This window comes from Hylobates moloch, unplaced genomic scaffold (assembly GCF_009828535.3).
Source record: "Hylobates moloch isolate HMO894 unplaced genomic scaffold, HMol_V3 SCAFFOLD_12, whole genome shotgun sequence".
Lineage (NCBI taxonomy): Eukaryota > Metazoa > Chordata > Mammalia > Primates > Hylobatidae > Hylobates > Hylobates moloch.
This window is the reverse complement of record NW_026652287.1, coordinates 30,432,747-30,576,925: the sequence shown is the minus strand read 5'-3', so window position 1 is coordinate 30,576,925 and position 144,179 is coordinate 30,432,747. Positions and strand designations below refer to the sequence as shown.

Sequence of the window (144,179 nt, the reverse complement as noted above, 5' to 3'; positions counted from 1 at the left end):
AACTTGAATGTGTTACTTGATCCATCTAGGTCTCAATTTCCTCATCTGAAAAATAGGTATAATAGTAATACTGACTTCCTAGAGCTATTGTAAGGTGAAATAAGATAATGTACAGAAAGCACATGTCAGTTTGTAAGTTTTCTGTGATTAATGTTAGCTGTCATTCCATTATCCAGTACCAGCACTCACTTTATACAGTCTATCTTTTTGCAGTTTAATGGTTTGGATAACTGATCTTTCAAGTCCCTTCCAGCTCTGAAACTATGAGTCCATGAAATATCTTACTTTTTGGTACCTAAATTTCCTTAGAGTAGCTTTAAATTGTAGTTTGAGTTTTATGGTGCATATGGGAACTGATGTTAGCAGAATTTCTCTGGCTTAAGAAATCCATCTACAAAAAATCAGTTTTCTCTGCCTCAGTTTTCTCCTGCTTGTCCTACTACATCATTCCTTGAAGTTTTTCCAGAATTTTTTGACTTTGTAGTTGCTTGCTTCTTTTTCATTCTGAAATACATTTTTTCCTTTTCGCTTTTGACACTGAACAACATAAATTTTCCTTTTAATGGACTTATCCATGTGTATGGCAAATAAAATCAGGAATATGTGAGGAACAATTTCCCAATAGATTATGGAGGTTTTTGATGGTGTTTTAAGGTTTTATGACACTGAAGAGAGGAAAGAAGAAAAACTTGTTCTTAGAAACATATCAACTTTAACATTACACAGAAACATTTCATACACACATATTTGCAGGAGTGTTCTGATTTGCTGTGTATATTTTCCAGTGTTCTCTCTAGGAAAGAATGCACTAAGATCTGAAAAAAGTAGTTATGATTGGTTAAAAATGTTTTGTTAAAATAGAAAAAAGTGTAGTCTTAATATTTTGCTGGCATAGTAGGAACCAATAACTATTGCTTTGAAATGCAGCTGTGCACTGTGAAGCTGTGAACAAGACTTTTCAAGGAAAATAGCATTGTCTAGGATGGAGGAAGAGGCCAGGACCTATAGTTGTGTCAGATGTGAGCAGGTAGTGCCAAAGTTATTTGTAGAAAAGATGGTGATAGTTGAATTCCTGGGACAATAACCTGAGAGATCAGGGAACATGAAAAGGTAGAGTCAGGAAAATCAAGCTTGGGGAACGGGGATGGGATGTGAAAGGGAGAAAAACTGAGGAAGGAAGAGGGATGAGATCAAAGAGGATACAGAATAAAGGCAGAGCTACAGATAAAGCCCTCAGGACCAAAAGTCAGAGACAATCCCAGTTGTTTAATCCAGAGACAGGAAAAAGGACATCCTCTAAAAAGACCTAGGTTATGGGCTGGAGGGAGAAGATAGATAACAGGAAAGAACCAGGTTTCTATTGGGACCCAAAGAGCAAGACCAGCCCTAACTTCCCTCCTTCCTTTCTCTGCTCTAACACTTCTCACAAAACAATAGTTTAATTTGATGCTAGAATGTGGAGATGAAACAAACTCTCTGAAAAGAGAGAGAACCTCAGAGTCCCCAAGCCAGGAGACTGACAGAGAAGGCCTGGCAGAAAGACTAGCATAATGGGGGCTAGCACTGATGGGGCTAGCACTGATGGGGCTTGCAGTGACAGGCCATGGCAGGAAGGGATTGTCTCATACTTTACAAGTATTGTTTTATAGAATAAGTGAGTGTGTGCAATAGGAAGCATTGAACTTGAGCTGGGCTTACCAGTAGCATGACCTTCCACTCCAATTCTGGAAAGCTAAGACCCTAAAATTCCCTCCCAGGTGGGAAAGTGCCTTGCCCAGAGTTCCTGCCCAATAAATAATGTATGAGAGGGACCACTCCAGAGGAAGGTAGTCAGATGTGAGCTGGGGTAGGGAGAAGGGGCAGGAGAGGTATATTGTGCTGGAAAGCAAGTGGGAAGAGGAGCAATTTCCTCTTCTCCTTCTTCCAGCCCTCAGATAAGGTGAATCATAGGGAACACTGATTGGTAAATCCATCAACATAAGTAGGTTCTTTTCACCACTTAATGGCATTGTGTAATTTGCTGCAATATTTCCATTGTTTAGGCTATACTAGAGGGTCACTGATAATCCAAAGCAAATAAAAGAAGAGTTTGGGAAATAACTGATGTTAGACAAGGCTCCAGAATCCTATGAAAATGCAATGTCATGAATGCCTGCCTATTTTTCCCTTGTAATCTTTATGAATCCCAATGGAATCAAATCTAATTCAGTCTTAGGGTACTTTGATTTGTCCAATTTGGGTTATTAGACCCTAAGAATTCCTTGACTTACCTCCTTTCTCCATTCTTTGGAGGGAGGGCTTCCTAAGTGTTTTCTAGAAGGATGGTCTTGGATGCTGTTACCTCAAACTTGGGTCCTCTACTTGTCTTGGGTTTGTTGTGTGCTGCAGTAACAGAATAGCAGAGACTAGATCATTTATAATAAATAGAAATTTATTTGGCTTACATTTCTGGAGGCTGAGAAGTCCAAGACTGAGAGGCCACACCTGGTGAGGGCCTTCCTGCTGTGTTATAAAATGGCAGGAAGCATCACACAGGTGAGAGAGAGAGAGAGAGAGAGAGACAGAGAGAGAGAGAGAGGGAGGAAGAAGAAGGAAGAAGGAAGAAGCAGAAACAGAAGAAGAAGAAGAAGAAGAAGAAGAAGAAGAAGAAGAAGAAAGGGAGGAGGAGGAGGGGGAGGGGGAGGAGGAGGACAGAGAAGAAGAAAACAACGACGATGGAAGGAAGGAGAAGAAAGGAGAGGAGAGGGCTAATTTTTTTAAATAAAAAATTAGCAACCTCTAATATAACCTCTATTCTCATGAATGGATTAATGCTGCCATTGAAGTAGCATTAATCCATTCATGAGGGTAGAGCCCTCATGACCTAATTACCTCTTAAAGGTCTCATCTCTTAACACTGTTGCATTGGGAATTAAGTTTCTAACACATAAACTTTTGGGGACCCATTCAAACTGTATTGCCACTCATTAGCTATATGTCCTTAGGAAATTGCCTTAATCACCTAAATTTCAGTTTCTTCGTCTATAAATGGGGTACCACCTCCTTCTTATAGAGAAGTTGTATAAACCCATGACCCAGTACATTTGAGAAGTACTAAGGTTACATATGGCACCCTTCTCTCAGGATGCTGAGTGCCTAGTATGCCTTCTTTGCCCAGATAATCCTAGGGGATCTTTCCCAAGAAGGAAGCGAGCCAATTTTGTGTGAAGGTCTCAAGGACTTGGCTCCAGAGACAAAGTTTCTCCTAAATAGCCAACCTAGTATGTGCAATGAATTGTCCACTGTTTCTTTCATCTCCCAGCTTCAAATGTTTTCTTGAAAGTCTAGCTGCCTGACAGCTTAAGCTGCTAGCCTCTTTATTAGTCCAACAGAGGCCTGGGTATGAGAATTGGTGAAAATGGGCATTACCAGTACACATATGTTTTAGGTGAATGTGATGGTTAATACTGAGTGTCAACTTGATTGGATTGAAGGATGCAGAGTTTTGTTCCTAGGTGTGTCTGTGAGGGTGGTGCCAATGGAGATTAACATTTGATCAGTGGACTGGGAAAGGCAGACCCACCCTTAATCTGAGTGGGCACAATCTAATCAGCTGCCAGTCTGGCCAGAATAAAAAGCAGGCAGAAGAACGTGAAAAGATTAGAATGGCTTAGCCTCCCAGCCTACATCTTTCTCCCATGCTGGATGCTGCCTGCCCTCGAACTTTGGTCTCAAAGTTCTTCAGCTTTGGAACTTGGACTGGCTTCCTTGCTCTTCAACTTGCACATGGCCTATTGTGGGACCTTGTGATCGTGTGAGTTAATACTACTTAATAAACTCCCCTTTATATATACATCTATCTTATTAGTTCTGTCCTTTTAGAGAACGCTGACTAATACAGTGAGTTACACTTTGCTGAGGTCAACTTAAAGGAAAGAAGTCTCACCAAAGGCTAGGGATGATACAAAATGGGAGACATTCACTGAGTGTAGATTCTTAGGACCCACAAGTACAAAAAGACAACACAATTAGGTTCTTCCCTGACCTTCAATCTCATCACCCCTGAACCTAGTGTGGTCATGGTGGCATCAGTGTTCATTGCTGCTTTAGTCACAGGTTATGAAATAATCACTAGGTATCACACATGTATGACTCCGTAATGATGACTTGTGTTCCAGCCATGAGACCTGAGACAGAGTACATCCAGCCTGACTGTGGCAGCCCCAGGCTTGCAGTATTCGTGCTGAAGCCTGCTCTGAATCAGGTAGTTGAGTTCAATAGTGTTTATGGGCAACATAAAGAGACTCCTGTGCCTTCTGCTGGACCCCTTGGAGAGCTAATGCCATCTCTGTTGCAGGGAGCTCCGTTTCCCAGGTTCCATTACCAACTGGTTTTCAAGTAGGTTTGGCTAATGAGAGGCACTGCAGAGCAGATGAACCAGAGTATTTCTCCTCCTTTTTGCTTTAAATGAGGCTTCCAGCAGTGGCTACTTTTGTTTGTTTATGAAATTTTAGCTCCTATTGGTCAACCCCATTCTTTGTGTTTCCAGCTCCTATGGAGTGATCTCTGCCATGGTTTTAACTCTCACCAAATGGCTTTAGTTTCTGGTTCTGGTAATGCTGTATTCTCTCCTTGTCCTTCTAGCCCTAGAGGTGGTGACCACTTTTGGCTCTTTAGCTCTTTTGTCACTTATGTAACCAATTCCCTGTATTAAATTCTTTCTGCTTAAAATGCCTCAGTTGGTTTCTGTTTTTCTGACTAGACTCTCACTGTTACATGTTTCTCAGTCATTGCTACTTCACCTTCATTTTGGATTGAAGTCTCCCATGCAAGGTTTGCAGTCTCCCAAGCCACAAACTGGGAAACCAGGTAATGATTCCTTCAGTCCTTAGGTTTCTCTGAACATATCCTAGGTTTCTTTCACTGAACTCTTTGGGCTCTTGACCCTATGAGGGAGACAGGGTGCTTTTTATTTCCAAGTGACCTACTTTATATAAACACCAGTCAAGATTCTTGAGATTGTTCTCCCATCCAATGGTTAATTTCTTTTAGAGTAGAAAAACTGCTCTTAGTTCATCATTCATTTTCTCCTTCCCTTTCGTTTATGTTATAAACTCTATGTTATCTCTCTAGACTTTACTGTTGGAGAAAAAAGCCTTTCAATAAAACAAATAAACACAAACACAATGACAAAATAGGGATGGAGGCAGAACTTCAAGGATCACATAGATCTATTGAAGTGATGAGTGGCAGCAACAGCATTACTTCAAATTTCAAGGGACAGCAATGGCTGCAGGGCAATTAGCAATTCCCAGTAATGGGGGTGTGGATCATCACACCCCCTTAGTAGTGATAACAGTGGTGTCTTTATCAACTATGGTTTTGTAGCATGATTTTGAACATAATCCCTTAATGTATAGCGTTGAAGCCTGATTTGCTGGCTTTCCTAGAGATTTTTTGAGCTACTCAATATAATTTTTTGGTAAATCATTACAAATTTGTTTCTGTAACTAAAACTAGCTACAAAATTGAAATTCTGAACAATGTTTTCTGATTACAAAACCATACATTCCGATGTGTCCCGGTGTACTTTAATCTGATGTGCCCTCATAATGAGTCTACAATATTTGAGTTCCATGTAACATTGTGGTTCCCCACAATTATTAGGTGATTAATATAATCTACCTTTGAAGGGCTTTGTTCTCAGCTTTGTCAATGGTGCTCAGTGGACTTGTTAGTCAAGTGGCCATGGTGGCAGAAACTGACATCCTAGCTTAATTATGTGAGCTTCCCTTCACCAAGGGTTTCTTGACATCATCAATTTGCCAGCTCTAGTGACCAACACTGACACTCCCATCTGATACCATTCCAAGGATACTGGTCAGTCACATGGTGGCTGGTGAGCCATATTTAACTCCTTCTTTTGGGGAGAAAGAAGCACTATACCATAACTAAAATAAGCACTGTTTGGATTTGGATTTACTTTCCTTTCCTCCCCCACCTTGCTTCTGCCAAAGCTATCATCTGTAGATAATCTAGATTCTTTGTTCACTATCACAGTATCCCACCCAATGTTGCTTCTCACCAAGAAACTTTTTTGGGAGAGGAAGCTAACAGGCTGACACACATGAAAATTCATGTTCTGATAAACTCTCTGTCCTGGAAGCAACTGGCTTTACAAAACAGTGGAATGACTGAGGTAAGACTCAGTTATGATGCCAACTTGAAGTCAAAATCTTGAAAGGTTGGGGTACCATTTTGGAGGTGAGACATGTTTTCCTGTGTTTGATACATGATGAAGGCTCTTGCTGAAAAGATAAATCCAGGGACCAAGGTAAGGAAATGGGAATGCCATTTCTCACGATCACAATATTACACCTGTAACTCTGGACAATAAATATATAGGATTTTAGTAGTTGGAGGAGAAATGCTTTAACCACAGAAAACAACAGATACTGCCATCCTGCTATTTCAGGCTCCTTTTACCACTTGGCAGGGAAAATATGGGTTATAGTATTGGCTGGGATGACTGATCCTGTTAGCAAAGATTTCTGATACATATTATGATACACAGTGAGATCAGAGAGGAATATAAATGAATCTAGAGGAACCTCTTAGGATTCCCCTGTCTGGTGGTAAGTTAAGGGAAGATATAGCAATTCTCTATAGGCAGGAACCACTGAAAACTCAGATCCCTCAGGAGTCAAGTTTTGGGTCACTTCACAATAGAAACACTGGCCATCTGAAGAGAAAATAAAAGGAATATAGATGAGTAGTTGAGGGTGGAAATAATAAATTTTCACTCTGGTCTTTTTACCAGGGAAGCCATGCTTTGAGAGTAGACATGAAAAGAGCAGGACATATTTTCACTTAACCAGTTCTATTACTGAGCACATAAAATCATAAAGCAAACCCTCCAAAGATTTTCTTCTGTAACCAGAATAAAATCCAAACTTATTTGAATTTATTCAGCCTTCCAAAATACTATGTAACTTGGCACTTGCCTACCTCTCTCACTCTATCTCATTCCACTTATCCAGTTGCCTGCCATGTTTAAGCCTATGGGTAAAGCTCATTTCAGCCTCAAGGATTTGTTCTAGCTGTTCGTTCCACCTGGAATGTTTCCCCCACATATCCAGATGGCTTAATCCCTCCCTTCATTTGGCTCTCTGCTCAAACGCCTCTTGTTAGTGAAATCTTCCCTTCACACTCTATATAAACAGTACTACCCCATGTTCTCTCTCTTCCCCTTATCCATGCTTTAGTTCCCATGTTAGAACTGGTAACTCTATTACATATTAGACATGTATGTGTTTCTTATCTGTCCCTCTCCAGTGGGATATAATCTCCATGAAGAGAGAGGCTTTTGGTTGGTTGTTGAATCCTCAGAGCCTAGAACAGTAGAGGTGCTCAAGTATTTGTTGAATACATGATTTAATTAATTTATGACAGAGAAAAGATTTATTAACAGATTCTAGAAAGCCTTGGAAATCAGACTAAGATGTTTGGAACCTTAACATTTCAAATAAATTAGTAAGGAGTAAAATCGATGCTATTTTAGAGAGTTTTTGAAATTGCTCAGGGACCTTTGCTGTCTTCCAAGTTCTTTGGTCATTCAGAATTGTGCCAATGGCTTGCTCTGTTCTGGGGATGCTTTTATGTTGATTCCTATTCTTCAGTAAGTGCCCCCAACCCTCCCTGCTGGTTACCCTTGTTTCCTTTTCCAGCTAGCAACAGACCTCTCTCCCTCTTTCCCTTTTTTTGTTTAACATTTTCTTCTCTAAGTGGTATATTTTGATTATTCAGCAGCTGCTGCTTACAGATGGTGGGAAGGGGCCTTGTATATTTGTTATTGCCCAGTATCCTGATGAATGTGCCATTCGCTTCTGTGTATCAGCTTTTGAAGGCTATTCTAAAGCTTCTGCTTCGTGTTTTCATTATCAGAATGTACAGGCTGCTGCTCAGAGGGCTGGTTCTAGTGAAATAGATATAGTATGGAGTTAACTCTTTACTGTCCAGCAGGGCAGTTGAGGTGGCCTTCTTTTTCCACTTGTTCTGTCCAAATCATTCTGCTTCAAATCATTGCTGCTTCAAGGTTTGTCTGGAAACTCCTGCTGTTTTTTCAGGCCTTACCGGTCTTCTCCTTGAGCTCCTTTCACATGTATAGCTTATATCTCACATCCAAGCCCTTAATTATATACTGTTACACATTATTCCTCCAGGGCTTCGGACACTCTTCTGCCTCCATGTAGTTATAAGTTCACACATTCCCATCATCAACACATTTCTTCATCAGTAATCATCAGTATTAGAGAGCTTGACATGCCCCACTCTATTCTATTTGAAAACCTCTGCTTATTATTTCATTTGTCTGAATTATCTTCCTCAATTAGATTGTAAATTCTTGCATCCTTGATTGTATCTCATGTTTCTATAGTATTCTTCTAGTTGTGGTTTGATGCCTAGAATAGTACTGGGCACATAATGGATGCTTTTTTCTACAAGTATTAATTGATTTTTTTTATTGAGGCCTAATTGATTTTTTTTTTTACTGAGATATAGTCACCATATGTATATATATTTGATGTTTTTACCTCCATTCCAAACTTTCAGGACAGCTGTACTAGTTCTAATCTGTTCTTAGATTGATCCTATGACTATGCAATGTGACTACAAGGAAAATCCAGTTTTGGTTCTGTAAGAATTAACTCTATTCCTAAGATAGCAAAGACCAGGCATACCTTCCCTGCCACCACTCAGGCCTCTTCCAGACTGACCCCCAACATCCAAGAAAGCAGGAATGCAGCTGAAGACAGGGTAAAACCATGTGAGCAATCAATTGATTGATAATTAATGAATCAATCAATCATGCCTACATAATAAAACCCCAACAAAAACTCTGGACACTGAGCTGAGTTCCCTAAGATGGTAATACTCTGTGTTGTTAAATATCAATGCTGGAAAGATAATTTGTGCTGAGGACAATAGAAGCTTCTCATTTGGAATCCTAAACTCTATTCTGTGTCTCTTTTCTTTTCGCTGGTCCTAATTCTGTAATAAATCGTAGCTGTGAGTATAATAGTTTTCAGTGAGTTCTATGAATCTTTCTAAATAATTATCAAACCTGAGGTAGTTTAGGGACTTCCCCAAACTCGCAGTTAGTGTCAAAACTTGGGGCAGTCTGGAAGATCGTTCCCAGTTTGGCTAACTCCAGGTAATGAAACACCTACAACCCCCCTGCTTTCCTGGGTAATGACAACTTATCCAGTTGACTAGAATGACAACTTTACACTGTTGGATTTTCTTTGTGTTCTAATTTATTTTCTCACCCACTCCGTTAGTGCTGGCTTCATTTCTCAGCTTCCAGACCCTCTCTGCATAATATGCCTCATCTTGTACTCATCCCTGCCTCAGCTCCAGGCTTCATGGAGGTAGGATAGATAGGAAGATCTGCAATGCAGCTGGTGCAGCTCACTATTAAGCCTCTCTAAAAGTCAGAAGTGGCTTCTTGGGAACCAGGAATGACCCTGGGCCATTGTCCCACAAACTTGTAACTTCCCTCACTTCCAATCACACCTGGGACTTAGTACCACCAAGGCAGATCATTAGGTGCCTGAGGATGCTGGGTTTCCTCTGCATTAAAAACCTTTTCTGCCTCTTCCCAGTACTTCCTGATGTTGGCTTAGCCCCATGTATTAGTCCATTCTCATGCTGCTAATAAAGACATAACCAGGACTGGGTAATTTATAAAGGAAAAATGTTTAATTGACTCACAGTTTAGCATGTCCGGGAAGGCCTTAGGAAATGTACAATCATAGTGGAAGGAGAAGCAAACACATCCTTCTTCACATGGTGGCAGCAAGAAGTGCCCAACAAAAAGGGGGAAAATCCACTTATAAAATTATCAGATCTCATGAGAACTCACTCACTATCACGAGAACAGCTTGGGGGTAACTGCCCCTGTGATTCAATTACCTCCCACTGGGTCCCTCCCATGACACATGGGGATTATGGGAACTCAATTCAAGATGAGGACATTCAAGATGAGGACATGGGAACTCAATTCAAGATGGGGACAAAACCAAACCCTATTATTCCACCCTGGCCCCTACCAAATCTCATGGCTTCACATTTCAAAACACAATCTTGCCCTTCCAACAGTCCCCCAAAGTCTTACCTCATTCCAGCATTAACTCAAAAGTCCAAGTCCAAAGTCTCATCTGAGACAAGGCAAGTTCCTTCCACCTATGAGCCCGTAAAATCAAAAACAAGTTAGTTACTTCTCAGATACAGTGGGGGTACGGGCATTGGCTAAATATACCCATTCCAAATGGGAGAAATTGGCCAGAACAAAGGGGCTACAGGCCCCATGCAAGTCTGAAATCCAATAGGGCAGTCATTAAATCTTAAAGTTCCAAAACGATATCCTTTGACTCCATGTCTCACATCCAGGGCATGCTATTGCACAGGTGGGCTCTCACAGCCTTGGGCAGCTCTGCCTCTATGGCTTTGCAGGGTATAGCCCCCCTCCCTGCTGCCTTCACAGCTGGCGTTGAGTGTCTGTTGCTTTTCTAGGTGCATGGTGCAAGCTGTTGGTTGATCTACAATTCTGGGGTCTGGAAGATAGTGGCTGTCTTTTCAGAGCTCCACTAGGCAGTGTCCCAGTGGAGACTCTGTTGGGGCTCTGACCTCACATTTCCCTTCTGCCTGCCCTAGCAGAAGTTCTCCCTGAGGGCTCTGCCCCTACAGCAAACTTCTGCCTGGACATGCAGGTATTTCCATACATCCTCTGAAATCTAGGCAGAGATTTCCAAACCTCAATTCTTGACTTCTGTGCACCTGCAGGCTCAACACCATGTGGAAGCTGCCAAGGCTTGGAGCTTGCACTTTATGAAGACATGGCCTGAGCTGTACCTTGGTCCCTTTTAGCCATGGCTGGAGCTGAGGCTGCTGTGACACAGGACACCATGTCCCAAGGCTGCACAGAGGAGGGGGGCCCTGGGCCTGGCCCATGAAACTATTTTTCCTTCCTAGGCTTCCAGGCCTGTGAAGGGAGGGGCCTTTGCAAAGGTCTTGGACATACCCTGGAGACATTTTCCCCATTATCTTGGTGATTAACTTTCTGCACCTTGTTACATAGGCAAATTTCTGCAGCAGGCTTGAATTTCTCCCCAGAAAATGGGTTTTTCTTTTCTATTGTATTGTCAGCCTGCAAATTTTCCAAACTTTTATGCTGTGCTTTCTCTCGAATGTTTTACCACTTAGAAATTTCTTCTGCCAGATACCCTAAGCCCTCTCTCTCAAGTTCAAAGTTTCACAGATGTCTAGGGCAGGGGCAAAATGCTGCCAGTCTTTTTGCTAAAGCATAACAACAGGTACCTTTGCTGTAGTTCCCAAGCATTTTCTCATCTCCATCTGAGATCACCCTGGACTTTGTTGTCCATATCACTATCAGCATTTTGGTCAAAGCCATTCAACAAGCCTCCAAGAAGTTCCAAACTTTCCCACATCTTCCTGTTTTCTTAGCTCTCCAAGTTTCTAGGAAGTTCCAAACTTTCCTACATTTTTTCCGTCTTTTTCTGAGTCTTCCAAATAGTTTCAACCTTTGCCTGTTACCCAGTTCTAAAATCACTTCCACATTTTTGGGTATCTTTACAGCAGCACTCTGCTCTCTGTGGTACCAATTTACTGTATTAATTTGTTCTCATGCTGCTAATAAAGACATACCCAGAACTGGGTAATTTATAAAGGAAAGAGGCTTAATTGACTCCCAATTCAGCATGGCTGAGGAGGCCTCAAGAAACTTATAATCATGGTGGAAGGGAAAGCAAACACATCCTTCTTCACATGGTGGTGGCAAGGAGAAGATCCCAGCAAAAAGGGGGAAAAGCCCCTAATAAAACCATCAGATCTTCTGAGAACTCACTCACTATCATGAGAACAGCATGAGGGTATCTGCTCCCATGATTCAGTTACCTCCTACCAGAGTCCCTCCCACGACATGTGGGGATTATGGGAGCTACAATTCAAGATGGCATCATGGGATGATATGGTTTGGCTGTGTCCCCACCCAGATCTCATCTTGAATTGTAGCTCTCATAAACTCCATGTGTTATGGGAGGGACCCAGTGGGAGGTAATTGAATCATGGGGGCGGGTCTTTCCCATACTGTTCTTATAATAATGAATAAGTCTCATGAGATCTGATGATTTTATAAAGGAGAGTTTCCCTGCACACACTCTCTCTTGCCTGCCACCACATAAGGTGTGACTTAGCTCCTCATTCAACTTCGGCCATGATTTGAGGCCTCCCTAGCCATGTGGAAAGGTAAATCAATTAACTTTCCATGATAAATTACCCGGTCTTGGGTATGTCTTTATTAGCAGCATGAGAACAGACTAATACACACCATGTTTTACAAACTGGACTGATAATAAGAATCACCTGGGGCTCTTGTTAAATATTCAGATTCTCAGCATGTCTAATGGAGATGTTGATTGTAGGTCTGGGTTTTGGCTCAGGAGTCTGTTTTATTTTAATTTAAGTATTAAGTGCCCCAGTTATTCTTATAATCATCTACTACATCCCTGTGCATTAAGTTTTGCTTCATGTCCATTTTGAACTTTAAATTACCATCTTACATATTTCCCCTGTCCTTGCTGGTGTTAGAAAACGAACGTGAATCTGTTCTGCATACCCTCTGTGTTGGAGGAGTCATGCCCTAGTCCTCATCCTGGGGCTGGCAGTTCTCTTACCCTGCCTCATTATGGCCAACCCTCCTCTCTGGCACTAGGCTCTTTCCTGTGCCTCATTCCAGTGTCTGCAGTCTTGCCACATGTAGATGGACATCTGATACGGCGATCAACTCCACAAACAAGTTCATTTAATTCAATAAACATTTACTGACTTGAGTTATATCCCAGGCACTGTGCTAGGTGCTGGTGAGATGAAAAAAGGAAAATACAGTTTAAAGGGTGTGACAGACACATAAAGAAACAGCCATAATATTGTGTGATAAATGCTTTAGCAGAAGCATGTACAAAGTGCTATGGAAACTCAGACGAGAGCGTGATTAATTCCTCCTGGGAAGGGTCAGGAAAAGTCACAGAGAAGGGTTTACATTTGGAAGGTAATCAAAAGTTCTCTCAGAGGTCAGGGAGAGGGGAGGGCATTCCAGGCAGAGAGCAAAGCCGAAACAAATCCAAGGAGAGTGAGAATGCTTGATTTACTCCGGCAACTTAGACTGAGTCACCCAGTGGGCCAAGAGCAGTGTTTTTTCCAAGTGTGGTCCTCATGCCATCTTCATCCGTAATTCCTTGGGGAGCCTATTAGAAATACACATTTCAAGATCTTAACCTCATACTTACTGATTTGTAATCTTGGGGTGCAGCGTGACAACGTTTATTCATAACTAGCCCCCTCAGTGAGTCTTTAAACCGAAAATAAAGCAGTTGTTCTCTACCTTGGTACATTATAATCATCAGGGAGCTTTAGAAAATACTGAGGCCTGATCTCATCCTCCAAGGTTCCCATTTAGGAAGTTTGGGATATAGCCTGGGCATCTCCATTTTTAAAGCTCCCCCAGTGATTTTAATGCGTGGAACCACTGCACCCAAGTTTGAGGACCACAGAACGAGAGCATCAGATTCAAGAAGGCAAAGCAGGCACTTGGAGACCTGCTACAAATTATAATGGAGATGTAAAAAGTTCATGCAGAGTTTTCTATGCCATGTTGGGGAGTTTGGTTTCGATTTTGTAGACGGTGAAGAGACAATGCAGGAGATGGCTCCTACGGGCTCATATTTCTGTTTAGGCCTCAATAAATGGTGGTGTTAGAAAACAAGATTGCATCTGGTTTGTACACCCATGGTGTTGAGGGAAGGGATACTTTACTACCGCTCCATGAAGTGGGCTCAGCTGTGCCCTCAGAGTAACTGTTCTTCTTTCAGATAAAGGCTCTGAATACTCCTGTTGCTTTCTTAAGAGACACAGTGGGCACCTATCCTGTGCTCACTGTTGAAAAATCCTCAACTGTATCCCAGGTAAATTCTGAGCCGTGCAAAGCTTCATGGAGGGAAGACCTAAGGGAGATTGGTGGTGGGCATTATATATTCACATGGTCTCCATTAGGCCCAGCAGTTACAGGTATTGACTTCAACCTCGAAGTTCAGGAATAGAAGAAACTGTGTTGCATGGATTATTGTGCCTACAGAGCACAGAGAAGTTTTGGGATGGATTGCAATGGCATAGAAGAAGGAGAGATGAGAGGTGAGAGGGGAAACTGTAGTTATAAGCCAATCACCACTCCACAGTGAGGTGTTGGGACTTTTGTGGACCACCTTGATTAAGATAGAACCAGATATGTTGTGGGTACAGTTGTGAAGGAAAAGGAAAGGAGGTCAGAAGTCTAATGCCGGAGCCACCTGAAGGCCCTGACTAGCAGCTAGTCACGCAGACCTCAATGAAGTCTCTCCCTCTCACTGTCTCTTCAATTTTCTCCCCTTTCCCTCTTCTATCTTCTCAGTCTTTCCCCCTCTTCTTTAACCCTCTGCATCCTCACTACTCATAGTGCTCCCAGAAACAACAATAAAGCCTACCAGACTCCAACATTTGTTAATGGGCCCATGAGTTACAGCCTTTGTTGAAACTTAGAGCTAAGAAGAATGTTGGTGATTCTTTGGTACAACCTCTTCAATTTGCGAATGGAGAAATGGAGGTCCAGAAAGGAGACATGATTGTCCAGGAAAAAAAAAAAAAAAAGGTCGTGTAGCTAGTTAGCAGTAGAATTCAAACAGACCCATGTCTTCTGACTTTCTCTATTAGCCTGCATCTACTGTGCTATGCTCTGGTCACAATGGGGAATTCTCATGCTTTGCACGCTTTGAGGGGTAAATTGTACACTCTTCATGTTTGGTTCCTATAACCTCTTTGTAAGAAGGCTATAGCAATTAGTTCGTCATGTGTGCTAAGTTCATAAAGAAGGAATGTGCTTTGCTTAAGAATGCAAGTTTCACCAGAAAGGAAGTAGAAATTTATAAAATAGGAAAGTTCAGGTTTACATAATTTTAGGCCATATGAGTAGAATTTTTGTATAGTAGATTCTAAAATTGCTGTTTTCCATTATCATGATGTAGAATCCCAGAACCATTACCCTAGGACAAGGAAAGACTTTGTCTGATGGTTGTGTGTTTGAGTGCAGGAAAAGACAGGATGTGGTTACATAACTTTGGCGTTTTGACCTTGGTCTTGCTTCATTTTGAAGGCTTCTAACCTTGTTTGCCGGTGCCCTCATGAGTATGTGGAAGATGAGATCGTTGCTTCTTTCACAAAACAGTGCAATGAGAACATTATCTGTGACATTATGGAGTCTGGGAATCCAGTGTAGCATCTGACTCAGTGCCTAGCCCAATAGCAGGCACTCATGGATTATTTTTTGAGTTGAGTTGAGATGAGGCCTGCAGGTCTGCAACAAATTACTATTGATGCCATCTTGAACAAGTCGTTTTCTTTTTCCAAGCTTACTCTTCTCTCTTACAAAATAACAGACAAGAACAAGACAACTTCTGACATTCCTTCCCACTCAGAGATTGGCATCCCTTTTTTAAAAAATCCCAGAAATTTGGACTTAGGAGACCCTTTGAAGGTCAATTAGCCCAACCCACAGCTTGTTCAAGGCAGAGCTAGATTATTCAAAGAAGTAGAGATTTGACAACTTCATGGCTTGTGTAATAGTGGAAATCAGCCAAAAAGAATAATTGAGGTTAAAAAATTATTTGAGGGCCAGAATTACTCTCTTTGGTCAATATCCATCACATTAATGAGGAATAGTTAAATCTCTATTTTGCTTTGGTTTTCTCCTTTGCTCTCTACTGATATGTAACATACATACATCAGTAAAATGCACAAGTCTTAAGTGTACAGTGTGAGGAATTTTTACATATGTATCCACCCATGTAACTATCTCACAAATCAAGATGCAGAATATTTTGACAACTGGAGAAAGTTTCCTCACACCTTCACTACCCTCTCTGAAGGGACAGATCTAATTTCTATCACTGTAGGTTTGTTTTGCCTACTTTTGAACTTTATATGAATGGAACCACAGTGTATATAACCCATTGTGCCTGACTTTTCACTCAACCTTGTGTCTAAGATTCATCCATATTGTTGCATATGTCAGGAGTCTTTTTGTTGTTGTTGCAATGTGTGAATTGTAAGACTACCACAACTTAAGAATTCATTAGTGCAGAGTATTAGCTACAGACAAGGAGAAAAAGTTAGAAGATTTGTGTCCTAATCTTATTATTAAGTAGCTACATGAACCTCTCTCTGGGCCCATTTTCCTCAACTGTGAATGAAGAGGTCAGGCTAAAGAATCACTAGCAATTTTTCTAATTCTAAAAGCCAAGGAATGTATGTGAATCACAGACCAAACAAGCATCTGGAAGATATGAAAAAAATCACATATCTGACAAAGAACTCATACTAAGAATATGTAAGTGACTTCTACAAATCAACAAGCAAAAAAGAAAAGTCAATTAAAAATGGGAAACATGAGTGTGTGCATGTGTGTGTGTGGTATTTGCTGCTGTTGTTGTTATAGTAGAGAAAAAAATTGTTCAGTGGGAAACCTTAGGGTCATCATGATGACCATGTAATAAATATTTTCAAATATGCGGAAATGTTGGGCCATCCACATGGTGCAGAAGCTGATTTTTGAAAAAGGATCCCTTTGTATTATTTTCTGTAAGGGAGGCACCATGTTTAATTTTAGTGAATGGATGAAATGCATGTAAAAGGGCTTCATAAACTGTAAAGCTCTCTGCAAATGAAAAGCACTATTATTATTCCAGATACAATATAAGTGCAGCTGACATCAACCACCATTTATCCCAGTTGCAGGTGTAACAACCAACAAGGGTATTTTCCTTTGTTCCTTTGCCACAGCTGTGAGAGAGCATCTGAATCCAATACATAAATAACAGCTGTGATTTTAATTGAGACTTGAGTGGATAAGCAAGGTGTACACTGAACGCATAGCAACAGATAGGTTTTCATTTGGGCAGCCACATTATTATTTCCTCAGACTTTGAAAAGGGAAAGTTTTAACAGGCCTCTTGGAAGTGACCCTTGTTTTTCCCCCCACCTGTTCGCAGTTACTGTCACAGAATGCGTCATCGCTCTCCCACGCGCACAGTGGGAAAACAGCTTTGCCATCCAGAGCAAAGGGAGTTTTTATGCTGTGTCAGGGATACAAGAGTCTGTGTATGGTTCATTGTCCATTTCCCAATTAGGCCCACTCCCTAGGCGTTGGAGCTTCCTGACCAGAGAGACTGCCTGGACTCCTTATCATTTCAGCAGAAAAAAGTCAGCATGAGAAGCCACTGCAAATCAGATTTTTGCCAGAATGCTTGTGGTCTCTGCCTTGCACTTTTTTTTCCCCAAGATTTTGCAACTCTGGTCTTGTCTTAGGAGGGTGAGAAATTATCCCGTCAATGTAGTCAACCCAGATTGGTCAACCAAAGGGAATTTGCTTGTTGAATCACATTTGCTGCTAGTATGTTCTTGGACAAGGATATCTCCATGACTCTGTCCCTTGACTGGGGTGTCTAACTATTGGGTATTCTCTTTCTTGTACTGTGCATAGATGTGTCTCAGACTTTGTATTTGCCCCTTAAAGCTGCCCTTATGATAGATTTAGAAGCTCTGTAGTAATACACACTGAAAACTAATCTAAACACTATATAGTTGTAGAGCAGAAAGAGTTTCAAAGCCCAGCAAATCTGAATTGAAATCAAAATTTATCACTATACCTGGGTGATAAGCCTCAGCTGCCTTATCTATAAAATGGGGATAAAAATACCTCCCTAGCTCTGAAGATCATTGTAAGGTCAAGAGAGGCAAGGCATGTACACCTTCCCAGAGAGGGTCTGGCCCATAGTAATTGCCTCATAATTAGTGAGTGAGATGATTGTTCCAGAAACTGTACAGCTGGGGAAGATCCCCCAATGCAGACACATGGCTAGCCCAAGTTTAACAGCAGCTTAATGGCAGATCTAAGAGAAAAATTAAGATCCAGAGCTTCTTTCTACTACATCTAAGAATTGTTTCCTCAGGTTTGGGGAGGAGACAGCAAAGCTAAGCACTTCAAGGTAAATTATGATGCTTTGATGATTTCTTTTTATTTATTTATTTATTTTTTATTTTGCTTTGATGATTTCTTAAGCTGAGTGGTCTATAGTTCACTGGTGTAGAAGGAAGGTTTTTATTTTAGAAATATCATCTCTGCTTATGTTTACAGCATATCTTTCCTGTTAAGCCAGAGGCATCCATATTGCTTTGAGGAGAGTTAGCATTGTTAGATTAGGACAACGAAAAGAAAGAAACTAATAAAATAGATTCTTGCACCCCACAATAGAAACATGGATTCGAATGCTAAAGCTTTGACTTGCAAGAGCCAGGTTCTGTATGAGAGAGGAAAAAGCTTGAGAATCCAAAGAGAAGGTCTTTAAGGAAGCAAGTTGTCTATGACATAAAGTTAGGTTACAAAGAGAATAGGGGAAGAACCAAGTCACCCCACCCTCTCTCTGGGCTAGTGGGTAGTTGATAGTGACCTGATTGGAGGAGGGAGAAAAGTGGTGGGCTGAGGGTTGGGATGAAGATGCTAGAGGGGACCATGGGGAGGAGACCCAGCAAGTATAAGTGGATAGTGTACCTTGCTTTGCTATTTAGGGGAGGGCCATGTTAGCTGTCTCTCTCAGCCTTTGCTGTTGAGAACCTTCTGTAAACATCTGCTTACATATCAACCCATAGATTTTCAGCAGAAGTGATACCCCACAATGTCCCCAGATTTTGCTAAGGTCCATATGAGCTATCTATTTGGATATCTCTTTTTCAGTGACCAAGGTCACTAATAAATACCATGAAACATAGGCATGATTTCCAGCAGATGCTTGGAGATGTGGAGCCTAGACCCTCAGCATTTGTACTAGATGCAGCAACCATCGTCATGTCCTAGGTTTAATTTTAGGAGTTAATACAGCATGGCAATTAAGAATGTGGTCTCTGGCATCAGACCGACTGCCTTAGATCCTGGTTCTCTCCTCTTATTAGCTAGGAAATTTTGAGGAAATTTATGAAACCGTTAGAGCCTTAGCTTCCTTGTCTCCCCAGTCACAGTATCATAATTTCTGCAACATAGTTTGCAGTGACTAAATAAATTAATACACAGGAAGTACTTAATTAGAACAATGCCTGCTACGTAGTATAGTTTAATAATTGCTAGTTGTAGTTGTTCTTACTGCCTGTGCCCAGCCAAATTTGTGTGTGTGTGTGTGTGTGTGTGTGTGTGTGTGTGTGTATATGGTACAGAGCTAACAATCTCTGACTGACAGCTTTTTTTTTTTTTTTTTTGCAATAACAGAGAAGTTATTTATTTACTATCTCACCTTTCTGGGGTTGTTAATTTGATTTTCTATTCATTCATTTGTATATGCTTTTAAGAAATATTTATGGAGCCCCTTCTATGTGCCTATCAGGCACTGGGCTAACTGCTGGGGATAAAATGGCATGTAAGATAGGCATATCCCTGCCCTTATGTAGTTTACAACTACAACTAGTCTATTCCAATAACTCTTTTCCCTTTATCTGATTTTGGATTCTGGGCCAATCTCCTGAGCACATTTTCTAGTGCTGGCAACCGGGGTCCTGCAGCAGGCCATAAAATGCATGGTATATGGGTTTAATAATGTCAGGGGAAATTTTCAGTTAATCCCTTGGACTGTGGGTACACCCAGGATTCAAAGGCCAGACCAAAAAGGCACGAAGAGAAACAGAGAACTGGTAATTATCTGGTGAATTTGGGTCATGTGGAAAGCCAAACCAAATTACTTTCGCCAAGGAAAAAAATGATTTTTTTTTCTCTTCAAATGAATTCGTTTTGGTGAGATTTTCCTAGGGTCTTCCCTTCCTTGCTTTGCATTATTCAACCAGGTATTTCCTAGAAACCAGCACAGCGTGGGTAAGATATAAAGACAAGGACTTCCAGGGAAATGAAAACTGCTCATCCACGGGGTATTTGGGGAGCCCTGCTCTTATTCCCAATATATAACATATAAGGAAAATTGCACTAAATTGGCAGTGCTACCATAAATCCAGTCAGCTCGTAGGTGCTCTAATTTTGAACTAAATCTGATAGCTTCTGTTTATTTGTGAAACAGATGTTTTCAGTTAAACGTTTCTTATGTCTTTTTGTTTGAAATTATATCATATTATAATTTTGTATTTCTAAGGCAAAAGCAAATGAAGGGAACATGCTTAATTTTTAGGTTATGAGTAATTTATTATACTTTTAATAGAGGATTTCAATGTATTCCCCATCCAGGAAATGGTAATGGAAATTGCCTACTTCAACATGTAATCTATAAAATCCTGTTAAACAGTGTAATGAGAATTTGTCACTTTGTCACCTAGCTGACCTTTTACAACCCTGAAACTCAAAGTGAAGTGACACCTCCCTCAATTCAGATGAAATGCCTGCATATTTTACTGTGTTTTCACCAAGAAATCCTTTTAGCCAAAATTTCAGCTAGTCCAAGTCAATTTTTAAGCAAAGTGCATAACCAGAAATTGGCACAAACATTTGTGTATCATCCTTTCCATATTCAAAAGCTGTCTGAGACTCATTTGATTAAGCATAAAAATAACTCTGTGAATGTCATTAGAAAGGCTGCTGAACATTCCATGTCTGGTTCCTTGAATTTGTATTCTGGGGATGCATTATTAAGTCACTGCTAAGTCGTTTCTCTTGTAAGAACCTGATCATGCTCTCTAGAGTCTGAAAAAATTATTTTCGTTTTGAGTTTAGAAGGCTTAGTTTTTCTATTTCCATTCAACAGAAAGGAAACAGCTGGTAAGTTAAGGAAGGCCAGTGTATTTGGCTACTGTAATCTCCACTGCCTTCCCTGGTTAACAGAATATCTTTATTCCAACCAGGGCTCCCTTCCTGCCAAATCTCCTTATTAAACTGAGTTGTGATTAGAAAAGAATAAGTGACATTTTATTTCATATGTGGCTCCTTTCAAACTTCCATACTCCTCTTTAAGTTTTCCTCTTACAAAACTTTTCCTTGGCCTTGGGCATTTCTTCTCCCTGGCAGACCTTCAACGTTGCAAAGTTCCTGACAAATCTTGTAGACTACTACTGAATGAAGCACCTCCTCATTCGTTCCTGTGGGATCAACTGTTATCCATGCACTTATTCATTCCATAAACATTAATTCTTACACACAAAATGGCCATGTGTATTCTAGACTCAAGTGGTCGTCTCTGAGGATCATGTATTGGTTCAAAAATGGGATGCTCTTTCTCTTTCTCAGATTTGTTTTTCTGTTAGGTGCAGGTGCTTTTTTCCAAAGTCAAGGAAGTCCAAAATGCAGGTTGCATATGGTGGAATGGGTTCCAAATGTGGACAGATGTTGACAGAAGAAGTGTCAGTTGGGGAACTTATTACAAATGGATATTTAGGGTCTCAGTTTCTAGAAGTTCTGAGCCAGTTGGTTGGGGCTCAGAGGTTTCTTATGTGCAGCTATATGTTGTCCCACTGATGTGTAGGGCTAGAGTGATAGCAGTGGATGTGGAGAAAGAGGATGGATTGAAAAACGACCTAGGAGGCAGAGTGTGCAGGGCTTGATGGCCACAGATAGTTGTAGAAGTGAGAACAGAGGAGTTGAAGATAACCTGTGTATGCATATTTGTTCTTACTTCATTCGTAAAAACAAAAAGAATACTACTTATTTCAGCAATGGAAAATTACCCAGGATTGTTTCAACAAGGCAACACTAAAAGTATTCCCCAAACAACTCTTTGGTATCAAAAAATAAATACCAGATGGAGTATACACTTTTTGATTGACTGCAGGGAATTTATTGAAGGTTGAAAGAAAGTAAAACTTAATGTTGCATTTAGCAAAGACTTTGACTTTTCTCCTTTGTACATTCAACCTGGGGCCATAGTGAAAGTCATATTGGGGATAAAGTGTCACTATATATTTGTAATTCAGAACTTCAAAAGGACCTTCTCTGTTGATGTAGCTTTCTACTAAAGTTGTCTTGCCTGCCACAATGAGCATTTTTTTTTTTTTCTGAGACAGGGTCCCACTCCATTGGCCAGGTGCAGTGGTGTCATAATCGCTCATTGCAGCCTTGGCTTCTCGGGCTCAATAGATCCTCCTGCCTCAACCTCCCAAGAAGCTTGGAGCACAGGTATGTGCCGCCACATCTGACTAATTTTTTGTAATTTTTTTTAAGAGACAGGATTTCACCATGTTGCCTGGGCTGGTCTCAAACTCCTGGGCTCAAGCGATCCACCCGCCTCTACCTCTCAAAGTGCTGGAATTCTGGGCATGAGCCATCATGCCTGCCCCAAAATGAACATTTTATACCTTTTACACTCACCACTCACTTCAAACTTCTACCCTCCAGCCCACTTCTTCGCCATTATCCTCACTTTGAGTGATGGCCTTGAATTCTACCTCATGGAGAAGGTAGACATTATCAAATAGGCACACCCTACTTTTTCTGCTAAGTCTATAAACCTACTTGCAGCTGCACTTTTTTTTTCTTCTTCTCGCCCCGCCATTATCATCAAGGAAGTAGCATTTCTCCTGCAAGATTCTGGATTTTATGCCTTCTCGTCTTCTCAAGGACTTCATTCTTCAAGTTTTCTCTTTTCTTTCTTTTTTTACCTTTAGCCTCTAACTTTATACTGGATCATTTTTTTAAATTTCCATAGGTTTTTTGGGGAACAAGTGGCATTTGGTTACATGAGTAAGTTCTTTAGTGGTGATTTGTGAGATTTTGGTGCACCCATCACCTGAGCAGTACACACTGAACCCAATTTGTAGTCTTTTATCCCTCACCCCCTTCCCACCCTTTCCCCCTGAGTCCCCAAAGTCCATCGTGCCATTCTTATGCCTTTGCATCCTCATAGCTTAGCTCCCACTTATAAGTGAGAACATACAGTGTTTGGTTTTCCATTCCTGAATTATTTCACTTAGAATAATTGTCTCTAATCCTATCCAGGTTGCTGTGAATGCCATTAATTCATTCCTTATTTATGGCTGAGTAGCATTCTATCATTTACATTTATATATATACACACATATATATAATACACATAATACATATATATATATACATATATATATATCATAGTTTCTTTATCTACTCGATTGATGAGCATTTGGGTTGGTTCCACATGTTTGCAATTGTGAATTGTGCTGCTATAAATGTACACGTGCTAGTATCTTTTTTGTACATGACTTCTTTCCCTCTGGATAGTTACCCAGTAGTGGGATTGCTGGATCAAATGGTAAGTTCTACTTTTAATTCTTCAGATAATCTCCACAGTGTTTTCCATAGTGGTTGTACTCGTTTACATTCCCACAAGCAGTTTAGAAGTGTTCCCTTTTCACTGCATCCATGACAACATCTATTATTTTTTGATATTTTGATTATGGCCATTCTTGAAAGAGTAAGGTGGTAACATATTGTGGTTTTGATTTGCATTTCCCTGGTCATTAGTGACATTGAGCATTTTTTCATGTTTGTTGGCCATTTCTATATCTTCTTTTGAAGATGTATAGATTGTGATTTTCTCCCACTCTGTGGGTTGTCTGTTTACTCTGCTGACTGTTCCTTTTGCCATGTGAAAGCTCTTTAGTTTAATTAAGTCCAAGCTGTTTATCTTTGTTTTTATTGCATTTGCTTTTGGGTTCTTGGTCATTAAATCCTTGCTTATAGAGGGGTTTTTCTGATGTTATCTTCTGAAATTTTCATAGTTTCAGGTCTTACATTTAAGTCCTTGATCCATCTTGAGTTGATTTTTGTATAAGGTGAGAGATGAGGATCCAGTTTCATTCTCCTACATGTGGCTTGCCAATTATCTCAGCACCATTTGTTGAATAGGATGTCTTTTCCCCACTTTATGTTTTTGTTTGCTTTGTCTTAAGATCAGTTGGCTGTAAGTATTTGGGTTTATTTCTGGGTTCTCTATTCTATTCCATCAGTCTAGGTGCCTATTTTTATACCGGTACCATGCTGTTTTGGTGATTATGGCCTTATAGTATAGTTTGAAATCAGGTAATGTGATGCCTCCAGATTTGTTCTTTTTGCTTAGTCTTGCATTGGCTATGCGGGCTCTTTTTGTTTCCATACGAATTTTAGGATTATTTTTTCTAGTTCTGTGAAGAATGATGGTGGTATTTTGATGGGGATTGCATTGAATTTGCAGATTCCTCTTTGCAATATGGTCATTTTCATAATATTGATGCTACCCATCCATGAACATGGGATTTGTTCAATTTGTTTTTGTCTTCTATGATTTCTTTCAGCAGTGTTTTATAGTTTTCCTTGTAAGGTCTTTCACCTCCTTGGTTAGGTGTATTCCTAAGTATTTTATTTTATTTTTGCAGCTATTGTAAAAGGGGCTGAGTTCTTGATTTGATTCTCAGCTTGGTCGCTGTTGGTGTATAGAAGAGCTACTGATTTGTGCATATTAATTTCACATCCAGAAGCTTTGCTGAATTCTTTTATCAGTTCTGGGATCTTTCTGGCAGAGTCTTTAGGGTTTTCTAGGTAAACAATCATATCATCAGCAAACAGCGACAGTTTGACTTCCTCTTTACTGATTTGGATGCCCTTTATTTCTTTATCTTGTCTGATTGCTCTAGCTAGGACTTCCAGTACTATGTTGAAGAAGAGTGGTGAGAGTGGGCATCCTTGTCTTGTTCCAGTTCTCAGAGGGAATGCTTTCAACTTTTCCCTATTCAGTATTATGTTGGTTGTGGGTTTGTCATTCTGCTTTGTCATTTCTGTTAGCATCAATACCTTTTCTAGCATCTTCCATTAAAAAAAAATCTCTTAATTCCACAGCCCTGTTTCTCTGATTCTTCCTGGTCAGTATTCTTTTTAAAAGTCTTCTACACATTTTTTTCTTCATTTCCACACCTCTCACTCATTCTTTACTTCAGCTTCAATGTGATGTTTGTTCTAATTCACCAAAACTACTCAAGAAAAGCACAAATATCCTTTACATTATAAAATACCTTACTGAATATTTTATTACCTTTCAATGCAGTAGAACACTAACTGGCTTCTTGCAACACTTTGTTGTCCTGACATTAATTTGGGGAAATTCCCAGCCATTATTATTTCAAATATTTCTTTTGCTTTTTTCTCTTCTCCTTCTGGTGTTCCTATTGTACATATGTTACACCATTTGTAGTTGTCCTACAGTTCCTGGATATTTTGTACTGTTTTTGTCCCCAGTATTTGTTCTCTTCGCTTTTCAATTTTTTTAAGTTTCTACTGCTATATCCTCATGCTCAGAGATTCTTTCCTCAACTGTGTCCAGTCTACTAAGAAGCCCATCAAAGTCATTCTTTATCCATTAGACCCCTTGGCATATTAATCACAGTTGTTTTAAATTCCTGGTCTGATAATTCCAATATCCCTGCCATATTTGGTTCTGATGCTTGCTCTGTCTTTTCAAATGATGTTTTTGTCTTTTGGTATGGTTTATAATTTTTTGGCAGTTGGATGTGATGTATCAGGTAAGTAAGCCCCTTGTAATGTGGGGTAAGCTGTGGGGAGCAGGCAAGCAATCTATAGTCATATACTTAAGTCTCAGTCCTTTAGTGAGTCTATGCCTTTGAACTGTGAACTTCAGAAGTATTTCTCAGTTTTTTCTTCCCTTTTAGGTGGAACAGAATGGCTAGAGTGGGATGGAGTTGGGTATTTCCTTTCCCCCAGGTCAGTTAGTTTCTGATGATACCCTAGGAGGTTAGACTCTGATTAATTAGTTTATTCTGGGGAAGATCTTGTTAAGAACAGAATTCCCTGGCCTATTTCAAAATGGTTCCCTTTACTCTCCCCCTGATGGAAACATGAGAGGATTTTTCTCTTAGGCTTACTGTGGGGACTTGGTTGAGCTCCTGAGACCCCTAAAGTTTTTAATTCTCTGGCTTGTCAGCACTGAGTCCCCAGTAATTAGTCAATTACAGTTCAGATGTTCCTCCACAGCACTAGTTCCCATGGCAGTTTCTGCTCATGAGCCTGTCCTGGGAAGCCATGATTCCCTGTATTTGTCTGTCTGTCTCCAGTCTTGTGGATAGCAGTTTGCCTTGTGTCTTCCCCTCTCTTATGGATCCAAAAAGAGTTGTTGATTGTTCATTCTGTTCAGCTTTTTACTTGTTTTGAGAATGGAGTTTTGACTTCTAAGCTCCTTACCTGCAAGACCGGAAACCGGAAGTTCCTGTGTTAAGAACAGACTGTAGAAGATGAAAGGACGGAGTATTATTTTTCTAGGGATGCCACAACATACTACCACAAACAGAGTGCTTAAGCCAATAGAAATGTATTCTCTCACAATTCTGGAGGCCAGAAGTAAGACATCAAGGTGTCAGCAGGACCACACTCTCTCTCTGAACGCTCTAGAGGAGAATCCTTCCTTGCCTCTTCCAGCTCTGGTGGCTTCTGGCATTCCTTGGCTTGTGGAAGCACAACTCCAGTCTCTGCCTCCCTCTTCACATGGCCTTTCCCCATGTATCAGTGTCTCTGTCCAAATCGCCCTCTCCTTGCTCTTAGAAAGACACCATTTATTGGATTTAGGATCCACCCTAGATCAAGAATGATTCAGTCTTGGGATTCTTAACTAACCACATCTGCAAAGACTCTATTTCCAAACAAGGTCACATTAATAAGTGTGTGTGTGTGGGCGGTAAGGCTCAAATATATCTTTTTGAGGGATACAGTTCAACCCACTACAGCATTAAGTAACCAAATTACATTTTAAGTGAGCAGTGGCAGGGCTTGTGATGACAGTGTATGTATGAAGATTTGGTGTATGTTTTTAGGAGAGTGATTATGAGATTTGCTGATGGATTTCATTTGGAGTGTGATAGAAAGAACAGCATCAAAAATGACTTCGACTTTTGACTTGACATAGGATGAATAGGACTTTTGACCTGACATAGGATGAACTTACTGATCTAGAAAGATGCAAGTTTTGTGGGGAGAGGACTATGAAGACTTTCCCCAATTACTTTAATAATATAACACAGAATTTAAGAGCAACACCTCTGGAGGCAAATAGACCTGGGCTCACAAATAATGTTAACATACCTTGGTGTATGTTACTTAATCTCCCTGGGTCTTGGGATTCCCATTTGCAAAATGGGTATAATAAAAATAAGACCTCTCTCATAATATTATTGGAATGATTTCACATGATTATACATGTGAGCTATTAATAGTCAGTGGCAAACAGGCAGTACTTCCCCTGTAAATCTTATCTATTCATCTCATTTTGAAAGGAGCCTACAGAGATTTGGAAGGCCCCTTCAAATGCACCATTCTTTTACTCTGACATCACTTTGGTGGATTAGGAAGATTGATGTGGCAGTAGCATATAGATTAGACTGGAGTGGGAAGAGAAGGAGGCAGGGAGCCTATTAAGTTGTCCATTGAGAGATGTCAGTGGCATGAGAATAGTGGGGAGAGAGAAAACAGAGAGGACCTTATTGAGGGAACTGCACAGGACCTGGCAAATGATGCACTGTGAGAAAAGATAAAGATGTCTGACTTTCTAACTCTGGAAAGTTGGAACACAGTAACTGATGAAAGTGGCAAAGTGGAAGTGTAGAGTAACCTTGGGATGAGAAAGGGGAAGGAGCATATTCAGTTTAGACTCACCAGATTGAAGTACTGACAGTATAAGAAGTTAGGCACCAAGTAGAATCATGGCATGCAGTAAGTGCTCCATATCTGAATGGTTGGTAGATCTAGGTCAGTACTGTCCAACAGACATATGACAACCACAAATGTAAGCCATGGGTCATTTAAATTTTCCTAGTAGCCACATTAAAAAAAGTAGAATGAAACTAATTTTAGTAATATATTTTATTTAACCTAATATAACCAAAATACTTTCATTCCAATATGTAATTGCCATAAAATATTGATTATGTTATATTCTTTTTTTCAGGCTAAGTTTTTGAAATGCCATATGTATTTTATACCCACAGCACATCCCAATTTGTACTAGCCATATCTCGAGTGCTCACTAGCTACTGTATTGGACAGTATAATTCTAGGTGGAGGTGATTGTCAGGCAGTAGATTATGATAACTACACTTCAAAAGAGAGACATCAATCTAAAATCACCTGTATGGAAGAGGAAACCAGGTAATAGGATGAACTTTGTAAGAGAGAGAATACTGAAAGTGAAGGGAACCTAAGACAGATTGGGGGAACAATTCATTTTGCAAAGGTTTGGTTTTTCCATTAGACTGCCCAGCCCCTGAAAAGAGGTGAATTAGTAATAGTGATTCAATGCATGTTTTTAACATATTGACCTCTTGGTTTTTTAATTCTACTATTTGCAAGCATGTTGTTCATGTATCTGTTTATTGTCCATCTCCTCATTACCATAATGTAAATCTGTTTTGCTCACAATTATATTTCCAGAATAACATCTCTCACACATTAGTGCTCAGTAAATGCCTGTGAGATAAAAGCCTAAACTCTACCTTAAGAAAATTTACAATATGATGGCTAAAGAACCATTACATAGAGGAAAAATGTACTAATGATAGATTCATAGAGAATTAGATTCCTAATGAATGATATTGCTAAGGTTGGGTCCAGGAGTTCAACAGAGAGAAACAGTCATTGATTTTGGAGGAGCCTAGAAATACAGAATTGAAACATGGTCTATGCCTTAAATGATGGCTAGCCTTTGAATATTTGGGAAGCAAGGGGAAGCTTTCCAAGTAGGGTGAATGACTTATGCAAAGGTGTGGTGCATGTGAATATTTTAGTTGCAATAGCTATTAAGAGAAAGAAAGATATCAAATTGAAAATGGTGACCACTGAAGTTTTTCATGAGGTATGCCAAGCAAAACTTTAAAAATGCTATATCAAATGTATTGAGAGAGGAGTACTGGTGAGCAGTGATTGCTATTGTCCAGAAGGCAATAAGGGTTGGACTAATAAGAGTGATGCCTTTGGAGGTAGGCAGGAGGAGAGATATAAGAGATGTTTGAATAATGGCCTTAGCATATTTTGATCTCTATTTTTAAAAAGAGGCTGTTATTTAGCATAAATGACCTTGAAGGATGACCTAATGAGCATTGGATGTTTGAATGTGTTGCTGAGGAAAACTCCAAGGTTCTGAACTTGGTTGACTGAATTATGGTGCCATAGACAGAAAGTTCCAAATAGTAAATTGCTTTTAGAGGTGGAGACTGAGAGAGGAAAATGGGTTGAAGTCAAAGTGTTGGAAGATATCCACGTGGAAATTTCCAGTAAGCCTTCAGATGACTAAGGGATTCAGAGAATGTAGGCTCTTTCCAAATCTTCTGTTCTTTTTGCCTATATGGAAAGTGTTTACTTTATGTGTTTCCTTGTGGCTCTGTTGATTACATTTTTATGTGTGGTTTGGAGTCCTCTGGCTTCAGACCTGTATTTGTTTGGGGCATAGTTGGAGTAGAGTGCTAACAAGCTCAAGGTCATAGGTTTGATCCCCAAAAGGGCCAGTTAGTTTCATGGAGAGGAAAATTGCATTCCATGGTTCACAGACTTGACCCCTAATCCTGTCTGCTTGTCTCAAAACTATCTAGCATTGGTCCCAAGGGGGCCCAGAGAGAAAGTGTGAGCGGTTGTGTGTGCAATCTATTTAAACTACTGGAAGAATAACTCCAAGTGGGTTTATCTAGGTTGCTTCTTCAGAAAGTTTTGTCTGCCCTCCTTCCTCAACTCTTGGGACAGAGATCACCTTTTCAGAGACAACACCATGAACAAATGCACATGAAACTGTCATGCTCATGTCTGCCTGCATCTGCATTCCTATGTTCATTTAGTTCTCAAGCAAAGGGCAGTGTGAGCATCCAGGAGTGTATAGTTCTTTTGTACAAGTGTCTACTTGTAAGCATTGGAGTATTATCAGTTTGGCTTTGAGAATTGGCTTACCAGTGTTATACAAAAAAGCTCTAGAGAGCATGAATGTGCCCAAAAGACTCTCTAAGCAAACCTTTCCCCAACAGATTTTCCTTATCAGACTGCTTTTGCTTGCTTCATACTTTTACTGGGAAATACAAGTCAACACAGAATTCTTGTGAAGTGGTCATACAAGGATACAGCAAAGAATGCTCAGTGTTCTTGAGAAGAATGCTGGTATCCATAAAACAGCTCCTAAACAAACCCACAGAAGGCATCTTCCACACAAGTACAGAGTTACCAGCACCTGCTGGGATGGCATCTAAAATCTGTTTTTGTGGATACCGCATTTTCAAAAGTCAGTCTTAGAGGTTCTCAAATTGCTTTTTCAGTTAACAGATATACCCTGGGTCCTACAAGAGTGACCCTGAAGAGGACTTGGAATAATGCTATGCACACACTGAAAGATTCAAAATAAATCTTCATGGCTTAAAAAGGACTTGAAAATTCTTTTCAAGTTCACTTCTCTTTCAGGGAATTAGAGATTGCTATACCAGGGATATTTCTCTTATTTGGCATTATGGAAAATTTTGAAGGCTGAGAAGTAAGAGATCAGACCATCAAATCTTATTTCATTGATTTCTAAGTATAATAGTGATGTCTTAAAAGAATATGCTATGGAATAAATATGACTAAAAGTAAAAGGCAGAATAAAATTATATGCTGATGAATCCAGCAAAACTGGTGGAAAAATTCTTAGTGTTTGGTTTGTACACAGACAAGCAACATACTTATTTGCATTGTTCCTTCGAATTGATTACATTGAGGATAAATTATTTTAACATTATAAAGGGACAACCTGAAAATATCAAATAAGTAGTTAAAAATTATTACATGAAAACTTTGTATGTCTGCTGGCTGGGCTGGGCTGGAGTGAAGAAAGATAAAGAATTATGACACAGTAAGAAAATGCTAGACTTGAAATTTTTACATCTGCATTGTGGTGCAAGGATCTGCACTAGCACTTTTTACCTGATGTTTCTGGTCAGAGTCAAATTAGGGGGAAATGTGGTCAATGTCAGAAATGTTGAGGCCATGAGTTAAGAGTATATATAGAAAACAGAGTGACACACACCGGGGCCTGTCAAGGGGTAGGGGGCTAGGGGAGGGACAGCATTAGGAGAAATACCTAATGTAGATGATGGGTTGATGGGTGCAGTAAACCACCATGGCACGTGTATACCTATGTAACAAGCCTGCACGTTCTGCACATGTACCCCAGAACTTAAAATATAATTAAAAAATAAAAAAAAGAAAATGATATGACAAAGCCAATGGAGAGAATTCTACTTTGGCTATCTTAGATCCTTAATTAATACTCTCATTCTTAATAACAGCAGGAGTAATGATAATAAAAGTAATAGTAAAAATACCAGAGACCACACAAAACAAGAGCTGATAAGCAGACTAGTGCTGGACTATGCCAGTGGTTTCATCTAGCCACAGAAAAATTAAAAAGATGAAAAAAAATTAAATTAATGATGAATTTTCTAGAAAGCTTAATTTACGCAATTAAAGAATCTGCCCTTTTTTCTTAGATTATATTCTTGCCATGTTTTTAAAAAATTAATTCATTTTCAGTGATACAATGGTGATGATAGATGATTTTTTATTTCCTTATTTTAGGCAAATAAAGATTTTGACACCTTAGGTTGATTTTTCTCAATTTCTAGTTTTATTTTTAGAAATTTCACTGTTTTGAGAAATCCAGAAGTTTAGGAACTATTGTATGATAATGTTTAATCCTTAAATACTAATTTGAGGCAGATATTGCTGTTTTTATCAAAATAAGAGGAAACTAAACCCCACAGAAGTCATTTTAATTTGTCCAAAGCACATATTAGAGCATGACACAAGCCCACATCTGCCTGATTTCAGCACTTGTTTCTTACTGCTATATAATTCCTGTTTGTACTAGTTAGGGCCTAGTAAGGAGAGCAGAAACCCTTCTAGACCAGGCATTTTAAACAGAGAGGATTTTTTTTTTCTGTTTTTTTTTTTTTTTTAGACATCTCGCTCTGTGCAGTAAACCATCTTGCCTAGTCTGAGCTGGAATGCAGTGGCGTGATCACGGCTCATTGCAGCCTTGACCTCCTGGGATCAAGTGATCCTCCCACCTTAGCCTCTTGAGTAGCTGGGACTACAGGGGCGCACCATCACACCCAGCTTTTTATTTATTTATTTATTTATTTATTTATTTATTTATATTTTTTAGGAGAGATAAGGTCTCACTCTGTTACCCATGCTGGTCTCCAACTCCTGGAATCAAGTGATCCTCCTGCCTTGACCCCCAAAGGTGCTGGGATTACAGGTGTGAGCCACTGTGCACAACCAACAGAGGGGATTTAATACAGGTGGTGGAAGAGATAAGTAGCTAAATAAGGGAGGGGAGTCAACCCAGAAAAAACAACATCCTAGAATCACTACCATCCCTATGGCTAGAGATACTCAGAGAGGGGAAAAACCATCTGCATGGATCTAGGTCCACTAGGGGAACAGAATGCTGCTTGCACTGGGAGGAAGGGGTTATGGAGCCAAGAGCTGCAAGTACTGCTGAAGATGCTGTTGGAGGCAAAGAGAAAAGGGGGATAATACCTGGCTTCTCCCTTCTTCTTGTCTTTTGTCTTTTGCTAATGCCTTCTATTGGCCAAACCTACCCAGAAACCAGAGCTCATAGGTGCTGAAAAATGTAGCTCCTTGTGAAAATGAGCAAATCAAGGGAATGTTGGGAAATGGATATGAGAGCAAACAAGTAATCAGCCAGCACATTCTAGCACAAATCTATATTAAATTATTCCACTGTACCTTTCACTATAGCAGTGAGGTCTAGAGATACCAGAGGACACTTTTCAATATTAACTATCTAAGAGAATCTACTTAGTGATAGTTGAGAGATGAGGATGTCTCTATTTCCAATTCATCTTTAAAGCAGAGTGAGGCAGAAGAAATAAAAAGAAATTTGGCTCTGGGGTAGCCTTATTTTTGAATATTTTAGATCGTATAAGGGTGGCTGAATTTGAAGCTCTGAACTAAATAGGATGGAGAAGCACAATCCTGGGTCGTGTTTCTTTCTTACTGTTGTCTCCTTCCCTCTCTCCAGGAACAATCACCTCCCGCCTCTGTTTCCCTTTTAGAGATTTGGGGTTGGGAAAGACAGTTCCATATTCATGGGGTGGAGTGATAGGTTCAGCCATAGCACATGTATAGGGACATTTCTATGATCCCTGTTATCCCCTACATGTCCATTTGAAGGGAGAGACCCTACTCAGGGTTCTTTCTGAAGGAGGTTTGGACCTAAGCAGGAAACACTGAATTAAATAAGTGAGGTGGAGTTAGAAAATTATAGCACAGTTACCCAGTTTTTAAATCTCCTCTTAAAAGAGAAACCTCCCTACCAGGCCACATTTCCTACCTTACTTGTAGTTCAAGGTCAAATTTTACTTCTGATGTACTGTTGCAATTGTCTCAAATCCAATTTACATCTGCTCCTGTTTTTAGTGATTGCTTTATTCTTTTACAAGCCATCTCATTCCATCACAGGGTGAAGAAAAGAACATTTAGAAACCAGATGTTGTATTAACTATAACCATTATCCTTTATGGGATCCCAGAGGTTTAATCTCTATCCATAAACAGGTGAGGAAGATACCAGCTTTCAGCTGAGCTTTACACTTAGAATGCTTCACTGGGAAGGGGGCGAAGGCTCTGCCATCCATCTGTCACTATGACTCGGGGAGGCTCATAATGGATGGGTATAGCCCAGCAGTTTCAACCCTATCAGACCCAAAGCTCTCCTTTTTATAACATATATTTTATGATCTACCCTTTAATGTCCCTAAGTGAAATTCACAGATAATATCAACATAAACAATTTTAACAAAAAGCAAAATGATGCCTGAACTGTACATAAAGGAGAAATAAAAGGAAAAGAGTTTGTAATAAAATAACATGCATTACAAGATAGAATGCTTAGGCAAAACTCTCCTAGAAAACACACGGAAGTGGTCGGATGTTTATACTCGTGGAGAATCATGCATGGGACAGCTGCACGTGCGGACTGATGCAGATGTGGAGTGGAAAGATTCAAACAGCACAATTAGCATTGCCACTGATGATGTGATTTTCTAAAACAGTGAAAAAGACTTGGTAAAGTTCTACCTTTTCTTAATTTGTATGGTAATTGCATCCCTGAAGAAGTCGGTTTATGTTAAAATTGTGCAAAAACACTTTGAGTTTATAAATAAATTGGAGTTATATTCTGGACTTAGGTGATTATAAACAGGATTATCTCCTACTTGAAATGTCTGGAGACCTGGTTCATACCCAATAAATGTCAGAAATACTCTCCCCAGTCATTGCAACAGTGCCAAATGTCTCCCAAATTATCTAGGACCAGCACCACTCCACCCACTGGGAATGCTTGTGTGGGCTGTCTAAGACCACTTTGGAGGGCAGGGATATGGGAATGTTCATCTCATGGAACTCTAGGCTCTAAGTCCGCAGTTTTTCTCCAGAAGCCCTGATTCAACCATAGCACTTGAGTCTACACTAACTTCGGTAAGCTGTCAAGAGAAAAACAGGTGGATTGTTGCCAGAGGTCTTGGTAAGATTCTGTATAATCAGCTTCCAGTTTCACTTAGGTGGGAATGTTTATTCCTGGACTGTATAAGAGCCAACACATAACCTTCCTCATGGAGGTATCCCAAGATTGGCTCTATATCCCTGGGTGTTACCTACATAGCGTGAAGCACTATCCAGAACTGATGTGCACATGTGGAAGAACGGCACTGGGGAATGACACATTATTAGATACATTGGTTACCGTGCAGAAATGCTTCTTTATCCTGATAATATCATACTCAATAATAGGTCATCACTCAAAGGTGCCATTAGCCATGTGTCTGCCTGTAGCGTGTAAAGCCAATTTTGAACAAGAAAGTATCAGTCAGTATTCTGAGCTGTCCTCATGCCTGGATTCGGTATAAGTGGTGGGGTAGTAAAAGCAAATGTCTTTAGACCCAGATTTGATGTCCTCAGACCCAGATTCAAGCCTTCTCTGCTGATCTGTGACCTTCAGTAAACTAAGTAATGTCTTTGAGCCTCCATTTCCTTATCAGTCAGTGTTTACAATAGTGCCTGATGCATAGGCTTGTTGGGAGGATGAACGAGATAATATAGGTAAACCGCTTGGCATAATGACTGACTCACAGTAAGTGCTCAGTAAATATTAACCACCATTATTGTTGGAGTGGTGGTAATTATCTGCAAAAAGATCTTACAGAAGAAAAAGATGTTCTTTTAAAAAAAGAGGCTGTTATTTGATGTAGATGACCTGGAAGGAAGATAGAATTCCTCTTAGGGATAGAACTGTTTTTTCCTTTAAGGAAAGAACACGTTTTGTACATATTCAGTAATAAAAGGTGAGCCAGCCCTGCCCCCACCCCCACCACCGGCAAAGCTGTGATGGGAGAAGATTGCCCTGCATAAGAATACAATATAATTTTCTTATAAGTTCTTTCCAAAGGAAGGGATAAAGGGTTTGATAGAAAGTGATTCCTGGGAGAGTTTGCAGAAGAGTGGAAAAGATCTTGCTAAGATGACAGGAGGCACATGAGCAGCCAGAAATTCCTTGGATTCGTGGTAATAGTGATGTTTGCCATTGAAGTGGAAGGTATTTTCTGTCTTGTGCTTAACTCATCCCCTTTTCATTGTCTACAAAATCTTTAGTGAAAGGCTGTGGCTAGGTCACCCTAGTGTGAATGAAAGGAGAGAGGGATTGTCTGGAGTGAAGTGGGGAGAGAAGTAATACAGAACACCATGACTACAGGAGGCAAAATGCTAAGAGCATGAACAAGACATTTGGAGGAAGAAGGGGCCCGCACAATGTTAGTCCCAAGGAGATTCTTGGACATTTTGAGGGAGCAAAGGTGGGAATGAACGTGAGATGGACACCAATTGCCAGTGAGAAAATATTAAAGAAAACTTTACTATAATTTCCTTAAACCTAAGTATAAAACTTGTGAGACTTTTTTATATTTGGGTAACTTTCCAAATAGTTAATGAATTTTTAAAAAATGAAATGAGATGCTTTTAAACAAGAGGGACATTACCAATCTTTATACCTTGTACTTGTATAAATGCTGTTGTGAGTTTGATATTCACAGTATCTATTCAGTAAAAAATTGGAACGATTTATTGAAACAAAAACTGAATGCTGAGAGATCACATTCTTCTAAATCTCTTGGTATGGGAATGTATTAGATGCCATTTATATATTATGTGCCTTATTTGATACGTTTGAACCTTCTGGCAATAGAATATTTTCCCAACCACTTTGTGTCAGGGATTATAAGTCACTGTTGGGTGACAGTGAGGGGATTTTATGTACAACTGCTTTATTGTTAATGCATATATTGTACAATTCATACATCTCTTACATAGCTTTTGCAAGTCCTTTGAAATATATTTACTTTTAAATAGAATCTGTAAATTCTATGAGATATCTTCATTTTTGTGTATGATTAGTTTTATTTTTCTGGGTATGTTTTCATGTTTATTTGTTGCAATGACCTTAATAAAAACACTATGTAACAGTAGAATTCTTAAGGAATGACACATTACACCAACATTATCCAAAAGAACTAATTAATCAAACATGACTAATTTTAATGTAATTACTAAAGAAAGATATACCATTTTATTATGACACTCTAGCCATACATTTTCAAAATATGCTTATTAAACAGTAAATGTAAGATAATGATTCAATTAGTTACATTTTTAGAAGTCATTAGGATTGATATTCCTCTGCCATAAGTGAATTGAATAATAATTTCAAATACAATCAGAATTAATTTAATAAAAAATATGCTTTTCAACTAAGACAGATGTAACGAATGGCCAGTCATTATTTTCTGGTTTCAAAGTAGCAGGGGAAATTAATTCAGTGTCTGTAAGTTTATTTATCACACTTGGCCTATAAGAGTGATAAAAATACATGAGGCAAAACACATGATGTAATCCCAATTCTCATAGTTCATTAACTCTTTTACCAAAAAGAGATCTGACATGGTATTTGGGGCCTTTATGTAAACTGAATATAAGCTGCGTGATATTTGAAAGGTTTTGATATTTTGAATAGACATTTTCATGATACACAGACACAGATAAAAGATGTAAGTAGACAGCTTGAGGTTTCAGAGTCCCTCCTGCAGTGTGTTTAGCAGCGGGTACAAGATAAATATCTAAACAAAATCAGATTAAGGGATTAACAGAAGTGACTTTGCTATGAGTTGGTGAGTGGGGTCAATGAGTGGCTTGAAAGGGATTTTAGAGCTCTGTTTTTATTTTTCCTACTTTACATCAGTGCATTTTGGGCAAAATAAAATGAGTAATGTTTACTTTTAGGCTTCAGTAATATAAAAAAAAAGGTAGATTCTAAGGATTGTGGAAGGTCATGTTTTTGAAAGTGACAGGTAATTCAGCTCAGGTTATTAGGAGAAACTCTATCTCCATCTTAACTCATATTTCAGTTGAGCAGTAACATTTGGTTTAGTGTCCTCTCTTTTTTTTTTTTTTATTTTAAAAAAGCTTGGATTTTTTTCCCCTTGAAAGACCCTATCAAAGATAGTTGAAGAATGAGGAGAGAAGGACCATGTTTAAGATCAATGTAATCATACATTAAGAGGGAACACATGGGCAGGGCTTGGTGGCTCATGCCTGTAATCCCAGCACTTTAGGAGGATGAGGTGGGCACATCACAAGGTCAGAAGTTTGAGACCAACCTGGCCAACATGGTGAAACCCTGTCTCTACTAAAAATACAAAAAATTAGCTGGGCATAATGGTGGGCACCTGTAATCCCAGCTACTTGGGAGGCTGAGGCAGGAGAATCGCTTAAACCCAGGAGGCGGAGGTTGCAGTGAGCCGAGATCATGCCACTGCACTCTCAGCCTGAGGGACAGTGCGAGACCCCATCTCACCAAAAAAAAAAAAAAAAAAAAAGGGAACACGTGAAATATATGTTTTCAATGAGGTTCCTTTAATTCTAGAGTTTCGGCTTGGTCAGCCCTCTATAAAATTCTGGGGCAGATACTAAAATAATAAGGACTGGGTTGGGATGGGGGTAGGATAAAGACAGCTTCAAAAATCCCCTGGGCCTCTGTCTTATCTGTGAGAGGTTTCTTTAAAAAACAAAAGCATTTTTCCAGATAGGAATTGGTTATTTAAATTGATATCTTTATCCTGTACCATATGCACTTAAAGCTTCTGACAGTCTTCTTTCTTTTTTAAATAGAAATTACACAAAAAAGATATCTATGTATCACTTTCTAATACCTAACAGGAAGGTCTTATAAAATATTAAAATAGCAATAAGCAAATATGTACTACAGGATTAAACACTGGCATTGAAAACAAAACAAAATCCAAAACCAAGAATCAACAACATTTTCCTTTTTTTGTTGCCCCCCTACCAGATCTAGACTTTATGGTCTTTGCAAGGGAGGAGCATAAAGTTTCATAATTCTTCCATTTTAAAATAAATGATGCCATTGCATAAATCAGATTTATCTTTTGAAAATATTGGTGGAAAGCCCATGTGATTTGAATGGAAAGATTCTTTCTTATGAGGAGAGCCAAACAGGTTCTGCTCTAATAAATTAGCACAATCTTTTAAGATTAAAAATAGCAAAACATTTTAAATAGTCTGATTATAGCTTCAACAAGTCAAACATACATTTCTATCTAGCCTATAGTTTTAAAAAGTCTATGTGGGTTTAACTTATTATTCCTCATTCCAATATAAAAAAAGAAGAAAAGAACCAAGTCATTTTGAACATTAACAAATTCATAAAGACTGTATAAAGTAAAAAAAAAAAAAAACAAGAAAAAAACAAGAAACAAAAAATCTTCACAGATTGTTAGCCATCTCTTTCAACGATTTCTCATAAATTCATTCTTTATCAGTAGATAACCCCCATCTCATAAGGAAATACTTCCCAACATTTCCCAAATGAGATCAGTGATTGCTTTTCATGAGAGCTACTGCTCTTTGAGATGTCTGGGTGAAGGGAGAATATCTTCTATAAACCAGTAAATGCCAAAGAATACCCAAGGGGGATTTGGCAGAAGCTATTTTTTGCAGGTAAATCTATGTATTTTTTCTCTTTGTTCTTATTTTCTCCACTTGCTGAATATCTGTTTTAGAGCAGAGAGCACAAAAATCAATAAGGAACTTACTTATCTTTTAAATTCTTCTATTTGCCTATAAGATCTTTTTTCCCGTATTTATTCTCCATGCTCTTGATCAAGTTCAGAAGATTGGATAATATACTGCTAATTTTGCTAAGTTTGAGAGCCAACAAAACAATGGAGCCTTCTAACTTTAAAAAATTTCCATCTCCTGCCCCTGCACCCCCAAATTCACAATTTGGTGAACAGTACACTACTTGTGAGTGATAAAAAGTTGAAAGGTGGTGGTGGCTAGATAGACCTAATGCTATTTTATTAAGCCATCTATCTATAGAATTGTTGTTTTTATACTTTAAAAAAATATGTCTATGCTTTCTTTTTTTTCTTTTTTTCTTTTTTTTTTTTTTTTAGTCAAGTACTTTCTTAAAGAAACAATAGCACCACATTGGCATAGCTGGCCAAACAATAAACAGGAAAGCAAAATGTGCTACATCTTTTATTCTAAGCCTTCTCCCAAGTGCATAAAATAGTAACAGAAACCCTGGAGCCACAGAGCATGAGATGGTTTCATCTACACAAACATTGATGTTCCAAGGAGAGGAAGGATTCTCAAGGGAGGACAGGCTTTTTGTTTGTTGTTTGTTTTTTAACAAAATTTTCAAGGAAGTGATTTCAGTATTCCATTGGATCCTTAGGGTGAATGTGTGTGTGTGTGTGTGTGTGTGTCTGTGTGTGTGTGTCTGTGTATGTAGGGTGGGTGTTGAGAGATTTTCATATCCCTTTTAGAATGGATTCTGATGGAGAGCTGCATTAACTTTTTCAGGGGAACTGCCTCATCTTAAAAAGTTCAAATAATACTTTAATATTATTTGGGGAAGAGAGAACAGAAATTTGACCTAAGTATCAAGTATGGTTAATTAAATTGGAAATACGCCTATGAGTTGAAAGCTCATTCTTACCAATGTTTACCGTTCTTTTACAAATATCTTGAAATTGCCTCATTCAAAAATTGTAAAGCAATCTAATTCTGAAGCAAAGCTTGTAAAGTTTTTGGTTGTGACATTTTTGTTGCTCCGTTCTAAGAAATCCGAGTCATTCTGCTGCAGTATATAGTAATCAACTGACTTCCAGGGTTTGCATCAATTTGTTTTCTAGTTTTAATTCATTAAAAAATAAAATAGTGAATTGGTATAATGAGTTATTTTCAATTTATTTATGATCCAGTTGGAGAGGATTATGTGTTGGAAAAAGTTAAGAAAGATAATATGGCAATGCATCTTTCAGCTTTCCTTCTTGGGGGATTTTTGACTGTGGATAGAATTAAGTGAAGGACATAAGTCATAGACACTCTTAGAATTATCACATCTAACTATGACAGAAAACACGTAAGTCTGCAGAAGACTGCCTGTAAAGTTTTGTTGAGAGGGAATAATTTTAAAAGGTACACACTGGGGACAAGAAATAAAAAGAAGTGCCATCTTGGGAAGAGGAGTCCAGTATCTTATTCCACAGAACCCGTATGTCTGGAAAACAGGCAGAGGGCAAAAATGATGTATAGTTTTTTTACATCTGTCCATAGTGGTTAGAACATTGCTAAGCATGCTTGAGGTGCTCAATTCAAATAATGTTGGACTGAGAGTTAAAATACTTGTTGACTGAACAGGAGTGCTGGCTCCACTAAATGGGGCCTTCTTTTTGCATATATTCAGAGATCCAGGGAGTCTTTTTTTTTTTTTTTCCTGGCGTCTGATCCTTGAGGTGACCCAGTGGGAGAAAAACTGAAGATGTTATTTTTGTTTTTCATATAGACTTTCCAAGAATGTAAAATATAGAATTTGCATGAAATAATCAAGCCTCGGTACTTTTAACCAAAAAGTTCTAAGGTGAATAAAAAGATCTGAATGTTGGATAATTCATTGTTCTAATGAGAAAATCTTGATCTACAGATGGGGATCATTTTCTAGGCTATGATGGACTAGTACACTAACCAGTGGACTTTCTTGATACCAATTTTCAGTTGAATGGATAAAACACATTCATAGAGAGCTAGGGGCTACCCTTCTAAGCAGGCATGGGAAATTTCTTGTTTTGATGGAAGTTTTTGCCTTTCAACTGGAAACTCTAGTCAAGCATATTTTAACACACTTTTAAAAAAATGTATATACAGCTAAGAATAAGAGTAAAGTTTGTTAAACAAGATAACTTCGTGACTTTTTATTAGATGTTATTTTAATATTTCAAATTTTGGGTCACTTTCCTTATATTGCCTAGAAAAGAAGTAATCATTGTGTTTTTCAAAATGAATAGAATATTATTTATAGTATTAAAAGAGGTTTTACTAGATATGTAGTAACTGCATAGAAGAGTCGGTAAGTGCTAACAAATAGAGTAATTAATTCCCTTTTCACTGGTAGAAATCTCTTTGTTTTTCTCCTTTTTCTTTTCCTTCTCTCTTTTCACTTATCTTTGTATTCATAAAACCAAATGCAGAATTCAAAATCAAATTGAAAATCAAATGCTTCCCACATATTTTGAAAAATGTTTTAAAAGAGATTGCGCTATTAGCTTTTAACAACTAGTTAGTTGGCCAGTTATTTGGATAGCTTCACTGACAAGAACTGAGATGTCAGGAGCATTCAATTCACCAATCTCTAGCTATGCTATGAATGGGTTATTTATAGAATTCCTTGCATCTCAGCAACTCAAGTGCCCTGATGTTGCACCCTTACAGCAACCCAGGGTAAAAAAAAATCTGAATCTTTATCTTTTTAAACCTTATACCACCCCTTTGAGGTAGGTAGATGACATATTGCCCCCATTTTGCAGATGAGGAAACTGAGGCACAGAGAGGTGAAGTGACTTGCCCAAGGTCACACAGTGGTGAGTCCATGACACAGCTGGCAGATGTTTATTTCTTCAGTGAGAAAAAGAAACCAGGACTGCTAAAATTCCTAGCCTTCTGCTTTTTCCATTCCACAGTTTCCTCTCTGGACTCGCCAGTCCAATTTGCATCAGTGGACTTTTGTGTCTGAAGTTCCTCTTGGAAGGCATAACTGGGGGGACTTTGCCTTCTTTCCCAAATGGATGGCGTTTTCAGTACCCTTCCCCTTGTGTCATCTTTGGCTCCAGGCTTCCCCTATTGTTTTGCTTTTACCTATTACCGTTTTGGCCAGACTCTTTCATATAACAAACTACAAAATAGCACCATTATACTAAAAAACAGAGTTTTACATACTGTTTGATATATCCTGTATAATTGATATGCTAAATTTACATAGTGCTCTATATGGAAAAAATAAAAAGAGGAAAGTTACTAATTAGGTTGCACATTAACTCATCATTTGAAGGAACTCTTTTGAGTTGAAGAAACTTTCTATGTTTAAAACATATGCCTAAAAATGATTGGCCTCAAAGTTGCAACTATTTGCATTATTCTTTTTTGTAAGCATGATGTGGAAAAATAAAGCTTTGTGTCTAAAATAAAATGCATCCAACTTATATTTGGTACAAATGCCACAGATGGAATCTTGTGAGTAAGAATTGGTGTGCTTCTTGACGACTTGCTGCTGCTTTTGACGAGGCCAAATTTGGCAAATATAAAGGTTATGAAGGGAAGTGGTGGGTATAGACTAACAAGATTATCAGACACTGTAAAACAAACAGCCCGTGTTGTGTAGAAAGAAGTGCAAATAAGGAAACAATTCATAAACCACTTAGACAAGGTTGCTGAATGAATGGCTCCAGCAGCCAAGATTCAGAGAGGAATTTAGTGCAACTGGATCTATACAACACCCATGCATTTGTGGCTCTTGAGAGGCAGGGACTAAGATAGATATATATATATATTTTTTTCTTTTCTATAGAACATTATTGATAAAGGATCAACAGCAATCTACCAACTCCAGGACCATTTTTGCAAGGTGCAAATCACTCCTAAAGACAATGTTGGAATGTTTACTTGTGTATTTCATTGGGGGAAACGCCCATCTTTTAAATGTTGTCAAACTTATTTTTTGGTAGGTGTTCCAAAGTTTAACAGGTAACTCGTGCAGAGCAAAGGATCCTGCGGTGGCATGTCACTCTTCACTGCTCAGGAGGGTCTTCCTACATTCTGTAGTTCTTGTTTCCTGCACTCCCTCTACTTGCGTTCTTCAAATGTACTTCCTATAAATAAGGGAGAAAAAGTGACATTAACTCGATGAAGTTTTATGTATCCATCTATTTCTAACACTGGGTCTCAACCTTCCATATCTTACGCCTTAGCAGTTGAGCTAACAGAGAGCTTGAACCTTGGTTTTCCTGAGAAGAGCATTTGTAGGTGGACAGGCCCTTAGTACTCTTGCCAAACCTCACTCAGGCATCTTCTATGTACCCCTGGTGGTGTGAATACCACAGACAGCTTTATAATCACACAAAGATGAGATTTGATTCATCTGCTTCTATCACAGATTCATTGATCGAAAGGAGATCCTGAAAAATCCAACCTTCTGGCCTCTGGATCCTTTACTAGTAAGAAAAAAAATCAATCACATTCTGGGTTCATCCTCTGTTGTTTTATTGCAGTTTGTTCTGTGTTAATTTTTGTAAAAAAGAGATATTTATTTTTCATTGTTTTTCTTGTTTTCCTCTAGAGCAAGGCAGAGTTTTAGCAACTGAAGATTAGGAAATCTTATAATTCATTTCGAGTCTGTAAAATCACAGACATACTGCGCTGAGCTCAACTCATAGCTCTTCTATTTTCTAGCTATGTAAACTTGTATGAGTGGCAATCTCTTGTGTTTCAGTTTCTTCATCCATAAACTAGGGTAACAATAATATCTACCTTATAGGATCAAAGATTAAATAATTAATATATATAAAAGTGCTTACAATAGACCTGGCACGTGGTAAGCACTACATAAGTATTAGCTGCTACTATCATTATTAACTCATTTTTCCTCTTCTTAGTATTATCACCTTTATTGGAAAGTAACCATGCCAAGACTAAAAGTCCTGGGTTCCTAATTTGGTGTTACCATTCACCCATCAACAAGCAATGATGTTATCTTAAGGATATTGAGGGTTTTTTTTTTTTTTTTTTTTTCACAGGATCTCTCTCTGTTGCCCAGGCTGGAGTGCGGTGGTGCCATCTCAGCTCACTGCAACCTCTGCCTCCCAGGCTTACACAATCCTCCTGCCTCAGCCTCCTAAGTAGCTGGGACCACAGGCGCATGGCACCATGCCCTGATAATTTTTTTTTTTTTTTGTAGAGACAGGGTTTTGCTATATTGCCCAGGCTGGTCTTCAACTAGTGGGCTCAGGTGATCCGTCCAGCCTTGGTCTCCCAAAGTACTGGCATTCCAGGCATGAGCCACTGCACCCGGCCTGGATATTGAGTTTTGTTTAGAATAGAACCCCTGTGAAAGCAGAGATGTGTCTGTCTGTTCACCGTTATAGTCCCAGTGTCTAGGACAGTGTCCAGGTTATTGCAGGTGCTCAATAAATATCTGTAAAATGAGTGAAATGAATGAATGAGTATGAGGGACCCCTCGTGATGTGCAGATCTAAGTTATTATATTATAATACTTTTCCTACAGTTATTACTTTATCCTTGAATGTATTTAAATTGCAAAGTATATAGACAGGAGTTTTGAAATAAAATCAAAGAGGAACTGGCATTTATATGCATAAACCTGAGGTACTTCTTTTTTTGGTTTTACCTCTAGCCAGAGAGCCCTCTACAGAAGGATGTAATGGATAATTATTGGTATAGAGTGAGGTTCATAACCAAAAACAAAAGTTCACTCCATGGGACCTGGAATCTTAAACTGTCTTCTGGCTAAGGTAATGAACACCCACACAGTTACAATGTTGTGAGGAGCTAAAGCACATTTGAGATTATGCAGACCTGAGACCTGGAGAAGGTTAGAGGTTTTAATATGAAGGCTGGGGAAAAAGATTAACTGCCACCCCTTGGGAATAATACCTATTGGCCAAGGCCCATAGGGATCTGGCAGTTTTTCTTACACATGTTTTCCAGTTCTACTTGGAACATTAAACATTAGAGTTATCACCAAGTCCTTCAAGAAAGGTAGCTAGCATTTTATGAGTTGATGGTCAACATCTTGTACTGACTGAGTAGAAGGAAGATGGCATCATTGTGTAAAAACATTCATTAAAGTAGCTCAGTGACCACTGCAAAAAGGATAAAAAGCTGGTAGAAAGAAACTGGGCATTTGTATAGAATAACTTGAAATGCCATCTGTTTTAAATCCTGGCACTTCCCCTCAAATATCACAAAAGACCACTTAAGATACATTTGTTGTGGTGCAAAGCATCTACTGCTAAGCTCCTGGTAAACTTGAGTTCTTTTTTTTTTTTTGAAATGGAGTCTCGCTCTGTCGCCCAGGCTAGAGTGCAGTGGCGCGTACTCAGCTCACTGCAACCTCTGCCTCCCAGGTTCAAGCGATTCTCCTGCCTCAGCCTCCGTAGTAGCTGGGATTACAGGCGCCTGCCACCACGCCCGGCTAACTTTTGTACTTTTTAGTAGAGATGGGGTTTCACCATATTGGCCAGGTTGGTCTCGAGTTGCTGACCTTGTGATCCACCCGCCTCGGCCTCCCAAAGTGCTGGTATTACAGGCATGAGCTAAACTTGTGTTCTTAATCTTACATTGGGTTCTGCTTTCTTTATTTTTATTTTTATTTTTTTGTGTTGGAGTCTCACTCTGTCACCCAGGCTGGAGTACAGTGGTGCAATCTAGGGTCACTGCAACCTTTGCCTCCCAGTTCAAGTGATTCTCATGCCTCAGCCTCCCAAGTAGCTGGGATTACAGGTACGTGCCATCATGCCCAGCTAATTTTTTGTATTTTTAGTAGAGATAGGGTTTCGCCATGTTGGCCAGGCTGATCTTGAACTCCTGACCTCAGGTGATCTGCCTGCCTCAGCCTCCTGAAGTGCTGGGATTACAGGCGTAAGCCACCATGCCTGGCCATGTTCTGCTTTCTTATAGGAGTTCTCTAGAAAAATGAGAGAAGGACACATAGGGCCACAGAATAGCATCATTAATGTTCCCAAACTCCTTGAAATGTTTTTGTTCAATTCTCAATCAACACTGTTGATGGTCTGTAGCTCATCAAACCCCCAAAATAGATATTATTAAGGATGCCATCTCTCTGCCTAACTACTAACCAAATTAATTAACAGGCAGAGAAACACACTAATTTGAATTTTACCTTTTGTTTTTCTGTTTAAGAGGCATACCAGCTCAAAATAAGAAGATCTTTAAGCATCTGCAATGCCCAAACTAAGAAAATATTCAGGAATGAAATGGGAAAAAGAAAGCCTCATAAAGCATTTAATCTCCATTCTTCCTCTCAAGCCAAATTAATCCCAAATTTCTACAAGAAAACATTAAGGTACCATCTATGCTTCACTCTTTAAATTAGCGGGGGGGCTATAGCAAAAAGAATTGAGGTTAGATTGACCAACCACATACATCTTATTTTTTGTCTCCAATAGAGAGATTCTTTTTATTTTCTCTCAGAGCACAAGGTATAAAGTGAAAAGTCTGAGCAGAGGGATCCCCTGGTCTGTTTCTTCTGGGTCTGTCTCAGCATCACAGCAAAGCCATGGGCTGAAACTCACTTGAGTGAAGCAGATGCTGTGCCAAGTAGCATGATTCCCATGCACACACGTGCACGGTGGAGGCCATTCAAACCAGCTGGGATGTCGTCTGGTTTGCATTTGGCTCTCTTCCCAGGCTGTCACATGTGACTTCTTTGTTGCAGACAATGACAGTGACAAAACAAAAGCACTCAGGGACTAGGTCTCAGTTGCATCTGTTGCTTTGCTCATTGTCTTAACTTAATTACGCCGGCCACCCTTGACAATGGGCGGCAAGTGGAGGCATGTTAGAAGCAGCCGTCATCAGAGCTGGCACCCACCTTCGGTGCACTTCTTGAAGGGTTATGAAACTGTCCCACATTCAGTCAAGCAAAAACTTTTCACTTCAGCAGCTTGTCCAATACAAAAAAACCAGCTGAAACTGTTTCTAGTATGCAACTAGACAGATTTTTAAAAGGAAAACAGTAGTGAGTAAATACTGTTTCCTATTGACACCAACGAAAGTAAGACTATTAAGAAAATGTTGATCCTCCAGCCCACTGGGGTTGGTTAAAGAAGTTTACCCTTCAGAAGGAAAGGTTAACCAACACATTAGGAAATAAGTTTGTGGAGGGTTTAATTTGTGATATATATGATTACCCATTATGTACAGACACACATATTTAGGGTGCTAGAAAAGGCCCTGAAGAGGCCATTCACCTTCTCCCATTATCTCTTGGTTCTTATCCTAGCTCCAAGCTTTCCTTTGGAAAGCTATCCACAGACTTTTCAATTAAGATTACTGTGCCAGCTGTGGTGGCTTACACCCGTAATCTCAGTACTTTGGGAGGCCGAGGTGGGCAGATCACTTGAGGTCAGGAGCTGGAGACCAGCCTGGCCAACATGGTGAAACCCTGTCTCTACTAAAAATACAAAAAATTAGCCTGGTGTGGTGGCATGTGCCTGTAGTTTCAGCTACTCAGGAGGCTGAGGCAGGTGAATTGCTTGAACCCAGGAGGCGGAGGTTGCAGTGAGCTGAGATTGTGCCACTGCATTCCAGCCTTGGTGACAGAGTGAAACTCTGTCTCAAAAAAAAAAGATCACTGAGGACTAATAACAATGGCAGTAATAATCTTGCTTAACATTTGCAGAGGCTTTACAGTTTACAAAATAATATCACCGAATCCTTACAATCACCACATGAGGTGATGCGGTGTTGTTCCTGTCAGTCCCATGTACAAGCCGAGGCTCGCTAATGTTTAGTAATGTGCTTGAGGTCACAGAGGAACAAACTGATAGACAAAGGGCTAAAATAATAACAGTTCCCATTACTTGAACATTTGTTATGTGCTGGGGATTGTAGTATGTATGTAAATTGCATATATTTTCTTGTTTCCTATAGTTCTCTCAGGGATAAGTACTACTGTCTTGACTGTTTTATCTTTAAGGAATCTGAAACTTAGGATAAACAATTTACCTAACTTCTTATGATGGAGGTGTGATAGTGGTTGGAATTTGGACCTATTCCTTCTGATTCTGGAGCTCACCAGTTAACCACTCTGCTAAACTGCCTCCCCAAGAGGTGAAAAATATCTAGTGCTTTCAAGTCCAAATCACTTTCCAATAGCAATAGTTGATAATATCATGAGGTGCCCATGCTCCCAGATGGGGGTAGATGCTGGTTTAGAGGGCAAAGCTGTGCCATGGGACAGAAGACTCAATGAGGAGGGTGAGTATTACCACAAGCTGGGACCCATTTGTAAAGGTATTTATAGAAGTCTAGGAGCACAGTATTCAATTAGCAAAAGCAAACTCCCTAGATATTATAACCCCCCTTTTTTCCTCCCCACCTATCTTTATGAGATTTTGCCTGAGAGATAGAATCTAAAAGGATAAAAATAGGCTCTTTAAACTTCAGGGAGGAAGCAGTGATGTTTTCAATAGACTATGTTTCCATCTCCACCCACTCCAAACAAGTTAAGTATTGTAATGACATGAAGTCTAGGAAAAGCCTGGCACTCTATAAAAAATACTGGGAAAATTCTGTCCAGCATGGAATATCAGCAGCTTATTGTACAGCATAAAGTACTAACTCAGCATTGACCTTCTCCCAAAAAGGGCAAAATGAGAAGAAAAGAGCAGTAGATGATTGGAAAGAGGGCTCAGATATCAGCCCTTTACCTGTTGAAAGGGATGTGCTATAACAATTTTTCTGGCTTGGCCTGGGGACATGTGAAATGGTGGAGGATGATTTAGATGTCTCAGTATCAACTTTGATATCTCTTTACTTCAGGGAATCACAAGTTCAGATTCCAGGAGAGTTGGATCAGTCTTTCCTCTCTGGCAGCCAGGCAAAGCGAGGGTCATGCGATCTACTCAGCACTTTGGGATGTGACTTTAAACCAAAGAACAAGGTGCACATTTTGAGAAACCTGTACTACTCGTTTATGTGGCTGCTTCTTTAACAGAGTGAGGGATATGTACTTACTGGACACAGTTTTCGTCAGCTCAGCATCATGTTTTTTTCTGGAAACCTCACCCCACTTTTTATGTGGTTGTAGGAATTCCCCCGCCCCCTGGCTCTAGTGGATTGGACCAGGGCAGGCTCCTCCCAAGAGCCAGTGACCAAGTGTGGTGGGGACATCGAGGCAGACCTATTTCTGAGAAACACAGGAATTTGTTGGGCAACTTTATTGCCCAACTTTGGCTCAAAAACTCCATGATGACTTTGCTGAACTTTCCTTAGACCATAGACCCACCAAAAATGTTTCCAACCAGTCTGCTGTCCCTCTCTCCTTCCCTTGGGATCAGGCTTATCTTGCAATCTGATGGCTTTGCCTATCCTCCCCTATTTCTGTTCGCGCATTAATTCCCCCTAATAAAACCCCTGCTCATTTAACACCTTCTCATCTTCTGTTTCTTGGAGGACCTCATCTTACATATCTGGTTTGAATCCTAGCTCTCCCACACAGTAGTTGTGTGACCTTTGATAATCACTACATTGTGCTGTCCTCAATTTCCTCTTCTGTAAAATGAAAGTGTGGGGTAAGAGCACCTACCTCAGAGTGGTGTTGTAATTGGATGTAATAACCCTCAGTCATTTATCTGGCATGTGGTATAGTTGTATGCAGGAGAATCTACTGTTTAGAAAAAACTTGAACCTAATTGTTAGCACCATCAGTCTGTTCTGGCTTGTGTGCTGTAAGAGCCCTCTCTGGGTCTACATTTGCTCAAGCATTGATGTTCTGTAGAATAAATTCTGCATGTTTGTCTCTCCACTAAAACATAAGTTCCTTGAGAGCAGGTAGCATATTTCCTTCACTTCTATATCCTCCCCAGACCCAAGCAAAGTGTTTGAGCAAAGTGGCAAACCAGGAAATGCTCATTAAATGGACGCGAATTTCCTGCAGGAATGATGGAATGGAGTTCAGGTCAACAGCAAATATTGCATGGCTGCTTACTTTCTTCCTGTGGTATTTTCTACAAGGACAAATAGCACGGAACCCCCTGCCATCTCATACAAGTGACAGATTGTTTATGGTAAATATCAACTAAGAAATGCAGGAGAGAGTGTAGTGCTTGATTAACACATTGTGGTCTATCTATCTCAGGTTTGGATTCTACTTGATCACTTGGTAGCCCAAGACGTTGGAGAGACACTTAGCCATACTCAGCCTGAGTTTTCCTATCTTTACAATAGTGATAATTGTGGTACTCACTCTGCAAGCTTCATGTGAAGATTAAATGAGGTGATTCCCTATAGCCCTTGCCACAGGGCAAGTACCTAATCAATATCAGCTATTATGATTCTTTTTAATTTACTTTTTAATTGTTACTATTGTCAAAGCAGTTTGCATGCTAGAGTGCTGCCCTTTCTCTGGCTGAATGTGGGGAAACGGTAGCTAGCTCCTTGGTTTCCAGAGCTCCCTTGAATGCTGGGAGAGTGGACTTAACAGCTCTGTTTTCTAGTGACTGGGGCATCCCTAGGAATCTCCAGGAATCAGAGGACTTTATTCCAAGATTATCTTGACTTAGCAACTTTCTTACTCTTTAAAGTCTACCACCTGACTCTATGTCAAATATTTCTTCCTGTGATGTAAAAAATCTCTATCGAAATGGTTTAAAAGCCTGGGGAACAAAGAAAAAAAATGCCAAGGGTAGTTTCCCTTGCTGACAAGAGGTGTTTATGTTGCCTTTAATAGTCATGTAGGATGTTGTAAAATACTTCAGGATCAGGGCTCCCTAGACTGTTGATTTTATGGGCAGCTTGTTTAGTTAGCTATTTGTTTGTGTTACATTTTTAAATTTAAAAAATGTTTAAGCTTACTATCTTTCGCAGAGGGAGTTGATTTTGGAATTGTTGAAAGGTTCAAATGTGGTATTTTAAAAAGTGAAACACCAGATTCTAGCAATTTTGCTGCTATGTGCTAAAGATTCAGCACATTCGTACCTAAAACCTGGATTTGATTATTCTTTTTCTCTTAAGCCTCCGAAATGCCATTGTTTCATCTGACATACAATTTATGCTAGAGTTACTTAAACTGGTGTATGCAGTAACTCCTATTACAGTGTCCTTGGGAGATGTGAGGCCTAGGGATTTTACCTTTTGGTATCATTTCAATGCAATAGTGATGAGTTCACAGGGTTAGGAGGAAAGGGTGTTTCCCTCTTTCACTCATTCCTTGTGTGTGTGACAAATCTGGGCAGAACATTCAAATGCTGTGTTCTGAATTTTCCTCCTCAGTGAATTGAGAGAAATTTTGGAAGTTTGGAAGGCTCTCTTGAACTTTTAGGATGAACAAAATAACACTATGACAAGTTAAATTGATTTGCCTCTGTTTGAGGTTGATGGGGGCCTTCAGCATATAAAAGTAAACATGCAGAGTGCCAGCCAGTGCTATTCCAAGGCAGAGAATGGCTCAAGAACATTTTATGCATGCATAGAGTTTTAAAAAAATCAGAATTGTGGCACTGTGCCAAAAGCACCTCTACCTTCATCCTAGTGTTCTTTTGAAGAAGAAAAGATATGATTATTTATAGAGAGACAAATCAGAGCATTCAATAGTGACCTAGGTAAAACAATACTGACAAAATAACAGTAATTATACTATGCATTTATTGATTCATTCGTATTTTTCATTCCTTCTAGTCTTCCAGTGCCTCACGAGCTAGTCAAGCATGCCACGTACTTACACCATGACATAAACATTGCACATCCCCAACTCTACAATTGTCAGCTGATTGAGAACCTTACTCAACCGTCAACCTGCCATGGTCTTGCTCCTAAGGAACTTTTGTCTTGCCATAATTGTGAACTAAAGCCGTGAAAATAGCACATCATATTTTCACAGATGGCAGGGCTAGTTGGTCCTTGATTACTTGACCTCTTGGTGCTGGCTGGACAGAAAGCCCCATGTGAATGTTTATACATCGTACCCAGAATTTTGCAGAAACTTTAGCCATGGATCCCAGCTTGGAAGCTTGGACCATTTGGCCGGTTTGGGTTTGATGTAAAATTTCTTGGTCTTTCACTGGGAACTTTGGAGTTATTTTATGAGACAAGAGCTGCCGTCACACTCAGCTTTTCATAAATCTTGCTCTTAACATCTTATCTTCATATGGACATTTTGACCATGTCAGTTAGAGAAGCCCAGGAGGACAAGGTAACCCATTGTCATCTTTTTTCCAGAGTGATCATAACAGATGCCTACTCAAATAAATGAATGTTCCTTTATCTGACCCAATGGGCATGAAAGCATATGACAGACTGAATAAAGGAAGTTAGAGGCTAATGTTTAAAAAACGGGAAAGTGGTAGAAGAGACATTTGATGGGTTTTGCCCATAATCCCAGTCCCTAATAGAAGTAAGGGCAGGGGATGATAGAAGGAAGATTGGCTGGATGCATTGACCTTTGGTTGTAATGGGTCAATAATTAGACCTAGAAATTTCTAAAGTTGCAAATTGGTTCTATAGGAAAGTTACTGCAATCTATAGATAGGGACCTAAAGAATCTTTCTCTGTATGTTAGATGGAAAATGGTCGAAGTCCCTGGATCCTCAAAAGATACAACAAAAAGAAAACCAACTTCTTTCCGCCCCTCCAATAATGTCCTCTCTATTTTCTGAATAATTTTCAATTTAGGATGAGAAACAGGCTTTTGAGAAGACCAAGGAATCCTGCAGTTTTTACTGAATGATGGTTAGTTTTTACAGAGGAATTTACCTTCACTGAAAGAAAATCCAGGAAACCGTTCTCACCTATAATTTTGGTAAATAGTTACCCCCAGCTCTGTAATGGGTGCAACGATGCTAGAACACAAAGGTGCACACACACATACACAGGTGCGCGCGCACACACACACACGAAGAGGGGAAACTAATCCCCTTCCCCTCAAAACTGTTTGGTATAATTTATTACAGATTCTAAATTGCTGCCAAGGACATTTAGAATTAAAATAGTTTGATGCACCTTTAGCATTCTTATTTCTAACCATCATACTTCCACTTTTTAAAAAGTTAGCTTCTTGACCAATGGTTCTTAAAACTATAACCATATTAGTTAAAAAAATAAAGATGGGAATTTCCAAAATGTTTTCTAGCTCCTGTTACTCATCTAACAATAGGCAATGAAAGTTATAATTGAGTTCTTGGTATGATAAGAACTTTCTTAGGGGCTACCTGGAAGAATCAGATATGGACTCATAAACCTCTTGTCCCATAGCTCTCATCATTTCCCTGCTGTTCTCAATCTCCACTTCTCTCTTCTGGAATTTAAACATAAGTTTATATTTTTAAATAATTTATTTTGGACACTGGATGAAAATGGGATGGCACTAAAGGCATTAAGGAGTCCCATTAAAAAAGGACTTCCAAATATGTGGGCATCAGGGAAAAGTTCTGATTCCAGTTAGGCCTTTGGGGATGACGGAAAAGCTGATTTTCACCTTGCATGTCTGGAAGTTTTGTGGACCTGGAGAATTTTTGCTAACCTCAGCTACTCCCTCTTTAAAAATTGACCTGTCTTGCTTAGGCCAAAGGAATCAGTAACTGGGCTTTAAATATTGAGGTGAGCATACAAACTGGATATTTCAAAACTCATAAAAAGGGATTTGGATTCTGCTTCATCTAAAACTATTAATCTTTTCGTTGCTCCTGAAGACTTCCCCTTTAACTAGAGACTATCAATGTTGCCCTTGGATTAAAAGTCAACTCTGCGTTATCTAGTGAATATCGCAAAAAAGCCCTATTATTTTCCTATGGGCAAATAAAAAGAATAGACCTCATCTTGCCCAGTGGATGTTAATGGACTTGAGAAATTGCAGAATTTATTACCTAAGAAAACAATGTTTCCCTTTAGTGGGAGGGAGGTCCTCAAGGAATGGAGGCAAGAGAAGGGGAATGGCTCTTTGGAAGCTCATTTCTTTGCCTCCTTTCCACCTTTACATTTGAACAGTGCATACATTAGAAGCTGTGTGAGGTTTTGTTTGTTTTCAAGAGATGTTTGAAAAAAGATCAAATGCTAGTGAAAGGCACTGGATTGGCAGCCCTAGAAACTAAAGTGTCCTGGAAGCTGTGTGAGCCTGGATATATCCTGCATTTCTATTTATTTTGGCAATTTTACTTAAAACTACCAATAACTGGAGTTCATGCTACAATTAAATTTTCCCCAGGCACCATGAAATGAAAGCACATATTACATTTAATTTTAACTAGTTGAGAAAAATGGCGGTTTTCTGAAAAGTTCGTTATATGACCCGGAAACAGAAGCAATGGCTCTCACGTGGGAGAGCCAAGCTACCTATTTAAGTTGGAATTATTCATAGAACTGGGGGTTCTCTGGATTGGAATGGTTCTTAGGTCATTGAGTTCGCTTATTTTCCTACCACATGCTTGAAACTCTTCTACCACATCATGGAAAAGGGTGGCAAGCTTGGGCTTGAAGTTTTTGGTGACACAAGACTGGCTTCTACTTCAGGAGACCAACTTCTTTTTCACATAGCTCCAATTTTCAGAGGTAAGTAAAATAATGTTAACTAAAACTTGAATAATGCTTACTACGTGCTAGATACCATTTTAAGCACTATAATATGTGTCTTTGAATATACACCACCCAGTCCTTGCACAGAAACACACATGCACACACTACACTCACACACATACACACACACACACACAATCTCAATAAACCCTCACAACAACTGAATAAGGTAGATTCAGTTGTTACCCCTATTTAACAGATGAGGAAACTGAAGCACACATAAATTACATGATTTGCCCAAAGCCACAATGTAAGTAAAAGCCAAGATTTGAACCCAGGTAGTCTGAATCTACATTTTGTACTCTTAATGACTATATTTTATTATTTATTTATTTAAAAAAATTTTTTTTTTTGAGACAGAGTCTCACTCTGTCACCCAAGCTGGAATGCAGTGGCAGGATTTCGGCTCGCTGCAACCTCTGCCTCCCAGGTTAAAGCAATTCTCATGCCTCAGCCTCCTGAGTAGCTGGGATTACAGATGCGTGCCACCACGCCCAGCTAATTTTTTTGTATTTTTAGTAGAGATGGGGTTTCGCTATGTTGCCCAGGCTGGTCTTGAACTCCTGAGCTCAGGCAATCTGCCCGCCTTGGCCTCCCAAAGTGCTAGGATTACAGGCATGAGCCACTGTGCCCAGCCTTAAAGACTACATTTTAGCCTCTCCAATGCTTATAACTCTTGTTCGTGCCTAGTACAGAGGTTTGCACATTGTAGATGCTCAATAAAAAATACTTTTCACCAATTTTATTTCAGGATGATTATTCCATACATATTCCAATTAGTTTTACACACAATTATCAATTTGCCCTAGGAAACAATTGAAGTTGAAACACTGGAATTTTAAATGATTATTAATATTCTGCCTACTTCAAAGAAACATTAAGGGGAGTAATAGGTATATAATATTCACTATGAAATTCTTAGCCAGTTGCCACCTGTGGCAATAGGTCCTTGAACAATTTCAATTTGGCCAGAGAAGGAAATTCCAAACATGCAAGACATGTATAAGCATAGCTCCTATGCCTTTCCTTTTTTACTCTGTACTTGCATCACTGTCTTATGCAGGAGAATAGGAATCATTTCATCTCAGCAGTGCCGCTTGTTTTTATGGTGTGTCTTTCTACCACTCTTCATCAGCCTATGTCACTCATTTGTCCATCCGACCATCCATCCATCCATCCATCCATCCATCCATCCATCCATCCATCCACCATCCATCCATCCATCCATCCATCCATCCATCCATCCATCCATCCAACATTATATGCCATGTATATCACTAGATGCTTGGGTATTGATACTGGAAAGAAGGAAATGGAAAGATAATATAGATTCTTTCTGTTTTCTTGGTTCATATTATTCAGTAATCACATGTAGGCATTCCAGATAATTGCTTTAGAGTTGATAAAACTCATTCCGAAAAGAACTGTCTTATAGTACGTAGTTTGCTAGTTCAGCATTCTTTAACTAGAAAGTCTTTTTGTTCTTCCTTTCCTTTCCTTCCTTCCTTCCTTCCTTCTTTCCTTCCTTTCTTTCTTCCTTCCTTCCTTCCCTCTCTCCCTCCCTCCCTCACTCCTTCCTTCTCTCTCTGCCTTTGCTTTAGTTCCTCTTGAATGAAGTTTATGATTGGGTATAATTATAGTTTATTCAAAGCTTTCCACAGGACATGAATTCTTAGTTATTCAATGGAACTGTGGTCCCTTGAAGAGCCATCTATGTTTATATGCTACTGTAAGGTGATGGTTGTAGTAGGAATTGGCTTCTGCCTGCAGCTGGTCCTAAAGCCTGGATGTCTTAGCTGGAGAACTTAGCATCTCCTGAATAAGGTGACTGGCCACTTGGGCTAAGGCACCATCCTGGCTTCTCTCTGCTCTGATAAGCCAGGATCCACTTTGCAACCACAGCAGCAGTGGCTTGGCTCCCATGTGGGGCTTTGGCATGCTTTCAGTTCAACCTTTTCCTCCTGGATTGAGCCGTGAACATGTCCATCATATTTAAGTAATCCTGGGTTTTCAGTGAATCACTAGAAAGGGTAATCCTGGAGTAAAAAGCATGGCAGGGGCATGGAGGACCAGGCAGAAAGGAGGTTCCTTTATACCATGACATCTTCAAAACAAACTACTTGGATGAAATGCTTCACTTCTGGGTTAGTCATATTCTTACCCCAAAATGTCACCACTTGTTTGGTTGAGAACTTCTGTCTTGTACCCTTTCTCAACTCTTCTAATTCACAACTTGGAGGATGGCAAGACTTTTTGCTTTATTATCTATGAAGACCCCAATCCTACTGATTAAACCAAGGGATCTGAAGGAGATCTCGAAAATCTGAATTCTATGATTCTATTTAGCTTTTCTTCACCCTCAGGGAAATCCAGCACTTTTGCTCTTATTCGCTCCCTTCATTTCTGCCTTCTCTTTTCATTCTGGAATTCTTTCTTAGTTGACCCACTTTGATTATGTGCTGTTGTCTCCTGGCCAAAAGAAGAGCAGCTTAGAACCCAAGCACATCTTTACCCACTTCTGGATCTCAGTGTCCTAGTCTTCAAAATAAGAGGATTTCTGAGGCCTCTTCCAGATCTAACATAGTATGTTCCTGGGGTTCTCATGGAGCAGAAACTCAGGATTTCAGATATCAAAATAGATCTGTGGTGGGGTGGTGGAGGGGAGTGTTTTCTAGGAGCTGTAATCAAAATGCAGTGGTTATCATCAGAGATCAGAAGTCTTCTGTCACTGGCCGAATTGCGTCCAAATTCATGTGTTGAAGTCCTAACTCCCAGTATGTCAAAATATGACTGTATTTGGAGACAGTCTTTACAGAGATAATTAAGTTAAAATGAGGTCAGTGGGGTGGGCCCAAATCCAATCTGGCTGGTGTCGTTTCACACAGAGGACGTTTAGACACAGAGATATGTATGGAGGGAAGATGAAGTGAAGACACAGAGGGAGAAGAAGGAGGCCACCTACAAGCCGAGGGAAGGAGCCTATGATAGAGCCTTCTCTAAGGCCCTTGCAAGGGCTCATACTTTGATTTTGGACTTTCAACTCCCAGATCTATGAAAAAATCAATTTCTGTGGTTTAAACTACCCAGCCTATGATACTTTGTTATGGCAGCCCTAGCAAACTTATACATCTTTTATATCTGATTCCAAAGTGCAAAAAAGATGAAGAAAAATGCAGTGACCTCTTCTCAAAAGTTACCTCACAGACCTCACAGGGTTTTAGGCAATACCAGATGCCCTTTGGCCTAAACCCTGGACTTGACTAAGAAATGCAGCCTCCAATGACATTGCGGGAAAAGGGAATCTCGGAACTTCTATGACACAATTCAGTCTTGCTGAGCATTTGGGGCTAATATTTAACTCTGAACATATATTGACATAGGCAATTCTTCCATAACAGATTCATACAAAATTTAAAAATGCATATAGAAGCCTTAATTTTTATTTAAATTCTTTTATTTGTGTTTTAGAGGCAGAGAATAGTGTGTCTTTTTTGCCTCTTTTATAATTTTTATTCTTTTTTTCATTTTTGCCACTGTCTTTCTTTGGGCTTTCTAGGGCATTACATTTTTCTTTTCCATTTTCTCCATGTTTCTTAGTGAGATTCTCTAAAAGATTACTTCTATTTCCATCACATCATCATCTAGCTCCAGCAGGCCTACTTTTCTTCATTTCCTCTATTGCATTTTCTGCTTTTCATTCTTGCTGTCTGCTCCTCTCTCATCATCCTTGCCTCTGTCTGTTTAGTCCTCCTGTCCTTCATTTTCCTTTTTTGCCTCTGCATTCAGCATTTCTACTTCCAATCTCCCTCCTCTGCTCTTTCTTCTTTCCTCTGATCTGCAGACTTGCTTCTGTCCCCTCCTTCTGTTCCCCTCCTGGATGTGTCTTTGGCCCACCTTTCCTTCTCCTCTGAGACTTCATGTTCTTGTTGGTAGATGGGGGCTGATACTGTAAACATCACAAAAATAATTGCATTGAGAACAAGTGGTTCCCATGGTGCCCCTTTGAATGAGCTCAGAATGCCCAGGCTCCATATGATGCAGGAGACAGCACTCGTGCTGGAGAGGGGTCTAGACCTCAGTCACAAGACCCACCATTCCAGAACTTTGGGACTCATCTCTTGACACTTACCCCCTCCCCAGTTAGAAACCAAGAGGTGCTGGGTCACCTGGGAAGAGAAAGAATGAATCTGCCTTTGCCCCAGCAAGCACACTTTCCTGCCACATTCACCTAAAAGTCTTTTCTGAGATCCTTGCTTCCTGCCTGGTCAGTGGCTACTGTGTTCTGTGTGTGTTGGGTCTTGCCCAGTCCCCTTCTATCCTTCAGAGGGGTTCCCTGGGGTCACGTCTCCAATAAGCCACCATGGTCCTCTTCTAGCCTCAGCTGAGGTTTAAGACCAGGAAGCAGCGAAGGTGTCATGGTGAACTTCTTGATCTCTCATCTTGTGCTTTTGCACAATATTATTAGTTCTAGCTCCAAAGATTAAAACCACATGTTGGCATTTCTTTTTTCAACAGAGTCCCCAAAAGACTTAAATGAGAGCTATTTCTTTCCTTACTCAACTTCCTTGCCTTCTCTTTTTCCTCTTTTACCTTCTCTTTAGTTCTTATTCTTTCTACTTAATGGCTAAAATTTTAATCTGTTATATTCATTTGTTCATTCATTCACTCATTCAAGAAAAATCGATTAAGTGACTAAATGTGCATCAGATGTTTTACGTACTTCTGATGGGATAGATGGTACCTCTGAGGTTTGTTTACAGTCTAGCTCTTAGAATATGATGCCTGCAGATTTTGGTCATTACAAAGTTCTAGGCATTCTTATAGCCAGACAGAAATTTCTATTTTTAATGTTTTGTGTTTAATTATGCTTGCTACTGAATATGAATTTTGAATAGTTCCCATTAGCCTTTTATTTTCTTTGCAAGATTATAGAATCTCAGAAGTTGAAAGGTTACAAGCTTTGTTATTAAGTACAATTATGGCAGACATTAATGATGGTCCAACAATTACTTTATGCAGGCATGTGAAAAGCATCTCAAAGTATATGCATGAGCTACTTAATTTTGACAACAAACTGATGTGGTAGATATTATTATTATCCCAATGTTACTGATGAAACTGAGGCTTGGATACATCACATTATTTAGCAAGGGCTCTAAGCTGGTGTGTGAGAAAGCCAGGACTTCACTTTTGTCTGATACCAAAGCCCACGTTTGTTTAGCCACTGTTTTGTAACATCTTCCAATCATCACATCGTCCATAGCGGTGGGAGGGGAAATTTGCAATGCAGAGTGACCAAAGAGATGGGGATGTAATCCATCTCTTTGGTTCAAAGGAGCTTTTTTGACTTGTAAGCCAGGATACTATGGGGCAGGATTTCTGCTTGGCCCACCCACATGCACAGGAGAGAGACCACTTGAGGATGGCTGGATCCCACCCAGGTGGGCTTACCTTCTGGGTCTTGGGCATGTCGGTGTGGCGCTGGGCACGGACAGAGCGGGCTGACTTGGCAGGCTTGAGGGGTGCGCAATACATCTCCAGCCTCCTCAGATCACAGCTCCGGAAGCAGCACTCATCCACGATGCCTGTCTGAGGTGCCCTCCGACTGCTGGAGCCATACCCTGTGGGCTTGTCTGCACAAATCAAACAGAGTGGCCTCATGTTAGGGTGGAATCTGCTTTCTTCAGTCTTCCACCCAGCTCCTGCCTCTCCCCACATCTAGTCAACCTACGTATTCTGCAATGTCTCAACCTCTTCTTGAAACTTCCCCAATGATTCCTGACCCCACGGATCTTTCTGAATGCCAGTATGTCTCCCGGAGTCTGTACCACACTCATTAGCACTAACTCATTCACCATGCTATTTGTGGTAACTCTCCCCAAGTTTTGCAACCTATAGGCAAGGATCTTGTCTATGCCCAATCCTAGTCTTTTCTTACATATTGGCTTCAGAGGATGATAGAAATATTAAAAGAAGATCATGCATTGTTTTCTTAATCTTGTTGGCAACTCTGCATTGTTTTTATAAGCAGGACAGCTCACATGTTTGCCTTTTTGTTTAACTGCTTTGACTATATAGTCAGGTTGAACATCAAACAGTTTTTAAGTTTGGAAAGGGCTCCTCATTTTACTAATGTGAAAACTGAGACTCAGAGGTGGCAAAGACTTGCTCAAGGTCATTCATGCAATAAATCGGGGAGTCAAGATGCAAACTGAGATCTACTTGCTGCAAAGCCCAAGTGCCTCATTGAGGAGCCCAGGAGAACTGTTGTTTGACTCTGGAAAAGTCACTAAGCTCTCTGGGCCTCAGTTTTCCCATTTATGTAATGGAGTTAATAATATCTTCCTTGTAAGAATTGTTTGAGGATTAAATGAAATCAAGTATGAATAATGCATAGCACAGCACCTGACATATAGTGTAGGTCCTAAATAAATCATAGCCAGCTTTCTGTGAGTACCGTTTCCAGGATCCTATGTGGTTTGTGAAGAAGCATTGTCACTATTGACCGTGTACAGAAGTCTTGGGTCTTGAAACTAATTACAATACCAATCTAGTAGGGCTCCCTCCCTTATCACCCCAAGAGGCCAGAACAATAAATTCTATTTCTTATTGAGTAACTACCAAACTGAAACAGTGAACGAAATGTCCATCTTTCGTGTGATTCTGTTCTATCCCAGGCAAGAGCAGAGGGACAGAAACTTGCTTTCTCTTCTCTTCCCTTATCTCTCCTGGTCTTCTCCACGGATGCTCAGGCTTTATGGAAGAAATTTTGTAAATCACAGGCACAGAAGAATCCAATTTATTAATCTGACATGTATTCAATCTTAATTCCTGACAGAAGAAAACATTACGTTTTAAATCACAAGTCTATGTTTGTGTAGTAATGACACCATTACTTGAGGATAGGGTTTTGAAAGTCAGAATCCTCATGTATTTTGCACTCCCTCACTGGGGGCGATCAGGCCCATGGTAATGGCCTGCTACCAAACCAGTTTGGCTGCCTGCCTGCTGGAAGGGCCAGCATTCATGGCATCCTCTAAGAACCCAAATGCTTTCCTGATGCTTGGCACAGGACCCTGGTGGCTGCTTCCTCCCGTAAGGCAGGTTTATTGTCATTCTTAGGGCAGCTGGAGGTAGTAACTCAGTGAGGGTTCATTTGTGGTCTTTCTGGGCGGAGTCTGCTGTGCAGGTCTCAGAGCAGACCCTGTGGGCTTCCAATGGCTGTGGCATTTGGGAGGGACTGGGCCCTGGCAAGCTGTGCCTCAGCAGGTCCCCTGAGCAATGTAAACAATATTTTTTTGTTTTTTTGTTTTTATAATCTTTTCCTGGAACTATAAATTAGAGGAAAGACACAAATGGGCTTACACTGTCCTTTGTAATCCACAAAGGACTTCTGCATACTTTTTGCTAAGTGGCTAGCCAGTAAAGCACAGCTGATACCCTTTGGCTTCTCTCTTGTGGGTGGGGAGGAAGGAAAAGGTGACTTGGCCTATTTTGTGATCATTGTATCTTTTGTCCATTACAGGTAATGATTGCCCTTTATTGAAACTATAAATTTCTTAATGGGATGTAATGGGGATTCATTTGTTGTTTATGAAATAGTAACTTGATGTTTGGGGGTGGGCTGGTAGGAGGAGCTCCAGAAACTTTCAAAGTTAGCCAACTCAGAAACAACTGATTTCAAAATTCATGGTTAGCCTTTGAAGACAGACAAGAGCAGGCTTTGGGATTCCAGGACCTATTTAGTATTTCCCTTTCAAGCTCCTCTAACTTAATTCTGCTTCTGGGGTCCCACAGGTGCTGGAGCTCCTTGTCTGCTATAAGAGGAAGACATTAACCTTCATCTTGGGATGGCAGAGATCGTTTCTATGATTGCATATTCACTTCTTGATGACTATAAACAACCATGAATCTCACCACATGTCTATTTCCTCTTGTAAAATAGAAAGTCATCATCATCACAGCAAAAAAAATAACAGGAAATACCAGGCATCTGGTTTATCACCTTGCTTAAATGAGCTCAGAGTTTGACATGACTCAGTCAAACTCTAAGCTCATCTAAACTCTGAGCTCATGCTTTTTAGTCTGTAGATCGATGGGTTTAGGTACAGAGAATTTTAGGACTTCTCTGCAATGTTCCATAGAGAAAGTTTATCTTATGTCTACATTTGTTTTTTTAAAAAATATTGTTGAAATAGTGGTATACAGACTTAGATTTTGCCATAAATATAATTACCAATTATCTCTAGCTACCACAATCCTAGAGAGATGTTTTTCTTTGTCTACTATAATGTCTACAGTGGACTTATTGTACGTCATTGGGAATATGTGAATATAACAAGTGTTTACCTATTGCCTTTTGAAGTTTAATTCATCTTTTGAAGTGCCCTGTAAGCTTGATTTCTTCTGGCTCTACATCAAAATATTTAACAAACAAAAAACTCATTTCTCACCAATTGAAAGATCACAGTTGAGGGTCAAAGTTTTGTTCCATATCTTCAAATGCTATGTATTGTTTATTTTTCCAGAACCACAATAAAGATATTTGCTGCTATGGTCTACAGGTAGAATCCTGATATAATGTAATTTATTAGAAAGCTAATAAAACAATTGACTTCAGTATTTGATATTTTCCTATTTGAGATAATTATTTTTAGTGACTTCTAAATTATAACTATTGTCATTTCGACTAATTTTTAAATGAGATGGAACTAATTGTTCTATCTTTGCCTTGAGAAACTCTTCATTAGGTGCTGTATAATTCTGTTCCAGTGGGCAGAATCAGAGCTGGTAGGTGAATGAAAAACAAATATTGGCTTAATATAAGAAAAGCATTCCTAACAATTTGAATTCACAAGTGTTACATATGGGACAGATTTCAGTGAAAAGTAATAAACTCCCCATTGTAGGAAACAGTTAAGTAAAGGCTGTAATAAACATCTGTCAGATATCCTAGCAGAAGATTCCTATGTTGAACACAGTGGATGACTGCTATGGTCTTTTCTATTCCAGACATTCTATAACAAGTGAAGAGATGAAGGAGAAAACTGGCTTGGGCCCAATATTCAGTACGGTTGGAAACCACTTCAAGGAAGAGGTGCAAATATATTCTAACTTAGAAGGTGAAAAGTTGTTTTCTATCTATTTGAAGTTCCCCAAGATGCTCTAAACACTTTTTAATTATCCTTACTCGATGCTACAAAAAAAAAAAAAAAAAAAAAAAAGACAGGTGCCTGGTATGGTATAGTCCCTTCTACAGCAAGGTGTGGTCCAACAGTTCTGTTGTACTGGCATGATGAAGTGTTCATGCACTTACTCAACTGTTAGAATGAATAGGCATGTATAACATTCCACATAATTTTTCTTGCTGACAAAGTCTTGACATTAAAAATTTATATATTTATTTTGTCAGTTTTGCTTCAAAGGTTTCATAGCATGTAGACCAAAGACTGCTTACCAGACAAGTTGGCCACCACCTAACCTAGACTTTGACTCCTCCATGAGTAGACATAATGTTTAGTCACAATGTACTGCTGTATCTTAAAAGTTGGCCAACAGACAGAATTCCAATGGTTAAACAGCTGGCTTCTATAATAACAGCACTTCCCTTTAAATAATGCATGGTCAGGGGAGTAATTCAATAATCTTCAGGGCAAACTTGCTAGTTACAAGGGTTTTGGGCTGAACTGTGGCATCATCAAAACCACACCAGTTAGCTGAGTCTCACATTTTGTCATGGATGCAAGCAACTCGCTCCCCTCCATCTCTGAAGGGAAATGTGTAATGCTGAGATTTAACCAGGGTCATCACTTCTAGAACAAGGGACTCTGGTTGTTCATTACTGGTAAAAATGGTACTACCTCCTCTACTGATGCTGCATAAGTTTGTGTTTCTTATAGATTTCTGGGAATGCAGTTGGAACAATGTATTCAGCTTAAATTTCCTTTGAAACTTCCCATCTTGCTTATTGAGAAAGTTTTATTTTAACTATTTCAACTCTATCATTGGAAAGGGAAGACATTGATTTGAAGAGTCAGTATTTAAATAATAAAAAAATGCAAACGTTTTCAAGTTAGGAAGCAACTAGTTCTTAAGATATACATTTGTTATTCTTTGAGTTCTAAGGAATAAAACTATTCTTTAGAAATTTGCTAACAGGAAGAGGTTCCAAAGTTGATCATTTTTTTTTTTTTTGAAAGGAGGAAAAAAGAGGTAAGACAATTAACCTGGATTTTAAGGGCTATTTCTAGAAAATGCTCAATTATGTGTCTGATAAAAAACACAAATGAAATTATTAGCTAATAAGAAATGAACTGCATTTCACTTAGATTAACTAAGGATTGATTACACAACCAAATATTACAGTTAAGATCTGAAGAATCTGGAAACTTAGGTTTTTCACACCAGTTATTTATTTCAGAACTCCAGACACATTGCTGATTTAGAATAACTTGGAATGGTTAGTTTTTTAGGGCAAGATTTTCTCCCTGGGCCGCCTTATTTAATATAAATTCATTTGGTTTGCATTATTTTGCATGGGATACTAGTAGGAAAATTATATAAGATATGAATAATCTTAAAGTAGTCTTCATTTTAGCATTTTAATTACTATTTTCATTTGTGGAAAAGGGAGAATCGCCTCCCAATATTTCCTACATCTCTGATGGCTTTATAAGGAAGACTTGAGACCTTTTATAAATTTCTAATATAAGGAAAATTGTGATTATATTATTATCAGGACCCCAATGTAATACATCGAATGGTTGATATTTCCAGAATTCATAGGATTAGCATTTACTTTAAAACATTTTGACAGTCAATATTTTGCCTTTAAATTTTTGTCTATTGAAATCACAACTTGAATTAAAGCAATTATTGAGTTATACATTGTCATGTGCTTAGTAAAGATATGGAAAGACGCTTTTACTACTGTCAACTGGCCACATCTTTTTACGTTTAGAATAACATGAGTATGTACACACACATACTCAGACACATATTAGGGAATTAAGTGAATTACTGTAGTATCAAAGCTGCTGTAAAACACTTTGAAATTAGGATTTTTAAAAAAGATTTTCTAATATATCTATTGCCTGCCTTATACTTTGCTAGGAGACCCTGTACATTTCTGCTTTTCTGTGGAAGGATCTTTCCAAGTAAGATTGACCTTTGGCATCTGTAAAAGTGAACACTGAGAAAATGTTCTCTTTTCTATGAACTGCATGTCATAAACTTTTCTTGAAAACCTATCAAATTTAGGCATCGATTTCACTTTTGGCCTGTGTTAATTTTTAATTGCCAGTGTTTGCTGGTCTCACTACCTCTCAATTGGACAAGGTCATCTTTTTCTAGGAATTATGGCCCTCTATGACCTGCCCCCACCCTCAGTACTCAGCAACTCTTTCTCAGCTACTAAATCCCCATAACCCAAAAGACCAAAGTCTTCCGTTACCCAATCAAGTCAATGTTTTTGTTTCTCTGAGTCTAAAAGGAATGAAGCAGAGTTCTATGGGGCTGCCCCTTTGTTGACAGCCTCCTTTCTTTTGGAAGCCCAAGTCAAGAGCAGGTGTGAAAAGAGTGCTATTCAGCTCACCTTGGTTTCCAAGGCCAGGAAGCTGAAGTGCAAGTCCTAGGGGCAATAACAGCAAGAGATTCAAAGCAGAAACATTACTGTTTTAGGACTCTTTGGAGAAATGGGCAGACAGAGTGGGAAGCAACATGATGTATTACTTTAGCCTGATACAATGCCCTGGAGGATGAGCGTCTTGCCAGGACAGCACAATTTACTAGCTTAGGTCTGATTCCAGGGCTTGGAGGAGATAGATGTAGCCAAAAAAATTATACTTTGGCAAGAGAAATGCTTTGCTGGACAGAAAATGTTGTCCTAAGGGAATGGTTTGGTTTATCAACGTCTAAGGTGAAAGATAATCAAATGCCAAGAGGTCATTTTTATGTTTGAATTATTTCAGTGGGGTCTGCTATATAAGTTAGCTACCATTTTCTGGTTATATTGTTTGTATTATTTAGAACATATTACAGAATTTGAGTATGATCTGCCTGTGACATCTGTCATACCAATGACAGAAGCAATATGTGAAGTGGCTAAAAGCACAAGTTTTGGAACCAGACAGTCTGGATTCTACCATTTCTTTACTGTTAAGCTTTGATTTGGCAAAGCACTCAATCTTCTAAGATTCAGGTCCTCATATGTAAAATGGATATATAAGAGTACCTCCCAGGACTGGTATTAAGATTAAGTGAGAATGTACGCAAAGTGTTTTGCACAATGGCTGCTGTATGGTAAACTTTATAAATGTTAACTATTATTATTATGGTGTTGAATTGGTTAACATAGCTAGTTGGGCAGGTATCCTCTTCCTCCATTAATCTTAAAAATGCATCCTTTCCAAAGTTTGGTTGAAGCAGATGGCCTTTCTACATATTGTTATTCACTAAAGTAAATGAATAGCTGTTTTCTTGAAAGAACATCCAAACTTTATGTTGTATAGACTGGTCTGAATAGTTTTAATTTAGAATAGACACTAGGAGAATGAATCTTTCAATCAAGTCAAATAAGGCATATGGGCTTATCTTGACCCCTTGTTACCTTTGATTTGTCCCAAATAATCCACTGGTTAAAATCATTGACTTTTTGGTATTAATATCAATGCTTCTTATTTCAAAACAATGCTGCAAGGCCTGGGATGAGTGTGGTGAAATACATGGTCAGAAATGGTTTCCCAATCACTTTCACCCAGCATGGTATTTCTCTCACCTCTCTCTACTTCATGCCTCATCTCATTCTGTTCTCTTCTTTTTCTATTTCCTTTCCTCTTCTGCTACTGACAGCCTTTGACATTCTTTTTATTCACTGATGTACTTTTGAGCAAGGCTTATGCCACTGTGGAGTTTATGGTAGGCTAGGTATTAGCATTTCATTTCCTCCCTGGAATGACTGAAAACCAGGGCTCCCTCTCCTGCCAGCCATGCTTTGGGAATAAGCAGTTACCCAGTATACAATGTCACCAGGCTGCTTAATCACTACTCCATCTTGGACCCATGCCTGAATGAGATGAGAACAGACAGCCAGAGAAAGAATAAGAAGGGATGTTGAGGAATCGCATACATGGGCCTTAGCTATCTCATTTTTTTTTTTTTTTTTTTTAGAAAAGCTGACAAAAACTGTAAGCCGAGACTGGCTCCAGGCTGGAGATTGTAGCTATGCCACCAGCATTATCTCCTGTACTTACACTCTTATTGTTATTTTACTCTTTCAGATGTGGGAAGAGAGGCCTTGTAACAAAACATAAGGCATTCGTGAGTAGAGGGTAACGCCCTCTTTCTGGTGCCACAGAAAGATGAATCAGCCAAAGGGATATTAAAACACATTCTCTTTATTTTTAGTTTCTCTCTAAAGTCTTTCATTTCTTTTTTTCTTTGCAACTTGGCACCTGCCCTCTGTTCTCAGGGGCCCTGCTCCCCATTAGTCTCCTCAGGGATCTGTTTTTTGCTCAGGGCACATCTGGACATTGTCCCAGGGGTGGGAGTGACATGGTCAGGATGGCAGGTGAAGGGGTGGCGTCTGCCAGGGAAGTCTGGTGTGTCTGGAAGGAGAGTGTTGGGAGGTGGAGGCTCCTTAAAGAGAGGCATCCGGGCCTGAATCCGGGAGTAAACTGTTGGAAGACAGCCTCTACAGCAGCAGAAACAGCCCTTGGCACTGTCGCAGAGAAGGGAGCAGCCAGAGTCAGCGACAGATTGAACACAGGAGAGAGGGAAGGAGGGAGGGCGAGTGGGAGGAGATGGTTTGGTGTTACATGATATAAATAACTGCATGGTGCAGACTTGAGTGCCAGTTGGGTTGTGTGTGATGTCCCTTTCATGCTGGTGTATCAACAGTGTTGTTCTTGGATTGAGAGGTCCTGGGGAATGTTTCTATAGCACCTAGCACAGTGCCATATGCAGAGAGGGAATAAAAACAAGGCAATATGGTATATTGAAAACAACATTGGATTACAGCCCCAAATCCTCTGTGTGGATGCACAAGTCACCCAAATTCTCTGAGATTTAGTTTCTCATGTAAACAACTAAATGTGCTAGATAATATCAAGCACCCCTTCTAAAAAGATGACCCTAAATATCCAGATGGTCATTGCAAGACCCACTTTGTAATCAGTAATCTATCTCTCTCTATATATATATGGCATATTAATGTTTCTAGCTAATAATAGGGGAGTATAGTAGTGAAGTTTGATGAGAAAACCAAGAGTTTTCTCTTTGTTAGATTTAATTTTGGATGTAAACAAGATTTATAAGCTGACTTTAAGGAAAGCAGGGATCAGTGTTGAGTTTGATGAAGGAAAATGTCTAATTTGCAGTTGGGCTTGATTAGGGGAAGGAGACAAGCCCATCTATATGGATTGCAGAAGCCAGCTCAAGGTAGGGCACAAAGAGCCCTTTAGAGAGTCATTTGCTGGAGCTGTTGAAGCAGGTGATAGAATCAAGCTACATTTTGAAAACCAGAGTCCTAAGGAAAGAGGGATGGCCCTCACTTCTGTGGGCACTCAGAAATGAGAATTAGTATGAGAAGAGCCTTTCTAATAATCCTTGGGCATGGCCTTTTACTTTTATTCTTCACAAAGCCGCATCTTCATAAGGTAAACAAATGACTCTTTCGGCCCTAGGAGGACTGTTAATATTGTTGACCAGATTGCTTTATTTCCTAGTGTTCAACATAGGCCAATGTTTTATTTCACTAATTTCCTTGGTGTCTGCCAATGGTACATGAGTTCTCTGTGTGATATTCACTTATTTTCAGGTGGACAGATGCATAGTTTCCTTGGAAATGTCTAGCCATAACTACATGTTATCTCTGATAATATGAATGGGCTTCCAGACAGGACATCATCTATGCCATTGGTACCCAACATCTGCCCAGAATATAAAATCAGAAGATAAAGATTAAACATAGTTTTTCAAATGCCATCCTCTTTTTTTGGTAAAATAAATTACTGCTAAGTTCAGTAAACTTTAAAAGTCTATACGAAGAGTGCTCAAGCATGTTGTGGTATTATTTTTTTCAAAATACCAAGCAAGTATGCAGACTGAGGCTGAATGGTTCATTTAGGGTGTGATTACATAATTTCAGGAAATTTCAGATAAAATCTGGACTCATCAGACCGTTATTTCTTTTCTTTCTGCAGGATTTTGCTGCTATTATTTCTGTCCCTTTTATTCTTAATATATTATTGCTTAAACATGACCATGAAACTATAAGTGCCTTCCTTAAATTATTATATTTTAGAATGCCATATATCTTTGGATATTGTAGCAAACTCAAGGTCAACTGAAGAGGTTTCTTAGTAATCTTCTGGCCTTCACTGAGCCTGTTTTTTAGCCATTGCACTCCTCCCAATCCCCTCCCCCCTGAAAACTATTTTTCTGAATTGAAGAAATGAACTATGAATAAGGAAAAAGAAAAAGAGAGGTATGGTTAAGTTGCGGTTTGTCTCCAAGCTAAATCATGTTCTCATCTTTATTTCATCTGGGACCAACATCATGCTCAGATTCCCAAACCTCCTTAAATGCTTTTTAACAAATATGATTATCCATCGAGAAAAATCTCTGATTTATTTTACTGAATTCAGCAAAGAAAAATATTCTCAGCTTATGATATTGGCAGGAGAAATCATACTCTTTCTTATTTTTCTTTTTTCTTACATACTCAAACATGCTGTGAATGGCCACATCACCCTGCTTTGGGATCCACTCTGAGGCAATGGCCTTTTGGCCTTCTGGCCAACCGCTCACTTCTGTGAATTTCCTTTCTGAGAACTAGAGACTGTTGCCCCAGAAGTCATTTTCCAATTTATCACAGGACCTATCCATGGTTACAGAATTAGTTGGCCTCCTTGAGAATACGCAATGTGAGACCTAATGTGACACACAGCTGGGGAAGCTCCTTTGGTGCAGGGACACTGGGCCAGGATAACTGCTTGTGGGCCATTTTATTTCCCTGGACACTTGCCTTCTGTCTGCTCTCTTTGTCCCACATCTGGGTTTGAGAAAGCTGTATGGAGGCATCACTTATGCCAATCCTTTGACATAAGTAGCTCTGCCCTGCTCTAGCAGAAGTGAGGGCCTAAGTTCAGGATTTAAACATTCCTTTCTGATACACAGTCTTTCAACAGGGCAGCCTCCATTCTCTCTTCTCAGCCTTCCAGCCAAGTACCTGCTACTTTGTAACCCCAATGGGAAGCCTCTTCCCTTTGGGAAAAAGGAGAATATCAAAATCCACTGACCTCTTGCTGGGTATGGTCTTTGTAATCTCCACTATGTTAACTGGATGCCTGTTTATATAAAAGCTACATTTAAAAACTGTTAGGCTGATGAATGAAATGACCCTCAAGGTATTGTAGCAGCTTCCATATGTTAAGGATAGGAGGAAAGAAGTGAAGCTTTTGACTCTGAGTAGTAGGAGTTCTGATAAGAGAATGTAGACAGAGCTACACACATCCTCATAACTGAACTGTAAGTTCAAGCCATTGAAGATGACTTAAAAAAAAGAATTTTAGTAAAAAGGCTGCTGGTTCAGGAATATTTTAATCTACTTCTAAAGACTTGCTAATTTATTTTTCTTCTCAAACAACTTGTTCATCTTCTCCTCTTCATCTCTCTTCCTTGCTCTGGTTTAGGAAGACAGTCTGGTAAAGGTCACTTATGAAGTCCTAGCCTCCTCATGTCTTGTCATTGAGCCAGTGCTCCCACGGTCCACTGGGATCTGCCTTTGGCAGTCATTTCCCTCAGTTGGACTCTGAGCCATCATAAATTCTTTGCATTTTTCAGAACATCTGTGCCTTCTTTTGCCACATCTTTTTTTCTTGGTGCTCAACAGGTCACAAATCAGCCTGTACTTCTCTTTCCAGGCTGTTGATGTCTTAATACTCTCTTTTCAAACCAAATTCCTCTCTTGTGTCTGGCTGTGGCTCTTAGCTCCCCAGCCTTCTCATCTCCCCCATCTGGGTTAGTCATCTGTGGCATCACCAAGGGGTCTCTTTCTCTTAGCCTTCTATCTGACCTGAACTTTTGCATTTCTCTAAATGTCAGAGTAACTACACATACCACACTACTAGGCTTGAAGCTTAGTTAAGTTCTCTAACGTGATTTAAACACAGGAGTGCGGAAAACACTTCCATGGAAGCATGAACGCTTGAGAAGACTCAAACTTAGAGGATACTAATTAGCTACTGAGAGAGAAGGCACTATAACAAGACCCAAAGATATAATGAAATGAAGTTGAAAACTATTCCATTAAACACAAGTTTCTCCTTGACATTTAGAAAAATCAGGGTGTTTGCAATAATACATTACCAATAGCTTCCCTTTATTGAGTGCTTCCTACTAAGCTACTATAGTAAATATTACTTTTCTTGTCTTATTTACACATGTGCAGTATCTACATGGAGGCAGCATTATTACTACATCCATTTTACATTTTAGAAAGCTGAGGCTTAGCAAGGTTAAGTAACTTGACCCAAATCATACATCTAGTAAGTTGCAAAGACAGGTCACCTTACTCGGGGACACCTTGAAAGTGAAAGAATTCCCTGGTGATGAAGAACTCTGAAGTTGATACCTTTACTGGGATTCTTGTGGGCACATGATGCTAATATCAATGAAGAATATGGGTGAAGGCATCTAAGCGGACCAACTAACCCCAGGATTTGAGCACATGCAGTGCACAGAGTTTTATCCTAGGTATTCTAGAGAATGCCAGAAGGAATGCCATGCGTGGCTTTTTCCCTTGAGAGAGAAGTCTGTGCACTTCTGCAGTTTAGGACATAGCTCTTGCATGCTCACATCTTACCCAGTGCATTGTGACCCTTTCAGTTTCAGATGGGGCAGTCAGCCTTGTTTCATAGCCGGCCCATACCCTTGAATTTCATAAAGTTGTAACAACTTTAGCAGGCACTGAAATAGAGAAGTTTTTACCCATAATCTTGATATCCCAGCAAATCACTTTATCTTCATTTTTCAAAATTGTTTCTGTTTCTCATCCAGATACATACATTATTTTGGCATAGCTACAGCCATAACCTAAATTTAATGCAGTATTGTATTTTTTTCCCACTTAACATGACATTGTAAGCATTTCCCGTATTACTATATAGTTTTCGTAAGTATAATTTTAAAACTGCAGAATATTTTACTGAGTAGATATGCCATCATTTGTTTCTTTAACCATTTTCCTATTAGTAGGCATTTAGGCTATTTCTAGTTTTATCATCATTTTAACTAATGCAGCAATAAATTCTTTGTACACATAACATTCTACTACTCATAGATCATTTATAAGAATAAATTCCAAGGAATGGAATTACTGAGTCAAAGGGTATTATCAGACAATCCTATTTTGATGAAAGCCCACAATTTTGCATAAGGACCAGAGGAATTTAATCAACAAAGCAGAGAATTATATCCAGATTTTCTCCCGGGATTAGAAAAGAGACAGCCAAGGTGGAGCACAGACAGGAATCTTACCTGTGTCCTGTGAGTTAGAATAAATGAACCAATTTCTGTTTTCAATTACTAGTGCAGTTTCCTTTGAAGGAAACATGGGGCGTAACCAAGACTTGAGTTTGGCATCCAAAGGTTTTCTAAGTAGAAGTAAAACCAAGGAAAATGAAATTGATGACAAGAGACTCTGGTCTCTCAACTTTGAAAATCACCAAGTACTTGTATACATATGTAATTAACCTGCATGTTGTGCACATGTACCCTAAAACTTAAAGCATAATAAAATAAATACATACATACATACATACATACATACATACATACATAAACAAATAAAAATAAAAACTTAAAAAAAAAAGAAAATCACCGGTACCTATGAGGTTTCTTCTCTAGAGTAGGGAGAGAGGTTCAACACACAGCTGCCAAGACAGCACCACACCTCAGTGTATGGGAGTGGGAGAGTTTGCATCCTAAATAACAAAGGCTCTGCTCCTGTGCTCCTTCTGAACCCAGGTCCTCTCTGGAGAACCTGGCTCCTCCCTAATCTGGTGTCTCTCCACCTTTGTTTGGGTCATGATATCCCTGACAATCTGCCTTCTCATCCAATCCAAAATTTGGCTGAACACTTCTGTCCTTCTTTCACCACATTATTATTCTCCTTTTTATAAACATTCAATCACATATAAACTTGAGCACCTACTGAATTCTAGACGCTATTCTCAGTACCAGGGATAAGAAGTTAACAACACAGACAAAAACAGGATAACAGGTAACTATCTCCTTATAATCAGGATAACTGTAACAAACTTAAAGGAAACTGCAATGCAGGGATGCTGAACTTAACAGTTCAAGGATAATTGCTCAGAGAAATTGTTGAAGTCTCAGTCTAGCAACACAAAATTTCTTCAGGCCCCCATGAGAATTCTTGTCTGATGACTTCATTCCCATTAACCTTCTAAATATGGAAAATGGTTACTTTGTGTATCATAAACAAGCTCTTAACTGTATATTAGCCTTTTTTTTCTGTTTTGTGAAGACTGGCCTATTCTTTCCAATTTGATTTTGAGCATCTTGAGGGCAGAAACTGTCATCTCATGCTTCTGTGTTTAGAAGCACAACACTGGGCATTTGGACACTTCACAAATGCTCACTGATTGGTGGATTGACAAGTTGGGTGCACAAACAGTACAAAGAGAGAAGCAATAGAAGAAATTTGTACTTTGGAAAGAAGAAACCTAACACCAGGGCCAGTCTCAAGTCTCCATTTCCTTTCTTGTTAAAAGAGGATGATCATCGTGTTTCCTTCTACAGGGTTTTTGTGAGTTAAGGCACAAAGAGAGCTTGAGACAGCTTGTGGCACAAAGGAAGCACTCCCAGAATGTCATCTCACATCACCCTCCTTAGCATCATTATGAAGAACTGGTGGTGACGTTGTGTGGTGAAGTGCTTAGAACACAGGCTCTGGAGGAGTTTGCCTGGATTCAGATGCTGGCTAAACCATTTTTTTTTTATTTGAAAAACAAATTTTTTGATTTCATGTGTTTCATCATTTGAGTTCAGAGGGCATTTCAAAAGTACAGTCATCTCTGTATTTGCAGATTCCATGTCCACAACCATAGATAGAAAATATTTGAAAGAAAATTAAAAATAATAGTATAACAATTAAAAATAATACACATTTTAAGAATACAGTATAACAGGTGTTTACATAGAATTTACATTATATTAGATGTTATAAGTGATCCAGAGATGATTTTAAAGTGCACAAGAGAAAGTGCATAGGTTACATGCAAGTATTAATACTACGCCATTTTACAGAAGAGCCTTGAGCATACCATTTCTAACTATGTGATGTGAGGGAGCTCCTTAACCTCTCAGGTTGCATCCAAAAAGAGGCACATACTCACCTCACAAGGTGCTTGTGATGCATGCATGAGTGAACACTTACCCAATATTAGTTAAAATTATTCAGCAAAGACTCAGTGAATGGCCATTATCTGCCTGGGCTTGGTGCTCAGAATATAGAAGAGGACACAGGATACACAGTCTCTCCACTTCCCCCAGCATGCCTGCAGTCCATAATGTGTATTGGCATCATCAATCCATATAGCTAACTCCAGAGAGCGCCTGGCAGTTCAAAAATCAGTTTCACATACATTTTATGCATCAGCCATTTCAACAACCTTATGGTGCCAATGGAATTATTCTCACTTTTATAAATGAAAAAACTGAGAGTTTAAGTGGCTTATGAATCTGGAATTTCCTTTGATTTCAAATGGCAAGCCTTCTCCACCCACATGCTTGTCCCCAAACCTCATGAAAGGATGAAATTCAGGCCCATAAATCTGTGGAGGTTCCTGGAGCAGGTAGTGCCCAAGATAACTAACACGTACTAGTGGTTTTCAAACTTGAGCCTGCATCTTTATCACCTGGAGGGCTTATTAAAACACAGTCAACAGACCCCACTTTTAGAGTTGCTGTTTCAACAGGTACTGGGGTGGTGCTTAAGCACTCGCATTTTCCACAGGTTCTCAGATGATGCCAATGCCTGTGTGCAATATCAACTCCTAATATGTGTGTATATAGTATACGATCCAGTCCTGCGGCGCTGGAGAGAAGGGAAGAACCAGTAAAAACTGCAGTCCTGGGAAAGACCTCTTATACTTTCTTACACAGAAAGCCTTCATATCTCTTCTGATAATTGCCTACTAAAGGTATCTATATGTCAGTCTGGTAGCAGCACCAGTTTTATTGCAAAACAGAAAGAAAAAAAATTATAACCCTTCAAGGTAAGAAACTGAACTGAAACAAAAAACACATGTTGACCTTTTTCCCTTCCCTGCATTTTTTATTTGCAGTCTGTGTCCTTCTGAATTCCAGCTAGCACCTGAAGACAACAAGCCAGGTCTCAGGGAAGGAAATTAGAGCCTTCACAGATTCCCCGGCCAAATGGAAAGCGAGAAACACAAGCTAGTCTTCTGATATTGAAAGACGCCTTTTCTAAATACCAAGTTCAATTTATTTTTAAGCTTTCCGAATTGTCAGATGGCCAGTCAAGCCAACTTGCTCATTTGTAAAATTCAGCTCAGAAGACAGACTGCCCAGGAACCCAAACCCACCCTTGCTATGCCTTTGCCCTATAACCTCCTAGGGTAATGGAGAGAAGCCAAAAAGGCAGTGTCGGTTTGGGGACCTTCGGTACCACATCATCAAAATATCTTTTCATGGATCATTCAAAATTCATGGCAAAGGAGGGTGGAAGGGAATACACCACTGATGATTGCCCATAGAACCACGGTAATTATACAAAGCAGAGGACATTTAATTTTGCCAAAAAAAATATATTATTTATCAGTTAGGTTACACCTAATCATCAGAATTTCTCAAGCGAGTGATAGAATCAGTCTCACTGAGGAAACAGGGTTAATTAATCCAACTGATTTTACACATAAGTGGCAGGAAGAAGGCACATGAAGCTCTGTTTCTTTTCTGAGCCCTTCTGATGAGACTGTGTATGAGGCTCTCCTAGCTTTAAATCCAACAGTGCCCGAAGGCAGGAAATCCATATTCGGAGCACTGGGAGGGAAGGCAGGGGCCACTGCTGGCTTCCCAATTAGAGCATTCCTCCAGGCCCCTGTTTCCATTTTCCTTTAAATAAGAAGTTGGGTTTTTAATGATTCTCTTTCTAGTCACTTCCTTCCTGCTGCCTTGCTAGGTCATTTCAGCATATGCCTTCTCAACGAATCTATTTCTGGAAAAGACAGAGGAAAAATGACCTCATTCACTCATTGAGAAGTCAACGGGGCATCCCTACGGCTGGCTAGTACCTCTGTGTGGAGGGGTCTCCCCGGGCTCCCTAGCAGTCTCTCATGCAACAGCCACCTCGGGACTCTGCAGAGGAACCTGGCACAGGTGCAGAAACACATATTAGCACCACTTGTGTGGTGAAGGCTGAAGGAAGCTTGAGAGGTGGTAGGATGCTTGGTTTTGTCCCAAGGAGCACACAAGCTATTCAAACACATGGACCAAGATTGTTTTTTCACTCTGTTAATTGTTCCTTTGCTGTGCAGAAGCTTTTTAGTTTAATGTAATCCCATTTGTCTATTTTTGCTTTTGTTGCTTTTGCTTTGGGGATCTTGTCCAAACTAATGTCAAAAGACAAATACTGTATGATCTCACTTGTGTATAGAATCTAAATAAGTTAATCTCATAGAAGTAGAGAGTAGAATAGTGGTTACCAGAGGCTGCAGAGCATTAGTTAGATGGGGAGATAGAGAGAAACTCTTCAATGGGTACAAAGTTACAGTTAGACAAGAGGAATAATTTCTGGTGTTCTATTGCACAACAGGATGACTCTGGTTAACAATATCATATTGTATATTTCAAAATAGCTAAAAAAGAGGATAATGAATATTCTCACCACAAAGAAATGATAAAGGTATGAGATGATCAATATGCTAAATACCCTGTTAGACTTTTACACAATGTATGCATGTATCAGAACATCATGTGTACCCCATAGTTATTTACAATTATTATGTGTCAATTAAAAGCAAACATACAAACCAAAACACCAAGATGTCAATATGACCAGAGCAGAAACCTATTTGACCTTTCGCACTGGACAGACAGATCCTTGGAAACCCTCCAGTTCAGAGATGCATTTTGGTAGGAGGCATATCAACCCTCTGCATGATGTATAATTATGTATGTTTGTGGATTTTCCTGGAAAGAGAACATTTAGACACTCAGAAGATTCTCAGAGGACTCCATGATCTGAGAAAACTAAAGAAGCATAGGTCACACGTGACCAGGGTCACAAGAGAAGCTGAGGCAAAGTCAGAAAGGACTCCCTGCCTTCCTCTGCGGTCTTCTTTCTATCACACTCTTCAGAGACATCAATGACTGGCCTGCACATTGGCTGCTGGTGATTTGGAATCACATCCCAAATGCCAAATCCAATGTCAAAGGACACCTAAGGATCCAAGAGATCTTTTCAGCTCAGCATTCACTGAAGAGTTGTTCAAGAAGTTCCGTGCAAAAAGCTTAAGAAACGGCTGTAAACATTATCTTATTTTGCAGAGTCTTAAAGTTCACCAGCCTATTCAAGATGGTCAGGGAACAGCCTATTCAAGTGCCACAGTGAAGAAATCTGTTTCATGGTACTAAAGTCCACTTTCTCCACACAATAGACCACCGGACTCTCGTTTTCCAGGAATGTCCATTAACGTCCTACGGAACAAAGGCACCTGTATACTTAAATTCCTTCTTTTATCTCTTCTTTTGATTAAAGAACATGAGACAGTCCTTTGGGAATGTAAATAATTACTGAGTAACAAGGCATTATAAACCATGAACACTCCAGAAAAAGTTAGTGCTGGGTCTGTCAGAAGAAAACATGAGGGAAGTGGGTTTGCTTTAGGGGATTGGTTCAGAATAACAGAACTCTGCTAAACCGAAAGGTCTTCAGGGTCTCCCTCTGAGGGGTACCTCCCCCATCCAATCCATCTAAGGCAGTGCCATCCTCAGGGTTCATCATCCCATTATTTCAAAACGTTATTCAAGTTTGACATGGTCTTATTTATTTGTTGCTTGACTTGTAATTTGTCTCTGTCCTCCCCCATACCCATTGGAATGTGGGATCTATGAAGCCAGTAGCCTTTTATTCCCTATTCACTGCTGTAGCCACAACACTTGCAATGGTTTTACACAGAGTAAGTGCTTAAGGAGTACATTTTGTATACATGTAGGAACACGTTAGTGAATGGATACAGAAACTGTTCATCACTGTGTGTCCAGTGTCTACCCTGTGTTCAAAAGATGTTTCATGAATAAATGAATGGAGAAGGGGTGGCCTGCATTGTTTTTCATGCTCAAACCATGCTTGTGAGTATTGGGAGAAATGAGTGCTATTCAGGCCCTTCTTGGATTGATACAAAATTGAGTTTCCTTCCTCAATGATGAGTAATAGACTAGAATGTTTTTCAGATGGCATTAAGTCAGGTAAAGAAACATTAGAAGGTAGGATTTGAATTTAAGGAGACCTTTAACAATTTAGAAACGAGAAGTCATTAAAAACAGAAAGATGTTTAAAATAGACAAAAATGGGCTCCATCTGGCAGAGACAAGTACTATAACAAAATAGCTGTGGGCCCTGAGTGAGCAGGAAAGTACTACAACAAATTGTAATATGAGGCGGATGTATGTAGAGAATTATGAAACGAAAGCCTAGAGAGTAATCTTTCCACAAAACTTGGCATTGCTGAGGTTTTAATTAGAGTGGGAACTCAGATTTCATTCTCCTATTTTAAGGCTCATTTGGAGAACCTGGAAAAGATCCAGCTAGGAGAAAAAAAAAAAAAAGATTAACTGGGTGGAAAATGAAGTTAAGATCTAGCCCAAAAAAGAAAAGGCTAAGAAGTGACTTAATCACCAGCACCAGGCATAAGAAGAGTGATTATTACACAGAAGATTCTTCCTTATCTCTTCTGAGGACTAGACAAGGGTAAACAGACTCTGGCCACATTGGAAGCATTTCCACTTAAACATCGGGAAGAATTTCTTGATTATAAGGGGAAACATGCTGACCCCAGGCGCTGTGGGAAGCTGAGCAATTGCTACTCTGGAGATCTTTAAACGTAGGATGACAACCATCTGCCTTGGAAGGCTTAGCTAGAGGCAAGGGACCGGACCTAAGGACCTCTTGGCTTTCCTTCCATCTTTGATTCTTACGGCCGCTAAGCATCCCCATTCTACAGAAATCCTCCATTCCTGTCATAAGACAGACCCCACACTGTCCAAATCCGCATGGCTTCCCCTGGGAGGAGCTTGCTTGTTCTCTTCTGAACGGGAAGGAAACTGATCGTGTTGCCTCAGCTGCTTCCCTTCTCCAGCCCCCACAGAGAGAGGACAGCTTTGGTCCTGATGGGCCTCCCCAAATACTGGGATGGGCTTGCTTCTCCATCTTGTGTGGGATTGGAAGTTGTGGATTCAGTTGGAGACAGCCGATTTCTCCAAGAATCATGGAATGTCAGAGCTGCAAGACATTTCAGAGTGAATCCAGACCCATCTCCTTGCTACTCAAATCAGGAAACTGAGAAATTGGAAGACTAAATGATTCTCTCCAGGTAGTGCGGCTGGTTCTTTTTCCACGGGACTAAAATCCAGGCCTCTGGCTCCTTATTCTACACTATCTCCTTTCTACCTGTGTTTCTGCTGCAGTTAGAAGGAACATTTTTAATGTAGATAGAATGTCTAAAATCCTATCTTTGGTAGCTGGACTGCAGGTGAAAAAATGAGCAAGGGAGAGCAGAAATTCTAACAATAGAATTTCTGGCCGCATTATTCAACTTGAGTGAACAAGGATAGGTCACTCAGACTCTCCAGCAGGTCAGTTTCCCCGTATTTAAGTGAGGCATTTGGGCCAGGAACATTTTAAGGCTTAAACAAACTGCAATATGTTATGATGCTGTGATTTGAAATTTTAGCTACAAAAATAATAATGAATAGAAACTCATCTCCTGGTCTAAAGGAATGAGTTTTTTTGGGAGATCATTTGTGATGTAATTGGTTGGTGCTCAGTCCTTTTGAGACTCTAAAATGGCAATTTTCTTTCTATTTTTAAAAGTAATTTACAAATTTAATGTTGTGATGGGGAATATGCTTCAGCTATCACCTGTACAAGGAAATCTCCAAGCTTCTTCTTCTATGCAGTCCCTTTACTGCGCTTTGGACAGGCACCCTAGTAACTCATGGGAATTATTTTCTAAAAGCTCTATTATACATCAGTATCTCTGAAACCAAAGTCAATCTTTGCCATTGACCAAAGTCAATATCAAGCAAAGTCAAGTCAACAAAGTCAAATCCTCCTCTGGACTTGCTGGTATCTGCACCATTATCTTCTTGCTTACCCAGACTCAAAACATTACAGTCATCTTTGACTCCTTTCTACTCCTTTAACCAGGCAGGCAATATATTGCATCATGTCTTTCACTATCATAGATCGCAGGTCCTCCCACTCTTACTGCCTGCTGCTCCTGCAAAATTTCAGGCACTCATGACTGTCCTTCTTCCAGCTTTTTCCTGCCCTTTAGATGAGCTGAAGCAAAGGGGGCAGGGAACATAGAATAATGGTTTCAGGAATGACAAGTGGGAGTGGGCCATATTTGAGAAGCAGGCTACAGAGTGAAATAACTTGAGAGAAGCATGATACCCCAAATCTTCAGAGCTCTTGGGCAGAGCATGGGCTTCCCATGGAATGTGAAAAGGGGTTGCAAGTTATTTTATGTAGATATTGGAGAAAAGTGTGACCCAAAGAGACTGGAAAACCTGAGTGCATCTGGTTTATACATATGCTATGTAATTTACCTTTTACAACAATCCTATGAGATGGACACTGTTATCATCTTCACTTTACAGTTGAAAATATTGAGCCATAGAAAAGTTTATTTATTTGTCTCACGTCACTCACTTATTAAATCCCCAAACCAGGATCCAAACTCAAGACTTTTTGAGCACTAAATCATTCTACTACAGTGCTGCTTCTTCTTTTTTTTTTTTTTTTTGTCAAGACAGGGTTTTGCACTGTTGCCCAGGCTGGAGTGCAGTGGTGCAATCATGGTTCACTGCAGCGTCAACCTCTCAGGCTCAAGAGATCCTCCCACCTCAGCCTTCCAAGTAGCTGGGACTACAGGCATGCATTACCATGTCTAGTTAATTTTTGATTATTTGTAGAGACAGGGTCTCACTATGCTGCCCAGGCTGTTCTCGAACTCCTCAGCTCAAGCAGTTTTCCTGCCTTGGCCTCTCAAAGTGCTGGAATTTCAGGAGTAAGCCACTGCATCTGGCAACACTGCTTGTTAACTTGAGTAGAAACTTCCTGCCTAGACAGAAGTCAATGGGAAAGCTTAGTGCATCTTAGAGTATCTTCTAAGAGAAACTTGGTGTGAAACCATGGAGAATAAAGCCCAGTACTTGACATGGGATTTTAACTCATTTACTTGATATGACATGGTGATGCAAAATAGGTACCTTTTTCTTCACCTTTTTCCACAGTGACTTTTCACTTTAGTTTGCTTGGCCTGATAAACAGAGTGAAGTGAAAATGCATGCTCTTTGCATTCTAAAAACCCCACTACCTCAGCCCCTATGATTTTAGGCTCCTTTTTAAGCTCTGCTGATTCTAATTGTCATCTCTTATGATACTGACAAGTTTATTAATTGCTTCTGTCTTGTTTGACACCATCCAACAATAACAGGAAAAAAAGGCAAGTGAGGATAAAGACATTCTTTTGAGCAGCCGCTCATTTGCTCTAACACATCTGGCTAATGGATAGAGTATAAAATTGCTCAAGAAATATGGCCGCCAGGAACATTGTTAATGTTTTTGTGCCCAAGTTGATCTGAACTCTGGAACTGAGCCAGTCTTATATGCAGACAGAATGGTAAAAATAAATATTGACTAAGTATCTACCATATATGCCAGGCACTGTGCTAGGCACCACTGGTTATCTTATATCATCCTACAGGAACCTAATAGGGAGGTGTTATTGCTATTTTTGATAGCATGGGAAATGGCTCAGAGATCACAAAGCTCGTTAAGTGATGCTAACACGACTGGCATCTAGATCTGGCTGACACTAGATCAACCTTTCATTTTATAGTGTCTTGATTTGGGGCACTCAAGTGATAGAACGTAAGGAGCTCAGGGATAGCGTCTTTGGCAGAGATTCCTAGTAATTTCCCAATAGCTATTTTCCCTCTTTCTGCAGTAATAGAAACCCTAATTTTCAGCTAACTGTATTTTCCAGCCTAACTTAGAGGTCTGTGTGGCCATGTGTTCAAGTTCTAGGAAATGAAATATAAGTGAAAGTGTCACATGAAAGCTTCTGGGATCCTTCATTAAAAGACAGCCTAAATGCATCCTTTGCTTTTTTTTATCTTGCTGTTGGCTAGAGCATGGGTATAATGTTGAACCTCCAGCAGCCGTCTTGGGCCCTGTAGATGAGGGCCACCATGCTGGGATGGTGAAATAGAAATCTAGAAATTGCTGGGTCTAGAAGATTTTGTGGCACAGAGCTACTTTGCACAGCAGATGGTTCAGCAGCCCTGAACTATGTATCTTGGGACTACTACATGAGAGAAACAAACCTCCATATTGTTTAAGCCAGTGTAATCCTGGAACTCTGTTTCTCACAGAGTATTTTCATGATAACCTCCTCTTGAATGAACAAAACAACAGATCACTGGCTGGCTACTAATGCCTCAAATGTGTCCATTATGGCTTTGTTCATTGAATTAAGATATATTTACACAGAGTTTCTGGAAAGGAAGGTAACAGATCACTGAGAGTATATAACTGAAGCAACAGTAGGCAAAAAACAGGCAACTTTGAGGTGCCTGTAACTTCTTATTTTTATTATTTATTTATTTATTTATTTGAGACAGAGTCTCACTCTGTCACCTAGGCTGGAACGTAATGGCACACAATCTTGGCTAACTGCAACCTCCACCTCCTGGGTTCAAGTGATTCTCCTGCCTCAACCTCCTGAATAGCTGAGATTACAGGTGCCTGCCACCATGTCTGGCTAATTTTTGTATTTTAGTAAAGATGGGGTTTCACCATGTTGGCCAGGCTGGTCTCGAACTCCTGACCTCAAGTGATCTACCTGCCTCAGCCTCCTAAAGTGCTGAGATTACAGGTGTGAGCCATCACGCCCTGCTGAAGTGCTCATAATTCTGTGGCAGGCATTGGTGCTGCTATTGGGTGTGAGGAGTCAAGAGGGAGGGGGCAGAGTGAGGTCCTCTCTGCTCTTGACAATATGGAAAAAAGAGACCCAATTTCCTTTTTTTTTTTTTCTACCTAACAGTTTTGTCCAGGGAAGTTCTTTTCTAGGAAATGTACCCCATATCTGTAATTACACAGAGCAAAAGTTCAGATTACATCAGTTTGGGATTAACGGTAATGATGACACCTTTGTATTGACAATACTAGACTGAAACAGGAGAGTTAGGATCAGGAAATGAAAGCGTTCTCCCAACACCACCTTAACTTCATGGGCAAAAAGGGGGGCACCCTCCATGAGCAGTCATTGGTGTATTTACCTGTAAGTTCATTCAACAAACTTATTTACTGTCTACTATGTGCCAGGAATACTTTTTATAGATTAAATATTAAGAAAATATTAAGGACATTTTAAATTTATGATGACAAAATCATATCTCCTCTAGTCTTCTTGCAGAACTAAGCTGCAAGTCAATTTAAAAACAACTACTTTAAAGGCAAGAAAACAACTGGTTACCTGCTACATTGAAGGCACTGCCCTAAGTGCTGTGTAGTATGTGAAAATGAATAGGCAAGGCAAAGTTGCAACCTTCAAGGAATTTGGGACCCAGTAAGGAGATGCGTTAACTCATAAATAACTATGACATAAAGCAGAATATACTTGAGGGCCTCAGGCAGTACAAGATACAAGGACTGTGCAGAGGACAAATTTTGCTGAGTCACTGAGGGGTGGCCTCCACTCAAGAGCCAAATGACCATCTCATAAATTGGTATGATACCCCAACATCATTTATTAAATAGGGAATCCTTTCCCCATTGCTTGTTTTTGTCCGGTTTGTCAAAGTTCAGGTGGTTGCAGATGTGTAGCGTTATTTCTGAGGCCTCTGTTCTGTTCCATTGGTCGATATATCTGTTTAGGTACCAGTACCATGCTGTTTTGATTACTATAGCCTTGTAGCATAGTTTGAAGTCAGGTAGCGTGACGCCTCCAGCTTTGTTCCTTTTGCTTAGGATTGTCTTGGCTATACAGGCTCTTTTTTGGTTCCATATAAAATTTAAAGTGGTTTTTTTTTTTCTAATTCTGTGAAGAAAGTCAATGGTACCTTGATGGGAATAGCATTGAATCTATAAATTGCTTTGGGCAGTATGGCCATTTTCATGACATTGATTCTTCCTATCCACGAGCATGGAATGTTTTTCCATTTGTTTGTGTCCTCTCTGATTTCCTTGAGCAGTGGTTTGTAGTTCTCCATGAAGAGATCCTTCACATCCCTTGTAAGTTGGATTCCTAGGTATTTTATTCTCTTTGTAGCAATTGTGAATGGAGTTCACTTATGATTTGGCTCTCTGTTTGTCTGTTATTGGTGTATAAGAATGCTTGTGATTTTTGCACATCGATTTTGTATCCTGAGACTTTGCTGAAGTTGCTTATCAGCTTAAGGAGATTTGGGGCTGAGATGATGGGGTTTTCTAAATATACAATCATGTCATCTGCAAACAGAGACAATTGGACTTCCTTTCTTCCTATTTGAAAACTCTTTATTTCTTTCTCTTTCCTCATTGCCCTGGCCAGAACTTCCAATGCTGTGTTGAATCGGAGTGGTGAGAGAGGGCATCCTTGTCTTGTGCTGGTTTTTAAAGGGAATGCTTCCAGCTTTTTCCCACTCAGTATGACATTGGCTGTGGGTTTGTCATGAATAGTTCTTATTATTTTGAGATATGTTTCATCAATACCTAGTTTATTGAGAGTTTTTAGCATGAAGGGCTGTTGAATTTTATCGAAGGCCTTTTCTGTATCTCTTGAGATAATCATGTGGTTTTTGTCATTGGTTCTGTTTATGTGATTTGCTTATGTTGAACCAGCCTTGCATCCCAAGGGTGATCATCGTGGATAAGCTTTTTGATGTGCTGCTGGATTCAGTTTACCAGTATTTTATTGAGAATTTTCATATTGATGTTCATCAGGGATATTGGCCTTAAATTTTCTTTTTTTGTTGTGTCTCTGCCAAGTTATGGTGTCAGGATGATGCTGACCTTATTAAATGAGTTAGGGAGAAGTCCCTCTTTTTCTCTTGTTTGGAATAGTTTCAGAAGGAATGGTACCAGCTCCTCTTTGTACCTCTGGTAGAATTTGGCCATGAATCCATCTGGTCCTGGGTTTTTTTTTTTTTTTTGGGGTTGGTAGGCTATTAATTACTGCCTCAATTTCTGAACTTGTTATTGGTCTATTCAGGGATTGAATTTCTTCCAGGTTTAGTCTTGGGAGGGTGTATGTGTCCAGGAATTTATCAATGTCTTCTAGATTTTCTTGTTTCTTTGCATAGAGGTGTTTATAGTATTCTCTGATGGTAGTTTGTATTTCTGTAGGATCGGTGGTAAATCCCCTTTATCATTTTTTATTGCGTCTATTTGATTCTTCTCTCTTTTCTTCTTAGTCTTGCTAGCAGTCTATCTATTTTGTTGATCTTTTCAAACAATCAGCTCCTGGATTCATGAATTTTTTGAAGGGTTTTTCGTGTCTCTATCTCTTTCAGTTCTGCTCTGATCTTAGTTATTTCTTGTCTTCTGCTAGTTTTTGAATTTGTTTGCTCTTGCTTCTCTAGTTCTTTTAATTGTGATGTTCGGGTGTCAATTTTAGATCTTTCCCACTTTCTCCTGTGGGCATTTAATGCTGTAAATTTCCCTCTAAAAACTGCTTTAGCTGTGTCCCAGAGATTCTGGTATGTTTTGTCTTTTTTTTTCTTACTGGTTTTTAAGACTTATTTATTTCTGCCTTAATTTTGTTATTTACCCAGTATTCATTCAGAAGCAGGTTGTTCAGTTTCCATGTACCTGTGTAGTTTTGAGTGAGTTTCTTGATCCTGAGTTCTAGTTTGATTGCACTGTAGTTGGAGAGACTGTTTGTTACGATTTCCATTCTTTTTCATTTGCTGAGGAGTGTTTTACTTCCAATTATGTGGTCAATTTTAGAATAAGCATGATATGATGCTGAGAAGAGTGTATATTCTGTCGATTTGTGGTGGAGAGTTCTGTAGATGTCTATTAGGTCTGCTTGGTCCAGAGCTGAGTTCAAGTCCTGAATATCCTTGCTAATTTCCTGTCTCATTGATCTGTCTAATATTGACAGTGGGGAGTTAAAGTCTCCCAGTATTATTGTGTAGGACTCTAAGTCTCTTTGCAGGTCTCTAAGTCTCTTTGCAGGTCTCTAAAAACTTGCTTTATGAATCTGGGTGCTCCTGCATTGGGTGCATATATATTTAGGATAGTTAGCTCTTCTTATTGCATTGATCCCTTTACCGTGATGTAATGCCCTTCTTTGTCTTTTTTTTAATCTTTGTTGGTTTAAAGTCTGTTTTATCAGAGACTAGGATTGCAACTTCTGCTTGTTTTTGATTTTTATTTGCTTGATAAATATTCCTTCATCCCTTTATTTTGAGCCTATGTGCGTCTTTGCATGTAAGATGAGTGTCCTGAATACAGCGCACCAATGGGTCTTGACTCTATCCTATTTGCCAGTCTGTGCCTTTAATTAGGGCATTTAGCCCATTTCCATATGCAGAAAATTGAAACTGGACTCCTTCCTTACATCTTATACAAAAATTAACTCAAGATGGATTAAAGACTTTAATGTAAGACCTAAAACCATAAAAACTCTAGAAGAAAACCTAGGCAGTACCATTCAGGACATAGGCATGGACAAAGACTTCCTGACTAAAACACCAATAACAATGGCAAGAAAAGCCAAAACTGACAAATGGGTTGTAATTAAACTAAAGAGCTTCTGCACAGCAAAAGAAAATATCCTCAGAGTGAACAGGCAACCTACAGAATGGGAGAAAATTTTTTCAATCTATCCATCTGACAAAGGGTAATAACCAAAATCTATAAGGAACTTAAACAAATTTACAAAAAAAAAAAAAAATCTCATCAGAAAGTGGGCAAAGGATATGAACAGACACTTCTCAAACGAAGACATATACGCAGCCATCGAACATGAAAAAAAAGCTCATCGTCACTGGTCATTAGAGAAATGCAAATCAAAACCACAATGAGATACCATCTCATGCCAGTTAGAATGGTGTTCATTAAAAAGTCAGGAAACAACAGATGCTGGAGAGGATTTGGAGAAATAGAAATGCTTTTACACTATTGATGCGAGTGTAAATTAGTTCAACCATTGTGGAAGACGGTGTGGCGATTTCTCAAGGATCTAGAACCAGAAATACCATTTGACCCAGCAATCCCATTACTGGGTATATACCCAAAGGATTATAAATCATTCTACTATAAAGACACATGCACATATATGTTTATTGCAGCACTATTCACAATAGCAAAGACTTGGAAACAACCCAAATGCCCATCAGTGATAGACTGGAAGAAGAAAATGTGGCACATATACACCATGGAATACTATGCAGCCATGAAAAAGGATGAATTCATGTCCCTTGAAGGGACATGGATGAAGCTGAAAACCGTCATTCTCAGCAAACTAACACAGGAACAGAAAACCAAACACCACATTTTCTCACTCATAAGTGTGAGTCGAACAGTGAGAACACATGGACACAGGGAGGGGAACATCACACAGTGGGGCCAGTCAGGGTGTGGGGGCAAGGGGAAGGATAGCATTAAGAGAAATACCTAATGTAGGTGATGGGTTGACAGGTGCAGTAAACCACAATGGCACGTATATAGCTATGTAAGAAACCTGCACATTCTGCACGTTTCCAAGAACTTAAAGTATAATAATAATAAAAAATTGATATGATACCCCATTGCTATGGTTTTCTGTTTGCAGAACAGGAAGGCAGTAAAGTTATTTGTTCTCTGTCCCGCTCCCCAACTAGAGGAATGTCAGCACAGGCCTCTCTCAGGATGTCAGAGAAGGGACATCCTGAGAGAGGCCTGTGCTGACATTCCTCTAGGGGTGAATCCTAACCCCTTCTCTGTGGAGGGATTTTATGAATTCAAGGTCTTTTAAAGCCCTATAATTCGATGGTTCTTCTACCTCTATTCTTGACACAAACTCTTGCCCTCTGAATTACCTGGGCTTTCTAAGCCTTGTCATATTATATTCACTTGGCAGAAGTGAAGCGCAAATGTGCGTAGGTGGAGGCCTCCAAAGAACACCGAGCTCACGGATTCTCCTTTCGTCTCATCCAGTAGCATAGAGAGAGGGCTTGTTCTCAAGAAGTGCTCAGACATGTCAAACGTGAGGTTACGAGATGCAGACCTCAAAAGTGTCTTATTAAAGTGATGGACTCTTCCGAATGGAGAAAATCCATCCTGAGTATATCTGTTTTAGAGGAGTGAATTTTCATATGGTAGATTCTCTACAGGGGAAGTGCTTTCTTCCCAGGGTTTTCATATTATTCCCCTGTCATTCTTTTTCTTTTTCCTCACTAAATTTCATGCTTTCCTTGCCCAGTTCACTTATTTGTTGCTCAAAGCTAAAAATCTCTCTACTTTTATGCGACTCTCCTAGAAATTGCTCCATGACAAAGAGTAAGAGAGTAGCATAAAGAGCTAAATGAACTATTTTGGATGTGACAGGAATTGTATTTGCCTTTTGGCGCTGTTTTCCAACTTTCTTTGTGAAGCCTCTCTTGCTCTGATGGCCCCAGCAGCTCTCTGCCACGAATGGAAACAGCCATCGTACACTGCTCCACTTGGAGACAAATGGATGCCCAATTGCTCTGGGACTAAATTTGACTTGATAAAATGCTGCATTTCCAGATTTTTCAATCTCTTCTTCACCATCCATCTGAAGGCTAAGGCTTTCATCATCTAATTTGGAGATAGTTATTATTACTCTTTCTGTGTTTGCAAATACAGATACAGGGCAAATTTGCCTTTCTTTCAAACTCATTTGGGAGACTTAAATAAGTTCTCTTGCTACATTTAATTTCATTTTCTCGATATCTACATGCTGTTTGTCAATACAATAATATACTTCCATCTCTGTCTCTAGTTTTAAATCATTCTTTCCAATTTGAATAAGATTCCAATAATACTTTGGGTGGGTTTTCAGAAGAAGGATCTTGGGTCATTTCTCCTAAACCTCTGTTAATTGAAGACAGGATTTGGGATCTAGGAATGCAGAGTCACAGAGGTTCAGCCTTGAAGAGGCTTTAAAAGATCTTTATAGTAGATTAGTTATAGTTGCTTAGTCTGTTAACCTGTTATAGTAGGTTAGTCTGATGGTGTCAGTGGGTAACAAGGAGAAAGATTTTGGAAAACCAGAAAGGCTACTGGTAAGAAAATAAGCAAGTGTCAAAACATACACTCTAAAGCTACATCAAGTGAGTCACAGTTTCATATATCGAATTTCAAGAATGGTTCTGCATACCTAGTGTAGCTTTTCTATTCTCAAGACTCTTCTACATAGACCAGTTGACTCCTGGGTACGAATTAAGTTCATCAATGAAGTTTTTTTCAAAACCTGTAACTCCGTCATGCATTTGATCTTCAAGGATAAGAGAGTATTGCTCTTCTTTCTGTAGATCATTTCAGTATATCTCAAACAAATAATGTGAGAATTACTGAGCGCATTTTATTACTCTCTATTTCATTTGTTTACACAGCATAAGTAATGAACTTCCAGGGAGCCAGAACTTCTAGAAGCTCAAGATCAAGGTGCTAAGATGTAGGCCTGTGGACAGTGAGGCTTTCTTGCCACAACAAATCTAATACCAGTTTTTGTAACAATGGGTGTGTAACAATGCATGCTGTAGATTATGAAAAGAAGAGAAAGTGAAAAGACGATGGGAGATCAATGAGAAAGATATTTCAACCACTGGGAAGGAAAGGAAGCTTGAGGAATATACTGTATAGCTCACTGCTCAGATGATTCCAGTGAACAGGGATCTCTCCCTTCCTTGCTATTCTTTGGCACTGGCCATGTTCACCTTTCTGGCTAACCTCTAAGCATCTGAGGCGGGAACCCTGTCAGTTTAGTTCGGCGTTGACATGGTTTGGCTGTGTCCCCACCCAAATCTCATCCTGAACTGTAATTCCCATGTGTGGAGGGAGGGACCTGGTGGGAGGTGATTGGAGCATGGGGGTGGTTTCCCCCATGCTGTTCTCATGATGGTGAGTGAGTTCTCCTGTGATCTAATGGTTTTAGAAGGGGCTCTTCCCTCTTCGCACTCTCTCGCCTGCCACCATGTAAGATATGTCTACTTCTTCTTCTGCCATGATAAGTTTCCTGAGGCCTCCACTGCCCTGTGGAACTGTGAGTCAATTAAACCTCTTTTCTTTATAAATTACCTAGTCTTGGGCAGTTCTGTATAGCAGTGTGAAAATGGACTAATACAAATGTCATATCCCTAGCATCTGTTATAGAGCCTGTCATAAAATAGATGCTCAGTAAAATTTGCACACTAATCAATCATATTTTAGCACTGAACTTTGTAGATCTATAACAATCAATCTGTGTTAGGGCAGTCTTGCCAATTACAAAATTGTAGGTCATTCAGCATGCTTATTTGACATCCTTCCAGAAGGCATGGTGCTCCTCTTACTGTGGTTATTGACCCTCTGAGTTTGAAGATAACTAATGAAGACATTGAAAGTGTACTTTTTAAAAAGATAAGACATTCTCTTCTTATTGGCTAACTGCACCTATGGGAAAAAGAAGTCTTCTGAGCCAGAAAGAGCTGGGTCAAAGAGGACCACTTGGGCTGGAATCTGCCAGAGAAACTTGGCCCTTTGAGACTTCTGAGCAGCAAAGCAATTTAAGGACATGGGCCCTAAAAAGAAAACAGCACCTGCTTTGCTGAGCAGCCTTGTCTGGAAATTGCTGGGTTAGCAACACGTTGCACCCTGTGAAAACTTGTGACTTCAATGTGAGAAAAAAAAGGCTTTAATTAAATTGGGTGTTTTTGAATCTTCCTCAGGGAGTTAGGGTTTGGGGGTCGAGAAGCTGAGAACTTTATTAGAATGAAAGGAGTCTTCTCAGAAATCCTGGAACCCCACAGTTCTTAGTGAGATACATCATTCATGTGTGGCTGTGCTTTTGCCTTTAGAAGCACTGCTGCCTTTAGCATTCTTTTACAGTCAAGCAAGGCTAAAGCTGGAATAATGTGTTAGGTGTGTGGCCTAGGAGGGTCTACATTGTGCTTTTCCAAAGTGTTTTTTATAGGATATAGGTTTTCAGGAGTGGGAGAGTTCTCCATAGGGCTTGGCATTTCTTAGATTTGTTTGTTTGTTTTGCTTTGTTTTGAATTTGGAAAGATGATCTTAAAGAGGTATGGTAGGATTAGGAAACTTTTCTTCAGGCCTCAGATAGTGGCCTCTGGTATTCAGTTATATTCAGGCAATGTTAATTGAGCACTTTCTACATGCAAATCACTGTCCCAGGTTCTGAGGACATACAGAGGAATATGATGCCAGTTCTGGTCTGAAGAAGTTCACAGATGAACACATTCTTAACTCTAATATAAGTAAGGTTGGGAAAATTACTGTATGTACAAAAAAAGAGAGGCCTGTAACAGGGAAAGATAAGTTTCTCTTATGATGAAGTTGGAAGAGGCATTGCTAGGAAAGAGATGAGTTTGGCTTTAAAAGTTACTCAGCATTTCCACGGCTAGAGATGTGGGGATGGAAGAAGAAGCAAAGAATAAATGTATGGTGTATAGAGCATGCTGTCAAGGTTGTCAGGTACCATGCATGCTTGGGTAGGCTGCCTGAGTTAAAACCCTGGATTTGTTGCACTTAGAATCTATGTGCCTTTAATCACATTCTGCACTTCTCTGTGTCTCAGTGTCCTCACTTGTAAAGTGAAGATAATGATAGTACCTATTTCACAGAGTTGTTTGGTGATTCAGTGAGTTAATACATGTAAGTGCTTAAAACAGTGTCATGCATATAAGAGCTTGGAAAGTGCTAGCTATTATAATTCTTCAATATAGATGTGCCAACCTATCTTTCTGGGCTTATCTTGCACTGCTCTGCACTAGCCTAAAACCCAAACAACTGGCTGGATGTCTCATGCACGTGCAAACATACTCCTTACTTTGCTATCTATGTGCTCTTCTATTGAGTTAGTTTCTGTGTCCAGAATTTCTCCATCTATCAAAATCCTCTCTGTTCAAGGCCTACCTTAAACACATGACGTGACTTCCAGAGAAACATGAGTACTCTCACTGCACTTCACAGGCATTGTGGCAAGGTTTTGGAAGCTCTCCCCTTCTGAAGCTTGCCATTAACCACGGCTACTAGCAACCCTCCAGAGTGACTCATGAGGTCTAGGGAATGACAGGGTCTTCTCTTCCTACTCCCTAGAAGGAAGTACATGCCCCATGGGGAAGGGAAGATTCATCTTTCTGCTATTCGTAGATTTCCCTGAAAGATAACAGCAATACAGGGGAACAAGATAAACATTAACGTCTGATGGCCACCTGCATGTGCCAATGTTTGTCTTAGCTGAGTCTGAAGGCCATTGCCACCTTTGCGAATAAGCCAGTGCATGACACTCTCCATGAAGCTCCCAAGAATATTTAGGCCAGCCTATTTAAGAATGGAAAAGGGCCTTATTTCCTCAATTTTGAAAATTGTTCACAGATTGAGCCAGTAGAGTTATCCAATGTGGATGGAAGATTCCCCATGAAGGGGTCAATTGAGTCAGAGGCAGATATTTGCTGCAGAGCCAGGCTGTTGGATAGAGCCCCAAATATTTGGGAACGCAGGGATGAGAGGGAAGAAGAAGGCTTTCCTATTTGCTCTTTACCTATCAGTCTGGGGACAAATTGGTGATTTCAGGCTCATGCCTCTATATCACAATGTGTTAGTGTCCATTAATGTGGTGCTTGGCAGAGAGGTTCAGGGCTGAACACACAAGGGCCAGAGCTGCTTTTCCACATCAGCTCTCTCAAGCCTGGAGAATCTTGGCTGGGAGTGTGGGGGAAGGGAAGGGGAGGAAGGGAGGACATGGCCCCAGCCACCCACCGTGCCATTCCTGGGTTTTGATTAAAGAGGAAAATATTGGCTCTGACATTCTCGATTTGCAAGATCCAAATGTATTTTGACTTTTTAGAAGAACTAAGGGTTCAGGTTTCACAAGAATGATCCTGCCTAGAACTTCTGACTCAAACTTAAAGCTGTTTGGCTTCTCAGTAGTTGAATGCACAGCAAGTGCAGTTAGCAAAGTGACATTGCTATGGCTGCAAGTTGCACAACAGCATAATGTCAGCCTTCTGATGAGAGCTGGGCTGTTGAGCAATGCCACTTGGAAGAGAGAGGTCACACACAGAAACAGTTCTAAGAATGTTATATCTTTATAAATATTCAATATATTTCTTTATGTGTTAGGACCCAGACTTTCCAAACCTCTGATTCATGTTTTTCCAGAAATCTCAGGTCAGGCAGTACATTTTCAGTTGACAAGTTAAGTTCATTTTGAAATATCTCACAGTGAAACCAGAATAGGACATTTCAAGCAAGGGAGGAGTTCCACACAGAGGTCTCCACTCATTGCATCTACCCTCTCTTCCAGTCTCTACCTGCACCCCTTTCCTTACTGCTTAGTTTGCAGTAGCTGAAATCAAAAGCCTCCATGAGGCAAGGTGGGCAGACTCAGGCAAAATTCCCCATCCTGTCATCCTAGCAGGGAAGAGACCAGCATTCCAGTATGTCCAGTGGAGGACTGAGGCACCCTGCAATCTCTCTTCCCAGGATGAACTAGTAGTCAGTTTGGATGGGAAGTTGCCATTTCTCTCTCTGGCCCTGGGAAGAGACAAGTCATGAACACAATCAAGGACAAGAAGTTGGCTAACTATATGTAAAGAGTTGGGATCCCATTGGATATCGCTTCCTGGAGAATGAAAAAATATGGCTCCATATCAGGCGGTGCTCAGCAGTGACGGCTTATGGCCCTTCCTCTACTGATCTTTTCCTTTATCTCTTTGGTCATTATGCTCAGTGTTAATATGGGTTGCTAAGGATCCATATGTACATGGTAATTTGGTAAAACATCTCCCTCATAGAAAGCAGAACTTTTGGAGGAGGGCATAGTGGCCATCTTAGGACCATCTGAGGAGAAAGTTTTGCCCCCTTTTAAATTCCTAACACGGACATTCAACTTATTCAATTTTTTCCATTTAAAAAAGGTGTGTGTGTGTGTGTGTGTGTGTTGTCTAATCTAGAGATCCTGAGGAGCTAAGAAGTATGAACAAATGCACTTCAAAGACTAAACTGGACATAAATTCAAATGAGAAGAAAGTCTTCATTTAGGGAAAATCAGAGAAAATACCTCAGGGAGGAAAAGGCATCAGATCTAACTGTTAGCATGTAATAATATTTTGTCAAGAGTTTTTCCCTCATTTCTGCTCAACTACAGAGTTTCAGCTAGCATTAATCTTCTAATCAAAAGGGAACAAATCTATTTATAATTGACATAAATGATAGTCCTATTTATAGTTCTCTTTGGCGTTCCATGTTTCTCTGTGGGAGATTTTCCCTGAAACAAAAGCCTACTTTTTGAAGCAACTGTGTTCCAGGGACAGCCTTGATCATTTCTGCTGCCCGAGAGATGTATTTAATTAACCTCTTATCCCTACTCATGGGATGGCGGAATGTGAAAAGTACTGACCAATATTACAGCAATTCCTACATTTGCCCTTGTAATTCCAGTCCACAGAAACCATACGTGACCCAAAAAGGAATGACAGTCCCCACGTTCCAAAGGAAGGGGCATGAGTGCATCTTGGCTAACCCACTTTCAACTTCAGGATGTACTCTAGCCTAGCCCCCCCTCAATTCTAACAACATTTCACTCAAATTACCTCTGGAAACTGGTAGCAGGTCCTGATTTTCTAAGAATTTTGTGGCAATTCCACAGGTATTATCTCACCTGGTACTAAAAAAACTGCTTTGGGTAGGCAGGCAGGGCTGACTGTACCCATTTGACAAGGGAGAGAATTGCCTGACGGAACCCAGCTAACCAGCGAATTCAAGGCTTTTCAGGGTGTCCAGGTCTCCTCACCTCATATTCAGAACTCTTTTTGATATCCAGTGTTGTTGTGCTGATAGCAAAATAAATATTATTCAAATATACCCAGACATTCACTTAAATTCTCAAACTCTGCTTAAATTCACTCAAATTCTGCTTAATTTATTAACAAAACTCTGTTTTGAGGAATCCTCATGCTAAAAGAAAAGCAACCAACAGTGCCCATGTTATCTGCATCAAATCCTATCTGGACCGGGGGATACAGAGGATAAGATGGGAGGGGAACCTCATGACTCCAGGTAGAATTTTGACGCATCATTGAACTTGAGTTGGAAAGACTGGCCTGGCAGCTCTACAAAAGGAGGGATTTTTTCCTAAGCTTTTCATCAACTCAAAGTCAAAGCAGCTTGTTTGCCCAGTATTTCTGGCCTCTCTCAGGCTATAGAACACAACCATACCTCTACCCAGCCAAGGACCCAGGCAGACAGAGAGTACATGAAGGTGCAAATTCCACCTATTTTTAAACATTAGTGGATGATTTCACAAGACTGTATATATAGAGAGAAGGATGAAAATTTTTTGGAAATTCTTTTGGAAATTCAGTAAACATATTTTGAGATCTGCCATATCCAGGAAGAATATGAGAAAAAAAATGTTATTTTTATACATTATTACTTTAATTCTATAGGTTTATGATGATTATTCTGACATATGGGTAAGAATTGTTTTCTTAATCAGATCGAAGGTAACCTTAAGGCAGATTTGTATGTTACTTTTTGGGAGCATGATGGGTGTTCGTGAACATTAATTTTCTGCTCTGGCTTTTTCGTTTCAGCTTCCCCTTGGTTTCTAGCACAATTCTAGGTACACAGTTATCCATAAAACATTGCTGAATTTAATGACATTGAAAAATAATGACTTTCTTCTTCTTGGTCAATGTTTTGCAACTGGTCATTCCGGTCGAAATTCACTAAGTTGGATCCATTTCTGGTGCCTGAGATTTGATTCTATAATCTCGTAACTTGTTGACAATCCTTCTGCAGGGCAAACAGGAATGCAAGCCCCTTTCTAGTTACTCAGAAACTTTAGAAATTGACACTTTTGAATGCAGCATACGGAGCTCTTTCTGTTTCATTTTTTCTAGCATATTTGTGCTCTACCTGGCATTGACTCAATTCATTATCTCAGCCCAGCCCCCAGGAATAGACTGACTCCTGCAATTCTAACACAAGTTGCGCATACTAAAGGATTTGCTGATGCTTCTCATGAGGCATGCAATAGTGTTTTAATCTGGAGATCACAGCCAGCTTCCAACAAAAAGGATCATGTTCTGTTTACCTAAATTCCCTCAGTAGTTTCCTTTAGATACAGCACTTCTCACTCCGTACTTGAAAATACCGAAAAGTCCATGGAGGCCTTCCGACTCAGCCATGTCTACATTTCGAATGAGTTACTGCCTTCCTAAAGGCACGCACAACTAATCTAGGCCCGTAAGGCCAAAGAAAAATGAATAACAATTAATTCCATGCAGACATGGATAGTGCAGTGTATGAGGGAGTAAGTGGGATCTTACAGAGATTAAGAAAACATAGCCCTCACCTTTGCGGAGCTTATAGTTAAGCAGATGGTAGGAACACTGACCAAAAAAAAAAAAAACAAAGTGCTGTAAGAGTAATATTATTGCTTCTCTCTCTCAGAAGAAAGAGGGTTGACGTCTGGTAGAAGATTTTACAGAGGAGGTGACATTTGAGAAAAGAAGAGAGGAAAGTCCAGGAAAATAAAATAGGTGGTAGTAAGTCACATAGGTTGGATGTTGGAATATGTAGGGGGAGGCATTTGTAAACTCGGTGAGTCAATCAAGTCAACGTCTCAGTGACTACAGCAAGTCATGCAGGCAAGTGAAGTGGACCAGAGCAAGGCAATAGAGAGTGGTGGGGGGGTTTTGGTAAAGCAGAAAGCATGTGCCAATATGAAGGAGAGAGTCACTTAGTAAATAATTCAAATTTTAGTAAAAACACTGTATTCACTACACAAAAACACTTATGAGGACTGGATACAACTTACAGACTGCCAGTTTGTGAGCTCTGCTCTAGGGATACATTAAGAAAGTCAGATAGAGACCTTACATAAAATGCCTGACTGTCAAATTGGGGAGTTTGGACTCACTCAATTTACATAGCCATGAATGGTCCCTGGATGTTGTTTAGAAAAGGGATAAAGTGATAAGAATTGCTTTGGAAAGATTAATCTCATGGGTGGGATGGCTGGCCTCAAGCAGTCTTGCACACAGCACGATCATGGAGGAGGCTGTTGCAATAGTTTTGGTGGGCGATGAGGAAGATCTAAATAGTGATGGGACTGGAAGGATCTTCCAGTAAATAGGTAACAGCTGTTATGGATCTTGGTGCAAAACAAACTGTAATGCTACAACTTGTTTTGTCTGAAGAGTTGAGTTGATGGTCTCCACTGTGCTCAACACTTAGGGTGATTGTGCAACCCATCCATTGCATTGGCTGGGAACCTGGCCTTTCCTGCTTTACAAGGTCACTGGCCAAAAACTCCACTTGCTCTTGAGGAAATATCCCTTTGATGATGTCTAAATTTTTGAATGTTCAGTTTTTAAAATCTGCCTTCTTCCTTCACCAGAATGACTTGTCGTTTAAATTCTAGCTGAGCTGTACCCTTGCTCTGTTTGGGGAGTTCTATAAAGATGAGTTTTGTGTCTTATTTATATAAACCAGCAGCAGTTAGTCTGGTAACTATGTGATAGCACAAAGGCAATAGATATGTCTTGCATGTAATAAAATAGGTGTGTAGTTAATATCCAATGAGATCTTGCATATTTGGAGCAGGAGTGGCATAGGTCAGTGTATGCTGAGCCAGATAGGTATATAATGAATAAATTAAGCCTGCAAGGGCACACACTTCACATAAAAGGGTGATCAGAAACTGCCATTCAAGAATGCAGGCTCAGCCATGCTGGATTGCACCATTTTTTTCATAAGAGAAGTTGTTAATCTTTGTTTTTGCTTATAATCTCTTGATTTTTATATTTCCAAATTTAAAACAAATACATATTGGGTGGACCAAACAAAACGTGTCTATGGACTAGATGCAGGTGGGGTGGGGTGGGAGTGGAAACATTTTGTGACATTGCTCTAGAATATCAATTCCGTGTGCATAGAGCTGTGCTTTACTCATTTCTTTCATCATTAGTTTTGGCTAACCAAAAGACACTCAATAGATGGTGTGGACTGGGATACCATACGGGAGAACTATTCCCATCTGACTCAAGCCTGCGGTTGTATGATTGGAATTTCATGGGTCCTCTCGCAAAGAAACCTCTTTGAAGGGATGGCATCATTCTCCCTTGGGTATTGCTAAACACAAAGCAGGTGCCCAGCTGATGATTCTACAATTAAATTGGGCAGAGCTATAATTTTACTTTCATACATTTTACTAAAGCACCCAGCAAAAGGAATGAGAGAATGCTAACAAAGAAACAAACAATAATCTCCATATCCAGTCAGATTTCCTAAGAGATTTTAGAGATTTTCATGAACAACAGTAAATATGCATTCTGGAAAAGGTGTTAGAGATTATCTTGTCAACATTAATTCAATGGGTAGAGTGCCAATGAGTCAGGGATATCACTGTATTAAAATAATATGCATTAAATCTAAACAAATCAAATATATAATTTTGGTCTAAGTCCAATACTATCTTATCCTTGTCAAGAATATAGTCAAGAAGTGGCATGTTCTTAAAGTTCAAGTAAAAGATGTGTGAAAAAAATGTGAAAACTATATTAGTGACTTTTTTTCCCTGCCAAACTGGGAAGAGAAATCACAATTATCACATTTCAAAGGTGGAATGTCTTGGTTCATTTACATATCATTGTTTCAATGGCAACAGGTTTTGAGACCCAGGGGACTAATAATCAAATCTACCAAGTTATTTAGTGGTAGAGTTCTGAGTAAATCCAAGATTTTCTAAGTCTCCAATCCAAAAGCCCCCCTTTCTTTTTATTGTCATTTCAAGAAATACAAGTTAAAAACTGGTCCTCTCTCACTTTACCTGCTCTGCTATGGGACAATGTCCCTTTGAAGAAGCACACACTTCAGATATCAAGGCCTTCATTAACGACCTTCATTAACGGGCTCAGGCTGGGGAACTTGAGTTTCAGAATGACCCTCGTAAAGACCCGAAGCCAGCTGTATCTCTTTGAAAAGCAGTTTTAAAGTTTACCCTTCACCTTCTGATAGGTGACCAAAATAGACTTTTCTTACCTTAGAACCATTTCTCTAAAATCCCAGTGGGAACCCTAATAGAACTAATTAACTCAGACCCATAAGAAATAATATTAGAATCTGGCTGAGCATAACAAAAGATGAAATTTGATATGAGTAAAACACACATTCGTCCACTTAATGCAATTAGATTTTTTTCTTTTTTTTGAAGCACTCTTGCTTGGCTGTTCTTGAAAAATGTAACTATTGGAAAAGAAACTGGCAAGATCTTAAGGACTGGGGCTCAGTTCCTGGCCCCAGTGATGGGCTTGGAAATTGCAGCTACAGCAATTAGAAGTTCCAATTTCCAGTTCACAGAAGGTCAGGCCATAGGGTTATCCTTGGAGCAGTTCTATAATTCCTCTGAGGAAAGGTTCCACCAACTTGAGGGAATCTGGACTGAATACAGGTGAATCAGCATATATATTGTTAATGGCCACAAGCAGGTTTGACCTCAACATCATTTTTGAAATCTGCAGTGAGAGTTGATCTTTTTGTATTCTGTCTTATCAAATGTGAGCCATGAATTAGCAAGTTCCTCTTATTTCCTGCCATTCTCTAGATGGGGCTTCTCAAACCTTAACACGCATCCAAATCCTGTGGGTATCGGGTTAAAATGCAGATTTTGATTTAATTGGTTTGGGGTCAGGGCCCCTGACTCTGCATTTCTGAAAAGCCCTCAGGTTTCTTTGAGTAGCAAGACTCTATGTCGATGTCTATTTTCACACACTAAGCTTTATTTTTCCTAAGCAACATTGATACATTCCCCTTAGACAATTTGCTAATCAAACCAATTAGCCCGTTGTAAACAAGAGATACAAGAGATTGTTTCTTGCCACAAAACACTTTCCCTAGCCAATATTCAAATCTGTTTTTTTCTAAGAGATAGACTTTTCTGTTCTTTATTATTACTGTTGTTTTTGATATGTGTGTTGCAGAGGGAGATCAAAATCATTTATATTCATTGAAACCAATCATCCACTGAATGACTTTAAAACACTAAGTGGCCAGTGTCTACTTCAGAACCAGCCAGAAGTAAGCCTTTCTGTGTCTTTAGCTTACACACCATGATGCTTTTGTGCAATGTTACTGAACCCCCATCTGACTTATCTGGTAAGGGAGATTTTCATAATTGCATGCAAAGCACCGATAATCTACAGAAATGCCAGCCAGATTTGTGGCACTAATACCTTTCACAAGTCTTATGATTCATATGACTCAGGGCCCACAGACTGTCTAACTTAAGGGAAGCCTGAAATGATGCTTATTGTATGTGTGTCATTGATCTTCTCAGAATTCATCCTTAAATATCTGTTCCATACTAGGAGGTAAGAATCAGCAGAAAAGAAGGAATCTTTGGAGAGCCAAAAACATCTCTACACCAAATTGAGAGACTGGAATTATAAGGTGAATGCAATTAACTGGCAGTCGCATCTATGTTGAAAACACAGTCATCCCTTTAATAGAGAACATTTGCTGTGCTTGACAAACTCACAGTGAAACGGTTGGATCCATAGGAAGGAACATGCTGAAAATGGTTTCAATATGATCCTGTTTTTTCACTCAATAGCCATTGATTGAGGGTGTCCAGCCAAAAACAATGAGAAAATGAGCCAACAATAGTCTTACCCTTTGACCATATTAGATAAAGTTGCAGCTGAAATTTGTTATATGTTTCAGGAATAACAAAGCATCCATATGGAACATATATTTGGCAGTGTGGCAGCTGATGAAACCAGGAAAATTAGACAAATTATCAATTGCTCGCTCCCAAATTACCCCAAAAAGAAATTAGATCCATTTTCAGTAGCTTTGCCTTCAAATTTCTTCATTCCATGAGTCACCACTACCTTCTGCCAAACTAAATATGTCTATGAACGGCTGGAAACTTTAATGGAAAGAAACATAAAACTCCAACTACGTAGGAAAATTTAAGCTTCTTCATGGAAGACCTTCATGGAAGACTAGCAAGTTAGGAATGTGTGAAGACAGACAACACATCGATAATTCCTTTTGTTTGGGGTCACTTCTGAGTTAGCGAGCAATACAATATGCTGGCTTGACTTCAAATTAAAATCAGCTCTTTCCTTTATTTCTTTTGCAAGCCTCCAATCCCTCAAACTACTAGGGTTTATTAAGGCACATAGTCCTACAGTCAGATCGATCAGATTTGGGATAAAGAGACTTCATGATGTTATCCAATGGATGGTAGAAATTAGTAAATGAAGATTTCATGAATGGCTAAGAGCTTAATTTTCTAGAAACTATTCTGAGGTGTTACACCATAAGAATATGACATAGCAATTCACTTTGAGTTTATGGACTGTGGTTATGAGCACTACCCTCATATGAGTTTATTGAGTTTAAGTTTAAAGGGTCCAGCTGTGCAAAGAGCTCTGGACCAAGCGTGAGGTGACTGAACTGTAGCCTTGGCTTCCCGACCAGTAGCTCCGGCTTTTCCGACCAACTTTTGTGACCTCACGCACATCATGTTTTTTCTGGATCTTGGTCCCCTCATCTGGGAAGTGAGAGCACTGGATCAGATTGCTCTATATGGTTCTTTCTAGCGCTCTAATTTTTCAATTCTGCATTGGCAAATAGAAACCACTTGTAGTGTTCTCTAAGGGCTGGTGCTCCAGCTGTGATTCATACCTTAGCCAGGGATGTACCAATTGTTGCATACCTTCCCTTGCCCACCACTACTGCTTTTAAATAACTCAGATAGAAGTAGAGAGGAACTGAGTGGAGGTTCTGTTCTCACTTTCATAAGTAGACCTTATTGGTGAGAGTCTAGTAGCCTTTGAAAATTACCTGTTGACTAGAGTTAGCTTAATCTTGAGCTAGGCATTTTCAGTGGAGCAGTGGTGAAGGGGTCCTGAGAGGTGACATCTCAAGTAGACTTGTTGACTTTTTTCTCCTATATCTTCAATCTCAGATCCAAAATGATGGCAGTAGCAAATTGTAAGTCATGGTATATATTCTGGGGACTGGAAGAAGGAAATAGCTTTTGGAATGACATTTTCAATATCAAATCAAGAAATTTGATTAAGTGCTCCATACTAGATGCTGTGAAAAACAGGAGGTGGGGGTAAACCCTTAAAACTTAGTCTGTGTTCTTCTGAAAAAGCTCAAGATAAAATAGAGAGAATGAGAATTTACAGTAGCAGCAGTAGGCAGTATTTGATTGTGTGGTTCAAAAGTGTTATAACTGCATCAAATGTTGTGTCTCTGGGAGCCATGGGATGTGAGGCCCCTGAGATAGAAGAACCACAGGGTCACTGGTCCATATGGTGATAAAACTCACAATTTTGATTTCATCAAAACCATTCTCAAACAAAAAAATTTAATTCCCCTAAGTCAGGCTGTGATAAGAAAACAGTTTGGATGTGCAACTTGAGAGTGCGAAGATACTTTTTCTGATTAGTGAGTACATTTCCTCTGCTGAATGCTGCTTTTTGAGGCTAAGCAGAAATCACCAATAGCTGACTTGAGAGAACAGAAATCTTTTGCTTATATGTGATATCTCTCAGTGACTACCCAATCACCTCATGGGGAACAAAGTCTTTAAGCAAGCTCAGTGTGGTAAAATGATAGGCCCCATCTCTTTGCTCCTTCTTCCAATGAGAGGAAATAGTGATACTGAGAGAGCATTCTGAAGATCCATTAACTAACTCTTGGGTGGTCTCAATGTAAAGTGATATGCGGACAGGAGGCAGCAACATGCTTTTCTTTTTTAATGAGGTTGAGAAGATATACTGCCAAATTAACTTTTCCAGATTATAATTGTTGCCTAAGGTTTTACAGAAATCATGGCATTGATCTAATTTGTGAGCCATGATTAGGGATACAAGGCAAAAAGCATCCAATTCAGTTCATCAGTCGTGACTATTTGGATGGCCCTTCATTTCCAAAGCATTTCTATAGCTGAGCCTCAGAACAACTCAGAAGTGTATTTTTATTCCCATTTTACGATAAGCTACGTAAGGCTCAAGTACGTTAAGTGACTTCTCCAAGGTCATAGAACTGTTCAGTAAGGGAGCTGGGTCAGGCCCAAATGTGGAACTTCTGACTTTCTGAGCAATTGAATGACTGTGATAGGACTCAGATAGGAAAGGCACAAGAAAAAAGGAGAAAATTGTGGTCATTACCTTTGAACCAGGCTTTTTCACTTGTGAGGAATTGAGAGTTTATTTATTATGTGCGTGACAAGGGAACAGCCACATATGTTAAGGTCAAAGACAACCAGCTGGGTGCGGTGGCTCACGCCTGTAATCCCAGCAGTTTGTGAGTCCAAGGCGGGCAGATCACCTGAGGTCAGGAGTTCGAGACCAACCAGGCCATCATGGTGAAACCCTGTCTCTACTAAAAATACAAACATTAGCCGGGCAAGGTGGTGCATGCCTGTCATCCCAGCTATTTGGGAGGCTGAGGCGGGAGAATTGCTTGAACCTAGGAGGCAGAGGTTGCAGTGAGCCGAGATCGTGCCACCATACTCCAGCCTGGGCAACAGAGCAAGACTCTGTCTCAAAAAATAAATAAATAAATAAATAAATAAATAAATAAATAGATAACCAACTTCTTTTTAATTTGCTCCAGGTGGTCTCAATCAAACTTCTAGGCACAGGGTTCTACTCTGAACCATTTCTGCCTGCCCTTCCTTCTCTTACTAAAATACATGAATTCCATGGCTATAAGGCAAGAAAGAAAAGGCCTGCAAAAGGTTTTAAATAGCCTATAGGAAGAACTTTCATTTTTCAGAGAAAAGCTTTCAAAACCACAATGACTCTTCTCATGGCTTGCTCCAGGCAACGGACCATAGGCTCCGGATTAAACAGTGACTGAGAATTGATGTGTTACTTTCACTCATGGTTTTCCAATCTCTCTAGTTGCCTCTCTTCTAGAGATTTGTCTAGTCTAGGAATCTCGACGGGGGGTGATTTTGTCCCCAGGGGTACATTTGGCAATGTCTGCAAACATTCCTGATGGTCATGACTGGGAGGAAGGGACTGCTGGCACCTAGTGGGTAGAGGCCAAGTATGTTGCTAGATATCGTATAATGCACAGGGCAGCTCCCTCCCAGAAAAAAGTAGTCTGACCCAAAATGTCAATAGTGCTGAGGCTGAAAAACTCTGTTGCCTATGGCGCTTGGGGAAAGTTGAGTGAGGAGTATGAGAATAAGGTAAGATTTTAAAACAGTCTGGGCATGGTGGCTCATGACTGTAAATCCAGCACTTTGGGAGGCCGAGGTGGGCAGATCACTTGAGCCCAGGAATTTGAGACCAGCATGGGCAACATGGTAAAACCCCATCTCTACAAAAAATACAAAAGTTAGCCGGGTGTGGTGGCATGCGCCTATGGTCCCAGCTGCTGGGGAGGCTGAGGTGGTAGGAGGATCACTTGAGCCTGGGAGATTGAGGCTGCAGTGAGCTTTGTTCACACCACTGCACTCTAGCCTGAGCAATGGACCGAGACCCTGTCTCAAAAAAACAAAAACCAAAATGAAAAAAAACCCACATCACCTGGTCTCATAAAGAGGTTGGGGACAGGTTCAGCAAGGAGGGAGAAGAAAAATCTATAGTGTCCTTAAATCCATTTAATCCAGAATTCTAACTCTCGGTACTCCTTTCCCCAGTTTTATAGGTAATCAGGAGTTGGCTGCATGTGAGTTGGCTCAGTGCAGACTTTCTAAATCACTTGCCTCTGATGAAAGACCCATTTCATCAGGATAAATGGCACAGAGGTAGTACCATCTTCCCAGCAATACTCTCCGGATTGCTTCTATGTCTGACAAATTTTCAAAGTTTAAAAAGGTCCCTCAAACAGCCTTTTAGTACCTCATAAAGACCAGAGATGAAAGAAGAAAACCAGAAGAGATTCATAGAGTATTTGCTTGGGAGTCTGCAAAAAAATCAGGTGTAAATTTCTTTTGGCTTGGGACAGTCAGAGAAATCTCCAGAAAAAAAAAGCTGATCCAACAACTCGTCAGACTGTTTCAGATTTTCCGGGAGCGCAGCTTTGCTAAGTCATTCCAAAGCAGTTCTACCAAAGTTGACATTGGAGAGAGTGACCATAGAGTCAGAATAGTATAATATACAATAATAGTCAAATTATGACCTTAAGTGGACTTGGAAAGCCCAAAGTACATGTGAAGGCTTTGCACACCATATAGGAGACAGGCAGGGAATCACTTTAGTTTGTACAAATTTCCACAGCAAGGGAGCAAAAGTGTTAACCTAAGTCTCAGGTGAATTTATTGAAAGGAAGGAACCAACAAGATCTATGCTCATTTGGATGAATTTGATTGGAGGCTTCTCCTTGTCATTTTAATTTACCAGGTAACTTTGACACAGACATGGCTAATTGTTGCTAAATGGAGGAATACTGCAGTGGGACAAGAAAACAGAATCACAGTATCTTCTCCCTTTGTCAGTAATTAGCTGTGTGACCTTGCATATGTCACTTCTATCTGGATTTCAGTCAGCATTTGGCTAATTCTTATTATTATCATTTTCATGTACATGAATGTATGGGGTAAAAGTGCAATTTTGATACATGACTAGATTGCATAATATTGACAAGATTATTTTTCAAGGACTTCTAAGTTTGTAGCAATCTTCAATTTTATTTTCTTTGAACAATCAGGTCGTTTTAAGAGGGAGAGATTACAGAGATGTATACTTAATCAATAATCAGGTTCTTGGGTATTTCCTCCCCTCTTTTTGACCCCTCTTTTTTTTGGCATGGAAATCTTTATTCCTGCAGAATGCCTGAGCATTTAATGCAAAAGATTTTAATTTAAAAGAGGTTGTGTGGTCTCTGCTGGTTGCACAATTTCTCTTTGTGTCTGTGCTGCTGCTGATCAAATATTGCAAAGCCATTAATTACCTTAGGACAAATGCAGAGGGCCACGTGCAAAGGTTCTGGCCAGTTGCAGAAAGCAATATGCCAGATGTAAAGTAAGTGAAGGGTTTTTCCTGGTATTTAAGGTTCAGTGAAAAAGTAAGAGGGGCAGCTATGCCAAGAATGAAAAGCCAGAGCTTGCCAAGTGCTTCTTTAAGTGGCTTTAGCCAATGTGAGACTAAACAATGCATTAAATAGGCATACAACTTAACTGCAGTTAGGGAATTTCATGTCAAATAACACCTCTTTGCTATGTTTTAAACATGATCTCATGTATAGATAAAGACAAACAAAATGCTGTGTTATCATCTCCTTAGTCTAACAGCTAATAAGGCCTGGGGGTTTGAACTTTCCAGGCAACCTAAAGTAATTCTTTGGGATGTCTCATGGAGAGGTGTAGGATGGAACTCTGCCAGGGCGGCAGCTCAATGCGAAAACGATTTTTTGCCACTATGGGTTGTCAAAGATGTCTGGCTGCACAAAAGAGCAAAGACCTTGCAGGCTGTTATTGAGAACAATGAGACATCTCCTTGGGAGGGACCTTGTGGCTATTTTCACTGTGTCTGAATCTTTGGTGTGGGCTGTAAAACCAGAAGGAAGGCTGCTGGAGTGATGAAGTCAGCTCTAATGGAGACCTTGGGCAATGATGGCACGACACAAGATGTCTGGTCAAAGTATTGGAGGCCCATTGAATTAGCAGAATGCCAAAATTCTCTCCTGGATCCAAAATGTCTCCCCTACCAGCCACTGGAGATAGGATACATTTCAATACCAATGGTCTTCAAACAGCTGGTTGAGTAACACCAGCAAACGTGGCGATCTTGCATCCCAACCACTGGCTGCTCCCGCATCTCCTTTTATAGTCAAGTTGGGGAAGTTTCTTCCTGTCTGGATTATGGTGTCTGTGACCACCTCCCATTACTACGACTCTAATAGCACCCCAAGAAAAAGTTTGGTCCAATTAAACAGCATTTTTTTAGTAGGTCTTTGAGAAAAACCAGTGAAACAAATAGTTGCAAGTAATGAAGCACTTGAGGTTTGCCGGAAGAAGATTTGAAGTTGGCCAGAAGAGAAGCTCCCCAGATCCTACTGCATATCCTGGTGTACACAGGTGAGTTGCAGTGTTCTGTCTGAATTCAGTCTGTGAAGGGTCTTGTACAGCAGCAGCCTCTAATTAGCAGCCTCTAATTAGCCTCTTCTAAAAGAAGACATTTCTTGTGCATCCTGAGGAAGTTTTCTTAGCATTTCCTCAATTTTTCCAGAAGCTAAAATATAGGGCCATTACATAGATATCTCTCTCATGCCTTTTTCAAGGAAGTGTTCAGAATCAATTTAGTCACCCTGGGATTCTTGCTCCTTATCTCTCAGAAGACTACTGGGATTTTGGAAGCATCTCCCTATGCTACACACTTCTTGGAGGCAAGAGAACCTAGCTTTGTTTCTGGAACCATTCAGTGGGGTAAGTTACAAAATGTTCATGTTTCACATTTCTCATTTGTCCCTTGAAGCAATAATCTTTGCCCACCAAAACTGGAGTCAAGACAAAGTGAGAGAGCTGATACAACTGGATTTTGAAAAAGTGAATATACTAAATAAACATAACATTCTTCATGTGATTATTACTAATACTACTACAAAATTCTTACTACTCATAATAGGTTTTTAATCAGCTGCCTCCAAGGAGAGAAAATGAGTGTGTAATTAATTGGGCAGTTCATATACCTCAGCATTGGCAATAGATTCTGCAATTGATCTCAGAAGAGAATAATTAAGTGTAATAGCTCACATATGTGGTGCTTACTGTGTGCCAGTCAATAGTCTAAGTTAACATATTCTAATATAATAACTAATTTAATCCTAACACCAACTCTATAAGGCAGGCCCCATTTTACAGATGAGAAAATTGAGGAACAAACAGGTTAAGTAACTTGCTCAAGATCACTCACCAAGTAAGTTGTAGAGCTGGGGTTCAAACCTGAAGTGCTTGGCAATAGAGGTCATGCCCTTCACTCTCCTGTTTATAACTCTCCATCAGGAGGAAGATGGTCTTGAAGGGCATTAGCATGTCAGAAAAAAATGCAAATTATTTTCTAATTTTGCATCATTTTCTTAGTGGTCCTATGGTTGCAGAGACTGGTCCTTTACTATTTAAAGACAGGAACAAGCATTTGGGGTCAATATAAAAACACATTGCTTTTCTTTAATAATATATGTGGCCTATTAGCTTAGTGGTACTAATGAGGCTAGAGTCATAAGGTCAAACCTCACATGTACCAATTAGTTTCAAAGAGAAAAGCTTTCCCACAGCTAGTGACTGTACCCCTAACTTTGACCAGCTGTCACACAGATGCATAGCAGGCAGTCTAAGGGGTACCAATAAAAGGAATGAAAATGGTGCAACTCAAATCCAGCCCCACTCAAAACAATGCTAATGGTGGGTGAGTGTGACATCAAATTCACCAATTATACACTCTCTTCTTTAATTGAAAAGGTAATAGGCTGGGAAGAGGCTTTTGGTGAAGGTTTAGAAACCTGTAGATTCTTATTTGTCCCCTCTAATTTAATAAAGAGCATCTAAAAATGTACGTACTCACTTGACCTCACAGTCAGGAGCGTGAGAGAATGTAAAGATGAGAACTGTCAGTGGGTCTATCCTGACAAAGAAAAATGACAGTCTGTTTTCATGAGGCGTGTGCTTCTTTGGCTCCTTGGTCCAAAAGACCTGCATGTATTTGGTCATATCTGAGCTTCTATTCCATCCCCGAGGGGTTGAAATCCAGCTTAAAGCAAAACAAAACGAAGAATCTGGCTCCTCTTACTTTAAGTGGGTGGAATCTCCTATCTCTGGGGACCAACAGAAACTATGTAAATAAGATAAAAGAGACTAAATGTTATTTGGTCACTACTTAAATCCAAGGTTCTTCTTTGTTGAATAGCACCAGAGCTTTGTTAATTACAACCTAGACTATGAGTCTGTTAAAGTTAGAAGAGGTCATTTATATTAATAAAATTCCCTTGTTTTATGGACAAGGACGTTTAGACCCAGGAAGTTTAAATGCCTGCCAAACTCCTACAACTAATGAATGACAGGTCTGGGAGTAGTTTTCTGGGCAGTGTATATCAAAGGAAAGAAGCTTGACTTAATAATAATAACCTAGATCTAAGAAGGTTGTTGCAATCAATAACAATGAAAGTTCATTGTAAAGTTTCACTTAAAGCCCTTACAAAACAGTCTGTTTTAACACATGAAGAATGCCATTCGTTTATTCAGACCTGTTCTTAATAACTATACATTGGAAGTATGTTTTACAAAAGCTATAAATCCTGAAGAGCTGAAAGAATATCCAACTTTCTTTTCTAATTGATTTACTTCTCCATTTCCCCAGACCGCCAAGGTAAAGCATATACAGTTTATTTAAGGGACTGTTTATAGACTCTTAAAACTAAAAAAGACCCCAGAAACTCTCTTTCTTTCAGTTGCTCTTAATTGAAACCATCCAAGATGGTTGGTTGTCTGTCAATTTTTTAAGAATCTCCAAGGAGAGAAATTCCACAGGCCCATAGCAGCATGTTAAAATGGTTAATCACCATGGCTGTCAAAAATTATATCTATGGTAAGCGTCACTTCTCCTATTTCATATGAAGCTCTTTTTCTCTTGGTGTTTTTCATGCAAAATGAGGTTGTAACGAGCCACCCTTTATAAGGGCTCCATCAATCTAGTAAGAAAATCGCTAGCTCCTTCCCAATGTGCTTTCATCTCCATTATGCCGCCATTTTTCTCACAGGACTACAGGAACACAAGGCTGGCTGATAGGCGCTCCTATCTTCCCTATGATGCATAGGAGAAAATGAGTAATTAGCTCTTCATTGGGTCTTTCATTTCATAAAATGTCTAGGGAAGCTGCATTAATTATACATGAACTGTTCCATTTATGATGGGATAATGTTCACAAACAGATAATCTAGAAGGTTGCTTTCACTGTGCTGTAGTGGAACTTGGGCTTGAAGGGAAATATGAGCTCAATTCACATCATTGGGTCAATCTACACACAGTAAGCATTACAAAATATTTTATTCAAAACAGTTCTAATAGAGTTAAAAAAAACTCTCCTTGTTAAATACTGCAGATTGACAAAAATGATAGATATGGAGGCAATTTTCTTTTAGATGTTGGAATTTCAAACTAAAATCAGAAACTGCCCTCTACTACTAAAAAAATCGTACTTCCAAAATGGATTTGAAGCAGTTTAAAATAAAAGTCACAGCCACAATAAAACTTTGAAAATAAGCATAAAGAGAATAATAAGACTCAACTGACAGTGTATAGAGGTGGGGAAGAATGCTTCCCTCTAAAACGTATTTCAAAGACTGTATGTGCTTAGAGCTGACTTCTCCACACACAGTAAATCTCAGGGGATGAAAAGGAAACTGAATGAAATTTGTTGACAACAGTTAATGCCTGTAGGAATAATTGGCTCAGACACAAAACAGACATCAATGTAGCTTGGGGATGACCAAAATGCAGCAGCCTCTAAGTCATTGTTAGTATATATTTTTTCAGTTCAAAAAAATAAAAGCAGTTTTATTAAATAACTAGATAACCATGAGGTGGGAAGTATTGTCCACAGTACTTGACAACCTTAATTCTTGATGGTTCTTAAGACCAAGATCCCAAACAAGTAATTCCATTCTATTCCATTGGATTCAACTGGATTCAGTTCAATTCAATCCTGTCAGTTCAACAATCAAATATGGGCAGCTACTGTAGCATCCAGGCTATGAGCTAGACACTTGGATTCAAAGGTAAATAAATATGTCCTTTGGCATCAAGAAGCCCATTGACAGGGTATTATTCTTGGCAGAGTAGACCAAAATATTCAGAAAAACATAAAGGGTATAATTTATTCTCCATGGTTTTCTCTTATGACAATAATACTTAGTTGCATTTTTCTTTTACCACTCAACTGTAAGCCCCTTGAAGACAAGGTCAATCTCTTATTTCTGGGCATCTCATTCATATCTCATTCAATGCTTACACATAACAGATGCTCCATCAATGTTTTGAATTACATTAAAATAATCTAAATGGACTAATTTCTTTTGGGCAAATAAGATTGTCCAGTTGACTAGAAAGTTAGCAAGAATACTTTTGGGCATGAAGGTATGTTGGACACTTCTGTCCATGAGGGTATGTCGGATTAACATATGTCATGGAATTCTATAAGGCAAAACTCGTGACACACATACTTTCAATGACAATACTGACAACAACATATGATTTACAAAACCACTTTCTAGCTAAAGTCATAAGTAAACATCAAGATTTGCTACATATAACATTTCCTTTTCAAGTTATTGAGATACAATTTTTAAAAATTTGCTGAAATTTGATTGTTGCAGTAACAGAATAAGAGAACCTGGAAATTGGTTTCCATTTTAGTTGTCCAATATTCTTAAGTGTCTGTGCAAACACTTATAAGTATCATACAGTTACTTAGGAACAATCATTTTTTCCATTCTCATTTTTCATCATTTAATGCAAATATCATAGGCATAGAAAGATCCAGTTTTCATGCACTGCGCATGGAAATTCTGGAGCAATGTCATGTTGAACATCACGATTCAAACTGGCACGTAACAGAGGACACTTCTAGGCTTGGCAATTACCTAGTGAACTGGATCAAAGGAAATTGCACAAATGGATTATCAAGGAAAAAAAAAGTCCTCTTGGGCATAATAAGTGAGAACGACTTTTTCATTTTTTTAAAAAATGAGGATCAGTAGCTGCAAATTATAGAATAATTATGACCCACAGTTGGATCATATGATGTCCCACAGTTATCTTCCACAGGATATTTTAAAGGTAAAATAAGTCTGCTATTGGAAAATCACTCACCCAATGCACTCATTCATCTGCTCTGCAACAGAGAACTGGATAGAATTGCTTTATTGCCAGAAAAATAAATGAGTTCACTCAATTAAAGGACTGGCTGGAAGCAAATAGTGGGAATTTGCCTATTCAAATAGTAGAAGGCACTTCTGATTCTTTGTCACTAGTGATTTAAAAACTATTTGTTGCCAAATACACTGTAAGTACTGATCACCAATCCCCTCACAAGCCTCTTTCTTCCCATCTCCCTTACTGATCTCCAGACTGGTATACACAGGCCACCCTCTACCCTGCCAGTCATACACACACATACCCTACCTGCCTAGAGAGAGGCTGACATTTGGGAAGGATGAGAGAGACTTCAAGTGTGTGAGTCATCACAGGAGCTATTCAAAGCATAGTGGGTAACTGAGGTAAGCTGTCTACACTGGAGTGATATGAACCTTTAAGAATGACTCATGCTCAGTTTCCTGGAACTCTCTAAAACTCCAAAGAATTATAAGGAATGAGCATCTGGCTTTAAATCTTTCGCTGTCCTATAATATACAGTGAGATAGATGCATGGGAGCTAGATTCTTTAAGTGATCAGTTCCCAGAGGAATCATTGACTTTTGCTTGTGTGTATTATTTACACGCCTTGACTTGGCTGTCTACTTTTTACTGGCTGTTGACTTTCTAATCACCTAAGAGCTACTTAAGAGATAAGTGATTCTGTACTTGTCAGAGACCCTTTTCCAGATGGTGATATCATTGATGGGTCCCAAAGAAGAACTATGCCGAAAGAGAGCAACAACAAAAAATCAAGGTCAATTGGCACAGAGAGCAAATCAGTATGGCATTTCAGTTTGCATTTAGAGACAGTCTATGTATTTGCAAACAGGCCTGCCTTTAAGTGGAGTTAACCTTCTATCTGTTCATGGTGATTTCATACTGAATGGAGACATCTAGGATATGCCCTTTAATATTTTTTTTCCCAGATCCACATGACTGGAGAGTCCTTACTATTTTACTCCAAATCACATAGCACTTAAAGCAGCCCTGCATATGTTCCATATGTTTATATGTACACCCATAGGTTTTGAAAACAAAAACATCAATACCTCAGGGTTATTTTGTCCTGTCCTTTCATTGAAAGGAATGGAATAGTGAGGGTGGATCATAATAGTTGAAAGAAGGCTTAGCAGGAAGTAGTTAAAGACGAATTGTTAAGGAGGAAAATTCCATCCTAGATCTGCAAAACCTGCCAAAGCCCCGCCAAAACACTATGCTTACTTAAAGGTGAGGAATCTCAGAGGCCTAGGATGGCTGCCAGACACAGGCAGTCATTCAGTTATTCACACACTCCCTGCGGTTGTAAATCCACAGAGCTGTACACTTTAGACTCGAGCAGCACATAGAGAGCGAGGGCTACTTACTGAAATAAAAGCCCCTGTCTCCACACACGAACTGAAGAGCATCCACCAGCTCAGCCCCGCAGAGCGTCTCCGGTCCAGCTGTGGCAGAGCTGGTGAAGGTGAGCAGGCACAGCGCCAGGTAGAAGAGATGCGAGGAGGACATGGTGTGCATCTTCACCTGCCCAAGAAACAGAGGGAGGGTCAGCTTTCCTCCTTGATCCTTGCAAGGGGAGTGGGGTGGGACAGAAGTGCATTGACTCCCATGATTCCACGACTGTCATTAACCAGGACTACGCAGCACAGAAGTTAATAGAGTACATGAGAACCCAGTGGGAGTTGTGGAAGGAGCGTGTCTCGGCATCCAACAACCTGTGTTTATTCCCCTGGCTACTGTGGATCTTTGGAGGAGACCTCCCTGAACCCTTTCTTTATGGGTTCCTATTTCAATGAATTGAGATAAAATATCTAGAAACGTTTACTACGGAAATGAAAGATGCTATTATTACAGTGGGATCCCATATCACTCTGAGACCCTGGTAGAACTTTTGAATTATCAAAGGTTAAATTGTGCTCAGTACAGATTCGGGGCCAAATAAGTTTTGTTAATTTAAATTCTCTCAATATTGGCCATCCACAGATGGTATATGCATTCATTATTGAGCAGAATATTTTTAACCAAAACATCATTCCCTATTTTTGACTAAAAATAATTTACTATGGCCAAAAAATGGCTTTTGACAGTACTATATATCATCATAGGGTTTTTGGTTTGTTTTCTCAATATAAGAGAGAGAGAGAGAGACTGATTCCTTACCTGGGGCATATCAGCAGTTGACACAACCACAAATAGAAGAAAATAACAGAAACAGAAAAAAATATGAGAATCGAAGAATGAAATTGGCTCAAACAGAAACCACTCCTGTGTTCTAAAGTCCCTGGCCTCAAGTCCAATATCAAATCAACACGTGTTGAGAATCCCTTCTGTGCATAGGGCAGTGGGCTCAAACCGGCAAAAATCTGTTATTTTATTTTTAGTCACAGGAATTCTGGCTTCATCTCTTAGAGGGACTTATGTGTCACTGTATCTATTTTATAGCAAAATATACCAAGGGACCCCTGGTTGGCATGACTTAGTCAATGATAGACTGCCAAACGGCAGCCTTGCCAAAAGCAGCAGTCCTGTGGCTCAAGTCTCCATCCTCACTCTAAGTAGTAGGAACCATGCTAAGATGATCATTAAGTTTTTCAATATTGTTACTTGTGGCACAAAGATGTGGCTTTTTCCAAGAAGCCTCTCAAGGTGAGTGGCTTCACTTCTCTCAGATGCATCTACTTTCAGCATCATGGGAAGAGTCCCTGACACGTGTTAGGGAAGGGGCTCTATTAAAAGGGTTGCAGAGTCATGCTGGAAGCTATAATTATAAAAAGAGCCTTTTCTGAACCTCAGAGTAGTGGCAGGTCCATTCAACCCCATCACTTTTGGAGAAACAGTCATTTATTTTCTGACCACCCTCCTTGCCCTCCATGGACTCTCAATTTAGTGGCTCTATATCAGTGGCAAAATTTCCCCCATCATTCTAATGATGATTTCCATTTTTGTAGTCAGACCTTCACCTCAGCAACTGAGGGAAAAAAAAAACAAACCCAAACCCCTGTCTCTCGTTAACAAAACGTAAATATTTAGTTAATGGTTGTAAAGCAGTTGAAGATGAAAAGCGCCCTCTATTTGCAAATGATCATAAATAATGGACATAAAATAGAAGAGGAGGTAAAAGCTCAACTGAACATTTACTGCATTTTTCTCAACAGGATCTCTGCATGGAAATCTTCCACCCCCTACATAGCCCAAAACACTGGGACTGGAAGAAGCAAGTTATCATCTAGTTCTCCTTTTTTTTTTTTTTTTTGGTTGTAAAATTAGTGGGGTTTTCCTGTTCAATATTTCCATTGGAAACCTCAACAAATCCAACCCACCTGGACCTCATGGCATTTTTCAAAAGAACAAACCTGTGATTGATCTTGCAGAGCATACCCCCACACTGCGGGAATGGGCCAGCTCTAGAAAGTATGTTATTCTACCAAATCCTATTTCTCCACCCCTCCCTTCTTTGTTGAGTTTATAGCGATGATGAAGGCTAAGCACCTGCAACTGTAGATGCCTTCAAGTTCTTCAGTTTTTTTGAAATCCAGGGAAAAAAATTACTCAAGTTATAGCCTTAGTGAATTTCAAACTTCATTAGATGTCAAAACTATATTTTTAATGGTTAGTTCTAGTATAACACATTTAAGTGCAGCAATACATATAAGTCTCTGGAACTTAAGAATTTAAGATTTTTTTAAAATAGATTTTTCTTTTTCTTTTTTTTTTTGCTGAGTTATATTGTCAGATAAATCTCAGTACTTATAGTTCTAGGACAAGATAGAACCTCTAGTGCATTTTCCTTTAGGGAACAGTCCAGTACACCCACAGAGAACCAGAGAATTTATCACATTATGTTCCCACAAATGAAAACAATACCGAACTTGCTTAGGAGTCAAAAGTGTGAAACAAGTGGTCCCATATGTTCATTATTTCCTTGGCCTTTTATTTTGCCAAACACAAAAGAAATGAATATAGAGAAAGGAAAGATATGATAGAAAAAAAGGGAGGAATCAGAAAGACATGAGAAAAAAAGAAAAAAAAATCAGAAAACACTTTCTCAAAAATCATTCACAAACCCAAATTTTTAAAGTTCTTTCTTTTTTTTAATCTTAAATAAATGGAATATTAATTGATTCCAGATGTCTGGGCTACAATGAAAATGCCCTGTAAAATTTGAGGGCAGCAGTTATAAGAAAATACTCACTGTAGGTGTAATCATTTTTGTTTGTTCCAGGTCTTTTACAGCAGGTCAGGGTGGGTATTATGAGGCCGATGTGAATAGAAAACTGAGGTCTTAAAAACATGTGCTGCTTTGTGGGTGGGGTTTGTGAAAGCATCTAGTTACATTTGGACACCCAGGCAGGTATGCTATGAGCCTGGGTAAACTGCCTTTTGTCCATTGAAACAATGAACAAATTGCACAGCTGGGATTTAAGTCAATCTTTTTCCCCCAATCAAGCCACCTATTTCCATTGTATGCCTATTGTAGCCGCCCAGATAGTGACCCAAGCTCCAGTCCACTCCCTTACTCCCTCCCCCCGACTCACTCACTTGGAAATACCTTGAGACTCAGAGTACAATCAGCTTGTGAGCTCTGCCTCTGGGCAGGACACCTTTACTCACTGAATTACATGTGAAAGACCACGCAGCTCCCTCAAACCACTTCCTGCTTCAAGTACAGAAAACAGTAACAACTTATTAAGAGCTCCACTTCTGAAGTGTTCAGCATACACAGCATGAAAAGTGCATTTGGAAACAATTTTCTTAACTTGTAATTAATGCAGAGATAACGTTCCACAGCCTCTTTTATGATCCCCTAAGCAGGGAGACAAAAACTCCACATAGTATGTATGCACAGTGACGTCATTTCTTTGAAAGCAAGGTGGCCTGCATGTGTTGGCATCTCAGGAAGAGTAGAATCAGGTGCCTGACAAGGGTGTATCTTTAACTCCCGGAGCCACTTACTTGACTAAGGAAAGTCCTAGTGGTGAAGTGTTTGAAAGCAGCAACTGAATGCTGCACTAAGTGGCAGAGACGTCTTATGAATTGAGCCCTCAGGCAATTGAATCGGTGGAGCCAGTGACAGCAGCTTAAAAGCGCTTGCAAATTGAAAAAAAAACACAAGTCTTGAAGGATATAATTTTGCTGAGAATGGAAACTAGAACTACGGCCAGCAATCGGAAACGAGAAGTCGGTGCACCGACAGCAGCAGCCAGATTTACCTAAAGGGACTTCACGACACCGAATATAAAATCACAGTTTTATAACACAAAACCCCAAGTCCAAACTTTGCCCATGAAAGTCCTCTTCTAAACAGAAAAGTCGGGCAAGCAGCTCTTAAAAAGTTTCTGCTTTCCATATACAGTATGTATTTGTTTAAATTATACAAATATGCAAGGTCAGCAAGAGTTGTCAAGGAGTTCTTTTTTGGAAGAACAAATTACACTTTACTCTAACTTTAACTCTCTCTCTGGGCATAAGTGCAGAGTTCCGGGACCTTAGCTCCAAAGATCATATTTAAAAGCTTTAACATCATCTAAAATATAACCCTTCATATATAGCATGCCTTGTAAATAAAGTCCTGATGAGTTACACACACACAGACACACACACAGAGACACATACACACATGCACAAGAACATGGTCTTAAAAATAAAACATCTGCACCTGCAAAAGAAAAAAAAAATCCCCAAGTTCATATCCATGCTCTATAGCCCTTAGCCATAGACGGGATTTAAAGGAATCTTCTGTAATGACACCACAGAAGCCCTGCAGAAGTGGAGGATTTAGCATAAGTACCTTGCAATAGTTTCTACTCATACAGATATCTGTGCAAATGCATCCATCTCCCCGAGCTATTTTTCAGATTCCACAGAATTGCATATTCAGCAATTTATAAATAACTCTCAGTTCCGAAACAATGAAAATTTTAAAGTGAATAACAGTTCTAGGCAGAAGCAAACAGTACACAATTTAAATAAAATTCCCCAATGACTTCAAAGAGTAAGAAATATTTACCTTCAAGAAATCACAAAAGCAGCACTTAAATAATTGGGTTGGAAGACTGCTGATTTTTCCCATTGCTTCTGAAGTACAAAGTCTGAAAATGAATTGGTTAGCAGGAATAATGAAGCAAAAAGAAATCCAGAGAGATGGGAGATGTTGAGAGCAATGTCACATTTCAATTTTGAGGACTTTATTCCATTGCGCAGGCTCTATCTGCTCTGAATTTAGCAGTGACAGTGAGATTTAGCAAACAGAAGAGGGATTTAGAGAAAATCCTCACATTTATCTACAAAACACAGACACTGTAGACAGGAAACAGCTGGGGGAACATTTGCCTTCTCTCTCTCTCCCTCTTCTGGCAAAGTTATCGAGTAAGGACTTTTTTGGGCATGGTGACAAATAACATCATACCTTTGCATTTTAAAACTAGAGCACAGAAGCATTTTTTTCCCTTAAAAGAATGTGTGTTAGTGACAGGGTTAGCAGACATTAAAATACTTATGCTGCCATGGAAAATAAGGATCTGTTTTCTGATTAACTTTCTGCTGGGCATGAAGACACACACGTCTGCTAATACACCTTACCAGTATTAAAGGAATATACATGGGGGATGGGAGAGCAATTTTACATTCTAGAGCAAATGTATAATTTAAAACAAAAAAAGAAAGAAAGGACGATAAGACCCTCTCCAGCAAACTCTACAATTTTAACCCTGAAGTGACTGAGGTAAAGTAGATTGGAAGACAGCACTCGGGTGACCCCTTGTCCTAGTTGCCAAGTGAGGGGTGTGATCTCATTTCCTAGAACCTATGGAGGGGCAGGCAGCATTGGATTGGTCCCTTTAGGACACTGTCTCATACTTTTTCTCCTGCGATGAGGCAAAGACTATGCCGAGCTGTAAAAATCAACTGAAATAGAACATTTTTCTTTATTCTTCTATTAGGCTGCCTGTCACTGTCCCCTCCCCACCCCACCACTCTGGGAGAAGGGTACCTGGGGGGCAAACAATTTTCCTGTTGTTTGAATTTTCCACATAACTCAAACCTGTGTGTGTGTGTGTGAGAGAGAGAGACAGAGGGAGTCTGTGTGCCAGAGTGTGTTTTCTTTCTCTGATTTTCGTGTATTCTAAATAACACCAGCTGGCTAGCAATACCCTCTCGAGGGTTATGATGTCATTCAAATCCCTTAACTGGGTGACTGGCGGGCAACATGGTCCAAGCCAGCTGTTTTGCTATTTATAACGTACACTTGCCTTTGCCACTGAGAATTCAGTTCTGATCTTTTGTCGATACCTTTTGTACCTATTTCCCTTTGGTTTTGTGAAGCAGTAGATAAGAAAGTGAATTACAAAATAAGGTTGCAAAAGCCCAGAGCAGACGTACCTCTTTCGCTAGAGAGCTCTCCAGGCCTGGTTTCCCAGGAGTGGTGGAAATAACCTGGACCTTGAATTTTTTCTTTTTTTTTTTTCCCCACATGACTCTCAGGGGACTGACACATCCACTGAAAACACAGGTCTGCTTGAAATCCTACTCTGGCTCTTTATGTTATCCTGGGGCCAGAAATTTGTTTGTAGAAGTGGGTGCCCTAACAAAAAACAAACAAACCTGCTTTGTTTGGAAGGGGGTTGGGTTTGTTTGAGTCTTCTGTGTGGTTAATACCTTGTAGCAATGTTTACCTTTCAGAAATCAAAGTTAGAAATCTGGAATTATGTTGTGTCAATGGTGCACTATGTTCAGCAACATTTTGTGAGCTCTACTGTGTGCCCAACTACACATATCCCTAGGAAAACAAAGAGGAATAAGATATGGTCAAGTCCCTTCAGGGGCTTTCAGCTGAATGTCAGAGACAAAGAGGAAAACTTCACAGTCATGTGATGGGCATGTGCTCTTTTAAAAACATGAACAGTGCACAATGAGAGGGAGTGACACATTCTCTGGGAAGACAGGGGAGTAAAATCTTTTGGAAAATCCAAAATGAGGGAGGCAGATTGTGTCATGAGAGGCTTTGGGGTACCATGCTGGGAAATTTCAGTGGATGGGATTTGACCCAAAGAGCACACTAAGAGGTATCATCAAGAGGTGGCCTGGTAGGTGGCCCTGGATTATTCTTAATGCAGGGTTTATCCACATGTGCAGTTGTGTGAGTAATCCCTGCATTTAATAATAATCCATGGCTTCCTTTAATAAGCTCTCTTTGTACACTTGATTTACGACAAATCTTTTTCTTTTCTGCAGTTTTTGCAGATCACACCCTTTCTGAAAAAATGTCTATTCTCTTACAGACTTCGAGGATGTAGATTGTATAAAATAAAAGAGCTGATCTCACCTGTCTTCCAGATGAGAAAGAACCTCTTTAACCAAGTTTGGAGAGTCAGATACTGGCTGGAGTCTTGGTGCTGAGTTCCTTGTTCCAACATTGGACACCATTACAGGTGAAGGCCAGGACTTTGTTTGACCCCTTCCCACTGCAGTTTTAGCATACTTTAATTGTTCCAAGATGTCCTAGAAGCTAATTATATGTCTCCAAGTCTATCACCCACTCTGATGTTCTCTCTTGGCATGCTCGGTGCACAGATAACCTTATCCACAAGCATTTCATGAGAAAGGCTGTTTTGGGGACAGATGCTGTACTCCACGATATTGACACACTGACTCACAGTCTCTCGGTTTTATAACCCCAATTACCCTTAAAGGATAATTAGGTTTTAATTTATGTCCCAGTTTTTATGTCACAATCAAAGAAAACTGAAATTTCAGTGAGTCGTAATTGTCATCAGCTGTGCTTTGGAAACATTCCGATGAGAGCTATCAGTTTCCAATGGGGGAAGCAATTTCCTGAAGTGATTAATGTATATTTCAATTTGTAGAATGGTCTATATTTTTGGACAGGGTGAGCCAGCAATGGAGCAGGGCAATAATTCCTAGAGAAAAGGTCATTTTCTTGGCTAATTCCAGGAGTCAATATGAAAATGAAAGAGCAATAAACGTGCCACCAGATTACTTTTTAATGGCTAAGTACTGTACCTGTTTAGGAGTAAAAGAAATGAATGCACCTATTACTACAAATCCAAAGTAGTAGTAAATCTAAAGACCAAGAAGAGTTCAGGTTATGAAGTCCCATTGGAGAGAAACATCTAGGGTCATTATAAAATTATGGAATGATTATGTAGTCTCCTGCCTGCAAAAATCTGACAGTGAGATATGGCCACCAAAATAGCTAACTGCAAGGATGTGCTCATCATAAGAACATCCACTCCTGGAAATTCAGAGATTCACAGTTTCACCTTTTGCATGTGTAATGCCTGTGGGATATAAATAACTCTCCCCTAAAGCCTTCTTCTTGAGTAGCATATTTGCATAAAGCTACAGCCTCAGAAGCCTTCTGACACCTTTCGCACACACACAGAAAAAATTGTTCATTTCCTTGAAGGGCAAGCTGGCTAAGGTTCACAGAAAGCATGGGTGGGGTGGGCAAGGAGGCCCTGTCTTCCCCCCAACTTTTTTTTTCTTCTCAAGCCATGTTCCCAGTCTTTCCTGTGTTAACTGGAGAGGCGTTCATCCAAATGGTAATTTCATATCTATGTACAATAGGGCATATTTACAATTTATTTCACGAGTGTCTTTGCTGACTCCCAAGGAAAGCTCAGAATGGACATTTGGAGGTTAAGGGAATTTTGGAATCAAATAAAGGGTGAGGCTTAAGGTTCTAGGGCAACCACTAGGCAAAGAACTTGGGGGAAACTATTGGATGTTTCTCTTGGATCATGGTTTGTGAGGAGGGTTGGTCATGGGTTGCTCAAACTAATGTTTGAGGTCAAGAACTTGTCAATTCAGAATATAAAACTCAGAGGAAAGACAGGGCCTCAAAAACTCAACATGCTGCGGAGCAAGGGGCCTAATGTCAGCTCCAAAACATTTGCTCAGAAAGATTCCTGTGATTCCCCAAGAAGATTTGCTCAAAGGAGCTGCTCTAACTCCTTAAAGAAGTGTTTCGCCCACGCCTAGAGAAAACAGAAATAGGGAGGAGAAATCCTCTCACTAAAGAAATCAATGCTTTCTTTTCAACATCAAACTTGGATCTTATTTCTTCTAAAATGTCAAAAGGACAAATGCTGGAAACAGAAACGAAACTGTTGTGGTTGTGTGAGCAAAGTAATTTTTCGTTATGGCAGAGGAGAAGTCACGGCATGGGGTAAGGATGGGTTGGTGGAGTGAGAGAACTTGAGGACTCGTCACACTTGCCCCACGTTGCATAAAAGGTGGGGAAAAGAGACACCAACGCCAAACTTCACGGGCAGAACCCACATAAACGCTTTCTTGGGGAATAAAAAAAAAATGTGCGCGCCCTCTAGTGGACTTCTGAGAAACTGCCACTGCACTCTTGACCGTGGCTATGCGTTCTGGCAGGAGTGGGGTTTTTTTTGAAAGCTCTGGATTTAAATACATTTTAAGCTGCACTTATCTTTAGTTTTATTAAGTCTTTTGAAATAAGTAAGATAGACATTCAACTCACTGTAGTTTAAAAAGGGGAAGATTGATAAGGGGGAAAGAAAGATCATAAACTTCACTGGGGCATGGATGGATTCCTCATGGCCATATTCCCAGCACTTAACTCCGGGTGCATGAGCTCAAAACATTTTGTTGCATGAATGCAAGTCTGGAAAACAAATGATGATAAAGGTAAAATATAAAAATTGCATAAACTCTTTGAGAGTAAAATAATCAACCTCTTCATTTTATAAAAAAAAATAAGACCAGGAAGAGGGGCGGTTGGAGGATAGAAAAATGACTTCTCAAGCAAGACAAATTTAGGTGCTCACAAAATAGAATTCAAACCCAGTCTCCTTGTCTGTTCTGCAGTATTTCTATCATGTTAGTTTTCAAAATGTGGGTTATAACACCCCTGGTCAAAGACGTGGCATTGAAGAATCACTTAAGTATAGAGATGGTTCCATTTACAGTTCCCTTTCTGATCCTGAATCTCCAAAGGAGAAAGTCTCAGTTTGGCGCTGGTCTGTCTTCAGTGCTTCCCTAGCACTCATTAGTCTCTCTTTATTTTATTTTTTAACTTAATTTTTAATTTTTGTGGGTATGTAGTAGGTATATATATTTATGGGACACGTGAGATATTTTGATACAGGCATGAAATGTGAAATAAACACATCATGGAGAATTGGGTATCCATCCCCATCAAACATTTATCCTTTGCTACAAAAACCTCTCGTTTTAACAACCAAAAAGTGAATCTCAAGTCCAAAGTCTTCCCAGACAGAAGTTCCTATTTTGTTTTTATGGAATTTGCTTTTAAGCAAACCTTCTATTTAAGGCAAACGATGCTATATTTAAAATAGATATTTTAAAGTTTAGTTTTAAAATGTATGTATATAAATCTTAAGAACATCAAGTCAAGAAAAACATATATATTTAAAGTAAGTAAATAATTTGACAGGTGGCCAACGGTTATGACACACAATTGTAGGTGGTGTTTGAAGGCCTGATGTTTGGAAATCACTACAATAACATGGCATTGTATTAGAAAAACAAATACATAGCCACAACATAAAGGCAGGGAACAAAGACCTTCTACATAAAAAGATGCCACCATATAAATGCATTAATTACATTTCTAGATAATTTTGATCTCCATTAAGCTCACTCATTTTTCACTTCAGTCTTTCATAGAGACCGGAAATGTTGAAGAGGGGTTGGCAGACAGAAAAGCATCTGAGTTAGGACTTGAAGCATGAATTCACCTCCAAGATGGAAAAACAATGATAAAGGCTATTCCAGGCAGAGGGAACAGCATGAGCAAACTTATGTAGGCATGAGAAAGTTCACAGTGATGGGGGGATGTGGGAGATGAGGCTGTGGCTGTGAGCTCAGAGTCCTACCCTGTGGAAACCTTTTACCTCCCACTCCCCGTCAATAGCCTCCTTCACACAGTTGGATGACTTGAAAACAGTCTTAATTTCCTCATGTTCCCTTGTACACAAAGATTTGTGTGTAACTAAGTCTGTGATTCACCCTGGGAATGGCAGAGTGCCTCAAGGTAAATATGTAATAGCAGACGTGGGTTACATAAGAGCCTAGGCCCGCGAGAGGCAGGCCTGGGTAAGAACTGAGGTACATATTAATCATCTATTCACCTTTCCAGATATTCCATTTGTAAAGCTTAATTGCAGTGTTTATACTTTGGGAGGTAGATTTTAATGATTACACTTGATAAAGATTTTCCACTGTAAGAGTTGAGGCAAGATCTTGTTTCTGGGGAGCAGTGAACTCTCTAGGAATGCAGGTTCATCAGAGCATCACATACTTCATGTGGGCTGATTAAGGAAGTTTTATTATGCTCCGTGAAAGCAGGGCATGGAGCCTCAGTCTCAATCTTTTACCTCAAGGTGGCTAACTGAGGAAACTTCTCAGGGTGCTTCCTGTTGGGGTCCCCTGCATAAACAGAAGTTAGGGCACTCAATTGCAGTGGGGATGCTGCATCCAGAAGAGCCCTTTGTGATGCTCTACCTGGGAAGCACATACCCTCCAAAATAGTATCTTGTCCTGTCTGGGTGTGGTGGCTCAAGCCTGTAATCCTAGCACTTTGGGAGGCTGAGGCGGGCGGATCACCTGAGGTCAGGAGTTCAAGACCAGCCTGACCAACATGGAGAAACCCCATCCTACTAAAAATACAAAAAGGATTAGCGGGGTATGGTGGCAGGTGCCTATAATCCCAGCTACTCGGGAGGCTGAGGCAGGCTAATCGCTTGAACCCAGGAGGCGGAGGTTGTGGTGAGCCAAGATTGTGCCATTGCACTCCAGCCTGGGCAACAAGAGCAAAACTCCGTCTCAAAAAAAAAAAAAAAGTACCTGGTCCTCTGCCCAGCACAAACCCTTTAACATGAGTTAAACACCTTGCAGACACTCAGATATTCCTAGGACACCCTTGGCTCCTTTTCACAATATGTTGGTGAAGACCTCAGCTTCTTTCAGAGCTCCAGATAAAATGTTAAGCCCAGTTGTATTAGTCATGGTTCTCCAGAGAACCAAAATCAACAGGATGTATACAAGTATATATAGAGAGGTTTATTTTAGGGAACTGGCTCACATGATCGTGGCAGCTTGGAAAGTCAAAGTCTGCAGGGTAGACCAGCAGGCTGGAGAACCAGGCGGGGGAGCAAAGGCAGTCTGCTAGCAGAATTTCTTCTTCTGAGGAAGAGGTCAGTCTCTTTTTATTAAGGCCTTCAACTGATTAGATGAGACCACTCGAATTATGGAGGTAATCTCCTTTACTCAAAGTCTACTGACTTAAATATTAATCTCACCTTAAAAAGTCACAGAGACATCTACAATGATGCTTGACAAGGTATTTGGGTACTGTGGCCTAGCTAAGTGGACACATAAAATTAACCATCATATCAGTGCCTCTCAAAAGGTGCGCTCACTGGTCCTCCCTCACTAAAACTGAAGAGTAATAATAATATTTTCCAAGTGGCAAAAAAGAAAACCCAAGTTAATAAATTATATTTTCCAATTCTAAGTTTTCTTCTCATTCATTTTTCTTACACCTGTGGCTCCTGCACTTACTGTTTCTTGATCATTGCCAAAAAGAAGTTGTGGCCACTTGGCTTGGCTGTGTCATTAATATTTTATGAAGATGACACTCATTGGCAACAAGAAAGTAAGCAGTGGTTTTTTCTTCTCTTATTCTAGAACATACACAGCACTCAAACACATGCAAACAAATACAAAAATAGGCACCTGTGCTTAGTTTCTCTGGATAATAAGAAGTACACTCATTCCCTTATAAGAAAGTTAGCTGTTTAGACCAATAGAGAGAAGTTTCAAGCCTAAGGTGATATTTGAGTTGGGATGATTTCCTGCCCTTTAGCAACATTGGGAGAGAGCTTTTACAACATGTTTATGCCTCTAGAGACTGACTCTGTGCCTGACCCTATGTGGGACTATGAACCTTTGTGTAGCATGAGGCAAGTGATTTTTAGCACCTCTAATACTTTTTTGCATTTCTTTTTTTACATTAAGGAGGTATTTTATAGTCAGGAAAGGTCTCCCAAAACAATTATTGGAAACATGATTGATAGGTGCTATTTGTACCATCTGTCCTTAGTGTTGACTGAAAATGTAGCATACACATGTGTGTTTATGTGGATGTGTATTTTTTAAATTACACTTTAAGTTCTGGAATACATGTGTGGAAGGTGCAGGTTTGTTACATAGGTATTCATGTGTCATGGTGGTTTGCTGCACCCATCAACCTGTCATCTATATTAAGTATTTCTCCTAATGCTATCCCTTCCCTAGCATCCCACCCCCAGACAGGCCCTGGTGTGTGATGTTCCCATCCCTGTGCCCGTATGTTCTCATTGTTCAACTCCCACATATGAGTGAGAACATGCGATGTTTGGTTTTCTGTTCCTGTGTTAGTTTGCTGAGAATGATGTCCCTGCAAAGAACATGAACTCATCATTTTTATGGCTGCATAGTATTCCATGGTGTATCTGTGCCACGTTTTCTTTATCCAGTCTATCACTGATGGGCATTTGGGTAGGTTCCAAGTCTTTGCTATTGTAAATAGTGCTGCAATAAACATACGTGTGCATGTGTCTTTATAGTAGAATGATTTATATTCCTTTGGGTATATACCCAATAATGGGATTGCTGGGTCAAATGGTATTTCTGGTTCTAGATCCTTGAAGAATTGCCACACTGTCTTCCACAATGGTTGAACTAATTTACACTCCCAGCAACGGTGTAAAAGCATTTCCTCTATTTCTCCAAATCCTCTTCAGCATCTGTTGTTTCTTGACTTTTTAATGATTGCCATTCTAACTGGCATGAGATGGTATTTCATTGTGGTTTTGATTTGCATTTCTCTAATGACCAGTGATGAACAGCTTTTTTCATATATTTTTTGGCCACATAAATGTCTTCTTTTGAAAAGTGTCTGTTCATATCCTTTGCCCACTTTTTGATGGGGTTGTTTGTTTTTTTCTTGTAAATTTGTTTAAGGTCTTTGTAGATTCTGGATATTAGCCCTTTGTCAGATGGATACATTGCAAAAATCTTCTCCCATTCTGTAGGTTGCCTGTTCATTCTGATGATAGTTTCTTTTGCCATGCAGAAGCTCTTTAGTTTAATTAGATCCCATTTGTCAATCTTGGCTTTTGTTGCAATTGCTTTTGGTGTTTTAATCATGGAGTGTTAGCCTATGCCTATGTCCTGAATAGTATTGCCTAGGTTTTCTTCTAGGATTTTTATGGTTTTAAGTCTTCTGTTTAAGTTGTTAATTCATCTTGAGTTAATTCTTGTATAAGGTGTTAAGGAAGGGGTCCAGTTTCAGTTTTCTGCATGTGGTTAGCCAGTTTTCCCAGCACCATTTATTAAATAGGGAATCCTTTCCCCATTGCTTGTTTTTGTCCAGTTTGTCAAAGATCAGATGGTTGTAGATGTGTGGCACTATTTCTGAGGCCTCTGTTCTGTTCCTTTGGACTATTTATCTGTTTTGGTACCAGTATCATGCTGTTTTGGTTACTGTAGCCATGTAGTATAGTTTAAAGTCAGGTAGCACAATGCCTCCTGCTTTGTTCCCTTTGCTCAGGATTGTCTTGGCTACATGGGCTTTTTTATTGGTTCCATATGAAATTTAAAGTAGTTTTTTTTTTTCTAATTCTGTGAAGAAAGTCAATGGTACCTTGATGGGAATAGCACTGAATCTATAAATTACTTTGGGCAGTATGGCCATTTTCACAATATTGATTCTTCCTATCCATGAGCATAGAATATTTTTTCATTTGTTTGTGTCCTCTCTGATTTCCTTGAGCAGTGGTTTGCAGTTCTCCTTGAAGAGGTCCTGCACATCCCTTGTTGGTTGTATTTCTAGGTATTTTATTCTCTTTGTAGCAATTGTGAATGGGAGTTCACTCATGATTTGGCTCTCTGTTTGTCTGTTATTGGTGCATAGGGATGCTTATGATTTTTGCACATTGACTTTGTATCCTGAGACTTTGCTGAAGTTGCTTATCAGCTTAAGGAGATTTGGGGCTGAGACGATGGGGTTTTCTAAATATACAATCATGTCATCTACAAACAGACAATTTGACTTCCTCTCTTCCCATTTGAATACGCTTTGTTTCTTTTTCTTGCCTGATTGCCCTGGCCAGAATGTCCAATACTATGTTGAATAGGAGTGGTGAGAGAGGGCATATTTGTCTTGTGCTGGTTTTCAGAGGGAATGCTTCCAGCTTTTGCCCATTCAGTATGATATTGGCGGTGAGTTTGTCATAATTAGCACTTACTATTTTGAGATATGTTCCACTGATACCTAGTTTATTGAGAGTTTTTAGTATGAAGGCTGTTGAATTTTATTGAAGGCCTTTTCTGCATCTCTTGAGATAATCATGTGGTTTTTGTCATTGGTTCTGTTTATGTGATGGATTATGTTTATTGGTTTGCATATGCTGAACCAGCCTTGCATCCCAGGGATGAAGCCGACTTGGTCATCATGGATAAGCTTTTTGATGTGCTGCTGGATTCGGTTTGCTAGTATTTTATTGAGGATTTTTGCATTGATGTTCATCAGGGATATTGGCCTGAAATTTTCTTTTTTTGTTGTGTCTCTGCCAGGTTTTGGTATCAGAATGATGCTGGCTTCATAAAATGAGTTAGGGAGGAGTCCCTCTTTTTCTCTTATTTGGAATAGTTTCAGAAGGAATGGTACCAGCTCCTCTTTGTACCTCTGGAAGAACTTGGCTTTGAATCCGTCTGGTCCTGGGATTTTTTCAGTTGGTAGGCTATTAATTACTGCCTCAATTTCAGTACTTGTTATTGGTTTATTCAGGGATTCAACTTCTTCCTGGTTTAGTCTTGGCAGGATGTATGTGTCCAGCAATTTATCTATTTCTTCTAGATTTTCTAGTTTGTTTGCATAGAGATGTTTATAGCATTATCTGATGGTAGTTTGTTTTTCTGTAGGATCAGTGGTGATATCCCCTTTATTATTTTTTATTGTGTCTGTTTGATTCTTCTCTCTTTTATTCTTTATTAGTCTGGCTAACAGTCTATCTATTTTGTTAATCTTTTCAAAAAACCAGCTCCTGGATTCATTGATTTTTTTTATGGGTTTTCCGTGTCTCTATGTCTTTCAGTTCTGCTCTGATCTTCGTTATTTCATGTCTTCTGCTAGCTTTTGAATTTGTTTGCTCTTGCTTCTCTAGTTCTTTTAATTGTGATGTTAGAGTGTCAACTTTTGATCTTTCCCACTCTTTCCTGTGGGCATTTAGTGCTATAAATTTTCCTTGAAACATTGCTTTAGCTGTGTCCCAGAGATTCTGGTACATTGTGTCTTTGTTCTCATTGGTTTCAAAGAACTTATTTATTTCTGCCTTCGTTTTGTTATTTACCCAGTATTCATTCAGGAGCAGGTTGTTCAGTTTTTATGTAGTTGTGAAGTTTTGAGTGAGTTTCTTGATCCTGAGTTCTAATTTGATTGCACTGTGATCTGAGACACTGTTTGTTATGATTTCTATTCTTTTGGATTTGCTGAGGAGTGTTTTACTTCCAATTTTGTAGTCAATTTTAGAATAAGTGTGATGTGGTGCTGAGAAGAATGTATATTCTGTTGATTTGGGGTGGAGAGTTCTGTAGATGTCTATTAGGTCCACTTGGTCCAGAGCTGAGTTCAAGTCCTGAATATCCTTGTTAATTTTCTGTCTCATTGATTTGTTTAATATTCACAGTAGGGTGTTAAAGTCTCCCACTATTATTGCATGGGAGTCTAAGTCTCTTTGTAGGTCTCTAAGAACTTGCTTTATGAACCTGGGTGCCCCAGTATTGGGTGCATATGTATTTAGGATAGTTAGTTCTTCTTGTTGCATTGATCCCTTTACCATTATGTAATACCCTTTGTGTTTTTTGATCTTTGTTGGTTTAAAGTCTGTTTTATCAGAGACTAGGATTGCAACCTCTGCGTTTTTTTTTGCTTTCCATTTGCTTGGTAAATCTTCCTCCATCCCTTTATTTTGAGCCTGTGTGTGTTTGCATGTGAGATCGGTCTCCTGAATACAGCACACTGGTGGGTCTTGACTCTTTATCCAATTTGCCAGTCTGTGCCTTTTAATTGGGGCATTTAGCCCATTTACATTTAAGGTTAATATTGTTATGTGTGAATTTGAACCTATCATGATGCTAGCTGCTTATTTTGCCCATTAGCTGATGCAGTTTCTTCATAGTGTTGATGATCTTTAAGGTACCAGTTTTTCCTTTACGCATTTAGTGCTTCCTTCAGCAGTTCTTGTAAGGCAGGCCTGGTGGTGACAAAATCCCTCAGCATTTGCTTGTCTGTAAAGGATTTTATTTCTCCTTCACTTATGAAGCTTAGTTTGGCCAAATATGAAATTCTAGGTTGAAAATTCTTTTTTTTCAGAATGTTGAATATTGGCCCCCACTTTCTTCTGGCTTGTAGGTTTTCTGCAAAGAGATCTGCTCTTAGTCTGATGGGCTCCCCTTTGTGGGTAACCCAACATTTCTCTCTGTCTGCCCTTAACATTTTTTCCTTCATTTCAACCTTGGTGAATCTGACAATTATGTGTCTTGGGGTTGCTCTTCCTGAGAAGTATCTTTGTGGTGTTCTCTGTATTTCCAGAATTTGAATGTTTGCCTGTCTTGCTAGGTTGGGGAAGTTCTCCTGGATAATATCCTCAAGTGTGTTTTCCAACTTGCTTTCATGCTCCCTGTCACTTTCAGGTACACCATTCAAATGTAGGTTTGGTCTTTTCACATAGTCCCATATTTCTTGGAGGCTTTGTTCATTCCTTTTTATTCCTTTTTCCCTAGTCTTGTCTTCATGCTTTATTTCATTAAGTTGATCTTCAGTCTCTGATATCCATTCTTCCGCATGACCAGTTTGATTATTGATACTTGGGTATGCTTCACAAAGTTCTAAAGCTGTTTTTTTCAGATCCATCAGGTCATTTATGTTAGTCTCTTAATTGGTTATTGTAGTTAGCAATTCCTCTAACCTTTTATCAAGGTTCTTAGCTTCCTTGCATTGGGTTAGAACATGCTCCTTTAGCTTGGAGGTGTTTTGCTATTACCCACCTTCTGAAGCCTACTCTGTCAATTCATCAAACTCATTCTATGTCCAGTTTTGTTCCCTTGCTGGTGAGGAGTTGTGATCCTTTGGAGGAGAAGAGGCATTCTGGTTTTTGGAATTTTCAGCCTTTTTGCGCTGGTTTTTCCTCATCTTCGTTGATTTATCTACCTTTGGTCTTTGCTGTTGGTGTCCTTCGGATGGAGTTTTTTGTTGATGTTGATGCTATTGCTTTCTATTTGTTAGTTTTCCTTCTAACAATCAGGCCCCTTTTCTGCAGGTCTGCTGGAGTTTGCAGGGGGTTCACTGCAGATCCTGTTTGTCTGGGTATCACCAGCAGAGGCTGCAGAACAGCAAAGATTGCTGTCTACTCCTTTCTCTGGAAGCTTTGTCCCAGAGGGGCACCCACCAGATGCCAGCCAGAGCTGTCCTGTATGAGATGTCTGTCGACCCCTGCTGTGAGGTGTCTCCCTGTCAGGAGGCACAGAAGTCAGGGACCCACTTGAGGAGGCAGTCTGTCCCTTAGCAGGGCTCAGGTGCTGTGCTGGGAGATCCGCTGTTCTCTTCAGAGCTGGCAGGCAGAAATGTTTAAGTCTACTGAAGCTGTGCCCACAGCTGCCCCTTCCCCCAGGTGCTCTGTCTCAGAAAGATGGGAGTTTTATCTATAAGCCCCTGACTGGGGCTTCTGCGTTTCTTTCAGAGATGCCCTGCCCAGAGATGTGGGTGTGTATTTAGTTACTCAGTTTTGTGCTTTACTCTTCAAAGCTTTTGAACCTCTATAAGTATTATCTTGGTCTTGGCTTGCTTATTTGACACCTATATTCACTTGCTCATCAAACCTCACCCTCATTCTTATTTTATAATGTCTTTCAGGTCCATCTTCTTCCTTTCCATTTGCCTGGAATTGTTCCATAATGGATTGATGAAATCCTGATTATTGCATAAGCTTCTAACTAGTCTTCCCTCATGGCAATCTAGCCATTGTCTGGTTGCTGAAATCGTCTTCCACACATACCATGTTCAGCAACATGCAGTGGCTCCTCAGAGTCCTTTGATCACATCTAAGCCCCCCTCCTGCCATTCAAAACACTCTCTTCCTCAGCAACCTCATCTCTTGCTAATATTCAGCATGGCTTCTTCATAGCTAAACTGTTATTGTATACCAGTATGTCCCTAGCTCCCAGCTTAGTGCTTGGTTTTTAATAGGTGCTCGATAAATATTTATATATTAATAATTATATTAATAAATGCTACCATTACTGAGTTTGTATTATGTTCAATACTTTATTTCATATTAGTTTTAATAATCTCATTTAATTATCACTCTATTTCCATTTTTAGTTCAAAGTGCCTGGGGGCAGTTCTTGGAACACACCAGATACCCAAAAATGTTTGGTGGATAAATGAAGAGAAAATTGGGTTAGAAGTTAAATGATTTGGTTGATGTCCTATGGCTAGTAAATTACAGATTCCAGATTCAAAATCAGGTTGTTCTAATACACAACACCATGTGCTCTTCCAGCCCAACACTACAATTTCATGCAGAGTTTTCACTATACTATGTTACCTATAACAAAACAAAACAAGCAGCCAGAGAAGCATAAATAGACAATTAGTCTCCATAAGCAAGAGTTGGAAGAGTCCAAGCCAGAATCTCAGGCAAAGTCCAACTCTGTCAGGAAGCCACTTATACTCTTCCAGTTATAGTAAGAGCAAAGGATAGGTTTTCTGGGCCATGTCTTACTGGAGCCTTATATGTGGGAAACTGAAGTAAAGCAAATCATAATGCCAAACTTTTATCTACTGTGTCACACTCTGATATGGATAGGCTTTGTTCTGATGAGATGTAAAAGCCTTAACATTCCCACTTAATAGCCTTGAATGCTCTATTTCTTACAATCCTAAGTCTAGGGTAAACTCAATCTGTACTTCCTAAGGTTAAAGAAACATCTACATGTTGTCCTAGGATAAATAACATAGCAAATTCCTTTCAACCTGCCCCAGAATCAGTGCAGTTTGGGGGTTTTCAGAGGCTATTACTTTCCCTGTTTGGCAGTTCTCAAATGGGCTCATGGTAGATTAGAGACAGTTTCTGAAGTCATGCTGACTTTCTTGAAATTCAAGATAGTATGGTTTAACCAGGTTGTATGCTTTCTGACTAGCATTTTGGCTTTTTGCTCCCATTTCTTCTTTGTGGGTTTTTTCCCTCTTTTCTTTTCCCACTTTCCCTGGCTAATGAATACTAGTTGAACTAGTTCCCTTTAATCAACTGCTCTCTGGCTTCACATCCCTGACTCTTCACAAGGAAAATGGTGACTTCAGATTTGGATCTTGCAGGGGTTAGAGCACTGCCAACCCACTGGCAGTCTCTTTCCCAGCTTGGGTTCCCATCGAGGTAGCAATCCCACATCCTGGACTGGTGAGCTTCTCTGCGAGGTGCCAAAGTTGTTAAATTCACTCCACTGCTTTGGAAAGCGAAGACATCCAGAGGCAATTGTAGCATTTTCAAAGTTTGGAGAGAAGTTAGGGCTTCTCAGTGAGGGCATCTATTTTTCCCAAGAGGGCCTCTATTTTTCCCAAGATGTTTTCCCAACATCGGGCCTTTTCCAAGCCCCTCACTTTTGTGGATTTTGCAGATAAAGCAAATGTTTCCAAACCTGTGACTATTCAGCAAGTGCTGCCCCCAAGGACAGGCTCAGTAGGGCAAGGAACTCCTGTGATCCAAATTCAAATAACTCTTAGGACCCAAACACAAAACATAAAACCCAAAGCTGCTGGAGATTGAAGAGAATCTTTCCAGTGGGAGGGAAGAACTGATAACCTATGCTAAGTGAAATCAGGAATAACTGGACAATAGCAGTTGTTACCATTCAACACCAGTGGTGGCAAATTTGCATTTTTGCTGTTTATAAATACCAGTTCCACAGGATCTTCATTGAGCCCTTTTGAAAAATTTCACTGACACTCATGTCCCAAGCATGCCAAACCCAGTGTTGTGTTTATCCTACAATGCAAGAGGGAATTTCTTTGTGAAGGGAAAACCATTACTGAAATACATGACTGCAAGATGCAACCCTTTAGTGGGGGCAATCCAACTACTCGCATGGAAGCCAGGTCACCCCAGACTGGAGAAAACTTCATTCTCTTGGAACTACTAAACTATGTTGCCTGGAAAAATATGTTAATACAGTTCATTGTCAAACAAGTTGGTTAAGTCCAGAAAATGGGCAGAAATAACAGGCTGGGTTCACGTAGGTGCCCTGAACTACAGCATCTCTTTGAATGAGACTATGATTTACTTTCTTAAATAAATGTCATGGGGTAAAATCATGCCTTATACAAACCAGCTGAAATGTGTGATGTAACTATGTTAACACGTTTTTATAGCCCTGGAAGAACGCAATGGGGTGGGGTCTATCAGTAATCATCTAAAGACGCCGAGTATACATTCCAGATGTTCATTATGTCCCAACGATTTGTTGGGAGTAAAGTGGAGGCTTTCTCCTTGTCCAGGAAGTCTGATTTTAGTAATTGAAACAGAGACTAACTTGAAATATTGTATGTTTGGAATTATAATACTAAATCTCATAGTTCCAGTTAAGTAAGTGTATATGTGCAAAATAAAACAAACATATAAAAAGCAGTGGGGGGAGAGAGAGAAAAGGAAAAAAGAAAGAGCAAGAAAAGGCAATACTATAGGACCTTTGCACCTAAGCTCTTTCTTTCCCATTTCAGCCTCATAACACCTTGTTCGTTTCTACTGTCAAGCTGAGCCTTTACCGATAAGGTCCAGGGACATGGGAAATTAATGCACATGCGTATCAGATTGACTGGATCACTGAGTAATGGACCTGTGCAAAATCAGACTGTTCAATGGCCTGCACTATCGGAAAAAGACACTCACTTGTTGTGCTGCTTAAATTGCAAAATCTCCTCCAAAATGAATTAATTCTGAGCAGTCTTTAATGAGTTCCCTTAAAAAGTATTTAGACTTTTAGACTGTAGAAATCTGCTTCAAACGTTCTTTATCTTGGAGGGTGATGTGTTGAATCACATCAACTTTTTTTGTTGGAGATATTATGAAATCAATATAACAACCCAAGCCCTTTACAATTCAACCTGGCTGACCTTTGCAAACAAATATACATACATACCTTGCATTACATAATTTCACCTATCCTTCTGGTCAAACTGGACTACTTTTTACACTCTAGACATGCTTCGTTCCATGTATACCCTCAGCTCCTGCTAAAGAATCCTCATCCCTACCTCAATCCCAATGCTTTGAGCTGAAAAGTTGAGCACATTTACCACCTGCCCTTCATTAATCCTCCTGCCATCTCTTCTGTGCCCCCACCCCTTGCACCAGCTAGAAGTGATGATTCACCTCTGTGAACTCCCATATCACTTGAGTCATGCCTTCTTCTTTCTATGCATTTATGTAAATATGTAGACACTTATCCATATATTTATTGATTCCTTCATCCATAAAATATTTATTGAGCATAATAGCCAACATGCCATGAAATAGAACATGTTGATGAGTAAAACCACACCCCATCTCTCCTTTTATGGAGTTTACAATCCACTGCAGGGAGACCGTTATTCATTAAATAATTATACTAATTAATGTATGCTTACAAGCTGAGCTATGAATCGTACAAGAAATATATGTTCCTTTTTTCTGTTTGTTGTTTTAAAGAGTGTAACAAAGGTACTTGATCCAAGTATGGACTGAAAAGGAAGGAGGCAAGGAAATCTTCCTTAAGGAATAGATATAGAGGCAGAGGGTTAAGTTATCTCAACTTCTTAAGGGAAGAGTTTACTCAGTACTCATCTATGTCCTAGAGCTTCAAGCAGAGTTGGAGGGACTCAATTCTTTTTTTTTGGAATAAAACAGCATTTATAAATGCAGGTCAGAAAAAGTGAGATGCAGAGGCTCAAAATACCTTCCTCCCTGTCTACTTAAGGAAAACAGCCTCTCTTAAAAATACAAACAATTCCTGGAAAGGTTACATTCACTGGGAGCTTAATAGGAATTGCTTTGGGGTTTTACATAAGACTAACAAAGCTTATGCTTTTCATCAACACAACATGTTGCCTTCCACCATGTCCCACCTCCTCACTGAAAACTGCTTCCAAGACTAGTCTCAAAAAGGAGGTTACAGTCAGAACTGGCTACTCACTTCCTTCTTAAAGACCACATGGTCACCCTACAAGCTTTTGATCCTTTTGACATCCCATCATGGGGACTCTCTGGACTGCTCTGTCCATCTCTCAAACTGACTTTATCTTCTATACCCCTCCCCCAGATCTTTCTATTGTGCCCTCTGGAACTCACAGCAGGTCGTCAGCAAAATTCCCCATTTCCTCATCGTCTTTTGCTTCCCCTTTTTTTTCTTTAACTGAAACCCATGTGCCTCTGGAGGACAGTGATTTTGCCTAGTCCTCTCTGTGGAGACTGTTTCTTTTTCTCTTGTATTTCATGCACACCAGGGTCTGGAGATGATGGATAGAGGTCCTCCTCATTCCCTATGACTATTTTCAGATGATTTCTCTCCCTCTTTCCCAAACTCCTCCATCTGCAGCTCCTCTGGAGCACAAGTTATCAGAATATACCTCCTTCTCTCCCACCTTGTTGCCATTACCCATTGTCGTTATTGTCAGTCCCCTTCATTCATTAAAGATTTCTGGTCTGGATCACTGCCTTCATTCCACCACTGAGTTTGTTAGCATTCTTACAGTCTCTTTGACAATCTGGCTTCTCGGCTTTTTTGCCTCCTTGCATTCAGTCATCTGTTCTTCCACTGTACCTCATATATCAACCCTAATATACCCTAGACTTTGGGTAACTTGCATTACCTCCAAGGTCTCCATTCTAAGTATTCCCCTCCCTATATGCCATTTTCTATTTTTCCAGCTCACCTCTTCTAGTACTCCATTTCTAACCATTCCTTGCCACTATTGGGATCTCAAATCCTTTGATTCTTCTATGTTTCCTTATTCTTTATCCCATTATACCCTCAATTTCCCTTTTACCCAACCCATCATTCCATGACCCATTTGGTGACCCACATCACTTTACTCCATCCCCTGTGTGTATGTACCTTATCCATGTCTTTTCCCAACACATTTGTAAGGAAAAACCACAGTTCTGAATCTCCATCAACTCCATGCATACACCTGTATAGCTGAATGTGGTTGGAGAAAATGCATAACCAAGCTGAATGGCCTCACTTTAGATTTTTGACCACGAACATCAAATCAGTCCTCAGCACTGTCTGGAAATGCAAGACCTTTCCAGAAACAATGTGGAGAACACTGGGAGAAAGGACAAGACTAGGAGCAAGAAGACTGGGTAGACTTCATATGAAAGAGTCAGGTAAGAGATGATGGGTCCATGGTTTAGATAAGTGGTCATAGGAATGTTGGTCACACTTGTTATCAAAAAGACAAATGATAACAAGGGTTGACAAGGCAGCAAAGAAAAGGGAACCCTTGTATGCGGTTGATGAGAATGTAAATTAGTGCCAGCCATTATGGAAAACTATAAGGAGGTTGCTCAAAAAACTAAACATAGAATTACCATATGACCCAGAAATTCTACTTAAAATATTTGAAATCAGTTTGTTGAAGAGAAGAGATTCTGCACTCCCATGTTCATCGCAGCACTATGAAATCAATGTGTCTACAACAGATGAATGGATAAAAATGTGGTACATATACCACAGAATATTAATAGCCTTTAAAAAGAAGGAAATTCTGCCATTTGTGACAATATGGATGGAACTGAAGAACATTATGCTAAGTGAAATAAGCCAGGCACAGAAAGACAAATACCACATATTCTCACTTACATGTGGAATTTATACAATCAAACTCATAGAAGCAGAGAGTAGAATGGTGGTTACAGAGGTTAGGGGGAAGGGTAAATGAAGAGATAATGGTCAGAGGGTACAAAATCTCAGTTTGACAAGAGGAATACATTTTTGTAGTGCTATTACCCAGTGTGTGAATATAGTTCATAATTGGGTATTGTATACCTTGCAATTGCTAAGAGTAAATTTCAAATGTTCTCACCACAAAAAATGTTAAGTATCTGAGGCAATGGATATGTTAACTAGCTTGATTCAACTATTCCATACTGTATTCATAAATCATAACATCATTTTATACCCCACAAATTTATACAATTATAAATTATTGATTTACAATAAAAATTTTTAAAAAAGAAAAGTTAGAATACTAGTTTACAGAAACCAAGTGGAGAAAATGTTTTAAAAAGAAACATAGGCATGGGCAAGGACTTCACGTCTAAAACACCAAAAGCAATGGCAACAAAAGCCAAAATTGACAAATGGGATCTAATTAAACTAAAGAGCTTCTGCACAGCAAAAGAAACTACCATCAGAGTGAACAGGCAACCTACAGAATGGGAGAAAATTGTTGCAACCTACTCATCTGACAAAGGGCTAATATCCAGAATCTACAATGAACTCAAACAAATTTACAAGAAAAAAACGAACAACCCCATCAAAAAGTGGGCAAAGGACATGAACAGACACTTCTCAAAAGAAGACATTTATGCAGCCAAAAAACACATGAAGAAATGCTCATCATCACTGGCCATCAGAGAAATGCAAATCAAAACCACAGTGAGATACCATCTCACACCAGTTAGAATGGCCGGGTATATACCCAAAGGACTATAAATCATGCTGCTATAAAGACACATGCACACGTATGTTTATTGTGGCACTATTCACAATAGCAAAGATTTGGAACCAACCCAAATGTCCAACAATGATAGACTAGATTAAGAAAATGTGGCACATATACACTGTGGAATACTATGCAGCCATAAAAAATGATGAGTTCATGTCCTTTGTAGGGACATGGATGAAACTGGAAATCATCATTTTCAGTAAACTATCGCAAGGACAAAAAGCCAAACACCATATGTTCTCACTCATAGGTGGGAATTGAACAATGAGAACACATGGACACAGGAAGGGGAACATCACACTCTGGGGACTGTTGTGGGGTGGGGGGAGGGGGGAAGGATAGCATTAGGAGATACACCTAATGCTAAATGACGAGTTAATGGGTGCAGCACACCAACATGGCACATGGATGCATATGTAACAAACCTGCACATTGTGCACATGTACCCTAAAACTTAAAGTACAATAATGAAAAAAAAAAGCAACATGTATCTCTATGGCTCCTTATTTTCCTTAGAGCGAAAGCTCCTTCAGTATCTGCTTTCCCCAACTGTCACTGTCCTATTACCTCCCTCTTTCCCCAATTTTATTCCTCTTCTGCTGTACTTGCCACTTTCCTCTTGCAGGCATTCAAGGAGCACCTATATTAAGGAGCCTGTGCCACCTATTTGGGCACTTTCTCATTGATACCTCCCTAAACTATTTTAAATAGCAATCTGAGCCCTCATCCCTTCTAATCACTTTTACCCTGATTTACTCTTTTCCTCCTTTTTTAAATATTGTATTTCTCATATCATGTTTATTGTTTACTTTGTCTCCACCTTCATTCCTATCCCCTTCTTTACTGCCTGTGAAAATCAGCTGCACAAGGGCAGAGGTTCTTTGTATCATTCATGAATATATCTCAAGTGCCAACAATCGAGTTGGCCACATAGTAGGTGCTCTGTAAATATGTATAGCATGAACCTGCTACAGTTTCTGAGAGTTGCTAAACATCAGGTCAGTTTTAGAGAGAAGGGATTTGCTAGGGTTGCAATTCTACAACAATCCAAATACCCAACTCCCCTGTTATGTACCCATGAGAGAAACATTAATTTTTCCTTCTGAACTTAGATGAGACCCACCAGGCAAGCATTATGAATCAACGAAGACTTCCTGAAATTATGAAGTTATGCTCTAGGCTTGCATACAGGATGGAACTTTGGATATCAGTCTAGGTGTGGTGCAACTAGGGAGTACCAGATGTCTTGTTCAGTGGTGGTAGTGGTAGCTGATGAGTGCAGTATGACTAAGGAGGTAGAAGGTATCAAAGTGGAGGTGATGGACATTGAAAGAGAAATGGAACATTGTCTCAAACAAGATTAGGGCTGGGCATGGTGGCGCACGCCTGTCATCTCAACACTTTGAGAGGCTGAGGCGGATGGATTGCTTGATCCCATGAGTTCAAGACCAGCCTGGGCAACATGGTGAAACCTTGTTTCTATTAAAACACAAAAAATTAGCTGGGCATGGTGTCACCTGCCTGTAGTCTCAGCTACCTGGGAGGCTGAGGTGGGAGGATCGCCTGAGTTCTGGAGGTCAAGGCTGCAGTGAGCCATGATCATGCCACTGCACTCCACCCTGGGTGACAGAGTGAGAACCTGTCTCAAAAAAAAAAAAAAAAAATAGAAATTAAAACAAGAATAGATCTTCATATTTTATACCTTATCTTGGAAAGAGAGGCCTTAGTTCCCTGGTCCAAAATTGAAGAGTGCTCTATGGACTGATGGCAAGTATGTAATCATGAGGTATCTTAGTTTATTTTTATTGTGCACCAAAGGGTCGCAGCTCTTCTTGCTAAACTAGGACACTTTTGAAAGTAGCATGAGCCAGTCATCGTGGAATCCTCCAGGTGTGGGCATGGAACTCCCATTTCATTTACCTGAGCCACAGCTTTCCATCTTTCTGAGATGTGAATAGCATTCATTGGGCCCTCGAGAGATCCAATACCCACTGCCCAATTTCCACTGGTTTTATGAGGAATAGATGTTTGTTACTCCCTATTCTTAAGCTGCCGCTATTGAGAAATGCTATGGGGATATGGAAAGTGGGCTGAGATTAGTAGTGAGTGGGATCGTGCACCACTTCCAAATACAGCATGCATTTGGAAGAGCTCATGCATTTGGAAGGCCCTGTTTGAAAGGCTATTTCTTAGGGGCTTTCCAAGAGAGCTGCCCTTTAACTTAAAGAACAACAAAACAAATTAAACAGTTTCTGGTGAAGGCAGAGCAAAGGGTGGACCCCAAATTAACATGAGGGCCCATCTTCACTTGGGGGACTCCAGAACACAGATCCCTGGAAATGTCTCTCTTTGCCAGTGACCTTATGTGTTTAACTGTCCAACTGAGGGTTCACCCTGACATTTAGGCAACAAGTCAGAGCCTGTGAAATTACAGTGACAACTCAAACATGAGAAACAAACAGCTGCCCAATAGGGCCGCAGGAAATACTGCTATTCAGGAAAACTGCTTTTCAAGTTTTTTTTTTTTGTCTTTATTTCTTTCTCTCCTCACGAGACGGTGGTTACTGAGCTCTCCTCCCCTGATTATACCCCAGGTGACTGTGGGGGAGGTGGCGACAGGCAGTTCCCACCCTCTGGGAAGAGGCAAAGAGGTGGGGAAGGCAAGAAAGACACTGGAGAAAGGTACAGGATGATTTGTGTTGAAATTAGTGCCTTAAAAGGCGGTAGGAACAAATGGTTTAAAGGGAGGAACTGCTTCTTTGCACATGCAAAGAGAATTTCTGCAAAAATCTTCCAGAAACTTTCTGCAATTCTTATCCCCTTACAGCCGGACAGGGCAACTACAAAGTGACGACTAAGTGAGGGAGACTTCGCTTTTCAGATGATCATTCTCTGCACTGTTTGGTTAACTTATCTTCCATATCTATTGTTTTTTAATTGAAATGTTTTGAAAAGATCGATTTAATTACAACAAAATAAGTCACAGGGACTTCATTCACTCTACCTTTATTCTCTACGAGCCAGGAAAAAGTGCTTCATTTACCAGCTGCGTGGACTTGGGCAAATTATTTAACCTTCCTGTGGCCTATTACCTCATCTAAAACATAGGGTTAATAATAGTGCTTGCATTGAGGGTGGTTGGAGGACTCAGTGGGATAAGATAAAAGGCTAGGTGCTCGTTATGACAAGCACTCAGTAATCCTAGCTATCACTAGTCTGGTTCAAATGCTGTCCTAAAACAGAACTCAGCAGCATAGGCGAGAGTGTCCTAAAGACAGGCCCTAGCGGTCATGGCAAGTGACAGCAGCAGCTGCCTCATGGACTGTTGTCTCTGGTCCCATGGCTGGGGCTCTGATGGACAAGGTTGCATGGTGCATAGATGGCTCCTAAGTGTTCAGATCATCAGAGGCAGGAAGGAACAGCTGTTTGGGATAGGAACCATGGGAACAGGCAGAAGGCAAGGTTGATGGGGGTCACAGACACACCTGTCATTATCTTAGTAAAATAAATTATCTGCCTAACATCGTGTCCTGATAGATCTGAGAAGAACAGAAAATGTGGAGTGGCCCAACTGGTAAACAAGAAAAGAAGTATGTATTCTTTAATTTGGTTAAAATGTCATCTTCCCTGCCTGCTCCTTACTTTTCCACTGAATATGTGTGGGACTGGAAGGGTCTTAGCCATATCTAGAATCATAAAATCATTGAATATAAGGACGGAAAGGAACTATATAGATCAATTTGATCCAGTCCCAAATGTCAATAGTGCCAAGGTTGAAAATCCAGGTCTAGGCTAATGATATCTTCCTCCTTACTAATGGTTACTTTAAAATTCCAGGCTTAAGCCAATTAGCACAAGATATCTCCAGTAACAAAGAACATGATTTATACTAACTTATACAACTAGGACATTTATTTATCTCATATAGTAAGAAGTTCAGCAGTAAGGCAGACTTCAGGTCTGGATGATCCAGTAGCTCAACAATGCCATAAAGTTTAGTTTTTCTCTATTTCTCTACTCTACCATTCTTGGTGTGTGAGCTGCGTTCTTAGGCTGTTTTCTAAGATGTCTGTCAGTAGCAAGTGGGGGTGGTGTGCTTTCTTGTTTCGAACCCATGTTGGGGTCGGAAAGAGAGAGA

The 144,179-nt window shown here is 39.7% G+C and overlaps 1 protein-coding gene across 6 annotated transcripts; it reads right to left on the bottom strand.

The window, feature by feature from the left end:
- Positions 1–36,678: 36,678 nt before the first annotated feature.
- Positions 36,679–119,475, bottom strand: IGF1 (insulin like growth factor 1). Of its 6 annotated transcripts, XM_058425622.1 has the most exons (5): positions 119,231–119,475; positions 114,591–114,747; positions 60,298–60,479; positions 58,741–58,792; positions 36,679–43,388 (listed from the first exon to the last, which is right to left on the bottom strand). In XM_058425622.1, the coding sequence occupies exons 1-5, from the start codon at positions 119,291–119,293 to the stop codon at positions 43,363–43,365; spliced, it is 480 nt and encodes a 159-aa protein (XP_058281605.1). In that variant the 5' UTR covers positions 119,294–119,475; the 3' UTR covers positions 36,679–43,362. The 6 variants fall into 6 exon arrangements, with proteins under 6 accessions (XP_058281605.1, XP_032024759.1, XP_032024760.1 ...); XM_032168868.2 differs by lacking the exon at positions 58,741–58,792; XM_032168869.2 differs by lacking the exons at positions 58,741–58,792; positions 119,231–119,475 and adding an exon at positions 117,416–117,646.
- Positions 119,476–144,179: the final 24,704 nt, after the last annotated feature.

Bases quoted from the DNA above. Each gene is read 5' to 3' on its own strand.
- IGF1 (XM_032168865.2), bottom strand. From the start codon at position 119,293: ATGGGAAAAATCAGCAGTCTTCCAACCCAATTATTTAAGTGCTGCTTT. The intron at 60,480-114,590 runs GTAAGTAGCCCT...TGATTTGTGCAG, and splicing joins AGACAGGGGCTTTTATTTCA to ACAAGCCCACAGGGTATGGC. The intron at 58,793-60,297 runs GTAAGCCCACCT...TGATGTTTACAG, and splicing joins ACATGCCCAAGACCCAGAAG to TATCAGCCCCCATCTACCAA.